General features: G+C 38.8%; 2 protein-coding genes across 2 annotated transcripts; one reads left to right on the forward strand and one right to left on the reverse strand.

The window, feature by feature from the left end:
• Window positions 1-1729: 1729 nt before the first annotated feature.
• On the reverse strand, window positions 1730-97357 carry LOC126236308 (ATP-dependent zinc metalloprotease YME1L-like). The gene is made up of 14 exons (XM_049945518.1): window positions 97221-97357; window positions 96963-97109; window positions 79517-79799; window positions 66398-66568; window positions 52021-52200; window positions 48108-48202; window positions 36271-36514; window positions 34582-34714; window positions 33353-33455; window positions 24645-24870; window positions 8210-8361; window positions 7757-7903; window positions 3668-3829; window positions 1730-2600 (listed from the first exon to the last, which is right to left on the reverse strand). The coding sequence occupies exons 1-14, from the start codon at window positions 97245-97247 to the stop codon at window positions 2445-2447; spliced, it is 2226 nt and encodes a 741-aa protein (XP_049801475.1). The 5' UTR covers window positions 97248-97357; the 3' UTR covers window positions 1730-2444.
• Window positions 97358-97726: 369 nt separating this feature from the next.
• LOC126236309 (actin-like protein 6B) lies at window positions 97727-116770 on the forward strand. The gene is made up of 4 exons (XM_049945519.1): window positions 97727-98680; window positions 108768-109019; window positions 114841-115038; window positions 115853-116770. Exons 1-4 carry the CDS (start codon window positions 98021-98023, stop codon window positions 116066-116068), a joined length of 1326 nt encoding a protein of 441 aa, XP_049801476.1. The 5' UTR covers window positions 97727-98020; the 3' UTR covers window positions 116069-116770.
• Window positions 116771-144179: the final 27409 nt, after the last annotated feature.

Here is a 144179-nt window from a genome sequence, read left to right on the forward strand (position 1 = left end):
ACAATAGTAAATACATGTAGGTCCATCATAAATGACATCTTTATCAGTGAATAAGCAGACAACGTAAATGTATATCTATGCCATGCTTTATGCAGATAGTTTCTTTAGCATCGAATAACAATGGCTTTGAAACCCGTGTAATGTTGAAAGTGTCATCCACATGGAAAATATGACATGTTGGCAACACTGTGTCCAAAATCTAATCTGCACCACCATCTAACAGCCAGCACCAGGTGGTTGTGATCTACCAGCTGCTGAATGATGTATTCTCTGCAGCACTGGGCATACAGATAATAAGAACAACAGAAGATTTAAAAAATATACTGCCTGAATATACCACTTTTTATTTTTCCTAACGTTCAGGGCTCTGGTGGTGGGCAGAGTTCTGTGTGCAAGAACATTAAGTGCCAAGAAGAGTACTGTTTCTTTTTGTTTACTTTGAAAATATATGAATATTCCAATGTGTTGACTGAGGACAACAATGAGTTTCAATGAGTTTCTTGCATGTTCTGCAAAAGAGTGAACCTATTCTTCGACTCAAATGATAACTGATGTTTTACTTTAGACAAAAATATTGTGTAGGAATTAACACTAGGAGAGAACCATGTATGAATTCCTTCTTGGTCATTTCTTTAAGGTGTCACAATAAATTTTTGAACTTCTCCAGTGACAATTAGTTTCAATTTTTCATGAATTAAGGTGTATTTACATCTCTGCTAGTCAAAAGTTTTTTTTCACTATGCCCAACAGCCAAGTTGACAGCAATAAACTCTGTGGAGAATACAGATTTACACCACCACCTGTTCAATAATAAACATCGTACATGTACAGTTAATAGCTGTGGTCAAAGTGCAACAAACGTTCAATAGCTGATTTAGTGGTGCTCTCGAGCAAGTTTCATGCTAATTTAAATCCATGCTGTAACACTTTCATTTGATTTACATTAAGTGTCACACAATAAAATGAATTTTTTACAGAATTCTTTGGGTAATATTTATCTCTTATCAGTGCAGCTCTAAGTGTGTCAGAAGCCTCATCTACTTAGAGGCATTGGCATTATGTTATCACTAGATAAAAAAGGCATTTCTAAAGCTAACAACAGTGCAGTGCAGAACATGCTGGTACGTACGAAGATTGATACACCAACTGCCCACATATGTAGCAATGGTATACAGTAATCAATGTCTGCAAGAGGCTAAACAAATTAAATACCTCTTTAGCATTATAGCTGCACAGTCAACCAAATTTTATTCAACACTCACAGCTTAAAAGCTATGGATAAATGTGACCTTTTACCCCCACCCCTTTCTTTCTTTCTTTCTTTCTTTCATTCTCTCTACTCTCTAGGTGCATGGCGGCTTACATAACGGGTTGTAATACTAATATATTAGGGGTAAAAAGTAAAAGTAAAACACACACACACACACACACACACACACACACACACACAAATTGAAAAAAAAAAAAGTAAGATTTACATAATTTTTCCCCCCAATGAGAATCATCTGTTTACTATAAACGAATACAGTTTTTTATACGATGGAAGTGTAGTTGATGTCATGCTGTGATTGGAAATGTGACAAGATATTGCACCTATTTATGTTAGTAGGCCCAATCATCTCCAAAACAAAAGATGTCGTACCATAGACGACATCGTTACAGGAGAATTTAATTACGTGAATTATAAAATCAAGTAACAATGAACCGAAAAAAATAATACAGTAACAAATTCAAATGAAATACACAATTTATTTCAGGTGTACACAACTAACAAATCACACTGAAATAAAAGTGCATATTCCTATTTTTTTATATAAAATGCAAACTGTGGCAATCACAATGAGATATTGCAAATTGATTTTGTTCAAGACGTGCATCAAAGTGTCACATATGAGATCAAACAGGATGCAGGCAAATAATGGCAGTACAAGTAACTTCCAACCCAATCAATGTGTCATCAATAAAACATGTAGGCAGGATTGAATTAAAACTACAGGTACAACACACAAATATGACAAGTGATACACAGGTTGTAAAGTGAGCATATTTCATTAAACCTCTTAGAAAAACTGCAGTTCAAAATTCAATGTGTTCCAAAAATACACCATTTCTTTCCTTAAATTATACGAAATTGTAATTCCTGACAGTTGGCTGGATTATAAGGAAAAACAAAGATGTATGTATGGAAGACTTATCTTTAACAAAGTAAATCACAACTGCAGGATTACGAACATTGGGTACAATAAATTAATGGTAGAAATTACATTAAACAAAAGTCTGTTGCTGTGGTCTGTACATGGAAAAACAAACTGCATAAAATAAGGTCCGATATCACATCCTCTTCACAGCTGAAAACTATTTATTTCAATTTACAGTGTGGTTTCTTTGTTTTATGAACGGAAATTTATTGAAAAGTTTGACACTGCCTATAAACAATTCCTCCGTCATACAGGCTGACTCCTATCTGAAGTATCTTTGCCCTTCATTATTGCTTTAATATCTTCAGCATCAAGTGTCTCATATTTTAGCAAAGCTTCAGCCAGCAATTTGTGCTCTTTGTGATGAGCTTTGAGAATGCTCTTAGCACGTTCATAAGATTCCTGTTGAAAAATACATACATATTAATAATATTGAACAATTTCTAGTAATGAAATAGACTTGTCTGTGATGAACATCAAGTACATTAAATATTACAAAAACTTGACAAATAAACCACATATGTAAGAAGGACATCATCTACAAAATCTAACACTTCGACAAAAGATGATCAGTATGTCACTCGTCCAAATGTAGAGGTTTTTTAATACTGTCACCCAGGTGGTAATCTGAGAGCATTCATCAACTGTATCCGCTGGGAAAGTCTACATTCATGTACACATTCTTGATGTTCTCTCTTTCCATCCATTTGAAGCATTTGTTCACAGCTAGCACACAGCAATAAAAACTAGTAAATTGTCTTTGAAAGCTACTTTGCTTGTTTTTACTTTAATTTAAACTGGTGTAAATGAGGCTTTACTGTTGGCAGAGCGAATCTCACCATATACAGGCTTTTTAGCAATCTGCTGAAACCAAATACAAACACACACTATATTTCACTAATTAAAATATTCTACAATTCATACTTTGCTTTAAATATTATGTAGTTTTAAATAATTTAGAAGAAACAAAAGAGTGGGGTAATGGGAGTACACTTGGTTTGAGATTGGGATTTTAAGACACATAAGAGGGAAGTTAAATGGGAAATTTGTAAGCTGCACCTGTTATCCCATGCACAAATGCATGATGGAGTCTTTAGGTGCCATGAAGAGGAATGCTGATGCTTTTCTACTTTAATGGATTTCTCAAGTAGTTTTAATGTATTTAGTAGTAAAATGAAAATCACTCAAAGGCTGACTTGCACACCTCAATTCTTAACGAAGTGCTGTATCAGCCATTATCCAGTCGGCCGCACTTTTAATACGCACCATGTTAGTTACGCTGCCACATTTCCTACAGCTCCCACTGCAGCAGAAGGGCACTGCCACAAACAATCAATGAGATCAAGAATCTCTTCTCCGGAGCTCCAGTGACAGCTATACTTAAGTTTGAACATTCAAGCCCTGTTCACGCACATTATCTCCTGTTCACATATGAAAGTGTTACACACAAAACCAAACACGATCCTTACCATCATTAGCCTTTTAATTTCACTGTCGATCAATTCTGCTGTGCCTGGGCTAAGCTCATTAACAACAACTAATGATTTGTTGCTGTTATCATATGTCCGGAGGCCAACTTTTTCAGACATTCCCCATTCTTTAACCATGTGCGTTGCAATAGAAGTTGCTTGCTGTAAACAAACAAAAGCACACAGTTTACATTGTTTAGCTGAAACCATTATCAAAAATTCAGTCATCAAATATAAACACAATGCAGAGAAAAAACAAATGAATATGTGACAATAAAACATACATAAAATATGAGTTTTCTTCTAACAGATAATTTAAGGAAAACCAGATTCAGTGTGCCAAGCACAAAACCAAGTTTGGGGCACAGAATGAGGGAAATAAAGGGATTTATTGAGAATTATTGTGTAACTGATCACATTTCAATTAATGCTGTTCTCTGGAGTTTGACAGCTAATATGAGTTATGTGGTCCCTCTCTCCTGGAAAAAAAGAGAGAGAGAAAGAGAGAGAGAGAGAGAGAGAGAGAGAGAAACTTGCGAGGATAACATCACATCCATATCCATACAAGAGTTTACAAGCAGTTTCCTCAAAAGCCAACATAAGAATAATCAAGATCTGACTATAGAATAACTAATTAGGTTGAGGAACTGACTAATTTTCAGCAGTTCATTCAAAAGGTCTTGTAATCAACATCAAAGCAATGAGTCTGCATCTTTTCAGTGCTATTATTCTGAGTATGCTCTAAACTATTTCAATGAACTTTTGGCTGTAGGGTTAGTCATGGCAGAGACCATGGCAATTTTTTAAAAAAAATTTCAAATCTCATTTTTCAAAGTAAACAAGTATTCAAATTAAGGACTGAAGTTCTTTTTGCTGATGTTCTGATAATTCTCACAGTCTTCTTACCACGCCATATTAGATTAAAAAGTGAGTTTTTGATGAAAAGCTACATCAGGTTGACCAATCACAGAGTGATTATTCACTACATTTGGCCAACACAGCAGCAGTTCAAACCATTAGTTGTTACTGATTAAAACAATGGTGACTCGTGTGATGTTCTGATTACTAGTCTTATGACAACAACACTGAGTCAGAGACCAATTAGCTCATGGAACATTTTCTGAATTAATTAAACATACTGGGAAAACTGTATAGAAAAATTCTTAAAGTGGTCACCCACATTGTCGATACAAATAACTGAAGCTTTTAAGACAAACAGAAAAAACTGAATACAAAATTCCTGTAACCAATGGGTGGTTGATTAGTAGCTGGCCTATACACAGTACATAGAGGCAAGCCCAATTGTGATTTCCATGCCTGGTATAGGAATTTTTTTCTGGCTTTAGGGCATCTTTTGTGTATTCCATAATGGATGAAAATAATGCAAAAATTATGTTATCACAAAATATTTTTTACTATTACTTCAAGGTCGACTAGAAGGTACTAACCAAAGATGAGCACTGTATCTGTATTAAGTTGAAGCAACAGGCACAATGTGTAATTCTGGTTTGTTTAGCTTGTTGAACATGACATTTATCAGTGGCCCTACAAATCCTTTATGAGATGAAAGTGGTTAAAACACAAGTATATAAAATGTAGGCATACCAAAAGCCAAGTACATAAAGTCACATTTCCTTCCTCAGATTCGCACACACAGTCCCTCTCCATGATTTAATACTTAAAACTGTTAAAATAATGTGATTGTTCAAATGTATTATTAAAATACAGGAGTAGAAAAAGCACAAAACAGTCTGGTAATTGTGGCTGATCTCTCTCTCTTTCACACACACACACACACACACACACACACACACACACACAGGTAGAATATCAGACAATGCACAAAATTTTGAAACATGTACCACATTAATATCATTCCTACTTAAAATTGTAGGCATGTCTGCTAATCAATTGGTCTCCACCTTTTTTCCATGATGTAAAATACACCCAGTTAAATTAACGACGAACTATAATCTGCACATCATAATCATCATACACTGGTAGGAGTTTATACGTGAGGATGATACTAAGCATCAGGGGACTGTGATTTATTTAAAGATACATACGTTAAGTGGACTTCACCATGCCTAACAGCCAGAAGGTAGTGTTGCATTGTCTTACAGTTACTTTTATCGATCATGTGTTGTCTATCATTCCCACTCACTCTTCCTCCCCCAAACACGTTACAGAGTTACTCAACAATGACATTATAGCATGCAGCACACTGGACCACACTCGTCATGGTACAAGCCTTCTCGGATGCAGTACTGGCTACCTCGTTCTCATGAATTCACCATGTCAAGAACATAGCAGAGAGACACCTCTATTTCCCCATCTTCAAAACTGAAGAAGGATGTTCTATATTGTTTTCTCTACTATGTACAGGTGCTGGATGTGCTGCAGATTGCTGAGGGAATCTCCGCAGATGACGGATTTTAACCTCTGCCTAAGGCTCATCTCACCCACAGCCCTCAGAATTGCACAGAATTGAAGACAAAACACATTAAATTCATTTTGACAAAATGATCAGGACTAATGAGTGAACAACCAATAGTGTCTCCCTGCCTGACCGCATTAGTATATGTTATGTTGATATCTTGAAGCTCATTTAAAAATTTCAAAAATGGATTTTAAAACCATAATTATATGTGAACAGTTTGTTGCACTCTTATCAAGTCTAAAATTGTCCTGTGCTTCATAAACAAACAGGATGTAGCTTTGCTCCAACCCTGAGTCACACTTGGTTCCAATAAATACTACTTTGGTGATGTACTAAAGATTTTGTCATGTGTGTGTGATTTACATAAAGTAGCCTCACGGTTGCATGGATGTTAATTAGAATTTCTAGGGTTTATAATTTCTAAATTGTATTCACAATTTCAGAACCTGTAAATAAACTAAATTTGTTTTTACTCTAGAGACAAATTTAATTCCTTTTTCTGTTGGTAGAAACTAAGTTTGTTGTTACATTCGAGGTACATTTCCATTCCTTTTTCTGTTAGTCAAAATCAAACAGTGGAAAACAGAGGATGGAATAATTACAGTAATACGAAAAGGATATACAGCTACTCATCATATAGAGGAGATGCAGAGTCACAGATAGGCACAACAAAAAGACTGCCAAATATGCAAGCTTTTGGCCAAAAGGCCTTCTTCTAAAGTAAACACACAAGAACAACTCATGTCTCTGGCCCCAGTGGATAGAGACAGTGGCCATAGGTGTACAAGTTGTGCTTGTGTGGATGTGCATGTCTTATGTACTTTAGAAGAAAGCATTTTGGCAAAAAGCTCATGTGTTTGGCAGTCTATTTGTAGAGCCTGTCTGCAACTCAGCATCTTCTCTATATGGTAAGTAGCAATATGTCCTCTTCATAATAATATAATTATTCCTGTTTCCATCTAATATAAGAATGGGACGTATAGGTAACTGGTAAACGTCAGATGAACTGAGGCCCGAGTTTCTCATGGCGTATACAATTTTCAATTGCCTTGAAAATGGCGGGGTGTACTCCAACCAAAATATTGGCGGTTGCTGTAAATATTACCTGGCTGAATTCCTGTTGTTTGAAAAAAAGTCAGATGATCTGCAAATGTCTTATGAATGACAATCAGAAACACAAAAAAATATGCCAAAATTAATAAACAAAAGGAAAAAATCAGTTCGAAAATATATCTGAAATGACTCGAGCATCAATATCTGAACCTATCTCATAACTGTTTAACATTAGTGAGCCATAAAATAACCTATGGTCTACATTACATCATCACAACTTCCACTCAATCAATATGTTTGCATGTCTGACACTACAACATCACAACTTCCATCCAATCAACATGTTTGTCATGTCTGTGACAGACACACACACACACACACACACACACACACACACACACACGTCTTCAAATTGCTGATATGTAATGTACCTTACTTCCCTCACAGCCACATTATTTTATAACTGTGCCGCATTTCTGCAACAATAACTAACCACAATCTTCAATAGCCAAACAGAAAAAAAAGTTTATCTAACAGTTAATGGTTTGCTGTTATTTGTTATTTTGGAGCTACATATTAAATAAAATTATCAATACCTTTAAATCACTTGAGGCTCCAGAAGTTATTTTATCAGGACCGAAGATGAGTTCTTCAGCTGCCCGACCACCCATCATTGTATCCAACATAGCCATGAGCTGCGACTTCGTAACATGGTAACGCTCTTTTTCTGGTATATATGCTGTCTAAACAAAATATTTAATACATATAAAATAGTATCTGAGTGACGCCACACACGGACGGAAATGAATGCTCGTTTACATAAATTGTCTAAGTAAAAACTTAACACGCTGATATATATTACAATGTTGTTTGTGTGTTATAACAAACAAAGGGCAAGTGGTCTTGTCCCCCTTTCTTTTTCTTTTTTTTAACTTTCTTGAACCTTTATGGAAAAATTCTTAAACAATAATAGTGTTAAAGTTGACTATCATGTTATAATAAAAGTATTAATATATTATTTCTTGAATTGTTAACTTTATTCAACTTACATGGCCAAGGGATGGACCACGAGGTATAATAGTTACTTTATGTAGTGGATGTGAATCTTTAGTGTAATAAGCCACAATTGCATGACCACCTTCATGGTAAGCTGTTATTGTATTTGCTTCCTCATCAGGTATTCTTGATTTTCTTTCAGGACCTAGTATGAAATGAAAATGACGACATGAATTCAGATGGCTTGAAAATGTCTCATCATTACACTTACACACTCTTTGTAGCAAACTGTTTATACACTTGAAGTACACAAGTTAAATATGGGAAAATTATCTTTGCACTTGAGCTCTTTGGAAAAGACACTAATTCTATCACTTTAAGTTATTAAACTTTGCTAACTGTATGCGGTGTGTGAAAAAAATTGGCAAGATGTTTAAATGGTGCACATGAAACAAAATTTTTGGTCCCTGGGAACAAGGTCTAGGTTAGTTTCAACAAACTAGAAGAAATTAAAAAAAGAACCTCAACAATGACATAACTGCTGTAATAATCCATAACTCCACTTACTCAGTAAAAAAGAAAATGAAGTCAATACATTTACAATCGGAATGTTCTTGTTGATTCCTAGATATATTCAACTGTGGAAATTCATAAAAAGTTAGCAGTCAGTAGCACAGAAAATGATACAGATCATAAGATTCCTTCTTGTCCTAATCTAATTTGTCTGTAGCATCAGAGCAATAGGCAACTTTTCATTTGATCATTTTAAAAATTCATCAGTTCTAACCCTCTCCATCCACTCTCTTCCTTTTTTTGATCAAGAAATCACAAATTTGATGAAATCATGTGGATATTTTTAATTTTTTGTGCTTTTTGTTATAAAGGAGCGTAACATGTCAGGGGCAAGCAAATTTAGAATTTCTACTATTTACTAGTGTTATGTTTACATTTAGTTACCTTCTTGTGAGCGATCTAAAACTGTTCACCTGCAGGTACTGACATGATATGAGATACACAATTAGAAAAATAATCCATTGGCTCACAAACTACAGGCAGAAGTCTTTCCAGCCAACTCTTAATATTTTGCTATTTTTTACTGAATTTTATACAGAATGTATGTCAACTCTTCTTGTAGTGTAAGTGATGACTGATCTTATTCCTCATTTGATATCCTCTTATCCTTCAGCAATACTGACCTATGTCTTCATCAAATTCGTGCAAAATTTGAGAAAAAGTTACTCCTTTACATTAGCATATGTAAAGTATTATGCTTTATCATACCGATAAGAAAACTTCTTTAATGGAGTGCTTCCAGATGTTCTGCTGGGTTGTTGTTTCCATTTCAAGCACAATATTTCTATGACTGAAACAGTGGTCTTCTTCATGTGCTGCAAGATTTGGTGGCTGGTGAGATGTTAAGCAATTGAATGCCAAACCCAAAAAGTTATTTAAATTGAAACTTCTATCTCTCTTTATTAGGTTTTCTGACATATTTATTTCGACAGACTCCTTAATTACGCTGTTCCCGAAAATGTGTGTTCACATCAAGACACCTGCGTAGTAGTGCTTTGCGACAGCTGATTCGCTTGGTTGATTTAGTTGGCTGGGTCACTGATGTTCCTTGTACCTTTGCTTAACTGTTCTAATAGTCTGCCCCATGTTAACAAATGCCACATGTGCACCATGTGCACAAAATTTGGTATACACTGGGCTTTTGGAGACCTAGTTCATTTTTAACATTACAAAGAATACTTTTGCTCTTAGCTGAAGGGAGCAAAATACACTGGATGCCATGTCTCCATAGAAGTCTACCGATCTTTCCAGATAGTGAGCCATCATAAGGCTGTTAAGCAATTATTGTAGTCCCTTTCTCAGTTTTAATCTCATAATCTCCACCTCTTTCATGGGTGTTCTTGATTTTGAATGCAATGCCTGTTCAGTTTGATGATGTGAGTACCAATTCCTACAGAACATTATTCATAGATGTTTTTTTGGTGATGCGATCCTTATCTGAAAGTGTTTGAGCTCTATGGACAAGAGTCTTTAGCACCAAATTTCTTTGTGACAGCTGATGATGATGGCTTGAGATGCAGAGATAGAGATCAGTGTGCATAGATTTTCTATATACATTGTGATCCAGGGATCCATCTGTTTTCCTTTTCTTGAAGCTTTTCTATTCCAGTAAGTCAAGCTTTTTATGAAACATCATTAAGGGCCTGAAGACAAGAGCAGCAGCGGCACCACAACTATAGGACTTCCTAAGACACACAAGGAAGGACTTCCTCTGAAACCCATGATTAGTAATACTGGCACATTGTAATAAATTAATATGTCTCACTATGCCAGAGATCAGATTGTAATATGTATTGTTAGCATCACATCAGTAATTTCATGTTTCAGATGTTTACAAACAACTTAAGGAGTGAAGTCTCATTGTTACCTTTTTGTGTTTCGTCTGTCTTCACGTAAGGAAGCCATTTTCCTTGCTCTTTGTAATTTGGTATAATATTAAGATTATTTATGTTCAAACATGTTTTTCTTTACTACTGAAGTTATTAATATCCTTTATTAATCATGGACAAGGAATTTTTTTATATTCCAGCTATTTAATTATGTTGAGAAGTGACTGGTTTGGTGATGTGTTGATTGCATGCCATCATGTGTGTTTTTGCAAGTCTAACTTTAAAGTCTAAATATCTTATTATGAAGCTGATTATTGTTTCTGTGCAATACAAATCATTTGCTGCATTGTATCTTATTATTACAGTCAGCTGTGAACAAGTTATTCCACTCCCCAATAATGAGACTGCACCCGACACTAAAAGTAATTAGAAATTACAGGTAATGGATCAGTCCTTGGCCAAGTAGGAGTTATAATACTATTTAACATAGAAATTCTAATTATTCAGTCTTCAATGAGCTCCTGCTGTGGTCACTGTGATGTACCCCACTTCCAAACAATTAGCTTTTGTAGGATTATAGTTCAGGGTGTATACATGGACAAGGAAAAAAAATTCCTGAATTTTTCCCAGATTTCCCAGTTAAAAATACATTTTCTCCCAGGTGAAAATACACTTTTTCCGTGTTAAGTGACAGTATACTCTTCCTCGGCACTGTAAGTCATCAATCCTTTGAATGTTTATGGTTTTATATACCGACGTAGAATTTCCCGGCACTTTAGAAAATGAAACTCAGTGGGGGGGGGGGGAACCTTTTGAAAGACCTTTGATATGCAGCAACATGTAAGCTGCATATTTTCGTATTACGAAGGTATAAATCTGAATCCCAGCAAACAACACATGTCACTTTCCGAAGCATTGAAATCGAGATTGCAATGCACTTTTGCAACAAGCGTCATAGCACATTCACGTGATCTCGCCGGCTGATGATAGCAATAGGACACGTGATGTAGTCAGCTAATCACTCTTAACTAGTGCGAATGCACAAATAAGAAAAGTTAATGGCTTAAATTAATATACATAGGATTCACATATAATATTGGTCTCTAAAATCAATAAGTTGGAAGAGAAGTTAAGCTTCCACATATAATGTTGATCTTTCTTGCGCGTGTTACACTTTAAGATACATCACACAAATGTGCCAGTAAAATTTTTAATAACGATGCAAATGTCTCATCTTCTGGGCTCGAAATTCTTCTAAATGGTCGTCCTCAAAGAGTTGATTTTTAAATGAGAGTCAAACGCTTTGTGATTTAAGAAATTCATTGTACATTCTCGCATATAGTTCATCTTGCGTAAAAGGAAATCTGCTTTGAATGTAACGCTTTTCAAACCACCATTCGAAATATTTTCCCGCGACCTGTTAGAAATAGGTTCGTTTCAGCAGTTGCAAGAAAGCGTCAGATAAGTGGCGTCACCGCGCTTGCGCAGCTACGATGACGCAGGAAGCCCATATGTTTGTATGTGTAAAACATTAAAAGATCTTACATTATGTCATAAAAGAAACAAGACATCAAGAGTGTAGAGATTTCGCAAAACATACTAAAATGCATAATTCGGCTTAAAATGCACATCCGTATGTAAATTTTCTTGAAGTACTAGTACTAATGTTTGGTTCTTAATTATAGCATAATGCCATACGTGCACTAAAATGCAGCAAACAGTTAAAACTAGCCAATAGTGTGAAATTAAACACTTCGTTTCAAATAAATTGACTGTCTCAGTAGAAAGGATTAATAAAAGCCAAACCTCTTTAGCAAACTGGCAAAAATAACTTCATTGTTCTTTAAGGCGATTAATGCTTGACTGTCAAAGGTGGAAATAAAATCTGAAACTATTAACATACTTTAGCCTGCTGTAATTATGCGAATGTATTTTAATTCATTTGATAGCTCCCGGCCACAAAAATCCGTTTTGTTATCATTTAACGTGATAGCAATAAACGAAGAGGAAACAACAAAATCACTGAACGTAAACACAGGTCATGTGGAGACGACCCACCTCCCCACCACAACTCGGACTGCTCTGTGCATCAGCCCAGGATCTAAGATATTTCTGAACAGGGGCAATATTAAGTAGTGGTGCCCAGCCACACATCCGTAACCAGAAGCGGGAGAGGTACTACTCACACGCGACTCAACTGCGCATGCGCGTGAGCCCGCCTGCAACTGCTCAAACGAATCTAATTTAAACAGTTGTCACGTCACGCTCATCGGAGGCAATTTGTTGTTATAAAGCATTGCATAGTGTTCCTAAAGCCTTTGACACACTTTACTGTTGGCAGACGCTTGTATGAGCACTGTTTTGTTGTTGTATATGGCACATTTCTTTTGCAACTTAATTTATTTTCGTTTTTTCCCCTCCGGTTCATGCTTTGTTGCTGCAGTATTAATCTGCAGTAGCGGGATACAATAATATCCTTTGTTAGAGTATTGGTTCTTACCAGTCAAAATCACAAAAAATTAACTGAAAACTAAAACAATGAAAAATTCTTGGAATTCTAAACAATTCCTGGGTTTTTCCCGGTTTTCTCCCGGATGAAAAAATTCCGGGGTTTTTCCTGGATCTCCCGGTTGTCCCGGGTCGTATACACCTTGTAGTTGAATCACTTTCTTACAGTGACATTCTTTTGATGGAATGCATTGCGTTAGTGACTCTGTGAGTTGACATTACATAGTTTTTATGCACATGATATGTAAACTTTATTACAATGTTATAAGTTTTTTGGCTTTTATTTCATGCTCTAAAAAAATAATCTGCTGTGCACTGAAAGCTAAAGATCAGATGTACCAAAAGAGATTCTAGAGCAAAAAGAAAATGACCTACTGTAAAAAGAAACATAAAATGTCTAACTGAAATAACCAGAAATTTTTAAAAAAAATATTGGACATCTGCTGTCTATGCTACATTACAGAAGAAAAGCTGAGAGCCACATTGGCTATTACACTGGCTTGCTTGTAGAGTGAATTTGCATTATCATATCTATTCAATCAATGTGAGATTTTGTTTAGTAAATTAAAATTTGGAATTTTAATAATTAATTTTAACAATAATGAGAATCTAAATCTTACAAGATGGTCAACTTTGTGTTGCAAGCACACACCATGGTGCGGCGATTGTTTGCAGTTTCATCTTGGTAATGTCGTGTAGTCAGAACAATCTTGCTAAATAATATTAATCATTTTTGTGCTGATATTAACTTCGATTACGTGATCTCACATGCATCATTTCCATCATCTTATCTGTAGTGGAGTAGTGATGTTAATTATGATGACAATAAAAACACACAACAAGAAAGTTAACCCAGTCACTGCCTACCTATCACCTCAAAATACTGAAAGGATGAGCATTTCAATGGTATTACGAAGGAAATGTCAACAAAATTATGATCTATAATGTCAAGTATGCATAATGAAATTTCATGTCAGATAACAAACTTAGCAACCCAAAGTAAAGAAGTGTCTCCTACGTATTGTGAAATGTCATCCGACATAAGTGCTGACTAAGCCACAGGCTACATCTTCTAAAATGGAAATGGTATCCTTTGAAATGTCATTTAACAGTGATGGAAAATTAGATTCAAAACTGACACATGTATTGTAATCTTCAGTTACTGAACTTTCATTTCAGAATGGTGCTTCAGAAAAAGTGATGGAGCCTGAAGTGAACTCATCTGAGAATACATTAGGTGAAAATTTAGCAGAATCAAAAGGACATTTATAATGTTACAATACGAACCAGTAATGTACCACAGAAGCAATACAAAATAAAACAAACAATACTAGACATGGTGCCATTTGTTGTTACCACAGGTAGAAAAAGTATTTATTCCGTACTACATAATGAGATTTTTTAGTAACAAAACAAATCAAGTAGGTTTGTCACCTAAGTACATGTCATCTGGGGTGGGGGCAGTGCCACATTTATGGTCGATTTTCTTATGTGAGTGTCTGTTGGAAGATAAACAAATTCAGGTGTTCACAAGTAATACAAAGGATATGAATAACAAGAACAACAACAATGGTAGCAGTGCAGCGCAGTTCTTTCTGCTGCACTTGAAATTTTACAGTCATGGAATGTCAAAAGACAGTAACGTCAATCCTGTGACACACCCAATGATGCCACTTCTATGCTATACTCAGCATGAGGAATGTGGTCCATAAAGTCTCTTAATTTGAGCAGAGATGGTAACAAATACCAAATCGTTTTCACCATACTGGACCAAGACAATGCTACGATTATGGCACATACATTAACAAGATAACAAACAAGACACTTTCGTAGAATTTGAGTACTAAATTGTACACTTAATATAAAATGGCAAATAAAGGAACCTGCCTTAAATATTGTTCAGGTGGTGAAAGAGCCCCAGTTCGCTATAATAAAAATAAAAAAATTAAGTATAATAGCAAGCCAAGATGGACCGGAGGCAATATAAGGAACACAGTAAACTCGTTACTTTACAACGATGACATGGGCATTAAAGAGGAACTAACTACAGACAATTTTAAACGCCATATTCAGAGTAAAGAGACTGTTCAAGTTACTGTGTTTGCAGTAGTACGAAAGATACAGACTACAACTGTAACAGACATGGATGCCATGGTGAGCACTTTGCCATCCAATTTCTTCAATACAATTTGTGAGGTCACAAAAGCACCCGTATATCCAGTAAAAACCATAGGAGTTATCTGTGTTAAATCACACAATGTCACGATGCAAACACAGGTGGAAGTTAAAATAGGAAATGAAGTGATATAACGCCCATACCTTGTTACAAGTGGACTGGTAGTAGAATGCATTTTTGGCAATGATTTCCTATGACAGGAGGCAGTAATAGACTGCTCTTCAGATAAATGGTTTTTAAATGTCGACAGACAAAGGACTGAAGCTTATCAATCAAAAACAACAACAGAGCAAGGTAATTAATGACAGAGGGTAAAGTCACTTAAGACAAAGACAACATACGTAAGTAGTACGCCATCGCACTGTCACCTGTCAGTTTGAAAATGTTGAAAATCAAGTTAGAGATAAGATCATAGAGTTTACTACTATTGATGCATTGTTATCAGAGCAATTAAAAGAACTGCTTTTAAGTACGTACATGTATGTGGAAACAAGCCTAGCATTATCAACAAATACCAGTACCACATGGAAGTTCGTCCCCACGAAATCTATTATCGTAACGTGCATTCCACCCCATGGGCTAAGAGAGCTATTGTCACTAATCAGGTAATGGAAATTGAGTACATTAATCTGTATGCTACAAAGTTTACTGCAGTAGGTATGATAATTAAGAGAGTAGTAAACAGTTACACACTATAGCTGGCAAGCCTGCTGCCCTGTTGTTAAGTAACACATCAAATTTCACATTCTACATGAATATTGCATTAAACAGATACTAATATTACACTTTCAACCCAAGGGAAATCACAGTGAATGTATCTTTCGAGAATTTAGCCATTTCATTAGAACTCATGCACACAGTAATCAAACAAAATCAATAGAATATTTATAGAGTTTCCTGAAGAGGTAATGAACAATTTGCCACTGTATAACACACAATTTACTCCAGCGGAACTCATATGTAGGACAAAAGGGAGAATGAATGGATAAATCTGCTTCTGTATCTACAAAGAGAAGAGTAGTTCTCAGAAGAAAAGGTAAGAAAAGTGTCACACACACTGACCGAACAGGCACAATTGAGGAAGAACTATTATGATAGAAGATTTTGATAAAAGCAAAAATATCAGGTAGGAGAATACATTCCATTAAAAACTTACCTGAGATCTTCACTTTTCCACACAAAAAAATCTCACCTTAGATCTTCACTTTTTTACACACACACACACACACACACACACACACACACACACACACACAAAGTAAACAGCAACTTTTGTATACTGGTCCTCATCGAATAAGTGAGGATTCCACACAAAGAAAGTTATTTCCTTACCAATCCTAAAACCAATACAATTAATGGGTTGTGTGCCAATCAGGACCTAAGTAGTACTTGTATAAATAATTGATCTTATTTATATCATACGTGATGTTTCATATTTTGGTGTGATTATTAATTATGATCCACAACTTGTGTAACCAACTCTCAGTACTTGGACATTTGTTAATAGTGGAAAGAGAGTTAAAGTCAGTAATATTCAAGTAAAGTTACTCCTTACTTACTGATTATATATGCGAATGATTTACTTGCCTGGCCTTGTACTTTCTGGGCTATTCAAATATTTATTGCTTTATACAGGTATGTTAATAGTATTTATAACATGAGTAAAAATAAAAGACACTGCAGCATTAGTTCGGATACTGCTTGGACAGTACCTGAAACACAGAACCTATGTGCTGTGGTGATCAATGAAGAAATACGCCGACTTATAAACAGAATGAGAAGATTTACTATTTCTGATTACTAGGTTCAGCCATTGCGTCAGGTCCTAACCACCATCTTCAGAAAACAAGGATGAATGCCAATGGTGCAATTGATGTGTTGCTATTTCGTAATCCACTGGTATCGTGAATACAAAGACCTTGGGAACGATGTACTGTTTTTATTCTGGTTCCTGCCTGTGTAGGTGACAGCCTTTACATTGCCTAATTGGAGCCAAGGTGATGTCGACATTTTTTAATACCTGGCATCTCCACCAAACAATGTCATGTAGTAGTGACACACAAGTCCAAATCTGAAATCATGGTCGTAAATGAAGTACAACATGTAGCCATAAAGCACACTTTAACACCACCATACAGTGTGCTGCTACTCATACAAACACTGAATAATACAGAATATGCAAACATCACAATCATAAGAAATTCCGAGAACCTTCCACAAATGATAAATATTAAATAAAAAATAACTCCTGTTAGTCATATTTGAACTGGTGACCCACAACCCATCAACCAGCGATGCTAATTGCTACACCACACTGCACAATGCCACAGCTTGTGGCCATATTAGTTTCCTTCTATAACAATGGTGTTTCAGCAGTTTCTTCCATGCACCTATTAGATTCTTCTTAAGCCAATGTAATAAATGGACACAGGTACAATGCAAAAACAAACCTGCATATTGCTGTGCTTGTTGTGAAAATAATATAAACTCTGTAGATTGAACAAGCACATGCTTATCTCATGAACAAATACATACTTTATCTCACACGAGATGTTGTAAATAATTGTCTGACTGAGCCCCAGTTCTATATTACAACAACTCTAAATAATTGAAATTCAAAGACGTGTCCTGTCCACTGACAGCCCACAGTCAATAACAATATAAAAGGCCCTCTTTATTTTCTGGTCTACAATGGTCAATGCAATTAAATCTGGGAATGAAAAGCCTATGATAAGAGAATGGACAATAAGCTATCTGGAACAAACTTGAAAATTGTAGTTTTCATGTTAGCTATCAACGTTCATCACCTCATATATTTCAGTTTGTCCTTTACGTCCTGGCACCACTTGATGAATTCACTGGTTGTTGTGACATCCTTCATTTTTGAAAATGAGTTTTATTTCTCATCCAGTGCAGTAAGTATCTTCTGACCTGGGGTTCTGGGGTGACTTTTCCGAACTCCCCCATTTTTTGCTAAACCTTTCTGTCTTTTTTTCTTCACCCCTCTTCCTTCCCTTGCAATACTTCTGCCAGAAGAAGAAACCACTGGCTCTGAAAGCTTGCACATGTTTTAACCCTTACATGTGTTTTCTACTGCCACTGCTTGGTGATTACACTTTTTTATCCCTCCAATTACACTTTGTTTATTTTATAGCAATGCAATTCCCTGCTCATCCTAGTGTATGTATTTGATAGCCATTACAAATCAGAAGTCATCCTCTAAAGGTCAGTATTTCATTAAACATACTTGGGGGGGGGGGGATAACAAATATTATTATGCAACTTTTTTTTTTAGTTCGTTCTGCAGAAATGATTAGCATTTTAGTCACCTTGGTTCAGCATGTGCCCTGTTCCTAGTAGGCGTAAGGTCCACCATGGGCTCTGATAACTTGTTCCATGCACAATGGCAATGACGCGTACCTTGCACAAATGGTGCCCTATGGATAGCCATCCATGCTGCATTCACCTGGTTCCAAAGTTGATACGTAGTAGTTGGCATTGGGTCACAGTGCTGCAACTGTCGTTTCACCATATGCCACACATTTTCAACTGGCGATACGTCTAGCGATCTGGCGAGCCAGGGCAAAAGGCCGACACCCTGTGACACAAAGAAGGCATGTGTTCATGCAGCAACATGTGGTCATGCATTGCTTCGCTGAGAAATGGCATCTGGGGTATGGCTACAGGTCGCAGGATGTTATTCACACTAGTCACAGTGCCCTGGACATGCATCAACTGTGATTTGTGGCTGTATCCAATAGCACCCCACACCATAATGCCATGAGTTGGCACTGTATGTCTTGTGTGAATGCGCACCTGTGATGCCCCTCCCCGTTTGTGGCAAACCAAAATGCGGCCATCACTTACAAACAAACAGAGCCTGAATTCATCCAAAAACATTATATGATGTCACTCCTGCTCCCAACGATGTTGTTCCACACACCACTGCCGTCTAGCATGTTTCTGCACATCTGTCAAAGGTAGGCGGAGAAGTGGGTGATGAGAGCACGTAACCCATGCCATAATAAATGGCGACCAACTGTCACTCCTGACAGTGTAAAATGTGTTACACTGTTCCACTGTAGCACCAGAGCCGAGGAGGACGTTGATCTGTCCTGCACTGACGTTTGTATGACGTGTTGATCTTCTCAGGGAATGGTCTGGGTGGTGCAACCTGACCCATCTCGTTGTGTTCTACGGCCTTCCATGAACCATTCTGCATACATTTGTTGCACTGCTGAAACACTTTGTCCCACACGAGCAGCAATTTCCTGAATGGATGCTTCACATTCTCTCATGCCAATAATGTGCCTCCTCCAGACTCACTGATTTGATGGTACAGTTTGCGAGGCATCCTACAAGTCTGCTCAAGTCACACTGATCCTTTACCTCCAATTAATTGTGACAACAAGAGCCACAGGCACATTTTACCAGTAGGTGGTGTTGCACCACAATATTGATGTTGACCTTGAAACTGCGGGGCAACGTGGTTTAAATACTAATCATTTCTTCAGAACATACTAATGTAGATGTCCCATGAATATGAAAGTCGTCTCTTTAGTCGTTCAAAGTGTTCTGCTTTTTCTGAACATGAGTGTATTTTCTTGTAACAGTAATTACAGAGTGTACTACCAGCATTCTGAAAAGACAATGAAGAGCTTCCAGATATGATTTGTATAAGAACTGAGAAATTATCAGCAACTAAGTAGCACTTGTTATTAGCTCTGTGCCAGCCGGAGTGGCCGAGCAGTTCTAGGCGCTGCAGTCTGGAACTGCGCGACTGCTACGGTCGCAGGTTCGAATCGTGCCTCGGGCATGGATGTGTGTGATGTCCTTAGGTTAGTTAGGTTTAAGTAGTTCTAAGTTCTAGGGGACTGATGACCTCAGAAGTTAAGTGCCATAGTGCTCAGAGCCATTTGAACCATTTTATTAGCTCTGTATCACTATTAGAAATGTCAATGCTTAATACTTAGCCTCATGGAAACTCTACCACTTCTAATGCAACACTGCATTTCCTCTAGTTTCTTTTTAGGTATGTTGAGAAGCATATAAACATAATTTTAGTATGTTATCAGGGAAAACAGTCAGCCTGATTAGGCAGACTAAAATTCAACTTACTCAAATTAGTACAAAGATGACTACCACATAATTCTGCATTCCTCTTTCCAAATTAGTCCTGCAATTTTTATTCATGCAATTACATCCTAGAATTTTATTATTAAGGATCATTGTCTTTGAAAGACTAATATGGATTGAAAACTTATTAAGCATCAAAAATCTAGCTGTACAAGTTACATATTTCAACTATGAGGGTGGGTTCAATAAGTCTGATAAATTTCCACAAAAGAACGGAATATCTTTGTTGTGCCTTTGTGGTTGGTACGCTTGATTATTCTGAAGACTGTATAAAGAATTTCAACAACATACAGCATACAGTTCATTGTTGACAGGTGTCTGAATTGGTTAGCATATCAACTGTGGCTGAAAATGGAGAAAACTAAGTTTACGCTGTTATTAAACATTTTCATTTGAAGGGTTGGACTGGCACACAAATAAATAAAGAATTAAGTTCATCTGGACTCTGCACCATCCTTGAGACCATTTACTTTTGGATTAATGAATTTCAATGTGGCTGAACAAGCAGCAGAAACAAAGAACACTCTGACCATCCAAATCAGATCACCAGAAAGGAAACCATTGACAAAATCCACGATATGATGATGCAAGAGCACCAAATAAAAGTTCTTGAGATTGCTGAGACTATATGCATCTCATAATATCCTGCATAGAGAATTAGCTACGAAGAAGCTGTGTGTGAGGTTGGTGCCATGATTACTCATAGTTATCCAAATGTGCATCCAGCACACCATTTCAACATAATGTCTGGTGACCTTTAATCAGTCTGAAAGATTTTTTGTGCCCATTTGTGACTGTTGACGATACTTGGCTCCAATTATTACACATCACAGTCAAAATGGCAGTCAAACCAATGAACAAAGGCTTGTGAAAGTGCACCAAAGAAAGCAAAGATCATTTTGTCAGCTTGGAAAGTGATGGCCACAGGCTTTTCGGATTCCTAAGGAATGACCCTCATTGACTGGAAAAACGCAGGACCTAATTTGACCCTATTATGCTTCATTATTGGATTGTTTGAAACTTTTGTTGGCTGAAAGATAAGATGGTTTGTGTGCAAAAAAGTGCTCTTTCACCAGGATAATGCACCATTTCTTTCATCACTCATTATGAAAGTGCATGAACTGGGCACTTAATTGGTTCTTAATCCACCCTATTCACCAGACTTAGCCCCAAGTTGACTTCTTCCTGTTCCCTAACTTGAAACTTTGACTTGCTGGGAAGACATTTTCATCAAATGAGAAAGTGATAGTTGCAGTCAAGGAGTATTTTGCAGAGTTTGACGAAACTTATTTTTCCAATGGGATGAAAAAGCTGGAGGATTGCTGGACTAAGAGTATATCCCTCAAAGGAGATGTTCAAGAAGTAAGAGGAGTTGTTTATGAAACAAACATTTTTTCCTGCTTTTTTATCAGATTTATGAAACCACTCTCACATACTTAAGAATAAAACTAAAATCAAATGCTTTTCCTGAGTCCTGTAACACAACTGATTTTTCACTAGCTATCAGCAATTCATATGAAATGTTACTGCAACATTGATACAATAATTGAGGAAAGTGCAGAAAAGAAGACAAGGAAATTATGGAAGGGCAGATAAGAATAGGCCACTATGAGAAAGGAAGGGTATGCACCATTCAAAGACACAAATAAACATATTATTTTAGTTTGGATATCGAACCTGTATTTCTGAAAACTGAGCTAGTATATTTCCTTACCCCTCCCCCTCAAAAAAAAGAAAAACCGCCACTACTTATGGTGTGTGTGTGTGCGTGTGTGGGAGAGAAAGGGGGGGAGGGGAGTTAGAGAAAGGTTGGGGGAGGGGTCAGTTAATGGTATTATTGATAAAACAACAGCAAATGTCTTACAGCAACAACTTCCCAGTACGAGTGATGAAATAATCTCCTACAAACACTAGAGTTCTGTAGGTAGCTACAAGTGACAAATGTGAGCAATCTCCGAGTAAATTCACTTCTGACAGTATTTTCAAAAGCATTTAAAAAAATATGCTAAGATTATTCATCACCACCACCAGACATAAGTAAAAAGGCATTGGACTCTGAAACAAGTATACTGGCTGAACAGAAAACCTTATCTGTGAATGTCATCTATGAGTCCTTAACCAGTACTGTTTGCCAGCGGGAACATTACATGAACTGACAAAAGGCTTGATAATGATGACAGCAAAATGTTAATGTGGAACTTCCAGCACAATGTTTTTGAGTCATCAGTCTTTAGACTGGTTTGATGCGTCATGCAACTGCTTCTGTTGTGCCAATCTATTCATTTCAGTAGCGCTTAATCCAATAATTGGAAATACAGAAGCGTCCGATCTTACCCGTCGGCTTTGACCCATGACGTCACAAATACCGCGGAAACGACCATAAACAACAATTCCAATATGGCGGATATAAAAACATCGAATACGTATTGTAAACACTGAAATACACAAGTTTCACAAAAAGCCTAATGACTGTAACGGGACAAGCATGGGAAATTGGGGGTTTTTGGGTGGGGAGAAACTAAATATGTCGTTATGCGGTGGGGGGAGTCTGCAGTGCCCCCCCCCCCCATCCCCCCACAGGCTTCATTAGTGTCAAATCAATATTTTCGAATCATAGGCGGCCGCTGCCGCGGCCGCATTCCAAAAAAAAAACTCCCAACCTAACCTCAAGTGGGCTACGCTACAGATCAATATGTTCATCAAATTGCTTCATATTACGTATACATGTTCTTTAAACAAGAGTACATCAAACCATGTATTAGGTTTTCCGCGCCGTAATGACATCACACACCACAACACGCTTACGTCACGGGTCAAAGCCGACGAGTAAGATCGGACCTTTCTGTTGACCCCAATAATTTGTAGGGTGTATTCTAATCTCTGTCTTGCACTGCACAGCACCCTCTAACAAAGTTGAAATTACTCCCTCTTTTTGACATGTCCTCTCATCCTGTACCTTCTTGTATGTATTTTCTAAATATTTCTTTCCTTAACAATTGTGTGGAGGGCAAACTCATTTTGTGAGTCTACAAATTTTAAGAATATTTTTATAGCGCCACATCTCGAATGCTCTGATTCTTTCATTTCTCAGTGTCAATGATTCCCTTTTATACATTCTTAGAAATTTCTCTGAAAGTGAGGCCTGCGTTTGTTATTAGTAGACTTCTTAGAGGGAAGAACGTCCTCTTTGCCAGTTGTAATCTGCTTCTTATACATTCTTTGCTGAACAGTAGATGAAAAAGACTTCAGCCTTGCCTTACACTATGTTTATTGAGAGCACTTCTCTCTTCGTCTTTCATTCCTATTCTTTACTATTGTACAAGTTGTAAATAACCCCTCTTTACCTGTATCTTACGACAATTTTCCTGAGTGTCTGAAGCATCTGCCTCCATTTTAGTCTCTAACATTTGCTGTGTTGACAAATCCTATGTAGGTGTGCAGATTTTTTGTAATTCTTCCCTAAATTATAAAGCACAATGTCATAACTGCATACCTTCCCTAAAGTCAAATTGATTGTCATATAACACATATCAAATTTCTTTTCCATTTTTCGGTATATTATTCTTGCAGCTAACTGTATGGCAATTATTGCATTTATCTGCATTTGTTAGCTTCAGGAGTGGTGGGTGATAAGTCTTCTGAAAGTTAAATTGTATGTCTCCAATCTCAGATTCCATATATCAATTTGAATAATTATTTGGTTGCCAATTACTCAAATTATTTAAGAAATTTCACTAGATCGTTGCAAACCTTCCAAAGCACTGAAAAAGTCACATTCAAAAATTGGATCCTGGAAGTCTTCCCAACAGACACTCATTTCTTCTTATATCATGTCAGCAGACAATTCTTTCCAATTGTAGTGGTCTCCAAAGTACTCTTTCCACCTATTCATCCTGTTCTCTGAATTTAGTAGTGAATTTCTTTTGCACTCCTAATGTTGACATCCTTGCATCTTCAGTACATCATCACTGGCTTATTAAATAATCTGCTAAAATCCTATTTCAGCAATAGGAAGCAGGAAGTAATTTTGGAAAAGTGGACTGCAAACTGGGTGCCCCAGTTGAATAAGGCTAGGAATTACTCATCCTGGGATCTGTCCAATTCCTTTTCTGTTGTATTTATTTTTTCTGATTTATGCTAACAAGCCGCCCACACCCACAAACAATTAGTATAAACTTACAAAGTTTCCATTTACTTGTGCACAAAAAAGGAGAGGGAGTGATGTGGCAGGGAGTAATTAGGGATGAAAATATTGCACTTGCTTACCCATAAGGACTTTGTCTCTTGCATTTTCAAGGTGCTTCATGGAAACAGAATCAGCACCATCAATAGCTGCTCTCAGTGCAGCTTGGTTCACCATATTTTCAAGATCTGCTCCTGTGAAACCAGTAGTACCTCGAGCTAACATTTCAACATCTACATCCTTGCTGAGTATACGGCCCAAGTATAGGTCAAGGATTTCCTTACGTCCTACATAATCTGGCACAGGCACCTGAAAACCAAAGAATGTTCCATTTCAAAACATAAGCATTGGAAAAGTCTAAGAAATCAAAACGCTAGTAAAAATATGTGTTTAATATGTTCCAATCAGCTGTTTTTATTTTTGTTGCTTGGATGCATAATATATTATAGATTTCAGAATTATATAACTCTACCTTCAGACAACCATATGACTGTCCGATCACTCAGTTACTTAATACAGTGAGCATTCAAATGGCGTACACATAAACAATGTATTTTGAAAGCCTACTTTACATGTTCATAGGTAAAAAAGACATTACCAACAGATACTGACATTCATTCATAAACCTGTCTGACAAACTAACGGTGTTATGAAACATGCAAGTCAAGCTTCTAAAAAAACTATACTAAAGTCAAGGTATGTATGTCTAGCTAATGTCTTCTTTAATGATGTTAATAAATCTTTCAAAACAGGATTCATAAATGAATTAGTACATGCCTCTAATTACAGTGGGGTCTTGCACAATATATCTTCTCTGTGAATGGTGTTCAGTTTCTTCATTGTGTTCCACAGTAGATTGTTGACAGTCCTAATGTATGTGTATTGTCTTTCTATAATTCAATCTAATTCAAATAACGATTTGAATGAGTTTTGCCTTGTGCTAGTTTGATATTACACAACAGCAAGCATATTAAGGGGCACTAACTGTTGACTAACACAAACTTTTGATATAGCTGTTCTACAGCAGCTTGCATGTTAGTGGTACGTGAACAGTCCAGAGAAGGAGGAAGGGGTGAGTTTATGCAAGATAGTTGTAAGTATCTCTATTGTAGTGAAATAACTTAACATACTTGTTAACACTATCAATTTGACACACTGATGAACCAAAACATTATGACCACCTTTTCAATGGTGAAGTTCTTCACTTTTGGAGAACAATACAGCAGTGATTCTGTGTGGCATGGATTTAACAATTTATTGATATTTTTCTGAAGATATGTGCCAACAGATGTTTATGCCAATTACAAAATTTCCACAAATTACAGGCTGGTGATTTGTGAGCACAGAGGTGGCACCTGATGGCATCCCAGACATTTGCCATTGGATTCAGATCAGGTGAATTTCATGGCCAAAACATTAATCTATGTTCACCATCAAGTTCCTCCAACCATTGTACCACAAGTTTGGTGCTGTGACACACAGTTATCCTGCTGGCAGATGCCATTACCATTGGTGAAAACTTCAAGCATGAAGAGGTGCAAGTGGTCCACAATAATGTTCAAGTAGTCCACAGGTGTCATGTTGCCTTCAATAACTACCTAACATGAGTTCATGGTGTGGTGGATATTTTGAGCAGTGGATGTTTTGAGCAGCCACTCACCTGGATGACAGTATATCTCAACGTGACAATCGAACTACTGTGATAAGAAAGGTAATGCATCCAATCAGGTGAACATGGGAACATGCAGGACTTGCCTGTTACAGAGGCCCATGTTCAACACCGTGCACTGAAAAGTGTGCTCCGAAACACTTGTGTCTGCACCATCAGACTGACTGATTGGAAAGTTGTAGGGACATCTAAAGATGAGTTATGCAACTCTGCACTCAACAACATATTATATACATAAACAACAGACAGTTGATCGAAACATTTCAAACACATATTAATAATACAAGGGTAAGTCAGTTATTATCCGCAAAGTGGTTATAAAATTTTATTGTAATCAAATAGGAAACTTACAAGAACTTTTTCGACATAGTCTTCTTGCGTTTCAATGCACTTGGTCCATAGCTGTACAAGCTTCCTGATGCCCTCATAAAAGAAGATTCTTGGTTGAGCTGCAAGCCAGGAATGCACCGCTTCTTTCACTGCATCGTCCGAGGTAAATTGATGGCCCCTCAATGCCTGTTTGAGTGGACCAAACCAGTGATAGTCAGAAGGGGCAAGATCGGGACTATATAGAGGAGGATCCAGTACTTCAAATTTGAGTTCCTGGAGCGTTTCAGCAGTGTGGGCAGCAGTATGCAGACGGACATAGTCGTGCAACAACACAACACCTTTTGACAGCAATCCTCGGTATTTGCTTCGAATTGCAGGCTTTAGCCTGGCAGTAAGCATCTCACTGTATCATACACTGTTTGTTGTTGTGCCCCTTTCCCCATAATGTTTCAGTACTGGACCTTGAGCATCCTAAAAAACTGTAAGCATCAGTTTTCCTGTAGATGGTTGGGTCTTGAAGTTTTTCTTACACGGCGAATTTGGATGTTTCCATTCCATACTCTGCCATTTACTCTCGGGCTCATAAAGATGGCTCCACATTTCGTCACCAGTAATGATCCTGTCTAAGAAGTTGTCCCCTTCATTACCTTGGCAATCCAAATGTTTTTTGCAGATGTCCAAGCGCGTTTGTTTATGCAACTGTGTGAGTTGTTTTGGGACCCATCTTACACAAACTTTACGAGACCCAAGTCTGTTGTGGATGATTTCGTAGGCAGAACCATGACTAATTTGCAGACGATGTGCCATTTTGTCAATAGTTAATCGTCTGTCTAAGAGAAACATTTCACGTGAATGCTCAATGGTTTCTTCATTTGTGGCGGTGAACGGTCGTCCGGCTCCTTCATCATGTGTAACACTTATGCAACCATTTCGGAATTTTTCAATCCATTTGTAGACACTCTGTTGTGGCAAAACACTGTTCCTGTACTGTACCGAAAGTCTTTGATGTATTTTGGCCCCTGATAAGCCTTCCGACCGGAAAAAAATGGATCACTGAACGTTGCTCTTCTTTGGCGCAAATAGACAGTGGGGCATCCATGATTAACGCCACAGCACCGATAATGAAACTAACCTAACAGCTTGAAAATTGCAAAGATATATCAACAAATAAACAAAGCATGTGTCATCAACGTACAACGACAATACTACCAAAATAAACAAAAATTGAAAGCCCATGCATGCCATTTAGCAAAAAGGATAAAAAATTATCAGTAATTTAAACCGCTCGTTTCCACAAAGATTTGCTGTCTTATGAACTCCTACATGCACGCATGAATGTAGAGATTTCAAGAATAAGCCAGTGAGGTGTGACAAATATTCAGTTTATAAGCAATAGTATTCACCCACTTTAACCTTACTTCACATAATTAAACGATATTCAGATCACATGGACAAAACACTAAAAACAACAACACATCTGCATCACTCATAAAATAAAAAATACATTGGACTATGGGTCCTTGTCTTACTTTAAAATCATCCATTTAGATCCAGCAATTCTGATGATGAGAGGTCTGTCTTTTGAAACACATAACTGAATTATGTAACATTCCATTAAACAATGGTTGAATTCTACCAATTATTTACACTACAGGTTATTACTGTAAAGCATATTAACATCAAATCACAACTAATTCTTATCTACCCACAGTGATTTTTTGATCCCACTGCTCTTTTACTCAAGGCCATTTAGGTGGGTCATGTGTTACAGCAATATTTGGCAGCATTAGTGTTGCTGTTGACGTTGCAATGTGGCTGCAGTAGATGGCAATACAGCTAGGCAGTATTGTTGATGTTGCAAGTTGTTGCAGATAGCTGCCAAAGTACTGCCAAAGGGTTGCCAGTGTAGCCCACCAAGGATGGAGAATATTTTGTACTGCAGGCCAATAACTATCTCTGTCCTTTGTAAATGCTTCCCTTTCACTCACACCTTCATTTCTACTTCTCTTACCAACAGTGACGCATTCATGTGTCTGAAAGAAAACAATATCGTTTTGCTTTTGTCTGAAAGTTTGCGTGCATACATATAGCCATATCTGTTGCAGTTGTTTGTTGTGTACAACAATGGAGAATTGTGATTCATCTACAATGAGAACTATTGGATGTCAAAATTAATGTATAAAATCTGGGGGAGGGGGGTTAACAGTTGGAAATCAGTTGTTGATGAGCTCTTAATCACACTTGCTGAATCATGCAAATTCCAAAGTCTTAAAACCTATGCCAAATGCAAGACAAAAAAGTTGCACAGGAAGAATGGAAGTGTATGTGACTCTTCATTTGTATAGTTTGCATTTGATGTCCTGAGTTTCACAATACCTCAAAATGTACCTGAAGCAGGGGTTGATAGATTAAGCAGTGGTGTGTACTGGTGAACAAAAATAAAATATAAATAAAAATTGCTTTTCCATTTCAAACTTAATGAAAACCTTCAGTCCTTCTACCAAAGCATTGCATACTTTGGCACAAAGAGAATTTTTTATGAATAATGCACTTCAAAGAGATACAATACACTTCTGTAGGGATAATCAGTAGCTAAAACCAGAAGGGGACTGTTACGGACTGGCAAAATTCGTGTTTTGTGATAATGCGAAATAGATGCGAATTCTGCTTCAAAATGCCAAACTAACAAAGAGTCACTATTTCATAGCGCACTGCGTCCAGATGAAATATTTTTTCATGGATAGTTTGAAATAGCTTACTTTCTGCAAATAAATATAAAAAATACAAACAATTTTCAGTTAATGGTATCGTACATCATTTGGCAAAGCCCAATTTGGAAAGATAATGTGCATAACAACTCAGTTGCAAAATAAAAAGTGCACAAACACAACTTATTAATGTGTTTATGCTTTGTTACCGAACAATTGTGGGCGGTTGAGTGATTTATTTAAAATACACGCTGCAACATGCAACATAGTAATCAGCCGTGGAACCTTGCATTTTATAACAAGGAAACGCATACGTTTTGTCTGTTAGCTTAAGTTCAATTGTTGGTATAATGTGGACATTCTATCATGTCAAGTCAGGTGGCACATGTTTTGAACTGTGATTGCTTCAAACACCACTATTGGTCAGGCTTGAACTATGCCATTAACAATGCTCTGCCAACCTCAACATGCAAATCTGAGTGCAAGGCCATTAACTAGTTAAACATTAGTTAACAAAGTTAATTTTTCAAGTAACGGATCAACTTTTAAGTTAGTTTTAGAAAACGTCAGTGGACTCTTTAAATTCTGTGGACTTTTTTCCAATCTGTTAGTCGTTAATTAGGTTCCTACTATTCTTGACAAATATGATGCCGAGCCATATGTGGGTATTATGTTCTGACAAGTTTGGCTCATGCAGGTGTGTTGTTATGTCAGTGTGCACGCAACTGATGTAAACAATCAAGTGTGAGTGTGAAGAACTCGGTGCCGGCTGTTTATTGCCGTCTGGTTGCCGAGTTCGCATTAAGCACTACTTTTCGATACCGGAATGACTGACAAAATTAAATCATGGAATCGGATTCTAGGTCTACAACTCACGAAAATCTGATGCTCCATTTAAATGATTACTTCAATTTTATATCCAGATCAGGAGAATGAATACTTTTTGATTGTAAAATGTGCTTGCCTAAAAAGTCAACAATTAGGTTTCTCACTTCAAGCCTAACAATTTGAAACAACACATAACTACAGAACATATAAATCACACTAAACACAGTTTGAAGAAACAGTGACAGCAGGTGTTGGTCGGGGGGGGGGGGGGGGGGGATCAATCTTGGGCACTCTGATATTGACAGCAGAGCCAATAGCAGTAATCTGGCTAAAAAAATATGACACAAAAGCATTTGAGAATCTTTTGGAATTGCAGCAATTGGGAAGAGAGTGTCTCACGCTATGGTGTGGACCAAAGCACAGTAAACTTTTTGTTATAAACATGATTCCTTTACATTGGGCAGATGCACCGCTGATGTGCATATTTGGCTTGGCTCTGAGCACTATGGGACTTAACATCTGTGGTCATCAGTCTCCTAGAACTTAGAACTACTTAAACCTAACTAACCTAAGGACAGCACACACATCCATGCCCGAGGCAGGATTTGAACCTGCGACCGTAGCGGTCACGCGGTTCCAGACTGAAGCACCTAGAACCGCACAGCCACACCGGCTGGCTGCTGTGCATATTTGATTAAAGCAACATCTTATTACAGGAAACATGCAACGAGAATCAGACACTACCCAATTCTCTGTATTTTGACTCTCCCATGGTTTAACACTGATAAATAAATAATTATAAAATTAAATGACTAAACTGTTTTTTAATCTTTCATACCAAACCTATACTTCCCCAACCAAAAAAAATTTATTTAAACAATGGTAACATGTTTAATTCACTTGCTCGTTTGACTACACCCACAATATAAAGTTCAATATTACGAGTTAATGATTAACTTTAACTTCTGATAAATTTCCTGTAAACTAATGCTTTAACATTTAAGTGAAGTTAACTTTCTGATTCATGTTGGCAGCTATATTAACAAGGAATTGCGCAATAGTTGTTCCCACATGCTGTTTGTTGTGCATTGCTCACTGTTTTCTTATCTTGGAGTGAGTGAAGTGACTAAGACTGGACCACCATCAAGAATTTCAAGTGTGATCCTTACAATACCAGAAGAAATTGGTGAGCCCTGCGTCACTTCAGCTTTCACGGAACACGGATGGGCACTGCTGCCCTGCAAGCACCGCTGTTCTTCTATCCCCTCTGGCAGTCAAAATTAAAAATTCTATTTTGTTTACTCTTGTGGTTGTCTACCACTATATAACGTGTTCACTCTGCACAGTAGCAACTGGAAAACAAAATGTCACGTTTTTCCAAGTGCACCGAAATTATTTCCCTAATAGAAAATAGCGCTAATGTCTGTAGGATTGTCAAGCATGGATTGCACAGCCATAAATATCGTGAAAGGTTGAACTTAAATTTTCTGCAGATTTTACAATCGTCAAATTGGGAGGGGGGGGGGGGGGAGGGAAATAATGTCCAGAAACATCTTAAATCACAGACACATTGAGTACACTGGCGGCGAAAATGCTACTCTTTTCAATTGAACAATCAATTGTGGAAAGCTTAAATACAGCCAAACTAAAAAAAAACTAAAGCCATAATGGGAAGAAAGCTGTTGACGTTCTTGTAAAACCAAGCATTCCAATCAAAATGTTCCCAATCAGTACTTTTTTTTCCAAACGGTCAGTTTCAAAGAATGAAGGCTTTGTTTGTCTTCACTCAAAACCACCAGATGGAGATGCCAATTTTGCCAAAAAACTAATGCAAATTTTCCAGTCTCTAGTGATCATCACCTGACATGTAACTCGTTTACACTCCACTGCGTTTGTTTCAACTTCAGCAATTTATGGACCAATTGCTTGTGTAAGATATTTGCAATTGTGTTTCGACATTCTGGTAAAATTCTGGGCAAAGTATGTTTCCAGCTTCAGTTCAGGAGTTAAATTTTCTGAAGCATTCCACTTACTTGAAAAAGCATGCATCCACAAAGCCCAGTTTCTCTTCTTTCTAATTTTATTCCTTGTGTAATGTGAAAGCAGTAGAATTGCACTCAGTTCCACTAGTTTGGGTTCGTCTATTTTGTGGCCACAGTGTGGCCCCATGTAAAAACTTCTTGACTAGGAATGTATTGCTGAAAATACTGCTGGACAATAGAGGCCAGTAATGCTGTATTAGATGTGGCTCCAATTTGTGGCCACAATCTTGTCGGATAACACTGTTAGTATATTATATCAGTAATATGCAATTTTTATGGGCAATTTAAATACAACTTTATGCTACTCAGCCATTGTCAGTATACTTGCATCATTAGCATATATTAAAGTACCTGAAGATTCCTCAAATATCTTTAGGGAACTTGTTTATGAAGGCCAAGAACAGTTCAGAACCTGGAACTGAATCTTGCTGGGTATCATATTTAATGCTTCGTCACTGCAAATTTACTTTTATTCCTGTAGCATCATTTATTAATGTGATCCATTTTTGGTTATTCATGGTCATACATGTGTGGGGAATGGTTTTACAACCATAAAATAATGTGGCAGTTTCCCTAATATTTTATTATTATGCAATCTAATGCTTTGCCAACATCATAGAAAAGGCCAAAATTTCTTCCAGAACTTAGTTTATTCAGTAAAGAAATCTTTGGGAGGGTGGGGGGAGGGGGATGAAAGAACAAATGGGGGAGATTGGTCTAATTATGGGTTATTTGCCTATAAACAGGTATTACTACTGCATATTTTAGGAAATGTTCCTTGACCCATTGACTAGTTATGAAGTTTTCAGTGACCTAATATTTTTGTTGCCCCTTGAACAACTAAGTTCACAAAACTACAAATGTCTGTATAATTAAGTATAATGGAAATGTCCCCTCTTTGTTCTTGTGTTTTCAGATACTGTTAGGAAGAATTCACTGAATCTAATGACCACTGATTTGAATCTAATGTCATGTGTCTCGTAGCTAATCAACAGGGAGTTTTATCATTTATCTTCTCAAGTTTAGTTTCATAACATTGTCTTTGCTGCTGTTAAAATGACATCTAGGCAATCAGCTACAAGAAATTTAAGTAATTTTTTTGGAGCGACTGACTATCAGGCACTTACTCCTGACACTAATAATGAAACAAAGAACTATTTTCTACACATTAACATGACCAGAACACAAAATGTAAATTTCTGGAGTATCCTTACAGTTACTTCAACATCAAATCTTCCTGGACGGAGAAGAGCTTTATCTAAATCATCCCTCCTGTTTGTAGCTCCAAGGACTATCACTCCTTCATTCTGATGAAAACTGCAACAGAGAAAATATGTAGATGTGACAAATTCAAATGTAAAACAAGTAAGGGGGAAACAATAAATCACCCCAAACAGGATAAATTGAGATTATAGCAGAAACTGTCTACTTATTTTGCCCTCTTTCATCCTGTAATTACATATATGGATTGTAAACTGCTTTTTTATCTCCATTTGTATGAATTTTCTAATACTATCACTGAAGTAAAATATAGATCTATAACTTTGGAATGATCTATTTCTGATGATTTCCAATATTCTACCTTAGATGCACGGGAAATAGTATCAACTGAGAATGGTGACACCATTCTTACATGCTATCGTAAACCTATGACGTATTCCATTGTTTTGGACAGCACAGTTTGCAGTTGCCAAAATAATGCTGACAGTGCTTGTCGTCTCTACGACCACAAAAATCAGCAAACTGATCTAACCATCAATACAATATCTGTCACAACAAAATGAAGCAACCAGCGATTGTACATTATTGAAATTATTTTAGATAAATATTACTGATTAATAGACATTACGTTGATAACCAAAATGACAATGTTGGTGCTCATATGCGTGAGAGGTGTAAAATAGTCTTATCATGGGAAGTTGACACAACTGAGTTCCATGCAATTTTCTGTACTCAATTGAGCTTCACACAATTTTCTATACACACAAAGTGAAACTATGTCGCAATTCTTACTGCAGCTTGTTGCTAAAGCCCTTGGATACCAATACGTGAGAAATGCTTTTGTACATATATATACTCAAATAGACAGGTCAGAATGTTTTCAGTTGAAAGAAGCTGTATTTTCGACCTACGCTAACACACAGGTACGTAAGTTTAACAGCTAGCTAGATATATCTAATTTAAGTGCTTTTATGTATCATTCAGCATACCTTTGAGCTATGTAGCTATCTCTCCTCATGCACTACATATAATCAGCTGATACTATTTAGCTGCACTTCAACTCACTTAACGTTTCAATACTTAGCAGATGTTACAAGTGAGCATTTCACATATTTGACTTACTGATACCAAAGCATTTAGCTTCAATATGGCACAACCAGCATAAAGAAAGACATAGATACATACATACAAACAGACAGATAACAGATGACATATAACTTACCCATCCATTTCCGATAACAGCTGGTTGATTGTTTGATTCGCATATGGATGAAGAACAGAGTTTGTACGTTTTGCTCCAACAGAGTCTATTTCATCAATAAATATAACACATGGGGCACGATCTTTTGCTGCCTCTGTGAAAGGTAGATTAAGTATAAGACTTTTGTGTAAATTCTTATCATAGAGAAAGAGCAGGCATACTATCTTGAGCTGACATGTCCAACTTGTAAAAAAAACAATTTCTATTCTCCCTTGACTGAAGGTTATAATTTGTAAGATCATACCGATTATCTGGGAATGCTGAACAAATACAATATACCTAGGTTACCAAATGAAATATTTTGTCCAATTGAAACAGTTTCCCCTCATTGTCTTTCTTCTATCACACTACAGTTTGCACACTATTTGCAGGTACCAGTGGATAGCCTACCATTCCCTGCATAACACTATTCCATATTAGTCACAAAATGCTGCAAATCTGACCATCTTGCAAACTCACAAAGGGTAAAGGTCATCTTGACTGAGCATGCAGGGATTTAAAAGTGTCATTTCAATACCCCCTACTTGGGTTGAGAAAAACTCATAGTTTCATATTAGATGAAAAACACACACTCTTTTCACTTGTGACTATTTAACGAGAAGCACATTCTTTAATGCTGCAAAATAACTAAAGAGCCCTTCTAGATGAACAAAATCTATAAAATACTGCAATAATGTTTAAAGACCATTACAAGAGGCTAAGCAATCACCAGCTGCTCTATAACTGTTGTGCATAAAGGAGAGAGAAATAATTCTTTGTACAATTTTTATCCAGCCAGCCTCTTTCCGCCTTTTTCAATGTCACATCACCTAAAATACCTGCAGACATGCAGAATCCTAGGCATAATTTATTCCATGCATTCCTTACAGTGAAGACTACACGATAGTGTACAAAATCATGTCTATCTTGTATTATGACATGCATGGTTGAAAACTATGTTCAGTTTCTCAATGACCTCTTTGACAGCAGGCAAATACATCTTCACAATTGAGATAAATACATATATTTCTGGATTTTGATTAATAACAATTTATTGATTTGATTAATAAAAATTTATGAAGGCAATGAATGCATCTCATTTTTTATTCGTAATGTTACTGCAAGACCTACAATGAAAATGAATGCATAATGGTCCTCACAATAAAACAGCATCAGCAGCATCTAAATGTATTCTATGTAATAGAATGAAATGCCTTGAGGATTTTGGCCATGTTTAATTTACATCATATGCATGCAAATACTACTATCAGTCTTTTTGTGTCAAGTTAAAATCTTAACTACAATAAACACAGAACACAACTGCTATTTACAACTGAACAGTACAATACAGTGAGAGAACACAAGGGACATCATAACAGGAGTTAAAACTTGCTTGTGAAGCAGACACAGCATAACTTAATTTCTTATGTATAGACTGTGATGTTTCACTTTTCAAGTTGTGAATGGAGGTGAACGATTCTGATACACTGTCATTTATTACCTGTCTCTTTCTAACTGTGGAGTGCAGAACACAAGAGTAAATTTTGCTGAGTTAATAATTATTGATTTGATGCTTGGCTGGATCAATTCTACATATGCAGATACATCTAATTACTTGGTTAAGATAGCCACAAATTAACAATAATTAATAAAATTCTACTTGGAACTCACTGAAGAGATCACGAACTCTCCTAGCTCCTTGACCGACAAGAATCTCATCAAATTCTGGACCAGCTGCATGAAAGAATGGGACTCCAGCTTCACCCGCTACAGCACGGGCTAGAAGTGTTTTTCCAGTGCCTGGGGGTCCAACAAGCAGAACTCCTTTAGGGAGTTTCCCACCCAAAGCTGAAAATTTTTCTGGATTCTTCAAAAATTCAACAACATCCTTAAGTTCTTGTTTTGCTTCATCAACCTGAAACACAGAACATATACTGCATCAACAAAACAAAGATTTTTCTTCTATCAATATCACAAAGCAATTTACATGTCTAAAAGTTTTTGCTATTTAAACTTTGGGAACTATGATCAACAATATGTCATATTTAAACTTCTCACTAACTTTATCACCTTGTATTTTGTCAAAACATATATTTTAATAAAGTGATGTGTACAAAGCATTATTACCACAGAGGTACAGAGGGAGAGGGGGGGGGGGAGGCGAGAGAGAGAGAGAGAGAGAGAGAGAGAGAGAGAGAGAGGTAGCCACACTGTATAAAAATGTCCCTGTGGACAACATAGAAAACATCACTTCTGGAGAACGGTCACGGTACAGCCTCAAGGAGAGTAGTTATTGACATGCAGCATTACTTATGTCAAGACACCTAGAACGAGATGATTCCATTAGCTAGGGGTGGTGACAGTAGCTACACAGAACAGTTCAAAAATAGGCTGCCTTTTGCAAGACTCACAGTACGAGGTGCATTCAAGTTCTAAGGCCTCCGATTTTTTTTCTAATTAACTACTCAACCAAAATCGATGAAACTGGCGTTACTTCTCGACGTAATCGCCCTGCAGACGTACACATTTGTCACAACGCTGACGCCATGCTTCCATGGCAGCAGCGAAGGCTTTAGGAGCCTGTTTTGACCACTGGAAAATCGCTGAGGCAATAGCAGCACGGCTGGTGAATGTGCGGCCACAGAGAGTGTCTTTCATTGTTGGAAAAAGCCAAATGTCACTAGGAGCCAGGTCAGGTGAGTAGGGATCATGAGGAATCACTTCAAAGTTGTTATCACGAAGAAACTGTTGCGTAACGTTAGCACGATGTGCGTGTGCGTTGTCTTGGTGAAACAGCACACGCGCAGCCCTTCCCGGATGTTTTTGTTGCAGTGCAGGAAGGAATTTGTTCTTCAAAACATTTTCGTAGGATGCACCTGTTACCGTAGTGCCCTTTGGAACGCAATGGGTAAGGATTACGCTCTCGCTGTCCCAGAACATGGTGGCGGTGAATCTGTGCTTCCATTGAGCTGACTGGCACTTTGTTTCTGGATTGAAAAATGGCATCCACGTCTCATCCATTGTCACAACCGACAAAAAGAAAGTCCCATTCATGCTGTCGTTGCGCGTCAACATTGCTTGGCAACATGCAACATGCCACACGGGCAGCCATGTGGTCGTCCATCAGCACTCGTGGCACCCACTTGGATGACACTTTTCGCATTTTCAGGTCGTCATGCAGGATTGTGTGCACAGAACCCACAGAAATGCCAACTCTGGAGACGATCTGTTCAACAGTCATTCGGTGATCCCCCAAAACAATTCTCTCCACTTTCTCGATCATGTCGTCAGATCGGCTTGTGCGAGCCCAAGGTTGTTTCTGTTTGTTGTCACACAATGTTCTGCCTTCATTAAACTGTCGCACCCACGAACGCACTTTCGACACATACATAACTCCATCACCACATGTCTCCTTCAACTGTCAATGAATTTCAATTGGTTTCACACCACGCAAATTCAGAAAACGAATGATTGCACACTGTTCAAGTATGGAAAACATCATCATTTTAAGTATTTAAAACAGTTATCATTCTCGCCGCTGGCGGTAAAATTCCATCTGCCGTACGATGCTGCCATCTCTGGGACGTATTGACAATGAACGCGGCCTCATTTTAAAACAATGCACATGTTTCTAACTCTTTCCAGTCTGGAGAAAAAAAATCGGAGGCCTTAGAACTTGAATGCACCTCGTAAAACTGTTAAGATACAGTGTAACCCCAGTTTTACATTCCCTTCAAATTTTCTACATTCACATTTTAATTTCACATCCACTGCTTTTTTTCATAATTATAAATATATTGTGACCTACAGAAGTATATTTCATTCTGCCACTGCACATTTACGTATAGGTAAAGTCCTGACATCATTTATGGAATGCAATTCTCTAATTGATTATTTTCATTGTTATAATTCTCTAATTAGGTCTGATATCTTATCAAAGCAGTCAACATCACACATTGCCAACTGCTATTCTGTATTTCACATATTTTTCTTAAAATTTTTTTTTTTTTTTTTTTTTTTTTTTTTTTTTTTTTTGTATGATGTAGCACATTAATGTCCAACTGGTCCACCAGCCGAGCTATCCAAGCACAACTCACAACCTGTCCTCACAGACTTAACTTCTGCCAGTATCTCTTCTTCTAGCTTTCATACTACACAGAAGTTACCTTCACACACTGCAGGGCTACCACTCCTGGAAGAAACGATACTGCAGAGAAAATAGCTTAGCCACAGCCTTGAGGATTGTTTTCAGAATGATTTCTCACTCTGTTGGGGAGTGTGTACTGATTTGAAACTTCCAACCAGATTAAAACGTATGTAACCCATGTCCAGGTCTTGTAATATTTTGCAGTCACTTTTGGACTTCTGCTAGAATATTAATGTAGACATCAAGACTTTTGAATGTATTTCTGAACTAAAAAACAAGATGGAAGGAATTCACAAAAATAAACTGAATCAAATTATGCATTAACTACCAAAAGGCTAATGGAAATAAAACTTGTGCAAAACCAACATTTTCAAACTGAAGGCCAGTACAATTAATAAAATCCATTATTAATGTTTTATAAAGTATGAGCTTGAAAAGTAATTTCCCACAATTCCCACCTTTTTTTAAAAGTCCCTTGATAAGTGTGAAAGTAGGGTTTTACTGTATGTAAATTTCCAGCCTGAAGATAATGCATATTTTCTGCTATCCATAATAGTTTCAGGTAGGATCCCAAATTTACTGACATGTTATATAGCGACACGCCTTATCTCATTTTTTTTCTTTTCTTTTTTACAGCTATTGTTATGACATCCCTGTCGATTTGCTGTTCTCATAGTTTTGTCATCTCAGTTATTGGAATAAAAAGGAGACAAGAAGGCAAAAATCCAAACACATAGATTTACATCAGACACTGAAATATCATGAAGGTCTACAATGTTAGCAGAGTTCAAGGTAATGAGTCATGAAACTCTCACAAAATGTTGCCAAGCAGCTGGCATGTACGTACACACACACACACACACACACACACACACACACACACACACACACACACACACACAACCACAGAGAGAGTGAGTGAGTGAGTGAGTGAGAGAGAGAGAGAGAGAGAGAGAGAGAGAGAAATGACTATTGTGTGTAAGGGGTGGAGAAGAGCATTCAAAATGCAAATTAAGTTGCATTTTTCAGTCTACTGTAGCACTATAGATTGTAGCAGCAATCAAAAATATGCTGGAGGACTAAATGTCACAACCAGGGATAAGGATCGATTTTGATATCTGGGACGCAGCATAGATCAACACGATGGATACACATAAGGCATAAACACAATGATAAGGGCAAAGGGATAGTCGTAAGAAGAAGCAGCAACTAATCTCCAAGAATGTAAAAATTGTGCCTAGTTTTCCATGTACTAAAAGCCAAAAAGAAACTTGTAAAATGGTATGTGCCAAGCATGTGGTTATACTCTTAAACAGTTCCTTTTCAACTGAAACACATCTTGAAGGGTTCTCAATGATTCAGTTATGGCTCTGATGCTGTGACCCGTATGTTGACATTAACTGGAGATGCGGTATTATTTTAGTTACATTTTCAAACATAAGTTTTCCCCATCAAGACATTTGTCGAAAATAGATGACAGGCGCGACCCCCCCCCCCCCCCCCCCCACCAAACACACACGACTGCAGCCTCTGGCAGCTGAACCACACTGTGTGTGTGTGTGAGAGAGAGAGAGAGAGAGAGAGAGAGAGAGAGTTGCGTTTGTGTGTGTGTGTGTGTGTGTGTGTGTGTGTGTGTGTGCGCGCGTGCGCGTGCGTGTGTGTGTGTGTCTGTCATCTAGTTTTGACACAAGGGCCTTGATGGCAGAAAGCTTATTTTGTGACAGTCTTTTGCTGGCCTATCTACAACTCAGCTTCTCCACTATTTGGTAAGTAGAACTATCCTTTTCATAATACTGTTTAATTAGGTTTTTCTATTCACATTGAAAACTTTCACTGTGACATTTAATGACTAGGGAATATGGAAGTAACAGCATTAAAAATAGCATGTTCTCAGTTTATATCACACCAGTTATATGCTGGCCACTTTGAGCACTAGCATCACATCAGCTGTCAAACAGTTGCATCTCAACCTCTCCTCCTCTTCAAAAAAAAAAAAAAAAAAAAAAAAAAAAAAAAAAAAAAAAAAAAAAGTTTTGATACTGTCTGTCATACACTGTGGTGTTACTGTGGCAGTTCATATCCACCTTCAATAGAGAGGTTGCTTCCCTCAACCCTAAGTATGAATGTTGAAACGTCTACTTCCTACAGCATGTGGTGTTCAATTCAATCTTGTTTATTGGCATTCTTGTATATTATGAAATTACATAAGATTTGTAATAGACAATGGTATACGAAACAATTTACAATTATATTGCAGTTAATAAAATATTTCTACATACAACATAAAGCATAGTAAAATAAGTTTTATCATATCTGTGTAAATACAAGTATGGGCACACGGATTTAAAACTGTTGGGTGCTGAACAGTGTGGTCATCAGCGTCCTTTCTCAGGACCATGGAACTTGTGTACAAGAAATTACTCCTGTTAAAATGAAAAGCAAATGCAATACAACTACAGCCAGTCCTAAAAAAATTTCAATCATCATCACAGTATATAACAAAGATGATGTGACTTACCAAATGAAAGTGCTGGGAGGTCGACAGACACACAAACAAACACAAACATACACACAAAATTCAAGCTTTCGCAACAAACTGTTGCCTCATCAGGAAAGAGGGAAGGAGAGGGGAAAGACGAAAGGATGTGGGTTTTAAGGGAGAGGGTAAGGAGTCATTCCAATCCCGGGAGCGGAAAGACTTACCTTAGGGGGAAAAAAGGACGGGTATACACTCGCACACACACACATATCCATCCACACATATACAGACACAAGCCTAAATGAAAATGAAAGATAAAAATATATGCAGAGAGATAAAGGTGAACTAGAAAGCAACTGGAGATCTGGTATGGAAAAAGGCGAAAAAGTGTTGGTTAAGTTGATCCTGTGGTGAACTTGGGTTGGTAGACAGTGATGAGCATAAAGGTTAGGTGGTTGTGTTGCCGCTAAAACACGTTAAAGGACGGAGAAATTCGGGAAAATTTCGAAAAAACGTGTAAATGTATTAAAAGGAGTGGTGTTGTGGTGAAAGATTACGAAAATGGGGCTAACAATTGTCCGACGAAGAAATAATGACGTTAAAACCTGTGGGGAGCGGCTAAAAATGATCAATGATGTGCGAAAAAACGGAAGTGGAAATATAGTGAAAGTTATTAGAACTAGCCGAAATGGTTGTTTAATACGTGAAAGAAGCTGTTATTGAACTAGAAACGGTGGATTTTATAGCAGCGGTAGTGTTGAAAGCGGAAAATAAAATTTTTTTGGTTATGGTTTGGAAGTGGGTTTCGTATTATTGAGTATATATAGGCGGGATAAAATTGCATAGTAGAATACGGTAAAAAGGGGAAGGTTAATACAAAGTGAGACTACTGTTAAAAACAGAAAGAGAAAACCCACATCCTTTCGTCTTTCCCTCTTTCCTGATGAGGCAACAGTTTGTTGCGAAAGCTTGAATTTTGTGTGTATGTTTGTGTGTCGACCTGCCAGCACTTTCATTTGGTAAGTCACATCATCTTTGTTTTTAGATATATTTTTCGTACGTGGAATGTTTCCCTCTATTATATATATATATATATGAGGGAAACATTCCACATGGGAAAAATCTAAAAACAAAGATGATGTGACTTACCGAACGAAAGTGCTGGCAGGTCGATACACACACAAACAAACACACACACAAAATTCAAGCTTTCGCAACAAACTGTTGCCTCATCAGGAAAGAGGGGAAGGGAAAGACGAAAGGATGTGGGTTTTAAGGGAGAGGGTAAGGAGTCATTCCAATCCCGGGAGCGGAAAGACTTACCTTAGGGGGAAAAAAGGGGATATACACTCGCACACACACACACATATCCATCCACACATATACAGACACAAGCAGACATATTTAAAGACAAAGAGTTTGGGCAGAGATGTCAGTCGAGGCGGAAGTGCAGAGGCAAAGATGTTGTTGAATGACAGGTGAGGTATGAGTGGCAGCAACTTGAAATTAGCGGAGATTGAGGCCTGGTGGGTAACGCTAAGAGAGGATATATTGAAGAGCAAGTTCCCATCTCCGGAGTTCGGATAGGTTGGTGTTAGTGGGAAGTATCCAGATAACCCGGACGGTGTAACACTGTGCCAAGATGTGCTGGCCATGCACCAAGGCATGTTTAGCCACAGGGTGATCCTCATTACCAACAAACACTGTCTGCCTGTGTCCATTCATGCGAATGGACAGTTTGTTGCTGGTCATTCCCACATAGAATGCGTCACAGTGTAGGCAGGTCAGTTGGTAAATCACGTGGGTGCTTTCACACGTGGCTCTGCCTTTGATTGTGTACACCTTCCGGGTTACAGGACTGGAGTAGGTGGTGGTGGGAGGGTGCATGGGACAAGTTTTACACCGGGGGCGGTTACAAGGGTAGGAGCCAGAGGGTAGGGAAGGTGGTTTGGGGATTTCATAGGGATGAACTAACAGGTTACGAAGGTTAGGTGGACGGCGGAAAGACACTCTTGGTGGAGTGGGGAGGATTTCATGAAGGATGGATCTCATTTCAGGGCAGGATTTGAGGAAGTCGTATCCCTGCTGGAGAGCCACATTCAGAGTCTGGTCCAGTCCCAGAAAGTATCCTGTCACAAGTGGGGCACTTTTGTGGTTCTTCTGTGGGAAGTTCTGAGTTTGAGGGGATGAGGAAGTGGCTCTGGTTATTTGCATCTGTACCAGGTCGGGAGGGTAGTTGCGCGATGCGAAAGCTGTTGTCAGGTTGTTGGTGTAATGGTTCAGGGATTCCAGACTGGAGCAGATTCGTTTGCCACGAAGACCTAGGCTGTAGGGAAGGGACTGTTTGATGTGGAATGGGTGGCAGCTGTCATAATGGAGGTACTGTTGCTTGTTGGTGGGTTTGATGTGGACGGACATGTGAAGCTGGCCATTGGACAGATGGAGGTCAACGTCAAGGAAAGTGGCGTGGGATTTGGAGTAGAACCACGTGAATCTGATGGAACCAAAGGAGTTGAGGTTGGAGAGGAAATTCTGGAGTTCTTCTTCACTGTGAGTCCAGATCATGAAGATGTCATCAATAAATCTGTACCAAACTTTGGGTTGGCGGACCTGGGTAACCAAGAAGGCTTCCTCTAAGCGATATATATATGGAAACATTCCACGTGGGAAAAAAGGGTAGGAGTCATTCCAATCCCGGGAGCGGAAAGACTTACCTTAGGGGGAAAAAAAGGACGGGTATACACTCGCACACACACACACACACACATATCCATCCACACATATACAGACACAAGCAGACATATTTGTTTTTTGTCTTTAAATATGTCTGCTTGTGTCTGTATATGTGTGGATGGATATGTGTGTGTGTGTGTGTGTGTGTGTGTGTGTGTGTGTGTGTGTGTGTGTGTGTGCGCGCGCGAGTGTATACCTGTCCTTTTTTCCCCCTAAGGTAAGTCTTTCCGCTCCCGGGATTGGAATGACTCCTTACCCTCTCCCTTAAAACCCACATCCTTTCGTCTTTCCCTCTCCTTCCCTCTTTCCTGATGAGGCAACAGTTTGTTGCGAAAGCTTGAATTTTGTGTGTATGTTTGTGTGTCTGTCGACCTGCCAGCACTTTCATTTGGTAAGTCACATCATCTTTGTTTTTAGATATATTTTTCCTACGTGGAATGTTAAGAAAACAGTGGATGGCTTTAAGATGGCTGAATAATAGTATGAAACAGCCACAGAAAAATACATTAAAAGTATCGTCCAATGAAAACGGATACAATTATTTTTTTAAATGTGTTCTTCGTATCATAATGAAGGAAAAAAGTCACCCTACTTTGAAAACAGACGATTCATGTATTCATCAATCATCATCATCATCATCATTTAAAGCTGATTATGCCTTTCAGCGTTCAGTCTGGAGCATAGTCCCCCTTATAAAATTCCTCCATGATCCCCTATTTAGTGCTAACATTGGTGCCTCTTCTGATGTTAAGCCTATTACTTCAAAATCATTCTTAACCGAATCCAGGTTGGTCTACACCGACTCCTCCTACCCTCTACTGCTGAACCCATGAGTCTCTTGGGCAACCTTGCTTCTCCCATGCGTGTAACATGACCCCACCATATAAGTCTGTTCGCCCTGACTGCTACATCTATAGAGTTCAATCCCATTGATTTCCTCATTGTGGACACCCTCCTGCCATTGTTCCCATCTACTAGTACCTGCAATCATCCTATAGCCACTTTCATATCCGTAACCTCAACCTTACTGATAAGGTAAGCTGAATCCACCCAGCTTTCACTCCCATACAACAAAGTTGGTCGAAAGATTGAACGGTGCACAGATAACTTAGTCCTGGTACTGACTTCCTTCCTGCAGAAGAGAGTATACCGTAGCTGAGCGCTCACTGCATTAGCTTTGCTACACCTCGCTTTCAGTTCTTTCACTATGTTGCCAGCCTGTGAGAATATGAATCCTAAGTACTTGAAACCGTCCACCTGTCCTAACTTTGTTCCTCCTATTTGGCACTCAATCCGTTTATATCTCTTTCCCACTGACATTACTTTCATTTTGGAGATGCTAATCTGCATACCATAGTCCTTACATTTCTGATCTAGCTCTGAAATAATACTTTGCAAAGTTTCAATCAAATCTGCCATCACAACTAAGTCATCCACATATGTGAGACTGCTTATTTTGTGTTCACATATCTTAATCTCACCCAGTCAGTCTATTGTTTTCAACATATGATCCATAAATAATATGAACAACAGTGGAGACAGGTTGCCGCCTTGTCTTACCCCTGAAACTACTCTGAAGCATGAACTCAATTTACCGTCAACTCTAACTGCTGCCTGACTATCTATGTAAAGACCTTTAACTGCTTGCAAAATTTTGCCTCCTATTCCATAATCTCTTAAAACAGACAATAACTTCCTCCTAGGCACCCGGTCATATGCCTTTTCTAGATCTATAAAGCATAGATACAATTCCCTGTTCCACTCTTTAACACTTCTCCATTATTTGCTGTAAGCTAAAGATCTGGTCCTGACAACCTCTAAGAGGCCTAAACCCACACTGATTTTCATACAATTTGTCCTCAACTAATACTCACACTTTCCTTTCAACAATACCTGAGAAGATTTTACCCACAATGCTGATTAAAGAGATACCTCTGCAGTTTTTACAATCTTTTCTGTTTCCATGTTTAAAGATTGGTGTGATTACTGCTTTCGTCCAGTCTGATGGAACCTGTCCCGACTCCCACGCCATTTCAATTATCCTGTGTAGCCATTTAAGACCCGACATTCCACTGTATTTGATGAGTTCCGACTTAATTTCATCCACCCCAGCTGCTTTCTTGCACTGCAATCTATTGACCATTTTCTCCACTTCCTCAAATGTGATCCATTTGCATCATCATTCCTATCCCATTGTACATCGAAATCTGAAACATTACTGATCGTATTTTCACCTACATTGAGCAACTCTTCAAAATATTCCCTCCATCTGCCCAAGGCATCAACAGGATTCACCAGTAGTTTTCCTGACCTGTCCAAAGTACTTGTCATTTCCTTCTTACCTCCACTTCGAAGACTGCTAATTACACTTCAGAATGGTTTTCCAGCAGCTTGACCAAGTGTCTCCAACCTGTTTCCAAAGGCTTCCCAAGATTTCTTCTTGGATGCTGCAATTATCTGCTTGGCTTGGTTTCTTTCTTCAACATAACTTTCTCTGTCTACCTGAGTTCTAGTATGTAGCCATTTTTGATACGCCTTCTTTTTCCTTTTACAGGCTGTCTTGACTGTGTCATTCCACCAAGCTGTTTGCTTCATCCTACCTTTACACACTACTGCTCCAAGACATTCTTTAGCCACTTCTAGTACTGTGTCCCTGTACCTTGTCCATTCCTTTTCCAATGACTGTAATTGACTACATTCAACTAACTGGTACCTTTCTGAGATCACTGTTATGTACTTGTGCCTGATTTCCTTATCCTGAAGTTTCTCCACTCTTATCCTCCTACATATGGACCTGACCTCCTGCACTTTCGGCCTCACAATACCAATTCCACTGCAGATTAAATAGTGATCAGTGTCATCAAAGAATCCCCTGAATACACGTGTGTCCCTCACAGCCTTCCTGAATTCCTGATCTGTTATTATATAGTCAATGACAGACCTGGTTCCCCTGCCTTCCCAAGTATACCAGTGAATGTTCTTATGTTTAAAAAAGGAGTTTGTGATTACTAAGCCCATACTGGCACAGAAATCCAAGAGTTGTTTCCCACTCCTGTTGGCCTCCATATGCTCTCCAAATTTACCCATAACCTTTTCATACCCTTCTGTTAGATTTCCAATCCTGGCATTAAAATCACCCATGAGCAGAACACTGTCCTTGTCCTTTACTCTAACAACTACATCACTGAGTGTGTCATAAAAACTATCCATCTTATCTTGATCTGTGGTTCATGGTGTGGGTTCCTGTTGTCATGTCCTAGTTCATGACCCACGGGCAACGTATGAGTGGCCAAGTAAGTGGTCCTGACAGTCGGGATACAAGTTACTTTGGAATAAGGGACCCGGGGCAAGCAAGGCTAGCAACCTGCTTCCCTGGTACTTTAAATATGATGCTGTATTCCTCAATTTAAAATAAATAAATAAACTGATGTTAGTTAATATTTTTAAACTGTTAAAAAATTAGAATCCTTATATTCTTTTCATTTCCTCTGTGAAAAATCATTTACTTCTTTTACCATAGCTATGGAATTGACTATTCAACACTTAGAATTATTGGTGTGCCTTCCACAGAACAGACTTACATAAATACAGATACGTGCCAGGGTCTTTATTTTATGTTCTCTGGGGGAAAAAAAAAAAAAAATTTACACGATTTTTCTATGACCCCTTTGATTATTCTTGTTGTTCTTGTCCAAAGTACAAATGAGTGTCATGCTGGTGCTCCCCCAAAACATTATGCCATTTCTTAATATGCAAAGTAAGTATGTGTAACAGTGTTCCAATACTACAGAAATGTTTACATGTTCTTAAAAGAAAACAATCCATGAAGTAGGTTTTTTTTCTTTCTGTTTCTATTGTGATTCTCTCTTGTAGGTCAGCTTCAGTTCCAGAGAGAGAGAGAGAGAGAGAGAGAGAGAGAGAGAGAGAGAGAGGGATGCTAGACATTTATGAAAATTTTTCCAGCCTTATTTATTCGAAGTATCTTTCTTTCTTCACATTTACTCTGAATGAATTCAGCTTGGGTACTAACAGTACAAATTTCACTTTGTACAGATAGTGTGGCAGGTGGAATTACATGAATTAAATTACTATTAATCATTAATTATATAAAACAAATTAACACTAATACATGGTTCATAGTTAACATACCCCCTTTACATCAGCGAATGTGATGTGTATCTCTTCAGGATCCACTTCTATTTGGCTGCCTAGCTGCACACGGAAAACAGAGCCACTTGTGCTTGCTGTAAAACCAGACTCACATTGCAATGACAAAATAATAAGCAAAATGAAATTTACATTTGCAAAAGTTTTTACAATATGGAGCTTAAAGAACAAATAATCATTACCATAACTGTAAAACTGAAGAACAAGGAAAAGGAAAGAATATTGTAAACTAGAATATAGAACTGAAATGACACATCATTTAACTTTTGGTTTGCAAATTTCTTCAGTTATAATTAGAGCTGAGAAATTCGATTTCCATGTCTTTTATAGAAAAAAGAAAAATAAATCTCAGTGCTTTTTCTGCTGCATGCCATTTCCAGTTAGTTTGCCACCACTAAACAATTGATCAAAAGAAAGACCTTTTTACTGTAAGTATTAACGTACAACTAAAAGTGTTTATCTTGGTGTGATTTCCTCTCTGCAGGAAATCAAGTAGGTCTATGAGACGCATTCAAAAATTAGCCCGATTCGCAAGATTTTCTCATTGTTGAGTTGGTAAACATGTTGTTGTGCTGTGTTGTGTTGGTAAACATGTCTGAAAAGTATCTGCACACTGTTAACCATACTGTATATTATTCTGCTATCAGCTGTCAGAAAGGTTGGATATTTCTGACTTTGGAGCCATTAGATTCTTTCCCAAGATTGACTTCACAGTTTGTGTAAGATTACAATAGACAAGGCAAGACAGTAAAGGTGGAGTGACAGGAAGACAGACACTACAGTGAGTACCAATTCCATGAAAAGTTGCGACAGTTTTGTAAAGGATAATCTGATTGGTGGTCAAAACAGGAGGCAGTGTACCATATTTGTTAGATTCATATATTAACATTTGATAAGTATAATTAAGATTTTTTTGTGTATCCAGCTCAGTACATTCTCAGGAGGAAGCTTTAATCTGCTTATTTCAAGTCTCATTTTTATAACAATTTTATTAACATCGGAATTATGACACGCAGATTAAGCACTTCGTGCACCTTCAGTGCCCGCGAAAAGAATGCTACAGAGTGGAGTGATTCGGGCTGTCCGGTCAATCTGGAGTAAGGGGTTGAAAGGCATGGTTCATGTTACTAGCCACACAAAAAAGACAGAATATTGAAACTTCCTGGCAGATTAAAACTGTGTGCTGGACCGAGACTCGAACTCAGGACCTTTGCCTTTCGCGGGCAAGTGCTCTACCAACTGAGCTACCAAAGCACGACTCTCGCCCCATCCTCACAGCTTTACTTCTACCAGTACCTCATCTCTTACCTTCCAAACTTCACAGAAGCTCTCCTGCAATCCTTGCAGAATTAGCACTTCTGGAAGAAAGGATATTGCGGAGACATAGCTTAGCCACAGCCTGGGGGATGTTTCCAGAATGAGATTTTCACTCTGCAGCTGAGAGTGTGCTGATATGAAACTTCACAGGAGAGGTTCTGTGAAGTTTGGAAGGCAGGAGACGAGGCACTGGCAGAAGTAAAGTTGTGAGGACAGGGCGTGAGTCATGTTTGGGTGGCTCAGTTGGTCAAAGACAAAGATCCTGAGTTAGAGTCTCGGTCCGGCACACAGTTTTAATCTGCCAGGAAGTTTCATATCAGCGCACACTCCACTGCAGAGTGAGTCTCATTCTGGAAGACATAATATTGTACACAAATAATGTGACTCTGCATGCAAAGCACAGAAGAACAGTGTATATAATTTTTGTGACTATGTTTTCTACAAGACTTAATGCAATAGGATTTTGATCAATTCTAATATAAACCGTGAAATTTTTTGACTTTGTAGCAGTTTATAACTTTACCTGCTTTGTGAGCTTTCAATAAAAAAAGGTACTGGAAATCCATAACTTGGGACAAATATCATTTTGTAGAATCGAAAGCGTTAGCCATCTCACCAGTTACTTTACAGCCCCACTATAAGAACAACAAACTCGCAACCTGAACACTACAACAGCACTGGGACAATGACATCAATACAAGATCTCAGACTAGTGAAGTGTAACAGAATCTATGTGTTCTAGCTTAATGCACCAGAGCACGACGAGGCCCCTGCATTTCCAGTACAAATCGAGACATTTATATGTTACTTGAGGTATGTGAAAGGAAAGTTGATTTGGAAACAGACTACAATTGTTATACTCAAAATTTAGTTCAGTTAACATTTTGCTTGATGGGAACTCCATAAAACATCTGATCTATTCATTTCGCACACTGTTGCCTACCTTTCCCTTCTGTTTCACCATAAAGGTTACAAATCTTTTGGTAGTTTCAGTAGGTATTTATTTCATACCAAAAAATGGATCGGAGAATGTGTGTGAAATTTTACTATTAGAAAAGGATTAAGTCTAGTTTCAGTAACATTAAGTATTCATTTTGATGAAGGCCGTGATGATGATGATAAGTGCCAGGGCCTCCCCAGCATATCATCAACTGATGAAATATGGAGAAAGTGAATGATCACTGATTCACAAGAAGTTGCTGATTATGATGCCATATCAAATGGCTTGTACCATGACGTGATGTTTTGGGTATGAAACAATATGTTTTCCAAAATTGTTGAATTTCAAACAAAAATAGTGGTGAAAGCAAGTAGTTCCAGAATCACTAGATGAAGTCAACAATTATTGAATTATTGAAACATGTCTCAACAGGAGGTGAAACAAACGTGGGTTTACAGCAGTGTGCGATTTTCAGGGGGAGATGGGGGGGATTCCCCCCCCCCCCTCTGCATCAGACCATCCCCTCCTCTGGTTTTAGTTTATGCGTCCCAACCTGGGATGTTTATTTCCCACGCACTGGAGTAAAACTTTACATATAATTTAAATTTGTGGAGCCGAACACTGAAAGTTTTTAATAAGTCTTACTATTAATATGTTTCAGTTTTCTATCATCAGAGTAAGTACAGCTCTTCACAAATGTGCCTCTACTTTTTGAATTCCCCACGTATACCTGTATGTAGATGATTTTGTACATAAGCTTTACCTATAAAGCACTTTTAAAGATATAACAAGGGATGGCTTTTCTGATAGTGCATACGCGTGAATAGTGAGTTTCGGCATTAACATCTATTTATAAATAGCTGTTTAACCATGTGTAATGCCACGGTCCAAGCTAGTAACATACATAATTCTAATAACCCCCGAAGACATCCCCCCACCCCCCCACTGGTAAAAGCACAAATAGCACCCTGGTTTACAGACATGATGTTGGAAATAAAACTCTCATCTTAGTGGATATGTTCCGAACTGCCAAAAAAAAAAAAAAAAAAAAAAAAAAAAAAAAAAGGGCTTGGCAAGTGTGGTCAAAAGGGGTTGAGGAGCCAAGGGAGGATGGGGGGGGGGGGGGGGGAGCACACCTGGATTTGTAGCAAAATTACTGCACCATGATTCACTAAAGTTCCAGTCTCTACACTAATCTGACATGACCACATACGACTTTTTTGTGTTAGCAAAAGTAAACAAAAGCTTACAGAGTTGTCATTTTAGAAGCAGAGATGATACTAAAAAACATTGCTTACAGACCTTACAGTTATTCCAGAGATCCGAGTATCAGAAATGTTTCGAGGACTGGAGAAAACACTGGTATAGGGTTCATAATATCAAAGGGGGGGGGGGGGACTATTTTGAACAGGATAACATTTATGTAGACAAATAAAATTCTTTCCAAAAATCAAAAATTTCTCTTTTTTTCTGAACATCTCATATACCCACATCTACAATCTGCAAACTACTACCAACTGCATAGCAGAGAGCACTTCTCATTATTACCACATGTCAGAATTAATTCTTGGCTGTTGAAAAAGTCAGAATTGATTAAAATTAAGTAAAAAATGAACATATTACTTCAATACAACTTACCCATCAAAGAAATAAATATTGCAAGAAAAATGGTGATCATTAGCAGCTGCTGAATCACCTTCAGCCATTTCATAGTTCGGCCTGGGGAACGCACTCCATTTCCAGCAAGGTAACCCTCTGCAAATGCCACTTTCATTCTTTGTTGTTCTTCTGGTGATAATGAGTCAGATGATATCAGACCTACACAAACACAGGACATTCAGTGAAAACGCTGAGTTCATTTATGTTAGAAAATGGCAGACAAATTATATATAAAGCAAATTTGTTTTACACATGTAAAGGACAAATACTTGTAATATGTTACCAAACTGCAGCAGAATCACATGTAGGTAGCACATCACATTCTTATTTACATCAGATCAATGGTCATTAACACATTTTATATGCTAGAGAAATATACACACAACAAGAAAGTAATCTATTGATTTTTTTCCTCCTGATTTACGTAAGTTTTAACATTCTACACTACAGAGCAGCAAAACAGGTGGCTGGAGGGACAAAAGTATCGTATGTACCCCTCCACCTACTCTGCAAGCTTCCCCCGCCACATTTTTGCTGTGGATTTCAGTTGTCATAAATCTGCAGCCATCAGGCCTGTGACCACACATGGCTAGCAGATCCCAGCAAACTTTGCCATCAAGCAAAACCATCAACAAAGCTGTCCAATGCATGTACGAGGTGGCCAGATACAAGGCGTAACAAGGCGTAACAAGGCACCTGGATACAATTGAGACGTTTACTGAAATCAGTAGACACCAGTTGGCAATAAAAGTTTTAAAGACAATAGAGGACAATGCCTTCTTTCGAACAATTTATTCTGGTTGTGCAACCAAATGTTAAAAAAATGTCTGAAAATCATGCTGAAACAGCATTCATAGCTCCACTCATGAATCTTTTCATATTTAATTTATTTTCATGAGAACTGTAAAGCATATGTTGCAAATCACACTACTGTTGGCCACCTTTTAAATTATAAACCTGTTTCAATTTTGATTACATGAACATTTAACTGCTCATTAGTTTTAACCTGATCCCCACAGTTAAAACTGGGAAGTATGGCAGCATAGGCAGTGTACACCTGGATGCTGTACTGTCACATATTGATAAATTGTACAGTGGGGAGAGGGCAGGAAAAGAAAAAAGGAAATAAGAGTGTAAAGAGTGTGCAGAATCAACAAGCATGGGGAAGAGAGAGAATAAGACACACAATCGTTCACATGATTTATTGTTTCATTTTCCTATTTTGAAGAATTAAATGCGTCTGAAAATGCAGTATCCAAGGAGACACTGGAAGCAATGAAGATGAGTTACACAAAATTTTCTTCGCTACATTTCTTCAAATTGTCACTTTCTTGTTAATTTTCAGGGTAGGATACACACTTAAGTGATTTACTATAACATAATCAAAGGCTTCCTCAGGTAAACCTGTACAACTTTAATTCTGAACATCAAATTTATGGACATGATTTTTTTTTTCATTTGTGCCCATAATACTCTCAAATGGATTTGTTCTGACAGTGGTAAGGAAGAAACCTCACATTTTCAAGGTCAATTTTTGTCACTAAGCGCAGACAAGTTCAAACTAGTTTTAATCCTTCCCGAGCCAATTTTTTTCTGGAGTAATTAAAATCTTTCTGTATGTGCAAACACGAATTATTCTCTATTTTAATAAATAGTAAAATGATCATTCAATAATTACCATGGAAAAAACAAAAACAATATTCAATTATAAAGTGGAATATAGTGTATTCTATTGGTCACAAGCTGCTGCACACTGCTTCATTGACATGCTGATATTTCCACAGTGATGTCCACTTCATTGACATGCTGATATTTTCACAGTGATGCTCAACAGTTGGCAGCATTTGTGCATGATGAAAAGATTGAATATTCCTCAAATGTGTACCTCAAATCAGTCACAAGCAGTAAGCCATTTTTGTTAAGTGTTCCATACAATGTACAAGAAACATTGCTGGAACACAGGCAACTGCAATGCAAAGGCAGGAATGTTACACGGTTCAGTTTTCTTCAACTTCTCTTTCCTGTTGTTCATCAAATTCGGGCACCCACATCAGCTGTCATCTCCTGGTATTTTAGTATTCAGAGATCAAATCATTCCTGTTAGATTCTGCCTCAGTGAACTCCATTCCATCCATGCCCTCACCAGTGTACCAGTGGAGGAAAGCCTTTCGGCGGAACATGGCAGTGAACTGCTCCGATATACGCTTGAAAAGTTCCTGAATTGCTGTAGAATTATCAACAAATGCAGCAGCCATTTTGGGTCCTCTAGGTGGAATGTCACAGACTGCTGTCTTCACATTGTTGGGGATCCATTCTACAAAGTAACTGCTATTCTTGTTCTGAAAGTTCAGTATCTGCTCATCTACTTCTTTCATGGACATGTGGTCACGGAACACGGCAGCCACAGTGAGGTAATGACTGTGACCGAGGATCACACATGGCCATAATGTTTTTGGGAGAGAACATTTGCTGCATTAAGTTCAGGTACAGTAAGGAAACGGTATTGTTGAGATCCTCGTGAAGTGAGAGGAGCAAAAACTGGCATAAAGAAGTGGAGGCGAGGGAAATGTACCAAGTTAACAGCTAGTTTATGAAGGTCATAATTCAGCTGACCGTGGGACCTCAGGCAAGTTGTTACACCAAACACTGTGAGAAATACAAGGTGGTTCAAGCCGCTATATGTTGGCATTGCAAGTTTCAGGGTGTGGAAGCAGATGTCGTACAGTGCCTCATTGTCTATGACATAGGTTTCATCTGCGTTTTCTACAAGCTAGTGAACTGACAGTGTTGCATTATATGGTTCAACAACTGTGTCTGAAACCTTAAGTGAAGAGATGACTGAGTGTGTGTTCATTATCCTGTCAGGTTATTCTCCACAGATTTTTGAAATAAGCAGAGTTCCCATTCCAGATCCTGTGCCACCACCTAATGAATGGGTCAGCTGGAAGCCCTGTAGGCAATCACACCTCTCTGCTCCCGTTCACCAGCCAAACGAAGACTGTTTGTAATTTGTGTAAGAAACATTGTGAGAGATACCATGCTCAAAACTGCAAACTGAGGAAAACCTTGAATATAAAACTGACTCTGGAATAACTATTCATTTGTAATTTCTCTTTGCACATTGTGTGCTTTTCAGTAACTAAATAAAATGTGTACTTCAGGTTTCCATTGTGGAAAATTACTTCTGTCACAGCTAAGGTACAGTAAAAGTTAATGTACACAATTATTACCAGAGGATCTAAAAGGGTTAAAGATGCTTTATGCTCACTCCATATCTTTCAAACTCCTGGCACTTCCTTTCCATGTCAAAGTCATTCAATCCATCATGTCTTTTTCGCCTCTTGATTCATTCTACGATACGCTTCCCTATCCTTAGCATCTTTTCCCAACGTCACATACATGACACAATCTCTTCTTTACTTTCACCATGCATTACATTCTATAACTTCTTCTTCTTCTTCTTCTTTTTCTGAGATGTCTGGAAGCAACAGCAGAAGTTCTAGGCAAAACCACATTTCTTGTCATCTTTGTACAGTTTGTGGAGCTACATTTGTTGTTATTTCTATTTAATTTAAAGTTTAACACCAAAGGACAAAGGAATTTTGTAGAGACATTTTTCATCATGTTAACATTAATTCTCTTTGTGGGAGAATCACCATTATGTTTTTGAAAAGTTTGTGTGTCAATATTCTGCTGTCTTCTTTGAAGTAGTAGAGATATTTCCATCAGGTAGCCTCACTTCTAATTGCATTGAAAATAATGAAAGAGCTTTTTATCACAGTACAGACAAATTTCCATCAGCAAGCCAGATTATAAGACAAAGGAGGGTCTAGAAGACAAGTGCAAGATACCCCAAATATATAAAATCACATATAACTGTGCAGTTATTTACGAGGGTATTTCGAAAAGTAAAGGTACAATGGCTCACAGTCCTTAAATAGAACATTTATTTAGAAAACGTCAGTTACATCTTATCAACTGGATTATTTGTTATTTTTCAACATAATCACCCCCATTATCCAAACAATTGTTAAGACAGTGCACAAGCTTTTGTATCCCACAATCATAGAAGGTTGCCGCCTGTTATCCGAACCACATTTCAACTTCATCTTTGATCTCTTCATCGTCGTGGAATGATTTTCCACCAAGACGTAACTTCAGGTAACGGAAGACATGGAAGTCGGTGGGCGAAAGGTCCAGGCTGTATGGCGGATGGCCCAACACGTCCCATTTGAATTGTTTGAGTAGTGCTTTGGTTACGAGCGCTGTGTGAGGCCGAGCGTTGTCATGAAGCAAGCGGACTCAACTTGTCACATTCCCCTGCATTTGTTTTGAATTGCCCTTCGAAGACATTTCAAAGTCTGGCAATATGCAGCAGCATTAATTGCAGTTCCAGGAGGCATAAATTCCAACACAAGAATGCCTTGTCTGTCCCAAAAAACAGAAGCCATGATTTTCTTCGCTGAAATTTTGCATTTTTTGGCTTTTGGTGAATTCGAATAGCGCCATTGCATTGACTGTTGCTTGGATTCAGGTGTATGGTGATAAACCCACGTCTCGTCACCTGTCACAATGTGATCAAGGAACTCATCACCTGCTTCAGCATAGCGTGTGAGGAAGTCGACTGCAAAGCCCATCCTTTTCATTTTGTGTTCTTCTGTTAACGGTTTTGGAACCCAGCGCGCCCACAATTTCCTGTACCCTAACTTGACAGTTTCAACGTCATAAAGAGTTGTCATTGACACGTCCGGTATGATCTGATGCAATTCTTCCAATGTGAGATGTCTATTCGCACGAATTGCTACCTCCATTCTCTGAAGAAGGGCATCAGAGATCACAGATGGCCGACCTGTTCTTTTTCGTCATGAACATCGGTCCTACCTTCAGAGAAATGACGACACCATTTCGTTACATTTTGTCGATTCATAATGTTCCCATAAACAGAAACAATTTCTATGTGAATATCCGCTGGTCGCTGACCTTTTGCATGAAGAAAACATATGACGGAGTGCACTTCACATTTGGCGGGATTCTGAATCGGCTCAGCCATTTTAAACACGACCTACTCCAACCAGAAGCAATGTTCAACTGCCAAACGACCGCGAGGAGAAAGCTAACGGTTCAAGGTTAACACCAGTGTTGCCAACTTGCTCGCCAAAACTCTTCTGTTCCTCTGGCGTACGGTGTATCTTTACTTTCCGAAATACCCTCGTACAATAACACAAATAATAGTATGACTATGGGCGATGACTGTGCTTGTTGCCTTATGCGTTGCTCCAAGCTAGAAGATTGTGGTTTTAACGAGACAGAGGAAGGAATTCAATATGATCATCATTAATATGTAAGATACATGTATGCAAGGGAAGGATGGAGAACAAGAGGTAAACATTTATGCCCTTAAGGTGGAAATGAGGTCATGAAAAGAGATACAGTAGTTGAGGAACAGGAAAAAGGAAGGATGTGGTGAAAGGTTATCGAAGAAAGTCAAAACTGAAAGATATAGCCTGTTGCCTGCAGAAGAGGAGCAGTCTCATTCAACTGTAGAAAAAAGTAGGGCTTAGTAAAATGTCAATAATAACTGAACACATACAAGACTGACCTCAAACACCCGGCAAGAGGAGGCTGGACCGGGACTGGGGATATAAAAGACAGGGCCTGTACCTTTACAGAAAAGGAAAGATTACTTCAACTGAAAGCTGAAAATATGACGGGAAAGGAGAAAGAAAGGTTAGGCATTGTCACCATGGTAAATTATTCGTTTTTTTTTTTTTTTTTTTTTTTTTTTGGCTAAATATCTCATTTAGACGTATATTTTAAAGAGAAATCACTTTTAAAAAGGTAAATGAATTATCACACAAAATAATAAGCTTTGTACATTGTCTAAGCATCATGCTTGCTAGCAGGGAACTAATTCAGAATTCCCAGTGGGAAACTTTCAGATAGTCATGGAATCTATGTGTCGTCATTATGCCACCAACTGACAAAAGCAAATGACTATTTGTGAATATTTTAGCATCAATTTTAGGAAAGATTCACGAAAAGAAACAATCTTGAAACATCACTTAATATTTATGGCCCGAGTTTTGATGCCGAATTTCTCACTAGAACTGCACTAAACAGCTGAACACCAGTATGCATTATATTTGGACATGAACACTTGCATCATGAATGGTCTCTCTGACTATGAGGTAAACTAGCCATTCAATGAAATGGTATCAGGGAAAACACAGAGTAATGAAAAGGCAACAAAGTTTAATATTAGCCTTATGAGAAGTTGACTGGAGCAATGCGTGTAGTATGGCATGTTACATCTAAATTATACAGACACACACTTGTTTGATTGTAGGTCGTTTTAAAGCTGCCTTTGGTGTCAATTCATATTCGGTTTCATCCAGAATACATTTGTTCCATCCCTCTCTCATATGCACTTTAAATGGTTTATTTATTGAGACAGCAAGAGGCTGCAATTGTGAACAAGTTCTCCAGAAACTACACCAATTTCTGTATTTCCCTGTCTCAATTTCACTTTCACAGAATTTTTCAACTGACTGCTACACTGATCTAGCACAAGAAGAGAATTCTTCTTCAATAAAGCACCTTTCCTTCTCTCGCACACTCTGTTAATCCATAATTTCATACCAGCAACATCCATCCAGCCCTTGTCATTTTACGTGAACAACACTTGGCAGTACTACAGAAGATTTTGGCATTGTTTTGTGCTTGAAAATGATCACTGGATTATAATTAGTACCATCAGCCCACTTGTTTTTATAGTTACAGTTTTAGCGTCTATCGTGGCAACAGTTCTGTTAACCGGAACATCAAATGTCTGAGGAGTTTCATTCATATTCCCTATTTGGATTAGTTCCACACTGGTATTCTTTCAAAGTTGAATAATAAAGTGATGGAAAAATAATATTTTCTCTTGTGGCATTTTCTGAGATATTTTGGTTTTGGTTTGCATGCTAAGACCATGATGCTTCATAAACTTGTAGCACTAACCAACTGCACCCTTAAAGTCTGTCAAGTTCCACTGCAGCACTAGCTTATGAGCATGTAATTGAATTGTTTTTGTTAATTCCAGTGGAATTTTGAGCGTGTTCTTGAATCAATTTCAATATGTTATCAATATAACAGAGGGAAACATTCCACGTGGGAAAAATATATCTAAAAACAAAGATGATGTGACTTACCGAATGAAAGCGCTGGCAGGTCGATAGACACACAAACAAACACAAACATACACACAAAATTCAAGCTTTTGCAACAAACAGTTGCCTCATCAGGAAAGAGAGAAGGAGAGGGAAAGACGAAAGGATGTGGGTTTTAAGGGAGAGGGTAAGGAGTCATTCCAATCCCGGGAGCGGAAAGACTTACCTTAGGGGGAAAAAAGGATGGGTATACACTCACACACACACACATATCCATCCACACGTATACAGACACAAGCAGACATATTTAAAGACAAAGAGTTTGGGCAGAGATGTCAGTCGAGGCGGAAGTGCAGAGGCAAAGATGTTGTTGAATGACTGGTGAGGTATGAGTGGCGGCAATTTGAAATTAGCGGAGATTGAGGCCTGGTGGGTAACGGGAAGAGAGGATATATTTAAGAGCAATTTCCCATCTCCGGAGTTCGGATAGGTTGGTGTTGGTGGGAAGTATCCAGATAACCTGGACGGTGTAACACTGTGCCAAGATGTGCTGCTGAAATGAGATCCATCCTTCATAAAATCCTCCCCACTCCACCAAGAGTGTCTTTCCGCTGTCCACCTAACCTTCGTAACCTGTTAGTTCATCCCTATGAAATCCCCAAACCACCTTCCCTTCCCTCTGGCTCCTATCCTTGTAACCACCCCCAGTGTAAAACCTGTCCCATGCACCCTCCCACCACCACCTACTCCAGTCCTGTAACCCGGAAGGTGTACACGATCAAAGGGAGAGTCACGTGTGAAAGCACCCACGTGATTTACCAACTGACCTGCCTACACTGTGATGCATTCTATGTGGGAATGACCAGCAACAAACTGTCCATTCGCATGAATGGACACAGGCAGACAGTGTTTGTTGGTAATGAGGATCACCCTGTGGCTAAACATGTTGTTTCCAATTTCATGCATCTGGCCTTATGTTGGAGGCCTCTCACGGAACATCCTCTTTGGAAAACTGGGTTCTTGTTTAGGTTATCGGTCCCCAGATGAGCTGTCTTCATCCACCCCGCCCTGCTGTGGGCACTTTCTGGCTTCATCTATATACACGATCCAGTCACATTAATACGACCACTGTCTACATTCGAACTGAATGCGCAATAACCACTCTCAAACAGCAAGTCGCAGCACTAGCAGTGGCGGATATGTGTAGTGATGTAGTGTGACAGACACATGCAGGATGTAGTGCAGTCAACAAAATGCAGAAATGGAGCAGTTTCTCTGATATGCAACAGGACGTGATTGCTGGCTTTTGGGCCAGCAGTGGAGCATTTCCAAAACAGCTAAGTTTGTAAAACTTTTCGCATAGTGCCATCTTTAGAGAATACCATGCATGGCAAAATGGCATATCCAAAATCAGTGCCAAGATAACTGTGGTGCACCACGAGCCACAAATGACAGGGCTGAATGACAACTGTGGAGATACGTGTGGGTGAATAGATGTGCAACTGACAGCCCAGATGAACCAAGGTGCTACCAACAGAGTCCCCATGACTTTTCAGTGAATGTTGCTGCATATGGGCATCAGCAAAAGGCATCTGGTTCTTGCACCCATGCTTACCACTGTTCACTGGTAACAAAAGGTGCAATTAGCGTGCTGGTGATGAAGGGTGCAATATGCATGCCAATACCGCAACTGCATGTGCACTGAGTGGCGACAGGTGGGCTTTTCAGATGAATCATGTTCAGTGCTTGATTGGGCAGCTGGCTGTTGGTGTGTACAGCATGAAACGCCTGAACGCAAACACCCTGCAAACAATCATCATAAAGGGGCGAAGTTAGAGGAGGGACCATTATGGTCGGGGGAATGTTTTTGTGGCATTCACTGGGTGGATCTCATCTTTCTGAAAGGCACAATGGATTGGCCCAAGTACGCATCTATCCTTGGGGACCAGTCCACCCCTACAACAAGCTCGTTTTACCTCGGCATGATGACATCTACCTATAGGACAATGCAAGGCGCCCAACAGCTTGCAACGTGGGTGGTTCGAAGAGCACCATGATGACTATACTATACTTCCCTGGACATCAAACTATCCAGATTTAAACCCAATCGACAATCTCTGGGACCACCTCAATCGGGCTGTTAGCAACTTGGATCCGTTAACTGAGAAATCTAGGTACCTTCCACCCACTGACTATCTTCCTGCATGTCTCTCAGCCATCTGCATTGCAAAGGGTTGTTCTTTGTGACTGGACAGTGCAAATAAAAATGTAAGTATTCATTTGTACAAAATCATAAATTCTTCGGAAGTTCTTCATCAATTCGTTTGAAATTTTGACACAATGGTGCATTCGAATACATGTGTTTTATGTATCTTTTTTCAGTGCACCCTACAGCAAAAAGAATGACACACCATGAAGCGATCATCAGAAATCAAAAATCAGTAGATGTGACATATATTTACACATGAAAAATGACTACCACTTCAAAAAAAATTAGATGATTAATTCAAGAGAAAGAGCTTCACAAATTCAGCAAGTCAATAACGCGTTGGTCCACCTCTGATGCTTAAGCAAGCAAGTTATTCAGCTTGGCATTGATTGACAGAGTTGTAGGATGTCCTGTGGGATATCGAGCCAAATTCTATCCAATTGGCTTGTTACATCATATAAATCCTGGGCTGGTTGGAGAGCTCTGCCCATAATGCTACAAATTTACTCAAAAGGAGAGAGATTGGGTGACACTGCTGGCAAAGGTAGTGTCTGGCAAGCACAAAGACTATCAGTAAAACGTCTTGCTGTGTGAAGAAGGGCTTTAGTTTGCTGAAATGTAAGCCCAGGATGGATTGCCATGAAAGGCAACAAAATGTGGCATAGAATATAGTCAATGTACTGCTGTGCTGTAAGGGGGCTGCGGATGACAACCAAGGAGGTCCTTCTGTGAAATGAAATGGCACCCCAGAGAATCACACCTGGTTGTGGGGCCACATGGCAGGTGACAGTCAGGTTAATATCTGAATGTTGTCCAGAGTGTCTCCAGACACATTTTCGCTGGTTGTTGGGGCTCAGCTCGAAGTGGAAATCATCTCTGAAGACAATTCTATTACAATCAATGAGATTCCAGTCCTCTGATTACCAGTGAAGACATGTCTGGAAATGTCCTGCACAGCAGTGGGATACCAACCTGACTGCCATCCGTCACATCGCCCGACAACTAGGAGTGAGGGTCTGGGGTGCCATTTCATTTCGTAGCAGTACCCCTTTGGTTGTCATCCGCGGCACCCTTACAGCACAATGATGTGTTGATGATATTCTACAGGCAGTTTTGTTGCCCTGCATGGCAAGCCATCATGGGCTTACATTTCAGCAAGATAATACCCACCTGCATGTGGCAAGAGTTTCTATTGCTTGTCTTCATTCTAGCGAAACCCTACTTTGGCCAACAAGATCATCGGATCTCTCCCCAATTATGAACATTTGCAGCATTATGGGACCAGCTTGGGATTTTGATGATCTAATATGTCAACTGGACAGAATTTGGCATGATATCCCTCAGGAGGACATCCGACAACTCTATCTACAGCTACATCTGTATAGATACTCTGCAAGCCACCATACAGTGCATGGTGGAGGGTACCCTGTGACTACTACTTGTCATTTTCTTTCCTGTTCCACTCGAAAATAGAGCAAGGGGGAAAAAACTGTCTGTATGACTCCGTGCGAATCCCAGTTTCTCATATCTTAGCTTTGTGGTCCTTAACACGCAAGTTATGTTGGTGGCAGTAGAATCATTTGGCAGTCAGGTTCAAATGCCAGCTCTCTAAATTTTGCCAAACCGAATAACTGCTTGTATAAGGGCCTGAGGAGGAACAATGCATTACTGACTTGCTCAATTTCTGAAGCTTTTCCCCTTGAATAAATCACCCATTTTTTTGTCATTGCAATCATTAAAAGGAAGCATTATTACAAAAAAAAAAAAAAAACATAGAAAAGTTCTTGATCAAATTACTTAAATTCAAATGAACATTCAAATAAACATAGACTACTTTTTTAATATAAGTAATACATAAAATATATAATAGAAGAATGTTGTTAGCAAACAGGAAAGTTGTATTTGTGGCTTATTGGCTTATGATTTGAATACCACTACAGAATATGAATGTGCAACAACAATAAACAAGGCGCAAGATCAGTGGGCGAGGAGGGGGGGGGGGGGGGGTGATAGACTATAGACAGGGGAGAGAAGCACATATATATAATGCTCGTACACATTAGAAACATGGTTTCTCTGAACTTTCTTTTCTATTTAACCAGAGAAAACCACAGTAGCACATGGCCATGAACAGCTAGTTTCAAATGAATTTTCTTTGCACAGTCAATATCTTGCCTGTTGTTCTCATTGGAGAAGTTTCGTTAAATTTCAAGAACAAATCAGATAAGACATGACAACAAAATCATTCTAATGTAGGTCCTGGAAGGAGCCTCATACACACAAGTAAATGATGAATAAGATAGAATACCTGAAAGAGAGTTGTCTATATGATTTTTTTTCTGTTTCTATCAGTGATTGCTATTGAAAATGTTTATTGCATGTGTGGACATATATTTTTAAAATAAGTTTAAATTGTCATTTGCAAAATTACTGATGACAAAAGAATAAAATTTACACTAGTATATATGATTCACTTACAACAATCTAAATAATACGATAATCACCATTAGAGATGGGCAAAACTGTTCTTTTCAGAGATTGGATCAGAACTGTTCACTCCCTGAAATGAATTAGCTGTTTTTCATGACTCACCACTCATTTACAAAAGAAAATAAATGAAAGGCACATTGCCCTTTAAACTTGGTTTATTCCAGTACTATACCTGTATTTTGATCTTATTTGATCCTATTTTGAAGTAACATAGATAATGAGTAAGAATTTTGTATTGTTTATTGAAATTTCCACGATATGACGAAGTTTTTGATTATTGATTTATTTTGCACTAGCGTGGTTTTTTGGGTGATCGGAAAATGTTGTAACTTGAGATTTACATTAACAATATATTTGGCTATAATGTATTAAAATTTCATTAACCTCATACAAATACATCGCAAGCCATATATTTTTCCTTTCGAAGACGCCTAAAATCGCAAAATCCGTACCAGAATAAGAAAAAAAAATATAAATTTGACTGTAAAACGAAAGTGCTGCATATAGCCTTACGCAGAATAAAACAAGGAAAATATTGGTGTATCACATTTTGCGATACGTTTATCGGTTCGCTCGTAATTAAAGCGTAAATTCGAGTGTCCATAATAAAAATCCTATAGTAAGAGTAGTCATCAGGAACCTAATCTAATCAGTTTAAACAAATAAAAATAAAATAAAAACAATTGATGTATACATAACATAATAATGTAATATACATAGCGGTATTACTATGAAGAACAATATCCAGTGGGGGCAAACTCCGATGCAGAGGCGCTGAGTCGAGCAGGTCGAGCCGCGAGCTGTATTACTGCGTGAGCTGAGACCGCAGAGACCAGAGTGACACCAGAGTCGCTTTGCTCGACGCTCTGGCTAGAGTCGAGACGGTGGGGTGAGCGTTGAGCGGGCGAGTTCCGAGGGTGGGGGGAGCTCACCCGCTCCGAGACAAAAATTAATCGTCCGCTCCCTTGCGAGCAGGTTTTTGCAAGTAGTTCCTATGTTATCCGCTAGGTGGCTCTCTGTCCTGTTGCTGGCATCAACTGCCCAGAGGGCAGGACGTGCGACTGAAACGATCGCCGACAGAGTGCGATGCGAAGTTAAGCTGCGCCAGACACTGCACAGTGCACACGGCAGACGACGCACAGAGACGGCCCGGCATATGTGAAACACAAAATCCAATGGGGCACTGCACAATGCAGGCAGCCAAGGTAGAAGCAGGGCAGAGGCCGGCGCTGGCTGTGTTGTGTGGCGTGCACTGTGCTCTGACCAGCAGAGGCGCTGCTGATATGCTCCGTCTCTCTCTCTCTCTCTCTCTCTCTCTCTCTCTCTCTCTGCCTGGGAAACGTTTGGAGCTACCGTTCTTTTTTTCTGAATCACTGATTGTTCACTCCTTTGAAAGATTGAACTCTATGAATTAGTTCAAGAGCGGATCCCCCATCTCTAATCACCATCATGGACAACAAAATCAATCTACCCTTGATCAGAGATTGTTATATAAATTCACAAAGAATAAGCATTGTAATGGAACAGGACAATCACTCATCTTTAGCTAGCTATAGTACTTTTTGATACATTAAAAGAAATGGATTATTTGACACACTCCACATATTTACTATACAATACAGACAAGTACAAAACTGTAACTTTGCATTCCATATAGTTTTAATGACATCATTAAAATAGTTTTGTACCCTTGTATACAAAATGTGTGTATTCAAAAATGGCTCTAACATAAATTACTTTTCAAAAAACTTAATTACTTTTCATATATAGGATTTGTTTCAAAATGTGTTTATTGAATTTTATTTCCATTTGAAGCTGCTGGCATTACAATTTTTAATTGTAAACTTTTAAAATAACTTCAAAAGACAAGATTACGGGTAGGTAATTCACTTTTTACATAAAATAATTTCTTTCATACATGCTTAACTTTGCCCTTGTTGGCAAGTACTTAATTGGAATATAAGTCATATGAAATTGGTGGGAAATAACTGGACTTCGTGCATCACGTTGTACTCTGAGTTTCAGACTCTTTTGAATGTTGAAATTGTGATGTCTTATAATGAAGAGAATTAAATGCTCTTGTCATGGGTGGCCAGCAGTTTTAGCTTGGAGGACACTTTGTGGAAGCAGAGGTTAGTGAAGAGCATACTTTTTAAAATTATAGTGTGCATTAGTGAACTTTGCAGTTCAGAAAAGGTATAAGTTGTTACAGCAACCCACGGGCCACTCTTTGCCCAGATCTGCTCTATGTGAATGATAAAGTGCCAACAAAAAGCTATTCACCATACATATTTTGATCCAAAAAATCTGAATACCCTCCTGCAATCAGAAATATACCTCTAGTTGTTAAGATAACAAAGATGTTGAAATAAAGCAAATGATGACAACAACTAATGAAAATCATTAATTTAATTTTTATCACAATCTTTATTTTATTGAACGTATTAGTGATCACTGGCAGAGGAAAGAGGCTTGAACATGCAAAATATTCAATTTAAAATCTGACCTTTCAGTCTTTCTGTTTCAGAATCAACTAGTCTATCAATATGGCCATCATGGGTAGTGCTGCCGGGTAAATTTGGCTTTAGTGATTCACGTAACCTTAAAATCAGGCTAGGATTTCTTGCTTTTTCGGACTGTATACTACGTTCTGTCTTGAAACCCCTTGCTGAAACACCTGTAAAAATTGCAAGAGGCAATCAGCTATTGCAACACATACGAAGAAAGACAAATATACAATGTTTTCAATGACTCAACTGTGCAAAATATAATTTAAAAGGCAGTCTATAAAGCTTTTTAAGTGGGCGACACACCATCTACCTGTATGGTGTCCATCAATCTTTCACAACTTCAGTAGTATGCCACATTTTGATATAACATACATTACAATAATGCTTAACATCTATATAAATTCAGACCCTGTTTGCGGATGTACAAAATTATTCGAAGGGAGAATAATAAGATAGCTAAACACTGTCTCTTTTAAACTGTTTGTTGACCACAATTCTACCTGAATATCACATAGCAGAAAGCTATAAAAGATTGTGTAACACAGGTTTTGAATACGTCATACCTACAATGTGTAGATACATGTTATCTCTGTGAGGACACTATTCCAGATTTATTTTTCCACCCTTCCAACACTATGTTTTAACTTAGAACTATTATTCAATTTTCTTTATCTTTTTACAATAATAAACACCTTCCTTATGTGTACCTACTGGTCAGTCCCTCTAGAAACGGCTGATGCTGTTTGAGTTAGACTGCATGACGGTATAGTTGATAGCACCAGTATTTTTATTCATGGCATGTCTTCATTTGCTCTACATATTATTATGACCAATCTAAGAGCTATTAGGTGTTACTGTGATGACGAAATATTTATTGAAATTGTCTGCAGTTAGACTGAACAGATTCTAGTACCTCAAACCGCCACTGTACCAACTCTGAAAAACTCTCAACACCTGCTACATTGGCCCAGTTAATCTCCCTGTAGGCAAAAACAATTCCTCTTGAAGTATTTTTTTCTTTATTAAATTTGTTTTTCACTCACAAAAATAAGCTTTGATTTCTGAGTGATGTATACCCAGTTTTCATACACATCATGATGTGCTTTTGCATTTGCTGTGTAAAACTTATGTCGCCTATTGACACTGTAACATCTGCAATATTTATCTACTTCAGGTTGAGATGCATGTGATTACTTTTCTCTTCTGTCAATATATGCAATCTTGAAATAGTCTGTAAATGTGTGTTTTAAAGTTATTAATATAACAGAGGGAAACATTCCACGTGGGAAAAATATATCTAAAAACAAAGATTATGTGACTTCCCGAACGAAAGCACTGGCAGGTCGATAGACACACAAACTAACACAAACATACACACTTTGTGTTTGTTTGTGTGTCTATCGACCTGCCAGTGTTTTAAAGTTATGTCATATATGTACTAAATAGTAATGTATGTCTCTGATTTGAACTTAAGAAATGTAGTACTGTATTGAATAGAAAAGCTGAAAGGAAGCACTCCAAAACGAAATGATTTAGGCAAGAATGAAAAAGGTAGAGGAGCACAAATAAAAAATTATAAAATGTGCTGAACTTACTGTTTATATGACTGACATTGTACATATAGGACACATAATAATTAGTTTTTAAGGATGAAACTGCTTATGTCAGCTTATAAGAAGCCTATGTAACACATTTCTGTAAGAAATACACAACACTGTACAAAAAATAGTTCAGTCTCTTCTGGGTTAACTGAAATTATTATACAAAGTGGTAACTTCCAAGAACTATTAAAATCATTTCTCAGGATATGAAATTTCCTAGAAAAACAGTGATTACAAACTAGATACTAGGCCATAATGGATTAATGGCTTACAGCATTTATATTTGTATAACAGGATGTAATAATGCACTGTGCCAGTGAGACTCACTCAACCCATTTTGGGCAAACCTGTTTTGTCTGGCATCAGGAGAAGGCAAACGCAAAAGTGGCTTCTGTCATTTTAATGGAGGTACCCAAGCTCTTTGGGTACTTAAAGGAGAAACAGAATCAGGATCTGTTAATTCAGGGGGTCAAGCAAACGCTTCTTGCTGGGGAACAGGTGTCACGCTAGGAACTAAGAAAAGGCATTGTGCGTTTAAAGACCAAAAGTGATAAGTGCTTTAAGATCTGTTTACCTGAGGAATTAGTTCCGGTTACCTTTTAATAGTTCTCCGATTGGTAGGCATTGGGCACGAATAAAATCCTGATGAAAATTAAACAGCACCACATGTGGTCCACTTTGTGTAAAGACATGCGGCAATTAGTGGGGGAGTGTGAAGATTGTAAGGCCGCCAAGCCCAACTCCAATTCTAGGCAAGGATTGCTTTAGGCCATGCGAGAAGGTAATCCTATGGACGAATTTTCATTAATTATGTCAGGCCACTTGCATATACAAAAGATGGGAGTTGTCATGTTTTTGTGGTAGTGGATACCTATAAGCACATTTTTGTGGTTGATCCCAAGCAGTGGAGTGGCTACAGGTTTAATTATTCGGCATCTATTTACATTTTTTTCCATCTTCAGCACTCCAAGGTCGATAGTTAGCAACAATGCTGTGGAATTTTTGTCAAGGCAATTTAAGTGCTTCTGTTTTAATTAAAAATGCCATTGCCCATCTCATCGCCATGCCGTACTACCCTCAGCCATCATTTGCCAAAAGGGTGAACTGTAACTTGAAATCGGCGTTGATAATTTTCCATGCTGAGTCGCAGCGCAAGTGGGATGCCTCCATTCTGTGACTGAGTTTAACCTTTAATTTGGCCCATCACGAAGTTTTGAAAGCAGTACCTGCATCATTGCTGTTGAACTACCCTCTCAATCTACACTCGCTAATTTGTGGTCCATGAATGATCTTTTGCCAGACAAAGTCACCTCCTGAGGTAATTTAGTTAAAATGGATGAGAGCCAGGAAGGACACCGAGCTCGCACACAGGAGGTAGGCACAGTGATATTAATAAGGGCCACCAAGCATGCCATGTGAAGGTTGGTGACCGAGTCTTCATCTCTAACTTTCGTGGCCAGAGATGGGCTGACGCAACCATATCTGGTAGGTTGGTTCCTCACTTCATGGGACCCTGTGAGGTCATCCAAGTATTAGTGCGCAACCTTGCATTGGGCAAGGTTTCCAGGGTCCACCCCTCCCAGATTAAAATAACAAGTTAGGGAGTTTTAGTAAACTTAAGCTTCTCTCCCCTCCTTGGGGTGTAGAGTTCTAAGTTAAAGTGGGGGAGACTGAGCCGTGTCAGCTGGCATCTATCAATCGATTGCTCGATCGTCGTTGCGGGGCACGCAATGAGCTTTTACCAACACGAATGTGGATTGTTAGAATTGGAAGGAGCAATTCCAGGGCACGAGGACGGTTTACCTCTGCTGTCAGGCAACAATAGTAAAGGGCTTTTGCAGAGCACAAACTTCATCCTGCGAAGAAAGTGTTTTTTGTTGGCTGTGATCATGATGGGGCTCTGGAAATTTACGTGTGCCGAGTGTGTGGAGAGAGTGAGTGCCAATTCGCCACTGATTCATCAAATATTTGGGTTAGAGTCCTGTGGCTTCTGAACCTTGATTGTTAAAGTCATAGTGCTATGACTAGTTCATCCTTCCCAGAAGATCTGCTGTGTTTGCTGTTTATGGGGGTTCAATCCGATAGGATTGAAGCAACTCCGTTTCATTATAGATGTTAGTTGCACATGTTTGTGAAATGTGTAGAAGCTGCATGGTCTGTGTTACAAGGCTACTGGAGGTACATTAATCAGAACTGCCTGTTTAAATTGGTTACATTTCGAGTGGGTCCCCATGGACCACATTAAGGACTGAACTGTGTTTTGTTCTTCCTTTTAAATTTAATCAGTTCCTTTTCACTGTACTCATTTTTGTTAAGTATTTGTAAAACATTTTGGTGGGGTTGTTAGTTGACTCAGCCTGAGATTTTCTATAGTAAAGTCTGCTGACATAAGAATTTACTTTTCCACATTATTTATGGCTAGTGACTTACTGCAAAACATGTTAGAAGTCGGCGAGTTTGAATTTTCTTCCATTTCAAAACAGTGCACAATGACTATTCCTGTTGCATAATTAGTACAAGTAACTGATTGCCAATTAAGCCTTATTGGTTTTTTCCATTTCTGTAAGCAGAGTGCTACCTAGCTGTCAAGTGCTTTGTTGCTTATCGCCATATTCAATGATTGGGTAGATGGTTGTTCTTTACTTATGTATGGCTCTTAAATGGTAACATAATGAAATATGTGCCGCCCTTTGCAAAGCTGTACACTGTTACTAGTTTTCAAAGGTTAGTTCTTAGTCTGTTGTAGTTCACATTGTACTGGACCTGCCTCATCCACCAATACATCCATGGAGACGAGTTCATACCACCCACTCTGTCCATCAGGTTATCCCACTTGTCATGGGACTGAATTGTATCTCTTGATGCAATAATTTACCAACAACCATATGTATTGCATAAATTTATTTTATGAACTTCTTATGTGCTACCAGTTTCGGCATTACATTGATGCCATCTTCAGGCCCCTGTACAATAAGTAGAACAAATGTACTATTATAAAAAATATAGAATATACCTTAACAATTGACAGGTATCATGATAACTATGTAAGTGGCCCAAAAAGACATATTGTATATCATTAAAACTATACGCAACATTAGGTCAAATATGCTTCTGCCTATGTCATGCTGTTGTTAATATTTTTCACCGTTTTACCCGAATATAGCATGGTAGATGAACACAAGTATACGCTATTATTCATAAATCCGTACCACACAGTTGCAATAGGTCATGCAACACAACAATCAATGTACTGCATACAATTATATGTCCAGTGTGTGTGTGTGTGTGTGTGTGTGTGTGTGTGTGTGTGTGTGTGTAAATAATAAAAAACAAAAAATTAAAATACAAGAAAATGTGACATAGCCATGTCAAAATATATAAGTTACATGTGCGTAGCCTAGGTCGTAGGTCGTATTATGTGTGGTACGACAAATAGCTGCCACTATATTAACGATAAAAAGCATAAAAGAGTTTGTCTTAATAAACCCAATTGCATACACGAACTAAACCAATGCAATTGTACTATAAAAAACCATCAAACACCTGGTCACCGTAGGTACATCGTTAGAACCCCTATGTTAGACCACCCCGCGCTGTGCTGAGTGGATTAATGCAACAACAGTATCTGCCTCGTATAGTCATAGTTACAAAGAATATTCTCTATCTCTGTATATCAAAAATGTCTATCTCCCTACATATTAGTCCTATACAATTATGTAGGATTATACCAAGCGGAATCAAACAAATAAAAAGGAAAGGAAGAAAAAGAAAAATATAGGAGGCGGCCTATAAGTCCGAACATAAACCTCAAAATGAAATGTATACCACCCCTAAGGCTAAGGGTTCCACCTGTAACCATGTCAAATCATTCTCCAGGTTGCATTAAGGCCGGGTGTAGTAACATATGACTATCAGGTTCTTAAGTACATCATCCTATGTCATCATATTCTGTCTAATGACCTTAATGAGTTGGAAACTGTCTGCATGGGTCAAAATGTCATGGCACCTAAAATCTGGTAAAAATATTTGACTAGCTAAAATAAAACAATACCGAATTTATACCCATCAACTAAGTGTCAAGAAAATGCAATGTTACATCAAGTATAAAACTGGTTAGGTGGCAACTCAAGAGTGCAAAGACAGGTGAACAGTACAGTAATCAAAAGGGGTTGGAAAATGATGTTGGACACATTTGCAAGTTATGGCAGTGGACAACTTCCACAGGAGGGGAAAAAATGTAGTATTGACCCACCCGTGCCTTCTATTGGCAAATATCGAAATAGCATCTAAGTATGGTACGTAAAATTCCAAAGTATAATACTGAAGTCCCCATGATCATCAGTATTCAAGTATTATAAGTATCTCATTTGGAGATGTATGGCAACACTGACCTAACAATATCTATGAGAGTATAAGTAATTTTGCTGGTACATCACTGATGACCTGGACCAACAAGTTAAAATATAAGTCACTGCCTATTTATGCATACTTTATCATTAAATCTTGACAGGGTACCGCCTATAACGTTGTGTCTGTTAACTGTTCATCCATCCTAGATACCAGCTAACCACATATTCACTGTGGTAAACGCCCCCTTATAACTAAATTGTAGTAAGGTTATAGGAACAACTAACAAGAAAATTTTATCAGAAGTAAGTCTAAAACATCATCTCTAACGTTACCATATAGCTGTAAAGACTCACTGGCCTCAAATGTATCAGAGGCCAAGTAATTCAATGGGGACGCAGTGGTTCAATTAAGTTCAAATAATACAGATTTGATGCAAACTAAGCACAAACACTCAACATCTACGAGTCAAAACTAAAAATATAAAAAATATGTGAACTTCAGATAACAACTCCCTAACTTTGGTGCTGATGGCTACCTACACCTTATATCTACATCAGGTGTTGCCGTGATATTAAAAGTTAATACTTGCATTTACTAAGATTCATATGGGAAAAGGTTGACAGAAGAAATGCAAATATTGCGTAACCCTACTGCCCAACTTGCCAGAGAGGTGTTGGAAACACAGTAAACATTATGAAAAAGCTGTATGAAGAACCACCACCTAAAATTTTTTTTGTATAGAGTGAGATATTTATACACCAGAATCTACCTCTCACGCTACTTATAACCTTTCAAGCACCTTCTCTAATACATTACCACAATATTATGATGCATATTCAAAGAAGATCATAATTAGCGTGTTACAGAGTAAAATATATCACTCACCACACGTCAGTCTTAAAATTGCTGTACATGGAAGGAGCAATATAACTGGATCCGTGAATCAAATCTAAAATGCAAAACAGTGGGGTAAATGATAGAGTTTCAAGAAGACATCAGCACACTACATTTTATGGTCGACATACCGTTATGCAACAGCTCTTGGTGGCCAGGCGACACAGACTGAGGCGGTTTGCAAACATCGATGTGTTTTGACATGGTTATGTCACATTTTCTTGTATTTTAATTTTTTTTAATTTTTTTTTATTAGTTAATTATATATATGGACATATGATTGTATGCAGTACATTGATTGTTGTGTTGCATGGCCTATGAAAGCTGTGTGGTATGGATTTATGAATAATAGCGTATACGTGTGTTCATCTACCATGCTATATTCGAGTAAAACAGTGAAAACTATTAACAGCAGCATGTCATAGGCAGAAGCATATTTGCCCTAATGTTGCATATAGTTTAAATGATATACTATACGTCTTTTTGAGCCACTTACATAGTTAACATGGTACCTGTCAACTGTTAACATATGTTCTATATTTTTTATAATAGTACATTTGTTCTACTCATTGTACAGGGGCCTGAAGATGGCATCAATGTAATGCTGAAACTGGTAGCACATAAGAAGTTCATAAAATATATTTATGCAATACATACGGCTGTTGGTAAATCATTGCATCAAGAAATACATGCCAGCCGTTGTTCTACAGTCCATAACGTATCAACGAAGATTGAATTGTATCTGTACTACTTCTCCAGGTTCTGAACTTACATCACCAATGGATGTGACACACTGCTTGTATTACTGTTACCAAATTGACTGCAACCATTTAAGATGTATTTAAAACCCAACTGAAAAATTTTGTAAATATTAAGGTTTTGGCTACTAATATGCTGACTTCAGATACCTGTCAATGTTATATGTTCATAATTGTTTAAAAGATCTTTTGATGATGTCAATTGCTAATCTCATTTCATCAGTAATATTTGACAAGTTGCTTAATTTCTTACTTATTTTTAAAAGCTATTTTACTGACTCATAAGGTTGCTGACTTTTATTTAAATAAAACATTATGCCTGATTCAACTATGAATGCTGCTTTATTTTATGGCCCAGCCCTACCGCTCAACAGCCTATTAAGCTGCTTTAGGGTACCTACATCCAGTTAATACTGCTACTCAGGTTGCTGACTCTGTGTGGGGTGCACCCCCCCCCCCCCCTTTTTTTGACAGACATCTCTCCATCCAATCCAGATAACGATAGCTGTAGAAAAACGAGAAGCATCATTGTAGAATCAGAAAAAAAACAACCCACAGGTGATAGTATTAAAATCTTAATGGAGCACTGCAACAAAGTGCTAGAGTTTGGAGTGCTAAGTGTACATTGAAAGGATATGCAAATCGGAAATGGAGGTGGTGTATTTGTCGCAGTAGACAAGAAACTCAAACCCATTGAAATATAAATTAAAGCACATGTGAGAATGTTTGGGCAAGATTCAGTATCAGGTGCGGGCAAAAACTAAATGCCTTCTCTGAAAACTATCTAGAACAGGTAGTTAGGAAGCCCACTCATGATGGAAATATATTGAATCTAATGGCTGCAAATCGACCTGACCTCTTTGGGAATGTCCATATAGAAAGTGGCATCAGTGGCCACAATGCAGTTGGGGCAACAATAATTGTAGAAATACAACGAACAATTAAAACAAGCATGAACAATTAAAGCAAGCAGAAAGACTTATATGTTCAGTAAACTGAATAAAAAATCTGTAGTGTCACACTGTGATGAGAAAGTTGATACTTTCAGCACAGGGCAGGAGCATGTAGAGGAACTCTGAGTCAAGTTTAAATTAGTAGTTGATCATGAACTGGATAGTTATGTATCCACTAGAACAGTTCATAATGGGAGGGAACTTCCACATAGAGAAACTTCTAAATAAACAGAGATTACTGTGTAATAGGTGTAAAATGAAGCTTAGGGCTATAGATCGAGAGATGCCGAATGGAACACATTTGGCCGTCAAGAGAGCAATGCCTGATGCCTTCAATAACTACCATAGCAGAATACTTTCAAGTGATCTTTCACAGAACCCAAAGAAATACTGGCCATATGTAACGGTAACGGCTGTTAGTGGCGCCAAAGTTAGTAAAATCCAGATGAATTGCCCCAATTTAATCCTTGTACCACTGAAACAATGAATGAAATAAGTATTAGTGTCGGTGGTGTTGACAAACGGCTGAAATCATTAAAACTGAACAAAGCTCCAGGGTCCTACTGAATCCCTGTCATATTCTGTACTGAATTTGTGGCTGAGTTAGCCCCCTCTTCTGATTATATTCTATCATAGATCCCTTGAACAAAAAACCATGCCCCGTTCTTGGAAAAAGGCACAGGTCACACCCATCTACAAGAAAGGTAGTAGAAGGATCTGCAAAACTACTGTCAAATTTCCTAGACATAAATTTCTTGTAGAATCTTAGAACATATTCTGAGCTCTAATATGATAAGGTACCTTGAATAGAATGACCTACTCAATGCCAACCAACAAGGATTCCGAAAACACAGAAAATGTGAAACCGAACTCACTTTTCTCGGATGACATAGTGAAAGCTTTGAATCAAGCCAATTAGATAGATGCTGTAAATCTTGATTTCCGAAAACCATTTGACTCAGTACCACACCTACACTTATTATCAAAAGTATGATCATACGGGGGTATCAAGTGAAATTTGTGACTGGACTGAGGATGTTTTGGAGGGAGAATACAACATGTTATCTTGGATGGAGAATCATCGTCAGATGTAGAAAGAACTTCAGGTGTGCCCCAGAGAAGTAGGCAGGGACCCTTGCCATTCATGTCTTTCATTAATGACCTTGCAGACAATATTAATAGTGAAATAAGACCTTTTGTGGATGATGCAGTTATCTACAATGAAGCACTATCTGAAAGAAGCTACATACACATTCAGTCAGATCTTAATAAGATTTCAAAGTGGTGCAGAGTTTGGCAACCTGCTCTATATGTTCAGAAATGTAAAGTTTTGCACTTCATAAATCGAAAAAATGTATCCTACGACTATGTCAATGAGTCACTCCTGGAATCTGCCAACTCATACGTATATCTGGATGTAACACTTTGTAGGGATATAAAATGGAATGATCACATGGGTTTAGTTGTGGTTAAAGCAGGTGGAATACTGCAGTTTACTGATAGAACACTGGGTAAGTGCAACCAGTCTACAAATGAGATTGCTTACAAATCACTTGTGCGACAAGTTCTAGAATACTGCTCAAGTATGTGGGACCCCTACTGGATAGGACTAACACAGGGATACTGAATGTATACAGAGAAGGGCAGTACGAATGGTCACAGGGTTGCTTAATCCGTGGAAGAATGTCACAGATACTGAAGGAACTGAACTGTAAGACTCTAAGATAGATGTAAACTATTCTGAGAAAGACTTACTGAGGTTTCAAGGACCAACTTTAAATTATTGCTCTAGGAATATGCTACAACCCCCTACGTATCGCTCTAATGGGGATCAATAGGGTAAGATTAGAATAATCACTGCACACAGAGAGGCATTCAAACAATCATTCTTCCCGCATTCCATATGTGAATGAAACAAGAAGAAACTTTAATAACTGGTACAATGGGACGTACCCTCTGCCATACACCTCACAGTGGTTTGCCGGATATAGATGTAGATGTAAATGTGTATTTATACTTAACTGTTTTTGTTGCTATTATTTAATGTTGATAGTGTTAGTCAGGCTGTCCATACATAATTCAACAGTGAAAGTTCGAGTAAGGTTCAGTTACCTGTTCTAGAAATATTTGTGCTCCTAAAATAAGTTGTAGTACTTGAGTTAAACTATAACATATTCAGGGCTCCTACATACATTTCATGATCTGTGCAATGCAAACACGCTCTGACAGTCAATGAAAACAACTAATGTTCATGTTTGTTAATGAGATGTAGTTTGCTACTATAATTACTTAATATGAAGGCTGTTATTTTAACTTATGTTAAACATTTGGTTGAAACTAATTTTGCCTAATTTAGGCTGGTTCAAATCCCACAACAACTCCCCCCCCCCTTTCCTTTAAATACTTGGCTGACATAGAAAATGTTATAAAGTTCAATTTCCCTTTACATTAGCACACAATAACAGTCATTCAGGGTGGTATCTTTAATATCAGTATCCCCCTTGGAGTGTTACACATGCTTCTATCCACAAACTCTAGCATTTCTCCAGTTACCAATCCATTAAATAATACTTTAACTTTATTAAACTGTCTATAATTTCTTTGCACCACCACACATTCTTCTTCTACTAAACTACACTCCATACTATGGTTTAACACTTGGCCACTTCTCCTGCACTTAATGTCTTAATCTATAATACTGCATTTCTTTTTCTTCATTCTTCTGTTTTCCGATTTGTATTTCATAACCACCAATCTCAATTCAAAACTGCCAATTGGTATGACTTGCAGTTCACTATGGGGTTCCTAAATCATTACTGAACCAAGATATAATCAAACTTATTTTTTTCCTTCTTTTTTTTTGTAATGGAAAGAGGTTTTATCATTCACTGTGTAACAACCGGATCACATTTCAAAGCTATATAAACAGTTCCATGCTGAAATGTGGCAATTTATTAAGGGGCTCCGGAACGCCCTATACTTGCAATGTTAAAATAACGCATAGAAATTACATCTTTCCTCACAAAGTATTTGAGGTAGGAAGTTGAACGTTTTACAGATTATTTATTGGAATATGGACTACAACTTAACACAGGGATTTTACAAAATTTTAGTTCAGTTATTAAAGATGATTTTTTTTCAATTGTAATGAAAATTCACAACTTTTTTTGCAATTTTTTATTTATATATTCAAAAATATACAGTTTTTTGGAAAAAGGCTGTGTTAAATTATGCAGAAGGTACTGTGTAATATTTACTGAAAGTTTGAAACAAATATGTTTGGAAGATCCTTAGAAAACATGTAATTAGTATGAGAAAATAAAAGTTTTGGGAATCGAGCGACAAAGATTGGATTAACTTTTTAGTGCATTCCAGGTCCATAGGATGGATTATCTTCATCCTCTGCAAACTCCTCCTCCAGCTTCCTCTTGTTCCTCCTCCTGTTTACTCTTGCTTGTATTTCTAGACTCTTTACAGCCCTGTCTGCAGCCTGAAGGCGTTCCTTGTCTAAAGCAAGCATCGCTCGTACCATGTTAGAACCTATCTTCATTCCCATATTTCTAAATACCTTGCACCTTACAATGTTGCCGTCATTGAAAGTCGCAACAGCATCATACACACCAAAGTGAAGTGTATCTATTCCAACAAATACAGTCTTGGGGATTCTCGACCATATAACACTATTTACACTTACATTGGGGTTTTGAGTTTTTCCGTGAATACACTTTTTCAACAGTTCAGGTGCTGCTAAGTCTCTGAAAATAGGTTTTATCACCTCATTGAACCAAGCTTCTTCTGTGAAGTATTTTCTTTCCCACTTTGACTGCTATGGGCAGGTGTACTTGAGAGGTTAGGTTCCACTTGGTTATCGTCTTTATTGTTTTCAGTAATAACACATACCTTTGGCTTTCCAACATTTCTCCTTTTCTTAAAAGCCTTCAGAGGATTTCTAATAACTTTACTTTTACTCATTATTATACTTCAACAAAACAGAGACTCAAGAAACAGAATTAATTACGAATATTTTCGAGATAACGACAGAGTAAATAAACATGAAACAATCGACAATCACACCAGCGATATATATTGAACCATCACAGGTTAGCCACAACACATACTTTATCTCACATCACTAAAGTGTACCTGATGAACACGGACGTTAATAATAACACCATTTGACAGCAGTTTAACAGCGCCACAGTGGGTCACGCCCATGTAGAACACATTTAAAAAAAAATTTAAAAATAGTTGTAGTCTTCGGAATTGAATAAATTATATATCTATTAAAAGGTAATAGTCTGCAGATTCAGAAAACGCAAAAAGTAAAAATTGAACTTTTCATGATTTTTGAGCCTTTCCGGAGGCCCTTAAGATAAAATTTTAGAAGAGGCTGTTGCAAATATATTTTTGGCAATGATCACATGAAATGAGTGGCTATACTCCAATAAAATAGTACTTAACATGTAATTTAACTGTCTGGTTATTTTTCACAATGTGAGTTTTTTTTATACAATACAAAGTAAATGAAATCTCAGACAAGCTTTCGGTTTTCTACTTACCAAGAACAAGTGGATTACGACAGTAATGGCTCTGTAGTATACTTCTGTGGAATTTAGTTGAGACGGCAATGTTTGGAAAAACTGGAAAACTGTTAACAAGTGATCCATGTTTATTCTCATAAAATGAGTCTGCTGATTTATATGATACCAGCCAAGGCAATGATTTTGTTCTGGAAGGTCTCCAGGATAAATTTCTGCTATTAATTTTGGCACTTCCATCGGTCACAGATATTTTTAAAGATGAAAAGTTTTCCAATATTGATTTAGAACAGTTTTTGAGCACCTATAGAAAAAGAAAAGATAGGTGATTATTATTAGGTGATTATTTTAAAATATTTTTGTCCAGAGCCAAACTGAATTACATTACTGATTTAATTGTTATTAAATAGGCTATGTAATTACACATATGTTGGACTTGTTATTCTTACTTTTGGCAGCATATTATCATTATTTTTATCGAATAATCGGAACTACAAGTTGAAGCAAAAATCAGAAATGGCAATAAAATAAAAAGGAAAAGCACAGGAAAACTAAATCAAATCATTACATCACTTGACAAGAAAAACTGGACTGACAGAAATAAAAACTATGACAGCATGACTAAACAAGACGAATTTAAAATAAAAATACACTATGAACATCTACAGTAATAAGACACCTTATATCAACACAGATTAAGACATTACCAGACTAATCCACCTTGAAGCCTTATACGCAGCCTAAAGTCTAAAACCCTGTATGAACAGGATTACTTAGGAGTCTAGAACTTTTGGAATGAAGGATATTCTGGAGGATATTGGAACCTCAAAGAAGAACAGATAGTCAACATAGAAGAAGAGTGAACCAAGAACTGTACCCAAATAGAGAAGTCTCAGATATCATCAGGAAAAGAATTATGTTCATTAAGACAACTTCTTAGAATGGACCACAGGAAGAGCACACATCAGGTGTTGAAGTTAGTTGTGAATAAGAGGCCCACAGAACCCTGAATAAAAAAAGTACAAAGTGATCTGGAAGAAATAGGAATAAAACTGGGTAACTTGAAAATCTAAATTTGCAGCTGTGATACGTTTCCATGACAGAGCTACATCCAGGACAAAAACATCATAAACAGGAGAATGAAGAAGCAAAGTACGAAAAGGAAAGAATATTAGATGAAGATGAAGACTATAAACTCATTCAAATTAACATGATCCTCAGACGGCCAAAACAAGATGACCTGATTCCGGTTTCAATACCATTTACGATACAAAAACATTCACTTACTCCAGAAACAAAGAGGGCATTCATAATACTGACTGAACATCTTTTAATCTTATGTGGCTCAGTATTATTCCTAGTGATGTGAAGTTCATTTTAGACTGCAAGAAAGATGAAGAGGTGACATCTGTATTTACTATCCTGCATCAAAATGCAACGTTCTTTTGTGTGGCTGTCCTGATGAGAGTTCTACGTGTTGGTGGCTACCCATTGGGGGCAATCAGGGAAGTTTATTAAAAAATTTTTTGACATGATTTCTTTGGTTAAGAGTGTTGCTTGCTGGTGGAATGTTCACACAGCTCGCTCGCATTACCAGTCAGTGTTGCTGGGCTAGCATCATTCTAACAGATAAAGACTGGCAAAGAACAGGCGCTTCATGAATGTCACCTGCAGCCATTGACCAATGAGAGCATAGCAAACTGCTCAGAGTTCTGGGCACAGATGACCTAAGCCACTCTCCCAACCTGACATGAAGTCTTTCCCTCCTGTCCTGCATTCCACTCGACACTTAGGTCATAATGGTCAATCATCCCTGGGTGCTGAGATGGTTCATCCAGGAAATGGCTTCAAAAAACTGTAAAAACACATGCAGCTGTGTGCGTGCATCCTGACTTAACACTAGCAGCTCTATTAGCAAATGACAGCTTTGGAGGGATGTATTATGATGGACAAGCTTGGTGGCACCCTTGACATGTGAAGCCCGATTGAACTCAAAGCATGAGAAATCCTGAGTGCAAGTCAGCCAGCCTGAGGCTCTGACCATGTGCTGCAAAAAACCCAACCAGCTGAGTGGACTTGGGAGATAGCCCGAAGGCCAAATTGATAGAAAATATGAAATATGGGAAATTATAAATAAAAACCAAATCGGTGACAGAGAAGCCAGTTATATGGTTCTGAAGATGAAAATCAGACAAGGGTATGAGTAAAGATGTATCCTCACTACAAGATTTAGCTTACAAGTTAATAAATGTTAAATGTTGTAGATATAAAATAACCTTCAAAAGTTAGTAACTTATTAACACTTTAAGTGATTCACACAAAAGCAGTGTCAGTGGGTAGGTCCAAGTGACTAATACCTAACAGTTTTACTTGATTCTCAGTGAATATTAGATATTTCAAATTACAGGGTAGACTGTATATTCCATGCATGAAAAAGTGAATTCTCTAACAAATAAGACACGAAATAGTGAAAGTACAGAAAAAAAAGCATTAGTAAATACATGCAAGTAAAGATGTATGACAGTAATTAGTTTGTCAGATGTTTATTAATGATGTAACAACAAAAAATAGCATCCATATGGACAAAAACACCACCATTAAAGCTATATAAAAACAAGTAGAAGTGAAAAGCTGAAGAAATTCACATCCATATTCATGTGTGACATTTATAACATAAATTTATAGTTTAGGCATGCTTTTGGAAGTCTGAAGGGTGTTGCTTGACACATCAGTGCAAGTCTGTAAGTAACATTTAGGATTAGTGCAATGGATGTGTTAGTTGGCTCTGGACAGTGACATAGCCAACAATTTGGAATACAACCACACATTAAGAGGCCCTAAGAACAGTGCATTGCCTTACTTTTATTCAATTTTTTTATTTGTGCAGATGCATGTGGAGGTTCACATGTCAATCTTTAGTGAAAGCAACAGTCATAAACATTTGACAATTATTTATCTTACAGAGATCAGAAACAAGAACAGTGCTACGATTCATTACCATTTTACATTCCCTAAATTACCCCATTAGGTTACAGCCTAATTATGCAATAAACCTGAAATCTTTAACACATTTTCTGTTGATTACTAAAAAACTGCCCATACACGTCCACTTTCTGATTTTTAATATGCTGGAAATGAATGGCAACTTGTAGGCAGCCATAAAAAAGTTCCAGTTCTGACCCTGTCAAAAACCTGCGTAATATTGAATTTTATATTATTTTCTTGAACGAAAAACACCTGAGTACACAATTTTTTCCTGTACCTGAGAGCAGGGAGGAAGGGAGGTACACATTCTGATAATAAGTGTTTACGACCTGTTGCCGCTCGTGGCATGGCTTGCTTTTGTGTGCTGCCACGGCTTCAATTAAAAAAAAGAAGAGAGAGAGAGAGAGAGAGAGAGAGAGAGAGAGAGAGAGAAAGGAATTGTCTCATAAGTGAAACAATGGCAAGAGACTGCTATTTGTTGTTACTTACACTGCTGCTTTCACTGATAATGATCAACAAGAACCAAATAATTGACGGCGTAAGATAGAAGATGTTCTGAACGAGAGTTTAGCGAAAATTTTTCTCCGTTTGAAAATATTTGTTGCAGCTGCCTATTTAGTACATTACATTCTGCCCAGAAATTAGAGTCATATTGGATTTAAAAATCTAGTCAGCTGCCGTGCTTCATTTCTGACTGTATCACTATTCAGCATAAGAATAATACGAATATAAACATGATATGATACGTATATTCTTCCACATTTGCTGTTGTCTCACTCTAGTTTTATAGTTTATTAGGTAGACAGGATTTAAATGAGATAGCAGCAAACACTAAAGAATACATGGCATGATGTTTACATTCTTCTTTTCTTTTAATTTATTTACTGACGCAGAGGTTTTGTCGCCAATATTTATCTTTGTGCTTGCAAAGCATGCCTTTGTAGCGCTACATATATTTGACGGCAGAAGTTAGTTGTGGCGGCACCTACTAACATTTTTCAGAACTTCCGCTTACTTTGCACTCGATTCTAGGGCGCAGGCAGTTTTTTGGATTACAAAAACCAGAAAAAAAGTATGACTTAGATTCAAGTAAATACGGTAGATAAGTTGCATTACAATTTTTTACTCTTACTGCTGTTCGTCTGTGAGCCTTCTGGTCATTAATAATACACTACTGGCCATTAAAATTGCTACACCATGAAGATGACGTGCAACAGACACGAAATTTAACCGACAGGAAGAAGATGCTGTGATATGCAAATGATTAGCTTTTCAGAGCATTCACAAGTATGGCGCCGGTGGCGACACCTACAACGTGCTGACATGAGGGAAGTTTACAACCGATTTCCCATACACAAACAGCAGTTGACTGGCATTGCCTGGCGAAACATTGTTGTGATGCCTCGTGTAAGGAGGAGAAATGCGTACCATCACATTTCCGACTTTGATAAAGGTCGGATTGTGGCCTATTGCCATTGCGGTTTATCGTATCGCGACATTGCTGCTCGCGTTGGTCGAGATCCAATGACTGTTAGCAGAATATGGGATCGATGGGTTCAGGAGGGTAATATGGAATGCCGTGCTGGATCCCAACAGCCTCATATCACTAGCAGTCGAGATGACAGGCATCTTATCCACATGGCTGTAACGGATCGTGCAGCCACGTCTCGATCCCCGAGTCAACAGATAGGGACGTTTGAAAGACAACAACCATCTGCACGAACAGTTCGACATCGTTTGCAGCAGCATGGAGTATCAGCTTGGAGACCATGGCTGCGGTTACCCTTGACGCTGCATCACAGACAGGAGCGCCTGCGATGGTGTACTCAACGACGAACCTGGATGCACAAATGGCAAAACGTCATTTGTTCGTATGAATCCAGGTTCTGTTTGCAGCATCATGATGGTCGCATCCGTGTTTGGTGACATCGCGGTGAATGCACATTGGAAGAGTGTATTTGTCATCGCCATACTGGCGTATCACCTGGCATGATGGTATGGGGTGCCATTTGTTACACGTCTCTTGTCACCTCTTGTTCGCATTGACGGCACTTTGAACAGTGGACGTTACATTTCAGATGTGTTACGACCCGTGGCTCTATCCTTCATTTGATCCCTGCGAAACCCTACATTTCAGCAGGATAATGCATGACCGCATGTTGCAGGTCCTGTACGGGCCTTTGTGGATACAGAAAATGTTTGACTGCTGCCCTGGCCAGCACATTCTCCAGATCTCTTACCAATTGATTACGTCTGGTCAATGGTGGCCAAGCAACTGGCTCGTCACAATACGCCAGTCGCTACACTTGATGAACTGTGGTATCGTGTTGAAGCTGCATGGGCAGCTGTACCTGTACACGCCATCCAAGCTCTGTTTGACTCAATGCCCAGGCATATCAAGGCTGTTATTACAGCCAGAGGTGGTTGTTCCGGGTACTGATTTCTTAGGATCTATGCACCCACATTGCGTGAAAATGTTATCACATGTCAGTTCTAGTATAATATATTTGTCCAATGAATACCCGTTTATCATCTGCATTTCTTCTTGGTGTAGCAATTTTAATGGCCAGTAGTGTAATAAATAATTAAAATAATTTATTATTTCTCACAAAATAATTTATGTAATCATGACATAGAAAAACGTGTTTCAATTTTTATGTGATAAAGCTTTAGTTTCCATGGATGACTATAAAAGACAAAGCTGTCATAATAGATTTCTCACGTATTTTGCATCTTGGTTAGTTTCTACTTGATGGCAGCTTTGCCAGATGTTAATGTATTATATGCTGCATCATAGCTTGCTGTAAATTCTTGTAAGTTCATTTGGTTAAAAAATAATTATTGTTGATCTTAAAAATCGTTCCTATACTTAGATGAAAACCTTTCCCTCTCCTTAAGTGCGTCCACAATGACTGTAAGGGCGGAAACTCATGTGGTTTTCCAGACTAATTTCTAAATCATTTCAAAACTAGATTTCTTAAGTTTCCATTGAGTACTGCATGGTCATCTTTGATTGTTAGAAAAATATTATATGTAAACCACATAAGTCAAAGCCTTGAGTTAAATTTGGCTTGGGCCTTGAAAATGGTATTTCATAATTTAAAAAATCATAAGTGAATCTGAAATTAAGAAAGGAAAAAGTAACCACATCTTACAACTAATATCTGATAATACAGTCGGAGATAATGTTTAGGTAGTAAACTTTCTCTCAGACTTAAGATAAAGAGAATCATAAAAGTTGAACTGTTATTGTGGAGTATAAATAATAATGAGAAGTAATAGCCTTTGAACGAATCTCTCTGAAGTAACTGTGAAATGATCAAAACATGAAATTTAAAAGTAATTTAACTTCAAACGAAATGATCTCAAACTATCTGCCCCAGCAGTAGAGAAAAAAAGATTTTAGTATATGTTGTTGCTGTAACTGTTGTTTTCTTGAAACTTAATTATAAGTTGTATTTTTTTTAAAATAAAACTGTTATCTTATTAATTATTTGATTTCAAATTAATGATATGAATATAACAGAGGGAAACATTCCACGTGGAAAAAATATATCTAAAAAGAAAGATGATGAGACTTACCAAACAAAAGCGCTGGCAGGTCGATAGACACACAAACAAACACAAATATACACACAAAATTCAAGCTTTCGCAACAAACTGTTGCCTCATCAGGAAAGAGGGAAGGAGAGGGAAAGACGAAAGGATGTGGGTTTTAAGGGAGAGGGTAAGGAGTCATTCCTATCCCGGGAGCGGAAAGACTTACCTTAGGGGGAAAAAAGGACAGGTATACAATCGCGCACACACACACATATCCATCCACACATACAGACACAAGCAGACAATATGTCTGGGAGAGGGTAAGGAGTCATTCCAATCCCGGGAGCGGAAAGACTTACCTTAGGGGGAAAAAAGGACAGGTATACAATCGCGCACACACACACATATCCATCCACACATACAGACACAAGCAGACAATATGTCTGCTTGTGTCTGTATGTGTGGATGGATATGTGTGTGTGTGCGCGCGATTGTATACCTGTCCTTTTTTCCCCCTAAGGTAAGTCTTTCCGCTCCCGGGATTGGAATGACTCCTTACCCTCTCCCTTAAAACCCACATCCTTTCGTCTTTCCCTCTCCTTCCCTCTTTCCTGATGAGGCAACAGTTTGTTGCGAAAGCTTGAATTTTGTGTGTATATTTGTGTTTGTTTGTGTGTCTATCGACCTGCCAGCGCTTTTGTTTGGTAAGTCTCATCATCTTTCTTTTTAGATATAATTATTTGATTTAAATGATTAATAAAAAATCTCATATAAAGATGTGAAACAAATAAATATCAATTACACCAATAACCTGACCAGTGCTTTCCTCTCCCGCAACTATCCTGCAGACCTTGTCCACAAACAGATCTCCCCAAGCAATACGTTCCTCCCCGTCCAACAATAATGTTGCTACCCCCAGACCACACAGAAGCATCCCCCGTGTCACCCAATATTATCCTGGCCTCAAATACATCAACAAATTACTCCACCAGGTATACGACTTTCTCAAGTCAAGCCCTGAAATGAGATCATCCCTTGACAATATTCTCCCCACAACATCCAGAGTTGCCTTTCGTCACCCCCTAACCACCGTGACATCCTTGTCAAACCTTACAATATTCCCAGACCATCTTCTCTACCCAGCGGTTCCTACCCCTGTAACCGACCCCGCTGCAAAACCTGCCTCGTGTATCCCCACAACCACCTACTCCAGCCCCGCTACTGGTAAAACATACACAACTCAAGGCAGGGCCACATGTGAAACAACATGGCATTTATCAGCTGACATGCCTGCACTGCACAACCTTTTACATCGGTATGACGACAACTAAGCTGGCTGAGCGCATGAATGGGCACACACAAACTGTCCGCCTAGGAGATGTCCAATACCCAGTAGCAGAGCATGCCCTCCAGCGTAATTCTAGGGACCTAGGAACCTACTACAATGTATGTGCCATTTGGCTTCTCCCACCCAACACCAGTCCCTCGGAACTGCGGAGATGGGAACCTGCACTCCAACACATCCTTTCACCCCGCCATCCCCCTGGACTGAACCTACGTTAACCAACCTCACTCCCATTTACTCTTCAGTCTTCTCCTTTTTCCCCTCTCCTCTTTAGCCATTCATGCATCTTTTCATCCTACATAGTTGTGTTTATCTTTATACTATATACCTCTTTACTTCTGTATGCATCCTCTTTGGTTTGAAGCTGGCACAGTATTTACAGTAGAATATCTTTGGCTTCCCTCTGACAACCATGCCTCCATCCTTGCTACCCTCCCAGTTTACCTTTCCCTGTTGCTTTATAACCTGGGTTGTGAGTAACTGAATCCACTTCCCCTTTTTTCCCCTCTCTGTAAGCACATTACTGGTTACAGTACTGAGCAAGACTTCATACATCGGCACAGTGATCTAACTGTTGATGATGACTTGCAGATCTGTTTGCACCATGAAGCTACAATTTTAAGATAATACGGACTTTTGCTGAAGATCTGTTGCAATCATTTCCAGAAGAAGGATCTAACTGCATGGAGAGGTTTGTAAGTTATTACTGTAGCAGCAGCAGATAAGCTAAATGAAATAACAAAAATGAATATTAAGCAAGGACAAATGTTGTGCTTATGCTGCCAAAAAGAATTAGCAACAAAACCAACATTATCACCCTCAGCTTTCGACAATGATGAAGATACACATTATAGTGATGACTGTAGTGCACTAAAAAAGTTAGATTCAGGTGTAATGTCTCTTGGTCTCTCCCCTTTGAAGTTCTCTTGCATAAGCTCAAGAGGAAAGCAAAGCAACACAAAGCGAAAAATTAACTAAGTTCAGGGAACAATTGTAGATAAAACTGAGGCTGCTGGAAGGCTCAATTAGAATTCAAAGTCGAAAGTGTAAGCAGGCAATGCACAAACTGCAGTAACTGAAGCAAAAAACTGTCTTCCCTGCAACTCGTAAACCGACCAAGCTTCAGATTTTAATACCTGCTCCCAATAGCTGGTCCATAAAACAACATCAAGAGAGTTCCAAGTTTCTAAATGAATGGTTAGGAATGCAAGGCAACTAAAAGTTGAAAATGACATACTATCAACACCAGTAACAAAGTGTGGAAGATGGACTTCAGACGCCATGAAAGAAAAGATTACAATTTTTTACGAAAATGATGAATATGGCCTACTTTGTCTAGAAAAGAAGGATTTTGTCTCAATTAGAAGTCCTAATGGAGTAGAGCAAAAACAGAAACTCTTATTGCTTGTAAATTTGAAAGAGTTGCTTACTCAATATCGAAAAGAAAAAATGGAGCAATAAATTGGGTTTTCTAAACTTTGCGAGTTGCGGCCAAATTGTTGCATTACCACTAGATCAGCTGAAACACATTCAGTATGCATTTGCACTGTCCATCAAAATGTGAAGCTAATGCTTAATGCAAGCCCTGGTGAAACTGACTACAAGGCCATTCTTGCCAAGATTCTGCAGTTTAGATTCGAAGGGTTGCATGCTTCAACAGTTTGAAAACTGCCCAGGAAGAGTAGATTTGGAAAAATATTTAATGGAGGCTTTTAAAAACTGTGATTTTGACAATGTGACTGAATTCAAACTGCGGAACCACACTGATCATGATACACTGGAGAGAAAGAAACTGCCTACTGGAGAATTTAGTGACAATTTGATTGCCTAAATTTTGAAGCTTTCTAGTCACCACTAGATTGCGAAACATCAGACTTTTTACTTGAAGGAAATAAAAGAAAATTTGAAACAAGGTGATCTAGTTATTGTAATGGATTTTGTGGAAAATTATTCTCTCATCATCCAAGATACTGTTCATGGGTATCACTGGGACAACAGTCAAGCAACACTGCACCCGTTTGTAGTATACTAAATAGCTGAAGAAGTACAGTGTATTAGCTTATGGATTAGCAGTAATGATCTCAGGCATGACACCACTGTTGTCCACACATTTCTCCCCAAATTGATAGACATCCATATATTTCTGGCCAAATTGATCAATGCTTCAGCAAGGGCAAGCCTGCAACGAACGACAGATGGTCAAATTTTAACCCCAGAGGATTTATTCAAATATTGTGACGAAAAAGTACAAGGAATCAAGTTCATCTTTGTTACAAGCAAAGAAATATAAAACAGAAAAAACTACAAGAAGAATGATTTGCAATTATGGCATACCTTAGCTGCAACTTGCGGAAATTGCAATTTTTTGCCAATGGATTTTTTGAACCACATTCAAGTTAGCTGGATTTCAAGTGATAAAACTTCTTTTATGGTCTCAGTTTATCAATCAGTTGACACCAATGTGACTTTTATGTCAGTTTTAAGTCTTATTCCCGACCAATACATTGCCTGCATCTTTGACAACTGCTGGTGGATTGGTAACGTGTGAAGCTGATATTGAAGAACACAATGCCCTGGTCAAATTCATGCACCCTTTTGGTCAAGCTCGTTCATTCTATTGGCCTGAAATAACGATAAATGTTGGACTCCTGGACAGCACATCTTCATGAATACTGCAGCACCTTCAGCAACTAGAACAGGATGTCAGTATAATTTTCCAGAAGCCATATTGAGCAGAATTGAAGAAAAATTTAACTGCATGAAGAAATAATTTTAAATAGCACCGGCTTGGGAATCAACATGTTGTTGTTGTGGTCTTCAGTCCTGAGACTGGTTTGATGCAGCTCTCCATGCTACTCTATCCTGTGCAAGGTTCTTCATCTCCCAGTACCTACTGCAACCTACATCCTTCTGAATCTGCTTAGTGTATTGATCTCTTGGTCTCCCTCTACGATTTTTACCCTCCACGCTGCCCTCCAATACTAAATTGGTGATCCCTTGATGCCTCAGAACATGTCCTACCAACCGATCCCTTCTTCTGGTCAAGTTGTGCCACAAACTCCTCTTCTCCCCAATCCTATTCAGTACCTCCTCATTAGTTATGTGATCTACCCATCTAATCTTCAGCATTCTTCTGTAGCACCACATTTCGAAAGCTTCTATTCTCTTCTTGTCCAAACTGGTTATCGTCCATGTTTCACTTCCATACATGGCTACACTCCATACAAATACTTTCAGAAATGTCTTCCTGACACTTAAATCTATATTCGATGTTAACAAATTTCTCTTCTTCAGAAACGCTTTCCTTGCCATTGCCAGTTTACATTTTATATCCTCTCTACTTCTACCATCATCAGTTATTTTGCTCCCCAAATAGCAAAACTCCTTTACTACTTTAAGTGTCTCATTTCCTAATCTAATACCCTCAACATCACCTGACTTAATTCGACTACATTCCATTATCCTCATTTTGCTTTTGTTGATGTTCATCTTATATCCTCCCTTCAAGACACCATCAATTCCGTTCAACTGCTCTTCCAAGTCCTTTGCTGTCTCTGACAGAATTACAGTGTCATCGGCGAACCTCAAGGTTTTTATTTCTTCTCCCTGGATTTTAATACCTATTCCGAATTTTTCTTTTGTTTCCTTTACTGCTTGCTCAATATACAGATTGAATAACATCGGGGAGAGGCTACAACCCTGTCTTACTCCCTTCCCAACCACTGCTTCCCTTTCATGTCCCTCGACTCTTATAACTGCCATCTGGTTTCTGTACAAATTGTAAATAGCCTTTCGCTCCCTGTATTTTACCCCTGCCACCTTTAGAATTTGAAAGAGAGTATTCCAGTCAACATTGTCAAAAGCTTTCTCTAAATCTACAAATGCTAGAAACACAGGTTTGCCTTTCCTTAATCTTTCTTCTAAGATAAGTCGTAAGGTCAGTATTGCCTCACGTGTTCCAGTATTTCTACGGAATCCAAACTGATCTTCCCCGAGGTCGGCTTCTACTAGTTTTTCCATTCGTCTGTAAAGAATTCGTGTTAGTATTTTGCAGCTGTGGCTTATTAAACTGATTGTTCGGTAATTCTCACATCTGTCAACACCTGCTTTCTTTGGGATTGGAATTATTATATTTTTTTTGAAGTCTGAGGGTATTTCGCCTGTTTCATACATCTTGCTCACCAGATGGGAGAGTTTTGTCAGGACTGGCTCTCCCAAGGCCGTCAGTAGTTCCAATGGAATGTTGTCTACTCCGGGGGCCTTGTTTCGACTCAGGTCTTTCAGTGCTCTGTCAAACTCTTCACGCAGTATTGTATCTCCCATTTCATCTTCATCTACATCCTCATCCATTTCCATAATATTGTCCTCAAGTGCATCGCCCTTGTATAGACCCTCTGTATACTCCTTCCACCTTTCTGCTTTCCCTTCTTTGCTTAGAACTAGGTTTCCATCTGTGCTCTTGATATTCATACAAGTCGTTCTCTTTTCTCCAAAGGTCTCTTTAATTTTCCTGTAGGCAGTATCTATCTTACCCCTAGTGAGATAAGCCTCTAAATCCTTACATTTGTCCTCTAGCCATCCCTGCTTAGCCATTTTGCACTTCCTGTCGATCTCATTTTTGAGACGTTTGTATTCCTTTTTGCCTGCTTCATTTACTGCATTTTTATATTTTCTCCTTTCATCAATTAAATTCAATATTTCTTCTGTTACCCAAGGATTTCTACTAGCCCTCGTCTTCTTACCTACTTGATCCTCTGCTGCCTTCACTACTTCATCCCTCAAAGCTACCCATTCTTCTTCTACTGTATTTCTTTCCCCCATTCCTGTCAATTGTTCCCTTACGCTCTCCCTGAAACTCTGTACAACCGCTGGTTCTTTCAGTTTATCCAGGTCCCATCTCCTTAAATTAGCACCTTTTTGCAGTTTCTTCAGTTTTAATCTACAGGTCATAACCAATAGATTGTGGTCAGAGTTCACATCTGCCCCTGGAAATGTCTTACAATTTAAAACCTGGTTCCTAAATCTCTGTCTTACCATTATATAATCTATCTGATACCTTTTAGTATCTCCAGGGTTCTTCCATGTATACAACCTTCTATCATGATTCTTAAACCAAGTGTTAGCTATTATTAAGTTGTGCTCTGTGCAAAATTCTACCAGGCGGCTTCCTCTTTCATTTCTTAGCCCCAATCCATATTCACCTACTACGTTTCCTTCTCTCCCTTTTCCTAACTCGAATTCCAGTCACCCATGACTATTAAATTTTCGTCTCCCTTCACTATCTGAATAATTTCTTTTATTTCATCATACATTTCTTCAATTTCTTCGTCATCTGCAGAGCTAGTTGGCATATAAACTTGTACTACTGTAGTAGGTGTGGGCTTCGTATCTATCTTGGCCACAATAATGCGTTCACTAAGCTGTTTGTAGTAGCTTACCCGCGTTCCTATTTTCCTATTCATTATTAAACCTACTCCTGCATTACCCCTATTTGACTTTGTGCTTATAACCCTGTAGTCACCTGACCAGAAGTCTTGTTCCTCCTGCCACCGAACTTCACTAATTCCCACTATATCTAACTTTAACCTATCCATTTCCCTTTTCAAATTTTCTAATCTACCTGCCCGATTAAGGGACCTGACATTCCACACTCCAATCCGTAGAACGCCAGTTTTCTTTCTCCTGATAACGACATCCTCTTGAGTAGTTCCCGTCCGGAGATCCGAATGGGGGACTATTTTACCTCCGGAATATTTTACCCAAGAGGACGCCATCATCATTTACTCATACAGTAACGCTGCATGCCCTCGGGAAAAATTACGGCTGTAGTTTCCCCTTGCTTTCAGCCGTTCGCAGTACCAGCACAGCAAGGCCGTTTTGGTTATTGTTACAAGGCCAGATCAGTCAATCATCCAGACTGTTGCCCTTGCAACTACTGAAAAGGCTGCTGCCCCTCTTCAGGAACCACACGTTTGTCTGGCCTCTCAACAGATACCCCTCCGTTGTGGTTGTACCTACGGTACGGCTATCTGTATCGCTGAGGCACGCAAGCCACCCCACCAACGGCAAGGTCCATGGTTCATTGGGGGAATCAACATGAGAAGACATATATATCAACTTGGGAAACACGACAAGAAACCCAACTGAGCCTTTGGAGCCTCGATGAAGAAACCAGCAAACACGGCTTGGAAAACACAGCAAGAAACTCAACAGCAAACACGGCAGTCCATATGTAACAAAATAAGCAATGTGTGATAACGACATCATGTCCATCTTGTCTTTGCAACCATTCATGGTCACTATCAGGATAAGTACAGAAACTGACACAACTAATGGCTTTGAACTGGATGAATCATCAGATTTCCATGGATTACATGGAACACCAGCATTAACCTACCAGCTGTCATTGCTCTTGTCTAGAAGTTACAAATTTGCAACCCTCACCGTGCTGCAATTGTTGAAGTTCGGACTCATATTTGGTTCCTTTGCTGAAATGAATAATATCCAATAAGATGTTTCTAAAGTAGAAAATTGTGCTTTTTCCAACAGTGCTGGAAAGGAGAATTTCTGAAATGATCCTTTTGCAATATCTGCATCTGAACTTGGCTCATTTATTGTAATTTTAAATTTGACGCCATGTATGTTTTCAGACTTCGGTATGTTGTAGTTATTTGTCAGAGAATAAAATTCACTAGAACTCAGGCACAATAAACTCACAAATATAAACTTGCTAATACTCCATGCAATATGGGCTTCAAGGTAATGGGACTAGTGGTTTTTTAGTATTTCCTCTGTCCTTTTGTTAAGCTTTGCTAGGTGGCAGCTCTTGTGTGGCCATAGCCTAGTGCATTCTAGTCAGATATTTACGAACTTATTCCTATAGCAAATAGGTTTGCCAATGTCAGAAACAAATAGTTATCTAAAATGCTATCAAAAGATTAATACTAAATATCAATTACTGACACGTAATAGAGAGACAGACAGACACAGGGAGTAAATAGCAAAGTCTCAGCCACTCTGTTCAGTCCCTCTCGATTCTGTGGAAGTTGGTACGGCATCATTAGGCTGAATGGATGAAGCATTGGGGCCCCGCCTGAGCAAAACTCATCCAACTAGTTTTAGTGTCTCACTTCAGCAATGGCTGCTTTAATTCAACTATATCCCATTATCCTTGTCTTCCTTTTGTTGGTGTTTATCTTATACCCTCCTTTCAAGATACAGTTCAAGTCCTTTGCTTTCTCTGACACTATTACCATGTCACTGGAAAATCTCAAGGCTGTTATTTCTTCTACCAGGACTTTACTTCCCTTCCCTTTACTTTTCCTTCACTGCTTGTTCACTGTACAGTTTGAATAATATAGGAAATAGGCTACAACCCTATGAAACTACCTTACAGCTACAGCTTCCCTTTCATATCCTTCAATTCTTATTAACTGCAATCTTGTTTCTGTACAATTTGTAAATAACTTGTACTCCTTGTATTTTATCCTTGCTACTTTCAGTTTCAATGAGTGTATTCTAGTCAACAATGTGTAAAGGTCTCTCTAAACCTACAAATGTTATGACATAGGTTTTTCTTTCCTTAACAAATCTTCTATGACAAGTCACACTGTGAGCATTGCTTCCTGTGTTCCTACATTTCTCTGGAACCCAAACTGATTTTTCCTAAGGTCAGCTTCTATCAGTTTTCCCGTTCTTCTGTAAATAACTCATGTCAGTATTTTGCAACCATGACTTATTAAATTGATAGTTACATAATATTTAAGCCTATCATCACCTACTTTCTTTGGAACTCAGGCACAATAAATGGAATGAGTACAGTCTTGTTAAGTGCCTGACAAGGAGACCAGACAGGAATAAGATTTTTGTAACTTTTATATTTATGATATGTTACGTCCAGAACTCAAATATCAATTAGTCAAAGAAGTTCACTGAAACTCCCAAAAATTCAAGAAAATTGACATTGAAGTTTTCTGGGAATGTTTAATTCACTAAATGAAAAGCAATTTATGAGTAGGCAACATGACTGTGTTACAATGATTGTCTGCAGTGCGGGCTGTCTAGGTTCAATACTATACTCTTAATATCAATTTCATCACTTTTTTTAATCTGTAAAAGAAAGCAGGTTAATAAGTCTATGTAGATCTGGAGCAGTTCAAACAGACACGCCACCTTTCACTGGTTTTATGGCTTCTGGAAATACTTTCTCACTCACTTCTAATCTAGCCAAGTTCTTTTTTGTCAGTTCATGACACGGCACCAAACTTCACAAGAAAATTAACCTTATCTGCATTTGCTATTCTGTGTAGCAATATATTATTGCTGGTAAAGTATTTACTTGTACATGGATTGAGGGTAGGCTACATTTCAACATTGTTGAAATCTACTACTGTGGGCTCACTGAGCCATGCCTCATCTGTTTCAAGTGTTTTATGGTAAATTGACAAAGATAATATGTAAATTAATTGGGTGAATAAATCTCATTTGTCTCAAGCAGGATTAAGTAACAAAAATGCAGTAGTCAAACAGAACTCTGCTTGCACAAACTGAAACAGTGTTCACTGACTGACTGACTGACTAGTAATCCTTAGACAATAATGGACGAAAACTCAGTGCCAGCCACTGCTCCATTAATGAACTTGTTTGTCTGTTGGTCAGTCAAACAAAAGGTTCCAGTGGCGGGAAATTCTAACTGTTGATATCTACAGATCAGTGTCACCACAACCAAGATTTGAGTTGGGGTCAAGGGTCCAGAACTCCTGCAAGGAGCCTATAATTGTTTCATAATTCATTTCAAACAAACAAGCATAACTATCTACTGTACTGTCTTCAAAAATGTTAGAAGACACTCGACAGGATGTTGTTATATATAACATTAGTGATGGTGCAACACAAATGGTATTGCTCCAGAAACTATTCTGCATATAATGCTAAAAATTGACCAATTTCCACACCAACTATTACGGAATATCACTGAAGAGTTTTTCACTAATATTTAGAACCCAATGCTTCATTACATTTTTTTTTGTGTTCATGGCCACTCTTTCTTTCCTTCTATCAGTTGCACGATACCACTTTGATTTTCGTAACTGTGATTTCTTTACATTCATGCCTTGTGACCGCAGCAACCGTATCATCGCTCTTTACTTTCAAAAGAGAGGAATGTCATTTGCAGACATTACTTCTGGTACCTGTCTCCTTTGCGCTCATTTCTGTTCTTAAGTCATTAAAGCCACTCATTATTTAGCATACAACACCAGGGGTTATCGAGTACAACGATTACAAAATTACTATTCACATATCCATTTTTGGTTATAGTAGATTTGACGTCTCAGTGAAAAAAAAAAAAAAGACACACAGAACGAACAACAGCAAATCACCATGTCATACAATCAAAACTTTTGCATTAAGATCAACCTATGGAGATGGCGAAATTTAATCCTCCTTCCCCCACTGATGGTTTATATGCGTGTACTACCATATGAAACAATGACAAGTTTGAGTGACGGTTATGAGTCAAAGAATGAGACAGCAAATGAACTTCAAACGAGATAACAAATGCATTAAATGGCAGGGAACTAATACTTAGCAGCTTACCTCGTTGAAACTTTCACAACATATTGGTGTATCAATATCATTGTGTTGCTGTATTCCCTTTTGGGCACTTTTCGTTTCGGAGTTCAACGGTCTAATAGTTCTTCTTGGACTAAATGCTGCAGCCACTTGTGATAGATTGCACAAGACCTATCAACATTTGATGCAAGTTGCAAACAATTGTAATAACATAAATATGAAGACACTGAAATCGTCAGCTCCTTATTTTACGTACAAAGCACTATCGAATGGTTGCATTACCTGATTCTGTGACTGAAAACTAAACATGAGGCTGCTTTAGAAACTTAATATCAACACTAAAACAATAACTGAGAGAACTAAATATTTATATGACATACAGACATGAATGCGATTGCCGTCTCACACTTTGTTTTAGATTACTAGCAGGCAACCAACATCGCAGCACTACGTTATTTCTATTTCACGAAAACATTTTTCTAAGAAATAAATGTGAAAATTTATTCCATTTTATTTATTTGCGGATATTACTAAGAAATTAAATAAAGAGCATTTTCATTTTTAATTTTAAAATTATTATAAAATGAAATCAATAAAACTGCTTGTTTCCATTTACGTGCGCATATAATTGTAATTGGTTTCCTATCGATACTAACAATCATATTTTCGATTAAAGAGGTATTTTTTTTTGGAAATAATTGTTAGAATGATCCATCCATGTGCTGATCACGAAACAACATCTCTTCATCGGGAAAGAGAATGTGGTATTAGAGGCGGGCGTGTGTAGACTGAAGTGTCTGTGTAACGGCTTTGATTTGTGTATTGAGATGGACGATGTTTGTGTTACTGTTAACCTATGTATTAGTAAACTGAACGTGTGAAGTGTAGTGCGTTATTGGACGTGAGTTCTTGAAATGTGGAGAAGTGTTGTCAATATGATGTTGCATTGTGTACTACACAACTAATTTCTAAGACGGGAAATAGAATCTTACGGAGGGTTATTCACAGATCTACGATAGTCATTCTGCAAAGCGCGCCAAGAGAAACTTCTCCGATTCCCAGTTTTTATTCCAACTGTCGCCATGAGTTCAGGAATGTTATATGGGGGCGATGAAATAGGAGCATTGGTCTTTGATATTGGTCATTATTCTCTCCGTGTTGGGTACGCACAAGAAGATACACCGAAAGCAGAGATTCCAGCCGCTGTCGGTATAGTGAAAGATGGGAATCAAACAGCATCAGTTAATACAGAACCGATGGAAACAGAAGACAAGAAAGTCGATCCCCAAAACATAACTTCAACAAACAAATATTACATCGATACGAACTACTTACATGTTGTTCGGCCCGGAATGGAAGTTGCTACTTACATGAAAGATTGTATGATCGATGACTGGGATTTATTCGAGCAAGTTCTGGATTATACGTACGCAAAATGCATACAGTCAGAGTCTGAATATCATCCAGTATTAATGTCAGAGGCACCGTGGAACGTGCGAGCAAAACGTGAAAGACTGACGGAATTAATGTTTGAGAAGTATAACGTGCCTGCATTTTTTCTGGTGAAAAATGCAGTGCTAGCTGCATTTGCCAATGGGAGAGCGACGGGCATTGTCATAGACAGTGGAGCAACGCACACCTCTGCTGTTCCAGTGCAAGATGGTTTTGTCTTGACTCAAGCTATTGTAAAATCCCCTCTGGGTGGAGATTATATTAGTATGCAGTGTAAAAATTTTTTGCAGGTATAATGTTTCATATTTTGGGTTTCATTGCTAACTGTAAGACAATGTTGCTAGGCAGAAGTGTAACGCTAGTGGTACTTTCTGTGTTGTGTTTATATACTTGTTTATACCACATTTTTACATGTGTTGTTGTCTTCAGTCCAGAGACTGGTTTGATGCAGCTCTCCTTATGTTGAGAAATTTCCACTTTTAAACACTGTGGCTAGTAATAAGAGGCAGTAAAAACATAGAGGGTTTGTATTAATGAGTAAACTAAAAAGGTCAATAATTTGTACCCTCAGTTGTGTCAAATTCACGTGCCACTTTCATCCTTCTCTTTATTGAGTATACACCATGTTGATCTGGCTAGAGTGTAATGCTGGACCATGCCCCCCCCCCCCCCACCCTCCAATAATCTTGGTTGTTATATTAAGTATGAACTGTAACTTGAGGCTTCGTACCATAGTGCTTTGCAGATGTTTGTTGCCACTTTGCAGTACATTATTAGGTGGTATTGATGGCGCTGCCTGCTTTGTTGGAGAATTGTGCTGTTGTTGTTTTTATCTTTTTGCACTGTTTTAACTGATAGTTACCTTCACAACTGCCCACATTTCCCATTTTCATGGATGCTCAAAACCCAGTTTGTGTTGCCTACACTGTATTTACAGTACATGGAGGCAGAGATCCCCCCCCCCTCCCCGCCCCTCCTCCAGGTCCCTTCAGCAAACACTGTGCGCTCCCTGCACACCACACTGGGCCAGTTGCCAATTTATAGCTTCTGAGTAGTACACAGTGTTGCTATGGTTTATTACGATTATTTATCAACTTATGTATTCTAAGCTGGAGCCATTTTACTTTGTATGTATCATTGTTTCCAGCAAATTCCTCTGAGATTGTTTTTTTTATTTTATTTTATTTATTTTTTTTTTTAAATTAATAGGGCTAAGACTAGGAATTTTTTGGGCAAGGCATTGCACCCTTAAAAGTACATTGTTAGAGCCATATATCTCGTATTGTTCAGGATGTATAATAAGATGGATATTACTGTTTAATTAGGTATCTTGTAGCAGTGTCTCCAATTTTGGTCAACATTATAATCAGGCATACTAACACTGAAGCAATCAGTGTCTTAATTTATGGACTGTAGTATGTAAATGTTTCCACTTTCTTGACTATTTGCTGAAATTAAGATCTTCAGAAGTGTCGTTTGTAAAAGAATTTTTTTGTTCAGATAACATTTCATGTAGGCCTAACTGCTTTGTGTTACACTTAATATTTGATACTGATATTTTTTTCAGTCATTACGTTTGCTTCATAAAGTGTGTGGGTTGTGTTAACAATTTTCTTGTTTAATTATGGCGACTTTTGACACTGTGTAACATTTTAATTCTATGTTAATGTCATTGCAAGAGAGAAGAGATTGCTCCTTTCAGATAGCAGCAACAGTGTTGCCTATCTTCATATCCCCATCTTACGTACAAACATGAACCAACAACATTGACCCCTCTCGTGTGTATCCATCTATCACTGTTATTTTGACCCAAGTATAACGGTACGTTGAACGTATACTGTACTGGGAAACGTGAACTCCACCAACGGAATTTTAGAGATTGCTTGGCATATTTTTCCAGGTTTTGATACATGGGACATCTATGGTGACACATTACAGAGTAATAATGTAATTATGATTTATTAGGTTAGTCACCAAAAGTACCTTTTGTAACTTAATGTGAAAACTCCTTCATAACAGAGAAGCAATCTTTACTGTAACAATGTCACAAAATTGTGTAACATATGACAAAGAGTAATGTAACAACCGTCAGGTGCAAACATACTTTAGAGTGGTTGCCATTGCCTCAAAGACAGCTCAGCATTCAGTGAACCTGCATGCAAGTTGTGTATGGCGAACTGTTCATCATTAACTCTACCACTGTTAATGTACAACTACCACTGCTGCAGAGAGTAACCAGAGACAGAACCGAGCAATACTGAAAGCAAACTTGAAGGCGAAGAGTAAAGCCTCACAGTTGTCAACAGCAAGTACTGTGGGTGAAGGGAACAATTTTGTTTCCAAACAAGATACCAACACATTCTATTGACATTTTCACTGGTGTGCAGTATTTTCAGCGCATAAAGATAAAAAGCAAAATGGAGGTAATAAATCAAGCTAAATTCAATTACTCCACTGTGAGCCACTAAAGATCATGGGTTCCTCATAAGAAAACATTCCATGAACAAGTTCTGAAATTTTGTTGGTGGAGTTCTGGTTCACATTGTGCAAAGAAGGGCAGCATGAATGGTCACAAGTTTGCTTGACTCACACAAGAGCATAATGAACATGCTGCAAATTCTGACTTGGTAGATACTTAATACAGACATCAATTAGCCACAAAAGCCTACACAGGGCCTACACTTCAACACCAATAGTAGGTGGTTAATCTAGGAAGGTACTACATTCCTTTAGGTTTCACTCACATATGGACTGCAAAGACAAGATCAGACTAATTACAACATGCACAGAGGCATTAATGGAGCTTCTTCATATGCAAATGGAATGGTTAGAAACCATAATGGTTGTTACAATTGAAAGTACACTCTTGACGTGTACGTCACAGTGGTTTGGAGAATTGATGTAGATGTAGAAAGCATTCACTGCACATAGGTACTTACCAGCAAGACCTGTGGATATGAACCCTATAAATAGGAGTAGTTTCATCAGTGTGATTTGGATTTGGCATTGTGTACTCTCCTGGGCCAATTCTTCATCTCAGAATAGCACTCCGCATTCAGCATCCTGAATTTTTTGTTGTGTATGTACCAATCTCAGTTCTCCTCTATAATGGCTGCCCTCTATAGCTCCCTCTGGTGCCACGGTAATTTCCTGTCATCCCATTATGTATTCTAGTTAGTATTTTCCACATATTCTTGTTTACACCCATTCTGCAGAGAATCTCTTTACTTCTTAGCCTCTCAATCCACTTACATCTCGGCATCGTTCTGTAGAAGCACATCTTGATTCCCTTCTTTTTTTATTTTCCCATAGTCCATGACTCACTTCCGTAAAATGCTGTGCTCCAAATGTGTACTCTCTGAAATTTATTCCCCAAATTGAGGCTTATGTTTGATACAGATTTCTTTGACAAGATGTGCTCTCTTTGCTTGTCGTAGTATATGTATTGTGACCTGTTTGCTTCATCCATCGTGCCTTATTTTGCATGCATTGTTGCAGAATTACTTTACTTTGTCTTTTAAGTGGTCCTCATACTGATGCTATGCTTGTAGCTATCTCATTTCTGCAACTCTCCATTAATTTTGTCATTCTTTGGTTTACTCACAATCTACATTTTGTGTCCAATGGACTGTTAATCCCATTCAACAAATATTCTCCTTTACTTTTGTCATTCTTCGGTTTACTCATAATCCAAACTCTGTGCTCAGTGGACTGATAATCCCATTCAACAAGTCCAGTAATTTTACCTTCATAGAGAATACATTTGCAATCAGTAAATTGTGTAGTTGATATCCTTTTGCCTTTAATTTTAATTCCACTCCTGCACCTTTTTATTTCCTTCATTGCTTCTAGAATATACGGGTTTAAAAGCAAAGGAGAAAGGCTGTATCCATGTGTTACACCCTCTTTAATTTGAGCACTGTATATTATCAAACACCTTTTGTAGGACAACAAATCCTCTCAATTTGTTGTTGTATATATTCAATATTACATGTCTTTCTCTATAGTTTATCTCTTTTTTGTCATATTATCAAATCTTGTGCACTAATTTAAATTGTTGACATGTTTTCCATGTCGACAAAGCTTATTAAGGTGTGTTGATTTTTCTGGCCCCTGTTATCAAGTGCAAAGTCAGAAATCCTTCTCTGGTTCTTTTGTCTTTAATAAAACTAAACTGGTTATTAGCTAACATATCCACATGTTTCTTTTCCATTTTCTGTATATAATTCTGGTTAGCAGCTTGGATGGTAGAATTTTCACGATGACTGGGCAGTCATTCTTCCATTTATTTATCATGGCTATATTCAGATTTATATGGATGATATTCTTCTAAAGGTCCAAAATCATATCTCCAGTCTCATAGTTTCCACACAGTAATTTCAGTAACCATTTGGTTGCCACTATCCCAATTAAACCGTTTGGTGACATTGATGTCACTCGTTACACACACAAACAGACAAAAATAACAAGAAAAATATTTTCTCACCAGTGTAGGTAGAACAAACTCCATGCTACTTAACAATCATGACAGAGCATAATTACTAACAACATAACCCAAAAATTCATTTAAAAGATGCAATGCTAATTTTTATGTACAAGAAACATTCAATTATGCATATAAAAACACATGCCATACATACTTCTGTAGGAAAGGCCTGGTGAAATGTAAATACTTCAGGAGTAAAGCAGACTACACGCAAAAAGCAGAAGCATTGAGTCATTGACAGGCACACACAAAAAAGAAAGAAAACTTTATAGCTTTCAGAGTAATACTGTCACAATTTAGACTACAAATACACACTGAAAATGCAGGCTGGCTGTTTTGCTATCACTGAAAGAATTTCTGGTCTTACTGACCAACATTTCTCGCCAACTGCTTGAAACCTAATCTCCCAACATCATGCACAGACTCTCCATCCTTTACTTTCTGGGTGCCTACGTGTGTCTGTTGATGCCATCTCCATGTACACCAGCATCTTCATGCACACGGCCTTGCTACTATCGAAAACTATTACTCCCAATGTTCTTTAGCCTCTAAACACACTATCTCATTACTTATACGCATTATCAGCTACATCCTGACACACATTTACTTTTCCTTGAAGGGTTGTATACAAACAAATCCATGGCCCACCCATGGGCACCCACATGGCACCCTCCTATGCCAACCTGTTAATGGACTATCTTCACAACCTCAACTCCTTCTCTCCCATCTGCTTCACCTGGTCATCTCAACCCAAAGTTCCACATTCCTGGATACTGACTTCCACTTCTCTGACTGCTCCATCCACACCTCTGTCTACATTAAACCCAATAACCACCAACAGCACGCCTTTTGACAGCTGCTCTCCCTTCAACATAAAAGAAATCCCTCCCATACAGCATGGCTGCCTGTAGATGACATATCTGCAGTGACAAGAACTCCCTTTCCCAGTATGCTGAAGCTCTCGTGAAGGCCTTCACAGATGGGCACTACCCCAGATGCGTAGTCTGCAGTCAGATTTCCCCTGCCATATCCTCATACACTTCCAATCCTCCCACCATCCACTAGAGTCAGCTACAAATAATCTCCCTCCTCGTCGCAGAATATCACCTTGGACTGGAACGATTGAACCATTTCCTTCAACAGGGCTTTGATTATCTGTTATCATACCCTGAAATGAGGGACATCGTACCAAAGATCCGTCCTACCCTTCCTAAAGTAGTGTTACATTGCCCACCCAATCTACACCTTATCCAAGTCCAACCACATGTGACTCCCAATGCACTGCCGTAAGGTCATATCCCTGTGGAAGACCCGGGTGCAAGATCTGCCCAATCCATCCACCCAGCAATTCATACTCAAGTCCAGTCACAGGCTTTTCTCCTATTGCATCAGATGCTGGGCCACCTCTGCAATCAGCTCTGTCATATACCAGCTCAGCTGCAAACACAGCACAGCTTTTTATGCCAGTTTGAATACCAATCAGCTGTCCACCATGATGAATGGCCAACCCCAAACTGTTTCCAAGAACAAAGTTGACCACCTGGTGGCACATCATGCAGCTGAGCATAACATACTCAGTTTCAGTGGCCACTTCACAGCCCAGGCCATCTGTATCCATCCCTCCACCACCAGCTTCTCTGAACTGTAATCGGATTCCAGATTCTATATTTTTTTTTCTTTTTCAAGAATACCTTGGTTTCTTATGATTATTGAAAAGTATATTTGGTATTACTAGGCGAAAGTTGTTGCAGAACTCCACTACTACCAAGTTCATTTTCTCCCTTCACTCTTATCTTATGTTTCTATCTCTACTTACCTTTTCAGTCACTGTGATTTTTAGATTTTCATTTCCAGTTTGACACACTGAGCTCCCCACACGCTGTCCCATATACAAGGTTAATAGAAACGATTGAAGCTATTTCACAGAATTACTGTAGCCACATTGGTTGACGTATTGTCATAGGGCTTTTGCACACACCATATGTGCCCTTGCCCCCGGCCCTCTCCTGATTCTGCAGATATCATGCCAGTAATCAAGTTCTGCCCAGGTTCAGTGCAGCCTGTCCCTATCGGCCAGCTCAGAAGCACTATTGATCCAAGCTTGCATTTCCTGCAGGTTTATTAGTGGGGGAATAAACACCAAATCTTGCACTTATCCCCACACACTGTTACAGCTTTTTTGGTGCCTGTTACCATTTTGGCTACTTGCTCACTGCAGCAATCTCACGGCAGAAATATGAAATGTGGCTGCAGCAACACGTAACTTTTTGAGTTTTTCGAAATGAGTTCTGAGTTTTGTGACAGTATGTCAGCCAGTGTAGCGGCAGTGAATTTACGAAATCGCTTCAGTCTCTTATAATAACCCTGTACTTTCTGTCTCTTCATCTTGTATTTGTGACATCAGCGCCTATATATCTGAACTTATCTGTTGACTTAGGTTTTATGTTGATTCTGATGAGAATAATCCTTTCACTGAACTGTTCACAATGACTCATTCCTTACCCTACTTCCCCATTCATCTATGTGTATATCTGTACTCCTCAGGCCACCTGGCAGTGTGCTTCCCACCGCCTCCCCCTTTCTTGTTCCATTCACAAATGGTATGTAGGATTATGATTGTCAGTAAACCTCTGTATAAGCTCTAATTTCTCAAATTTTCTTGTTGTGGTCATTTCATCAGACATATTTGTCTGACTATTCCCAGAACATATTGTCACTAAATTTCAGTAGTAAACCTTTCTTTGATGCACAATACCTACCTTGTAGTTTGTCACTGGAGTTTGGACATCTCCATAATGCTCTTACACCTACTAAATGATCCCATGACAAAATTCACCTCTCTTCATTAGATTTTGTTTAACTTTCTTCTATTAACCCAACCTGGTAAAGGTCCCAGACTGATGTGCAATACTCAAGAATTTGTCTAACTTCTTTCATTGAATTATATTTCCATAAGATTCTTCCTAAGATTCTCAGCCAGGCATTTGCTATTCCTATTGCCTGTATATGGTCCTTCCATTCAAGGTCACAAAGGGATGGTTACTAATAGATACTTTATGGTGGTTACTATTTCGAGCAATGTGTCATCAATAGTATAATTATACAATAGTGGAGTTCTCCTGTGTATTTGAAATATTTTAGATTTATTTATTTAGGGCAAACTGCCAGTCCTTGCACTATTCATTGATCCTCATAATACAAGAGTATAAAACATGCTGTATATTTCTACAACAGATCGATATCAGTGATTAAGACTTATAATTATTTGCATCTTTCCTAAGACCCTTCTTGAAAACAGGAATGACAGCACCTTACTTCCAGTTGCTGGGTACCTTTCTACATCTACATCCATACTCTGCGAGCCACCTGACAGTGTGTGGCAGAGGGTACTTTGAGTACCTCTATCGGTTCTCCCTTCTATTCCAGTCTCATATTGTTCATGGAAAGAAAGAGTGTCGCTATGCCTCTGTGTGGGCTCTAATCTCTCTGATTTTATCCTTATGTACTCTTTGTGAGATAGACATAGGAGGGAGCAATATACTGCTTGACTCCTTGGCAAAGGTATGTTTTCGAAACTTCAACAAAAGCCCGTACCGAGCTACTGAGCGTCTCTCTTGCATAGTCTTCCACTGGAGTTTATCTGTCATCTCTGTAACACTTTCGCAATTACTAAATGATTCTGTATCTTCTATCAACTATCAGGTACGGATCCAACACCAGTGAGCAGTATTCAGTGAGCAAACAAGTGTACTGTAACCTACTTCCTTTGTTTTCGGACTGCATTTCCTTAGGATTCTTCCAATGAACCTCAGTCTGGCATCTGCTTTACTGACAATTTTATATGGTCATTCCATTTTAAATAAATCCAAATTTCTACTCCCAGATAATTTATTGAATTAAGTGCTTCCAGTTGCTGACCTGCTATATTGTAGCTAAATGATAAAGGAGCTTTCTTTCTATGTATTCACAGCACATTACACTTGTCTACATTGAGATTCAATTGCCATTCCCTGCACCTTGCGTCAATTCGTTGCAGAGGCTCCTGCATTTCAGTACAATTTTCCATTGTTACAACCGCTCGATATACTACAGCATCATTCTCAAAAAGCCTCAGTGAACTCCCGATGTTATACACAAGGTCATTTATATATATTGTGAATAGCAACGGTCCTATGACACTCCACTGCTGCACACCTGAAATCACTCTTACTTCAGAAGACTTCTCTCCATTGAGAATGACATGGTGCGTTTTGTTATCTAGGAACTCTTCAATCCAATCACAATTTGGTGTGATATTCCACATGCTCTTACTTTGTTCATTAAACAACTGTGGGGAACTGTATCAAACGCCTTGCAGAAGTCAAGAAACACAGCATCTACCTGGGAACCTGTGTCTATGGCCCTCTGAGTCTCGTGGACGAATAGCACGAGATGGGTTTCACACGATCATCTTCTTCTAAATCCATGCTGATTCCTACAGAGTAGATTTCTAGTCGCCAGAAAAGTCATTATACTCAAACATAGTACGTGTTCCAAAATTCTACAAGTGATTGACATTACAGATATAGGTCTATAGTTCTGCACATCTGTTCGATGTCCCTTCTTGAAAACTGGGATTACCTGTGCCCTTTTCCAATTTTTTTGGAATGCTACACTCTTCTAGAGACCTACGATACCCCGCTGCAAGAAGGGGGGGGGGGGGGGAGTCCCTTCGCGTACTCTGTGTAAAATCGAACTGGTATCCCATCAGGTCCAGCGACCTTTTCTCTTTTGCTACAGTGCCCTATAATAAACTAGGAGGAGCAAGTTCTTTCACATATTTTCTGTAGAATCTTACAGATACCGGTATCTCATCTGGCTCAGAATATTCCACTGCTAAGCAACTGTAGCTGCTTTTGCATTCCGTGGTCATATATTTCACCATATGCCATTTCAGCATTCTTGTGATGATTGAAAGGAGGGACTGCATTACGATCCCTTTTTTTTTTTACACCACCTCTGTCTTGGCAATCTCTCCTTTAGATCATAACAGGAAACTAATCTGGACTCTTTTTCTATGTGAGGCCAACATTAGATCACTATTTTTCTATTACTGACCACATTTTCTCTTCAAAACATATTAGATTCTAGTGCACCAGTTTCCATTGCCTTCTGCATGATTATGCCGTTAATCGTTGCTGATTATTCCACCTTTTGTTTCCTGCCTGAAGGCAAGCAGCTTCCTTGAACCTCTCACTCCTCCACCTTTTGACAAGGCCTTTACCATAATGTGGATGACTCCTTGTACCAGAAGTCTTCACCTGCTACAGATATTCTTTTCTGTTTGAAATTGTATCAGTGGTTGGGATTAGTGAACCCAGAATACAAGAACTTTTTATTAGTGGCCAAAGACACTGCCATTAAACCACAGTAAACATTTATTTTTTTGTCGGTGTTGTTATGTCACACCAGCTTGTGCCAAACCCTCATCCAAGAGCTCTGTACAGCTCTTTTGCTGGAATGGGATTGGCAGATAATAGAGCTATTGTTCCACTTTATGGATTGTATAGCATGTTGCTGCAGAGTATGTATGGAAGCTAGTGGTAACCATCTTCTCATTCACAAAAGTTATCTTATGAAGACATTCCAGTTTTGTTACTTTTTCAAATAGCCTATGTGTGTCTTTCACTTCAAAGCATTCATGATTACATATTTTGGACAATGTTTTAATGTAACTCTCTTATAATCTGACTTGCAGTCATAGATGTATAGCGACATATTGTCTGCGATTATTGCAACATTATTTCAACTTTTATAACTATAAAAAAGTCTGTAAATTTTAATTGATATGTGTATTCCTAAGGTTCTAAACTGAGCTATTTCCCATATTATATTTATCAATTTTCTTACAGGAAAGTGGCATAGAAATTGTCCCTCCATATATGATTGGCTCCAAAGAGGTTGTCAAAGAAAGGGAGAAGGCACGCTGGGTAAAAAAACGAAGCCTACCAGAAGTAACGCCTTCATGGCATAATTACATGACAAAAAAAGTTGTCCAGGATTTTCAAGCTAGTGTATTGCAAGTGTCGGAATCTCCATATGATGAGAAAACTGTATCTTCTATACCAGCTGTTCACTATGAGTTCCCAGATGGGTACCATCAGGTAAGAAAAAATATTTATAATATTTGAAAGTTGTTAGTAGTGTTGCCAATTCTCTGGAGGTAGTACATTAAATTTATTTTAAATTAATACTTTAGTTTTGATATATCATTCTTATAATCTTCAAATGCTGCTGTGCTCACTGGTGCTTATTAATTAGTACACAAACTTTGTACCATTGCTCTCATCATGATGGATAGTTCAACTTTCTGGCAAATCAAAACTATGTTCCTAACCAGGACTTGAAACTGAGATCTTAATCTTTCAGAGGCTATTGTTCTACTGACAGCTATCCAATCATAATTTGTAACTCACCCTCACGGCTTTACTTATGCCAGTAACTCTTCTCCTACCATCCAAAAGTCAATCTCATGCTTACTTCTCAGAGCTAACAATACTGGAAGAAAGGAAGTTCGGAACATAGGAGAAGAGGTACCGGCAGAAGTAAAGCTGTATGAGCAAGCTGTGAGCCGTGCTTGCATAGCTTACAGAGTAGAGCATTTGCCCTTGAGCGGTAAAAGTCCCAGGTTCGAGTCCCAGTTTGGCACACAGTACTGATCTACTAGAAAGTTTCAAATCAGTGCACACACCACTGTGGGGTGAAAATTCGTATTAAATTATAAAGCATTATCTGTGGCTGTGGAATGTGTCAAAAAATATCAAATGTGTGCTGTAGCAATGATGGAGCACTTCTATAGATTATGTTGTCAAGTCACCAAAATTAATAAGTGGCATATATAATTTGTTAAGGGCATGTACTATGCTTACACCAAGTAAGATAAACTGTGTTACTTTATTCATCATCCTGTTAACCACTAAATATGAAACACTATCTTAAACTGATTTACTACACACATTCCCATTGGAAAGCTGTTAACACCCCACACCAGCTTGGAGCAAATGCAGAACAGGAGATTTCTGTGAACTGTAAGCAGCTTAACTGTACTGGCAAATATTGTCACACCAGTTACCTTAGGGAAATGCTGTCCGGGCATGGGTATTAGAATTATGTTCAGTCAGTTTGTATGTCTTAGGGGTCATCCAATAGTTTGACAATAATAAACTTGCCCTGAAGTTTCGTCGTTTGCGAGACAGGTAGGCTAGTCAGACCGTGTGGCAGATTAACAACCATGGGCTAGTACACAACCCAGTCAGAGTATGGTTTTTAGGCAGTTTCCCACATTCATTTAGGCAAATGCTGAGCTGATTCCCAGATTTATTGTCTGAGAATACAATAGACAAACAATTAAAATACAGTAACACACAGAACATAGTTTAGATAATGACAAAGGAATGGTACTCACAACTTACCTCCCTATGGTTACATTGACAAAAATAAATAACAAGACAAAATTTGCCGAAACCTGCAAAAGCGGACCCCATAATAGATGGGACAGATGCTAGGGAAAAGAGAGAACACTTGATCTACATCTACACTCCGCAAACTACTGTGAGGTACATGGCAGAGGGTACATCCCATTGGTCCATTAACTTAAGGAGTGCTGGAAAAATGATTGAATGCCTCTGTGCATCCAGTAGTTATTCTAATCTTATCTTCACAATCCCTATGTGAGAGATATGTAGGGAGTTGTAGTATATTCCTAGAGTAATCATTTAAAGCCGGTTCTTGATACTTTGTTAACAGACTTTTTCAGGATAGTTTACGTCTCGTCTACAAGTGTCTTCCAGTTCTGTGACACTTCCATGGATTGTGACCGTTCGTGCTGCCCTTCTGTGTATATATTGAATATCCCCTGTTAGGTATTGGCTCCACACACTTGAGCAATATTCTAGGATGGGGAGCAATATTCTAGGAAGGGTTGTGTGGATTTGTAAGCAATATCCTTTGTAGATTGAATGCACATACCCAGTATTCTTCCAAGAGACCGGGTCTACCGCCTGCTTTACCCACAACTAAACCTATGTGATCATTCCATTTCATATCCCTGCAAAGTGCTACATCCAGGTATTTGTATGAGTTGGCCAATTCCAAATGTAACTCAACTACATTACAGTCATATGACCATTTTTTAAATTTTTTTCATTTTCTGAGGTGCAAATTTTACATTTCTGAACATTTAAAGCAAGTTGCCAATCTCTGCACCTCTTTGAAATCTTGTCAAGATCTGACTGAATATTTGTGCAGCTTCTTCCCAAATGTATTTGATTATAGGTAACTGCATCCTCTGCAAAAAGCCTGAATTTACTATTAATATTGTCTGGAACTCATTAATAAACAACATGAATAGTAAGGATCCCAACACACACCTGAAGTTACTCCTACAGCTGGCGATGAGTCTCCAGCCAAGATAACATGCTGGATCCTCTCTACCAGAAAGTCCTCAATCCAGTCAGAAATTTCACTTGATATCCTGTATGATCATACTTTTGACAATAAGCATAGGTGTGGTACTGCGTCAAATGTTTTTTTAGAAATCAAGAAATATAGCACGTTCCTGATTGCCGTGATCCAAAGCTTTCACTATGTCATGAGAAAAGTGCGAGTTGGGTATCACATGATTGATGTTTTTGAAATCCATGCTTGTTGGCATTGAGGCCATTCTGTTCGAGATATCTGTTATGTTTGAGCCCAAAACATGTTCTAAGATTCTACAACAAATCAATGTCAAAGATATGAACGGTAGTTTTGTGTATCACTTCTATTACCCTTCATGTAGATGGATGTGACCTGTGGCTTTTTCTAAGAACTGGGCATAGATTTTTGTTTGAGAATCTATGATAGATTATAGTTAGAATAGGGCCTAACTAAGCCACAAATTCAGTTTAAAATCTAACAGGGATTCCGTAGGACTCTGGAGATTTGTTCAATTTTAATGATTTCAGCTGTTTCTCAACGCCACTGACACTGATACTTACGACATTCATCTTTTCAGTGGTACGAGGATTTAATTGGGCCAATTCTTCTGGCTTTTGCTTTGTAAAGGAACATTTGAAAACAAAATTAAACATTTCAGGTTTTGCTTTGCTGTTCTCAATTTCAGTTCCTGTCTCATTCACTAGGATCTGGACACTAACTTTGGTGAACTAACAGCCGATACAGATGACCAGAATTTCCTTCGGTTCTGTGAAAGATCACTTGACAGTATTCTGCTATGATGTCATTGAAGTCATCGTGCATTGCTCTCTTGACAGCGAAATGCATTTCATTCAGCATATCTTTATCTACAGCCCTTTACACTTTATTTTACATTTATTATGCTGTAATCTCGGTTTCTTTACAAGTTTCTTTACCAAGACTGTATACCATGGAGGTTCCCTCCCATTGTGAAGTGTCCTATTGGGTACATCTCTAGCCAGTGCATGATCAACTATTCTTTTAAACATAAGCCAGAGTTCCTCCACATGCTCCTTTCCTGTGCTAAAAGTTTCAAGTTCCTCATTGAAATATTACACTACTGATTTTTTTATCTAATTTGCAGAAAAAATATATCTTTCTGCTTGTTTTAGTTGTCCTTCATACTTTGATAATCATTGGTGCCACAACAGTGTCATGATCACTGATACCAGTTTAGATATGAAAATTCTCAGAGAGGTCAGGTCGATTTGTTGCACTTAGGTCCAATATACTTACATGATGAGTGAGGTTCCTAACCATCTGTTCTAGGTAGCTTTCAGAGAATGTATTTAGTCAAGTTTCGCAGCATGTCTCTGCCTACCACTAACAAAACTGTAATTTTGCCAATTCATCATTGGATGATTAAAGTCTCCACCAATGATTACAGTACGGGAAATTATGTGTAAGTGAACTGAAGTTTTCAATTACATCAGCGGATGAGTCGGGTGGGTGGTAGAAGGATCCAATTATCATTTTGTGCCCATCCCTGATACTGAGTCGTGCCCAAACAATCTCACATGCAGCATCAATTTCTACCTCTGTGGATTTAATGGCCATATAACTGTGTTTCTAAAGACTGTGAAGGGGCCATACAATTTTATTTATTATTCTTAGCAGCAACATGTTGTAATTATTGACAATATGGAACATGGTTGCTCTCATCTCCCTCCATATGTAACTAGACCTCAGACCCTGCAGGCTTCCGTATTGCTGTGTTCCTCTCTCTCTCTCTCTCTCTCTCTCTCTCTCTCTCTCTCTCTCTCTCTCTCTCTCTCTCTCTAACTAACTCCCCCTCTCCCTTTCCCCCTTCCTCCCCCCCCTCGCTGTCTGCCTCCCTCCCTCCCTCCCTTCCTCCTTGCATTGGATGAATTTTGACATATCCATAGCAGTGGGCATGAAACTTAAGTCAACCGAGGCATAACTTGAACAGTGATTACCTCGTAAAAACGGCTACAAAAACAAATCAAAAAGTGTACATGTTCTGTATATCAGATAGAGAGGAAATGATATCTCTCAAACAGGAGCTAAAAGTACTTTAAAAAGTACTTTATTCAGATGGTGAACATATAGAAGAGATATGCAAAAGTTCTGTATCTTCATCTGCATTTATATTCTGTGAGCTACTGTAAAATGCATTTACATATTAGCGATTGTCTTTCCTTTTCAATGTGTATATTGGGCAAGGGAAAAATTACTGTCGGTGCACATAACAGTGCCTCTTATCTTATTGTCATAGTCCCTACATGAGAGCTACATTGGAGGCAGCATAATGATTCTCCAGTTTTTCTTTCCCCCCCCCCCCCCCCCCCAAAATACAGCCTGTCTAAATTTACCCAGCAGCATTTTGTGACAATTATGTCATCTTTTTTTCAAGGATTACCATTTAAGTTCGCCAAGCATTTCTGTATACTTTCATGTAGGCTGACCAATCTGTTACAATCCTAGCATGTGTTTCTGAATTTGTTCAATATCTGTTGTTTTGTCTATGCTACAAGCACTGGAACAATACTGTACTATTGGTCACAGTCGTGTCTTGTGCGCAATTCTCATATCTGAGTCTTCGATTTGCTGTCACTAATACTGATTTTACATGATGGTGACATTTAATATTATTTCTTGCCATTTAATATTGCTTCTTAGTATTGCTACCAAATACGTATATAAAATGATACACTCAAAATTGTTCACCATGAATCTGTTAATTGGACACTATCAGGTTCTTTCTCTCTGTAACAAACATTGTCTTCCATTTATCTGTGTTTAAAGAGAGCTTCCATTCATTACACCAAGTGGAAATTTTGGCCAAGGTTTTCTGTAATTTCTTATGATCATCCAGCAGTTACACATTTCTGTACACAACAGCATCATTGCTTTTAAATGTTTATGTATCAACAATATTAGGAAAAGGTCAGATTGCTATTCACCATAAAAATGACCCGTTGAGTTGCAGACAGGCACAACCAAAAGGCTTGTTACACATTATAGCTTTCAGCCAATCTTCTTCCGCAAAGAAAATACACATACATTCTCACAAGCAAGCACACCTCATGCACATGTGATCGCTACCAGCGGTAATTCCAATTGAGAGTGTAATCTGTATTTCCAATACAAATGCGTATGTTGTCAAAAATTTTCATGTTCTCTCCAAGTAAATAGACAATCAAGCTCTAGAAAAATATGTGTCCTGTAGAAGACTTAAGGGTGGTAGAGAACCCCTTAGTATACAAACAGCATCCAGAAGCTGCTTGAATCCTGTTGTCAAGTAAGTACAAAGAAAAGTATAAAACAACTGACAGGGAGATGTTAATTGACCATGTTTCACTGCCAGAAGAGCAGTTTGTGAAGCCTTCAATAACTACCACAGTAAAATATTATTTTAAAAAAAACTTCCAGCCCATAGTAGGAAAAAAGTTGATAGGTACATACCGTATGATTATAATGTGCTGTGCTTTCATTTATCGTTTTCAGGATTTTGGTGGAGAAAGATTTCGCATCCCAGAAGCATTGTTTGATCCAAGTGTCGTACAAACTAGGGGTGGCTTGGTTGGCCACACCATGTTAGGAGTTGCCCACATTGTTACAACAAGCATGGGAATGTGTGATGTCGATGTAAGGCCTGCATTATATGGAAGTGTGGTTGTAACTGGTGGAAATTCGCTTCTGCAGGTAGAGTATTCTATGTGTAAAGATCATGTTGTTCCTTTATTACATATTTATGCGCTATATAGAGTTGGATATGGTGAAGTGACAATAGTATCATTAAAGACAAAACACACACACAGTATTTAATGTAAAAAATGTTTCGTTAATCTTTCTTTTGGTTCACTCTTTTTGTCTTCAGCTAAGGTTACAGGCAATGTTAGTGAACATGCAGTGGTTTCATAAAAAGAATGCTGTTGAATGGAGGGAGCCAGTCATGTTGCAACTTTGTTATTGAAACATGGAGCTATGAATTGATTGTTAGTAAAGTTCAGTACAAGTAGTATTGTCAGACTGCAAATGATGTAACTATTTGAGGAAATAATGACCCAACATTGAACAGCTATCATCTACGTTTCATTACTTTAATAAGAAAATCGTGCCTTATTTATTGATAAGTTATATTAATTTTGAGTACACCATGTAATGTAATTTTTGCTGCTTGTTCCTAGATTTCAAATTCGTAGATTCTGTTGCCCTCTTATGTTTTATATGTAAAACAGAGAGTGGTTAGTTTATTTCCCACTGTCTTGTGTCACATAAATCTTAAAATAACGAGTGAGTAATTCATCAGAATGCTGAAATCATTCCACGTCAAATGTGCATCAAAGCTTTCTCGAGATCGCTGGGTGGGGATGTGCATTCGCAAGCATGTGTGAGCACACCTGTGGACCTTGTGTGTGAATTATATTTGTGAAAGTATGATAATTTTCTAGTCTTAGAAATGAAATAGTGTGATAAAAGTTCTTCGTGTATTCTGACATTGAAATTATTCCTACAGGGTTTCTCAGAAAGACTGAACCGTGATCTTTCACTTCGCATTCCTTCTAGCATGCGCCTAAAAATGATTACAGCAAGTGGTACTGCTGAACGGCGTTTTGGAGCTTGGATTGGAGGCTCAATTCTTGCTTCTATTGGTACATTCCAGCAGATGTGGATGTCAGCACAGGAATATGAAGAAGGTGGCAAAGGGCAGGTGGAACGGAAATGCCCGTAGACTTTTTCGCTGTAGCTTATATTGTGTAACGTGAGGAGTACAAATAATGTACAAGTGTGCCTGCATTCTTGTATGTGAAAACATTTCATTTCATATATGCTTGTCTTTGTACTTGCTTAAACCTTTATGTTACTCACTGAACGAGATTTGATAATTTCCAAGTATTAAAGTCTTAAATCAGTTAAACTGTGCAGCATTGGAAGCCAACTGGATATACTATATAACAACTTTTACATATTATCTCTCAAATGATGTAGTGGGATAATTTTATGATGCAATGGAATCACTTTCTGTTAAATACAGTGATAGTATGTTGAACAGAAAATGGGCAGCCACCTAATCCATGAAATGCAGACGAAACAGAATATTTTGAGTTTGTTTACGTGTGATACTTTATCATTGCAGTGAGATCTAAAATGGTTTTTTACGATGAAATAATTTAATATCTGGCTCCTTATTAGATGTGCGAATGTACTTTGTGAAGTTTTCCATCAGACATGTAGGTTCACTCAAATGTTGCCAGTTTTGGTATCATTGTTCTTAAGTGTATTACTAAAGTGTCCCAAAGTGGTTTTCTGAGATGTTTCCTATATTGCATAACACAATTTTCAAAGTTAGCAGTAATTTTTAAGCATATTTATTCCAGTTTTCTGGCTAGCAATTGGATCCATTGTGGTTGAGCTAATAAATTTGTTACTACCACCCCTTTTAATGACACTGCTCATATTTCTTGTTCCTTATGGTGGTCATTTATTCAACATTGTACTTATTTTTTGTAACCTCATTTGTTATTCCTTGTTTACTTCAGCACACATCCTCCACCTGATACAAAAATTACACAAGATCACTTGTTACTTTTATGACAAGGATTGTTACCCTGCTAGCATTCTTGCCCCAGTAACATTTTAGTTACTACCACCACTGTTTTTCTGTGTGTTCATAACATTCTAGTACTATAATTATCTTAGGAAACACATATAGATATGTATTGAAGATTTACACCATATTCCCATTGTAAATACAAACACACGTATAACTCACCTTATTATTGACTTCCTACCTGACCTTGTTTTTTCTTTGTTTACTTCATGTTATCATCAGCTGTTAGATTTATACCTGGTTTTCATTGAAATCTAACAAAATTAAACCCCTAAAAATATTTTTGCAACACTGTTGGCAAGCTGTGAGTTAATCACCTTATAAACCATGGACAAAAAGAAACATTTGCTGGGAAATAGAGAAGAAGATTAAATTCTGAGTTGTTAAACATTCCATTTTATACCAGTAGCATTTCTATATCTCTGCCCCTCTCTGTATGTTTGTCTCCGCTCTGTTAGTTTTAGGTAACTTTAATAGTGAGTGCCTTTATTAGTTTTGCATATTATTTTCTCATGAGTATAAGAATGACATTGTTACAATGTTATCATGATGATTGGGAGATTTGAAGCCTTTTTACATGGTTGATGCAATACACAGCCATGTAATAGAATTTCTTTTATGTGAACCAGACCAAACAAAGTAGTCACAAGTCCAGTTATTGGAATCAGTTGTTTGACCAAGTGCTACATCATTTCCATCCCATCCACCTGTAACTCTCTTGTTGTAAATGTCGTGATACAAAAACATTTGTAATAACAAAAAGAACTTTGCATTAATCATTACAGTGTTTAGCAAAAATCAAACTGTGGTAACCCCAGGTTGGAATATCAACAGTATTAGGAAAAGGATAGATTGCTACTCACTATAAAAATGACCCGTTGAGTTGCAGACAGGCACAATGAAAAGACTTCTACACATCATAGCTTTCAGCCAAAGCTTCTTCAACAAAGAACACACAATCTCTCTCTCTCTCTCTCTCTCTCTCTCTCTCTCTCACACACACACACACACACACATACACACACAAGCAAGCACACTTTGTGCACACATGACCCCTACCACCGCCAGCTCCGACCAGCTTAGGCCAAAAGCTGTGATATGTAATAGTCTTTTTGTTGTGCCTGTCTCCAACTCAACAGGTTGTCTCTTTGGGGAGTAGCAATATATGCTTTTCCTGATATTGTTCATTACACCGTCTTGGTTTTTCAGGGCCACTTAAAGATCAGGAAGGCATAAATTTGCAAATATTTTTGCTCATTACAATAGAAATATCTTTCTATCAGTACTACTACCTACAATCATGTAAGAGCTTTATTGTTATTATTAGTGTGTGTTATGTATTTTTACATATGTGAAATGAAGACCCATCATAAATATTAAAGAATTAGATTGATAAAGAGTTCCATAACATTTATGCTGGCATCACCTCCTGATTGCAAATAAAAATTAAATTTATTAGATTTATGTGTGAGAGTGAATTTTTTTATCTATTCTTCATCAGTAAAACCAAGAAATATTTCATTTTTTGTTCTCGAAATAACACTATAATCTAACAGTTCTATTCATTTTTTCTAGTTTACATAACTACAACATTGATGACCTCCTTACTTCATTAAGTACAGCTTGACAATCATATGTTCTTTAGTTACACATGCACACTCCGATGACATTCTGTGCAAACATGAGAGAGAGGGGGGGGGGGGTATAATAAAGAGAGAAGAGCTGCTTGCAGAAGAATATTTGTCTAGAAACCAAAATGTGAACAGGTCACTGTAAAGAAATAAGAAGTAGAATTTAGAGAACTGAACAAATGAAGATAAAAAGAACTGTAATGATAAGCAAAATGCCCAAGGCTTGTCACTAGAGGACAAGAAGAAAGAAAAAACATATACAAAGAAAAGATAATGACAAGAAAAAAGAAAATGACAGCAACAGACTGGTTAACTAATAACATGAAAAGAAAAGATAGGTGAATGGCATCAAGGTTTTGGTGAAGAGGTAGGGTAAAAGTGATACTACCTCAATTGCAATTAACATGAGCAATGCACATTTGCTCACTTTGTTTATTAACTGCGTATGTCACTTATATGCAATACATTGTTGTGCCAATAACGCTTGTGGACTTTTTGAATATTTGTTTTGATGTTTATAATCCCATTGTGAGTGAAGGATTTTTAAATGAAAAATTGTTGTGGTAGTTATTATCTCAGTCTGTGTAACTACATAATTATTTTAAAGCTGGCTCCTCTGAGCAATTCTCTTTGAATAAGGGAATTACTGGGGTAGATGGAGGGGTCCAGTGAGAACACGAATTTTGTTCAAGTGTTTGAAAAGTTAACACTTCATTTCTAGTCTTCATAGTGACTTCTGTTGACAGATAACATTGTCTTGGTATGGGAAGACTTTCCTGTGTAACCTTTTTCCTTGATATTGAACTCTGCTTTTGTTTAATACTATCCAGTTAATGTTTTTTGTAATGTTGGAGAACTTCCCTAGTACCTCAAAACATAACACCAATAAGTAAGCCATTAGATTCCAGAATGAATTTTGGTTCTACAGGGTAGTGTGCACAGATTTGAAACTTTTCTGCGTGATTAAAAGTGTATGCCAGATCAAGATGGACATACCTGGGACTCGGGCCACAGATCTCAGTGTAAGACACACAATTTTAATCTGCCACGAACATTTCATGATGTTAGATGCTGTATGGAGATATCATTGTTTACTTGAGTACAAACATTAGTACAAACAAACGACCAAAATTTGACCCCCCTGCTGGTCGAGAGGTTAGAATAGGCCAGATGTATCCCTACCTGTCGTAAGAGGCGACTAAAAGGAGTCTCTCACTTTTCGGCCCTATAAGTTCAGGTCCCATTTTACGGTTTGATCTGCCACTTTCCAAATCCTACACAAGTGCGGGTCATATGGGGAAGGACGCCTTACGTGGTGCATGAGTTATCCATAGTGCCCTTAGATTCGATCTCCTGAACCTCTTGTCATGGCTTCGCATCTCCTCCTGGAATTCAACTATTTGGCTGAGGACACTTTCCAGGGTATGTCATCTTCTTTTGTTGTCTGCTGTCGTCTTTCACCCGCAGGACAACATTAGATTTCTCTGTGTCCAATATCCAGCATGGTAGCTAGACCGTTGTGGTGGGGCTGTCATGACAACACAGGGATCGCACTGCTGATGCCTGAGCTGTAAACTCCCCACGTATGTCAAGGAGGGGCATCAGGACTCCGGGCAACGGCCATCATGCCAGCTGGCCTTTGCTGTGGCTGTGTGGCGCACATGGGGAGAGCCCCTGATCGGAGTGGGTGGCATCAGGCCGGATGACCCACAATGAAGCGGACTAAGTCATCTCTTGCTGGTGACCATACAGCACCAGCAGTATCTAAGAAGGGCAAGATCAAGTACAATGCTAACAGATATGACCCTAAATCGTTTCCCTCCCTTGCTACACCATGGGAGGAACATAGGATTACAGAAAGAAGAGAGCCATATTTGTCTTGGTATTTAGTCTGTAGCAGAATGGACAGGGACTCCTTTCTACCTACAAAGCCTCAATTTTTTGTTGAACATCTTGAGGATAAGTTTGCAGAAATGACAGTGCTGTCCAAGATGATAAGCAGTGCAGTTTTGATTCAGACAGCATCCCCAGCCCAATCCCGGGTGTTACTTCCTTGTGTCCGTCCAGGTAATATTTCTGTTTCTGTCGCTCCCCATAAAAGCCCCAACATGGTTCAAGGGGTTATTTTCCATCGTGATCTCCTTTTGCAGTCTACCGAACGAGGTGGCGCAGTGGTTAGCACACTGGACTCGCATTCGGGAGGACGACGGTTCAGTCCCATCTCCAGCCATCCTGATTTAGGTTTTCCGTGATTTCCCTAAATCGTTTCAGGCAAATGCCGGGATGGTTCCTTTGAAAGGACACGGCCGATTTCCTTCCCAATCCTTCCCTAACCCGAGCTTGTGCTCCGTCTCTAATGACCTCGTTGTCGACGGGACGTTAAACACTAACCACCACCACCTTTTGCAGTCTGACGAGCTCCGCGCCAATCTAGAATGGCAGAGTGTTTGTTTCATCCGGCACGTTTGCAGGGGACCCAAAGACAACAAGATTGCTACCCAAAGAGAAACGAGAGGGCAAGCAAACAAAGAAGTCTGCTAAGAAAAAGGACCCTCGGGTGGCCCCAGCACCACCACTCCCTACCAATTCTGCACCTGAGGATGAGGTGAAGATCTTACCATCCCCTGAGGACCTGGATCTCACTGATGCCTCATCCACAATAGGAATGGATACAAATACTCAATCGGTGGCAGCAGGTGACCCTGAGACGTAACCTGCCTCCATGTGTGCTTCATGTCTTCCCAGCCTTGCGATGACATCATCCTCCAGTGGAATTGCTGCGGTTTTTTCCACCACCTGGCTGAGCTGCGGCAGCTGTTAAGCTTTACAACTTCTTTCTGCATTGCCATCCGGGAAGCATGGTTCCCGGGAATGCGGACGCCTGCCCTCTGTGGCTATAGGGGACATTACAAGAACCGTAGTGACTGTAATAGATTGTCAGGTGGAGTTTGTGTCTATGTCCTGAACTCAGTGTGCAGTGAACCTGTGTCCCTTCAAACCCCTCTTGAAGCCGTGGCTGTCGGGATAAGGACAATGCAGGAAATAACTGTCTGCAATGTAAATCTTCCTCCAGATGGTGCAGTATCCCTGAATGCATTGGCTACACTGATTCATCAACACCCTAAACCTTCCCTACTTTTGGGAGATTTTAACACCGATAACCCCTTTGGCGTGGCACCGTGCTTGCTGACTGAGGTAAAGATGTTGAAACTTTCCTGTCTCAACTCGACCTCTGCCTCTTAAATACTTGGGCCCCCACACATTTCACTGTGGCTCATGGCACTTACTTGGCCATTTATTTATCCCTCTGCAGCCCAGGACTTCTCTCATCTTTGCACTGGAGAGCCCACAATGGCTTGTGTGGTAGTGACCACTTTCCCATCTACCTGTCACTCCCCCAGTGTCATTCCCCCTGACATCTTTCAAGGTGGGCTTTAAAGGCAGACTGGGAAGCTTTCAGCTCTGCTGTCACCATTGAATCTCCCCCACATGGTACCATTGGTGTGGTAGTTGAGCAGGTCACTAGAACGATTCTTTCTGTGGCAGAAAACATGATCCCTTATGTTCTTTAGGGTGCCCCCAGTGAAAGTCAGTACCTTGGTGATTGCCGGAAATCGCTGAGGCCATTAAAGAGCATCTGCAAGCTGTACAGTGACATAAGCGGCACCCTTTCCTAGAGCACGTAATAGCTTTTAAATGGCACCATGCCCATGTTTGTCAGCTTATAAAAAGGCGGAATCAGGAATTTTGGGAGAGGTACATCTCAACCATTGGGTGCCATACATAACCTTCCCAAGTCTGGGCGAAAATCAGACATGTTTGTGGGTACCAGACCCCGACAGGTGTCAATGGCATTAACATCAATGGCATGTTATCTACCGACGCAAACACAATTGCCGAGCACTTTGTTGAGCACTATGCTTGAACCTCCACATCAGAGAATTATCCCCCACCATTTCACACCCTCAAACGGCGGATGGATAAGAAAGCCCTCTCGTTCACTGAACGTCACAGTGAACCCTATAATGCTCCGGCACAGCTCCTGGGCCAGATCGGATCCACAGTCAGATGATCAAACATCTCTCATCCGACTACAAGCAACATCTCCTTGTCATCTTCAACCACATCTGATGCGATGGCGTCTTTCCATTCCAATGGCGAGAGAGCACCATCATTCCAGTGCTCAAACCCGGCACATACCTTCTCGATGTGGATAGCTATTGGCCCATCAACCTCACCAACCTTCTTTGTAAGCTGTTAGAACGTATGGTAAGTCGGTGGTTGTGTTGGTTCCTGGAGTCATGTGGCCTACTGGCACCATGCCAGGGCAGTTTCCGCCATGGTTACTCTACCACTGATGATCTAGTTTCCCTCGAGTCTGCTATCCAAACAGCCTTTCCCAGATGCTAATACTTGGTTGCCATCTTTTGTGATTTACGAAAAGCTTACAACACAATCTGGGGACCGAGCGAGGTGGCGCAGTGGTTAGACACTGGACTCGCATTTGGGAGGACGACGGTTCAGTCCCGCGTCCGGCCATCCTGATTTAGGTTTTCCATGATTTCCCTAAATCGCTCCAGGCAAATGCCGGGATGGTTCCTTTCAAAGGGCACGGCTGACTTCCTTCCCCGTCCTTCCCTAATCCGATGAGACCGATGACCTCGCTGTCTGGTCTCCTTCCCCAAACCAACCAACCAACCAACAACCTGGCGAAATCATATCCTTGCCACATTATGTGAGTGGGATCTCCGGGGCCTGCTCCCAATTTTTATCCAAAATTTTTTATCGCTCCATACTTTCCATGTCCAAGTTGGTGCCTCCCATAGTTCCCCCCATATCAAGGAGAATGAAGTCCTGCAGGGCTCTGTATTGAGTGTATCTCTATTTTTAGTGGCCATTAACGGTCTAGCAGCAGATGTCGGGCCATCCATCGCAGCTTCTCTGTATGCAGATGACTTCTGCAGTTCATACTGCTCTTACAGTACTGGTGTTGCTAAGCGGCACCTACAGGGAGCCATTCACAAGGTACAGTAATGGGCTCTAGCCCACAGCTTCCAGCTTTCAGCCGCAAAGTCGTGTGTCATACATTTCTGTCGGTGTCGTACCTTTCATCCAAAACCAGAACTTTACCTTAATGAAGATACGCTCACTGTAGTGGAGACATATCGATTCTTAGGACTGGTGTTGAATGCCCAATTAACGTGGCTTCGTTATTTTCATCAGATGAAGTGGAAGTGCTGGCACCACCTAAATGCCCTTCCCTGTGTGAACAACACCAACTGGGGTGTAAATCCCTCTACACTGCTGCAGCTCTTACAGAGCCCATGTTCAATCCCACCTTGACTATGGGAGTCTGGTTTATGGTTCGGCGGTGCCCTCAGTATTGCGTTTACTCGACCCAGTGCACCACTGTAGCATTAGACTGGCAACGGGAGCTTTTAGAATGAGTCCGGTGACCAGCGTCCTGGTTTAGGCCAGAGTCCCTCCATTGAAGGTTAGGTGTTCACAACTGCTCGTCATTTATGTTGCATACATTCATAGTTCTCCTGAGCATCCGAATTACTGTTTCCTTTTCCCACCCATGGCAGTTCATCTCCCGCATTGGAGGCCCAGGTCAGGGCTTATGATTGCGGTTCACGTCCAATCTCTTCTGTCTGAAGTGGAGTCCTTGCCTTTACCACCTATACTTGAGGTCCATTCACGTACACCTCCATGGTGTACGCCTAGGTCGAAGCTTCACGTGGACCATGAAGTGGTTTACACCGACGGCTCAATGGCTGATGGTCACGTTGGCTTTGCGTATGTTCATGGAGGAGATATTGAACAGCACTCCTTGGCAGATGGCTGTAGTGTTTTCATTGCAGAGCTGGCAGCCATTTCTCGTGCTCTTGAGCGCATCCGCTCATGCCCTGGTGAGTCGTTTCTTCTCTGTACTGACTCCCTGAGCAGCCTACAATCTATCGACCAGTGCTACAACCACCATCCTTTGGTAGCGACCATCCAGGAGTCCATCTGTGCCCTGGGATGGTCCAGTCATTCCGTGGTGTTTGTGTGGATGCCAGGCCACGTCGGAGTCCCAGGAAATGAACTTGCCGACAGGCTGGCCAAACAGGCTACACGTAACCCCTTCTGGAGATCAGCATCCCTGTAACTGAGCTGCGACCATTATTACGCCACAAGGTTTTTCATCTTAGGGAGATGGAATGGCATAATCTCAGTACCCACAACAAACTGCGTGCCATTAAGGAGACTACGAGTATGTGGAAGGCCTCCATGTGGGACTCCCGCAGGGACTGTGTGGTTCTCTGCCAGCTCCACACTGGCCACAAGTGGCTAACAAATGACTACCCCCTCTGTTGCGGGGTCCCACCCTGGTTTCACTTTGACACTCATATGACTGTCGTCCCCATCTTGCTGGACTGCCCACTTTTAGCCCCCCTCTACAGCAGACTTTTAACCTTCCCAGCACCCTACCTTCAGTGTTGGGCGACAATGCCTCAACAGCAGATTTAGTTTTATTCGTAAAGGGGGTTTTTATCCTACCATCTAAGGGTGGGCACATAGCCTTCTCTGCGAGGCCTCCACCCTCCCTCCATTTTAACTCTGTTGCACTTTCTTTGAATTTGTTTATCTTGGTGGTCATCTGTTCCCTACATGTCTTCATCCCACTTTGTCTTTTTGGGATGGACATTTTGATGTGTTGCAGAGTGGATGGCTCATCCTCATTTATTATTGTGATCAGCCAGCCTGGACCATCTGCTACTTTTCCTTGCGGTGTATATTTTCCCCGTTTTTTGTTTGTTCCATTCGTTTTCTTTTTAGGTGTTCCCCGCTCCTTCCCCCCTTTTTACTTTCTCAAACGTACTTTGGGTGTTTTGTATCTTGAGCCTTACTTGCTTCTGGAAAAAGGGACTGATGACTCTGTAGTTTGCTCTCTTTATACCCCAAACCAACCAACCAACCACCCAAAATTTTTTTTTTTTCCTTTTCTTTTCTTCTGCTACCTTGAGGCCAGAATTCCTTCATATGCAGTGGGTCTTGGTGGCCCCACTGACATTTCATTATCTGAGTGAAGACTGTTGATATCAGCCTTGTATGGCGCTACTGGAAACTAGCTGCTCTTTACTGGATTGTACTACAGATTGCTGTGCTGACGATGACTTGGCATGGACTTCCCATCCCAAGATTCTGAAAATGTGCTCAGAATTTACCCATTTTTGTTTGGGCACTTTTGTGTCATCTTCACTTTGTTTTGATTTAATTTTGAAACTGCATTTATTTTAAAGATTGGATTTACAGGCTGACCTGCTTTTCTGGGTCCATTATATTGTGCATCCTTGTTGTGTTTTGCAGTTTGTAATTGTGCACACTGTTTTTAGCATCTTTTTCCACTTCACTCTCTCATAATTTTGTAAGTTTCCATACACAAAACAAAATTAAGAAAAACGTATATCTATACACTTTTGATGAGCTTTTAACAAGTCCAATTTGCAGTTAAACCCAAAATTCAGCACTGTGATACATGAATTCAAATTGGCATATACAATTGTTAACACAAAATTCTATGTGTCACACAATCTGTATCTCTTGTTAGCAGCAGACACAGTGGCTGCACCAAAGACTGAGACGGCGTGGAGTTTTACAATTATTTATTGAACTTTCTTTACAAATTCTCCCTCGTCGTCTCTGCCCAGCCCTGCGGATCCCTCCACCTGGCTGCTGCGGTGTGGATTCTCCGACAATGCGCGCAACACGCTCCACTGACCGCACTCGGGAGCCTCAGGCCACCAGTGCTCCGCTGAAGCCAGGATGCCCTGTGGTTGAGATGAACTCGTCTCCGCTCAGCACCCCCAGTACAGGCACGCCCACGAAGCTGCGTCACCGTGAGGTCAGCTGCTGATGCCTGCTGCACCGGTGGCTAGGAAGCTGTCAGTCGCGAGGTCCCGTCATGGGCGGACCACGTGCCGTGGGGACAGGTTGCCGTGAAGTCTGGGCGTCAGTTCCCGGTGGCGCCTGTGACCAAGACCACACTGCGGCCGATCCTGCTGGAAGTTCTTGCTGTAGTTAGCCATGGTGCCGACTGGACTCGGGTCAACCTCCAGAGCTGAAGTTGACATCTGGCAGCGAACGGATGACTCCTGCGAGCTGGAACAGACATCCGGAATCGTCACCGATGAAGATTGAACATTCAGACATGGACCACGTCTGTCTTCAGATCCGAACTGCTTCCTAATGGCTTCTGTCTGTTGCTGCCTGCGCTCCACTATTTATATCCGGTAGGAGGATGTTTTTTACCCTGGGTGGTAACTGTTTGTTATTACTCCCGCAGTATATTGCAGCGTAACTTAGCGGGCTGGCCTCACTCTCCCTTATCCAGCACTCTCCAGACTTCACTCGGTCTGTGTGCGTCCTTGCGTCAGTGTGTTGGTAGACTGCTGCTGTCAGCAAGGCTATCTGTGCGTGCTTATTTCGCAACGCCTTGGTCGCTGGCGTGCCTCTGTTTTGGCATTCTCCACTGTGTGAAGCAACGCTTACTACATGTGGCCGCAACATATGTGACAAACAAATTCTTTTGTATTCTTGTCCTACCAAAAAGACTCTTTTCCAAATCAAATTTAACATAGGTCATTTTCTGCTGTCAGGATTTCTTCAGACTCTCTGGCATTATAAATTATAAATAGTGTAAATATTTACTGACTGTTCTCATAACAGGAAATAATTTCTTAGGAGATCTATTTAGAAAATTTGGAGTCCATCTTATCTCCATGTTGCCCTTGCCTAGGTGTGGTTCTCACTAGAGCTCAGTTGTATAGATTCACCCTATTGCTTTGCAGGTTCTGATTCTCAGAGCAATTAAGTATCTACCTGTGCGTAAAATTACTCAACAGTGTCCCACTTCTGTTTGCACAATAGGAGCCTTACAATATTCACGTACATAAATGAGAGTAATGGTTCATATATGTAGAAAGTAATTGGAAAATGGGTGTGGATCATCACAGCACAAAGGATAATGTATTGTGTAAGTCAGAAATGACTCATTTTTGTTTACTATTGAAAGAAAATTGTGTTATACAGATTACGATTTCATTCGTTCTGTTAAATTGTCCCAAGCATTAGACAAAACTTGTAGTTTATGCCAGATGTGATTTCAGCACATATTTGTCACTTTGTTTGAGCTGCAGTGTGTCAGAGTGCTATCAATATGGAAGAACCATATGTTTTTCTGGCCTCAAAACTTTGAAATTTTATCTGCTGGTGCGTCTAAAAGAGACAGTTCATGCAACTGACATTCCATATACAGACACATTTTATCCAAGTGTCAAGGAAGCTTTCGACACAGTTCACAGGCCGTATTGGAAAGACATATGTTAGCATGCTGCAGAATGTAGGCAATGCTGGAGGGAATAGTGAGAAATTCAGAACTGAAATACGAACCAGGTATGCAGATTTTGTATCACAAAAAGTATTTGCTGTATATGGAGAGGAAATCTTCAGAGTGTCATAAATTTAGAAAACAAAGAAGGAATATGTGTTACTGGATCATATATCACCACCATCATTTTTTGGATGATGTACCTGTTGCATCTAATGCAGATAAATTTAATTCAGAATGGAAGAATGTACAGAGTAAGTTTGAAATAGGCATGAAAAACAATTATAATAATAGAGAAATACTGTTTAGCAAAAAATATATAAATTAACAAAGAAACCATAAAACCAGTTGATCCAAGGCTATATACATACTCTGCAAATCATCGTAACGTGTGGCAGAGGTTATCTTGTGCCACTACTACTAGTCATTGCCCTTCTTGTTCCACTCACAGTTGGAGTAAGGCGAAAAGAACTGTGTGTGTGAGCCCTATTTTCTCTTATCTTGTCTTTGTGATCCTTACACAAAATGTATGTGGGCATGGTCCTTATGTGAAATGTATGTGGGAGGAGGTAGAATTGTTCTGCAATCAGCCGCAGGTGCAAGTTCTCTAAATTTTATCAGTAGTGTTTCGCAAAAAAGAGAATCTTATTCCTTCCAGGGATTACCATTTTAACCCTTAACCGGAATCGATATTTTGACAAACATAACTGGAATCGCGGCTCCAAATGGACCCTTGAATAAAAATTCAACATAATCCCCATAAAAGATATAATTCATATGTAAATATGTAATGATTGTATTAAAATAAGTTTTGTTTCAAACATAAATCAACTTTTATTGATCAAAACTTTTTCATAGTATTATTTTTTAATATTTAAGTCCTACGTCTCATATTTTAAAAGAATTTTTATTACCTTACTTTGGAATGCTACATGATTACAAAAAAGGCTTAGATTAAAAAACCTAGATATAGCATGGGGTTTCTCATAACTTCCCCTTAACATAAATAGGGATTCTTTATGCAATCACTCAGAAACAAAAATAATGACAATGTAACATGGAAATGTCCAAATGTTATCTATATCAGTACCTGAACTAAGAATGGCACTTGGTACACAACACTTTTTTTCTGCATGTTGTTTACAGATGAATTTAAGACATCTGTCACATTTTTGTGATTGTTTGCTATCAGTTTTAGGACCACATAAATAACATCTTCTTCGTTTTCGTGAGCCAATTTGATTGCAAGGTGAATTTTCTAGTCATAGGTCATTTTGTGGTTCATCAGCTGCCCCTAGAAAATTATCAATTCTACTCTTCAAATCTACTGAAAATGAAGAATACTCCATCTTCCTTTTGGTAATAAATGGCCTTATCAAATTCAGTCCAGTTTCTTTTATGTAATTATTACATTTCGTATGTTTTCCACTATTTGATGCCTTGCATAATACGAATCCATTTGCACTCGCAATATTCAATATTGCTGAAAAAATGACACATGGCTGTCTTTGAGTTCTTCTAGAGACTGAATAATTGGCGCATTTCTGATCTAATGTATCACACCACCTTTTGTTCTGTTGTAAAATTCAATTATCTCAGGTTTTCCACTGTTTTCAGTGGCTGAATTGTCATGGTGCATTGATGAGATTACCACTACACTTCGATTCTTTTTTGGGACATAAGATGCCAATGTTTTATCCTTCACAAAACCAAATAACGTAGATCCTACTACCCGTCGTTTATTGGCTAAAAATTCTGGTGGTATTTCCCTTTTATTTTTGTGCATCGTTCCAACATAGGTCAACCCATTTTCAATCAGTTTGTCAACCAACTCCACAGAAGAGAACCAGTTATCAGCAGTTATATTTCTCTTTGTTCCAAATAAAGGTTCTGCAAGCTGCAGTACATTCTGTGTTGGAACTGAGAGTTGGCTTGTTTTATTAGTGATTGATTTGCCCGTATAGATAAAAGCATTGTATAAATAGTGTGTTTTAGCGTCACAAAGGCACATAATCTTGATGCCATATTTAGCAGGCTTCGATTTCATATAAACCCTGAAAAAAACATTTCCCTCTAAAAGGGCAAAGCATTTCATCAACTGTCAAATATTCTGAGCAGCTATAGTTTTTCTGACAGTTCTGAATTAAATTTCCAAGTATTTCTGAGATGAGACCAGTGCGATCATTAGTTCTTCTTTCTTCCCTAGAATTCACATCATCAAATGTCAAAGCAGATAACAGGAACATAAATTGCTTTACCGACATCGTTATTCTGAATATATCTCAGCCAGTTCTATCAGTTGCCCATAAACTTTCTATATCTTCATGGCCAGATTTGAATACACCTGATAATAGCAACAACCCAAAAAATGCTTTCGTTTCCATAATAAGTAGTATTAGTTTTATACTTTTCTGAATATTCTGTTATTTTCTGATTAGTGTGAGTGCAAATAATTGTGATCATTTCATCTGATATCAGCAACTGCCATGATTCAATTGGTGACATGTTCCATTTTTCACGAGCTGTACCGCTGAGACCAGGCAGGTGAGTGGTGATGTGGCTTGTGACTCGGGACCTAGCTGGTGGATGAGTAGACCACTTGAATCGTTTTTTGCCACGAAAATATGCACTACTTGACAGCCAGCTATCTCTCTCTACTGAATCATCAGATGATGAATTACTTGAATCAGAAGAAATTTCTTGTTGTGTATTTTCATCGTCACTTATGTTCTCTTCATCACAAGGTTGAAAATCACTTAAAGATTCTGTGTCTGAATAATTTTCGTCTAATAATAGTTCACAGATTTCTTTTTCAGTGAGGCCCCACTGCATTGTGGCAATAAAGTGCCTGAAACACCACAAAATAAATCGATATACACTGACTTCAAAAATCCCGTATCTGGAATCGTGGGTCAAATTGGACCCAGCGATGGCACTTACCTCCACTTCTAGTAAATTTCAAGCAGCGAGTCCCGGCCCCTGGTGTACCTCACAATGTACTGAGATTACACTGGCACGTGAAACAGAAACTCCGCGCATTTCCATTGTTAGACGGTTTTATTGTTATCGGTGGGTCCAAAATGACCCACGATTCCGGTTAAGGGTTAAGTCTTGGAGTGTTTCTGTAATACTTACGTCTTGAATGAACCTACCAGTAATAAATCTAACAACATGCTTGTGAACTGCTTTTTTTTGTATTTCTCTAACACGGACTTATTGTTAGTTCAGTCACATTCACACTTCGAATTGTTGCAGTTCTTGGGGAGAGACAAATCAGCAAGTTGATGTGCCTTGCATATTTTCATTCAGTGATGTCATATGGAATAATGTGCTGGGTAACTCATATATAAGAAACTAAGTCTTCATTGCTCAAGAACATGCTGTGAGAATAATAGGTGGTGCTCACCCACAATTATCTGGCAGACATCTGTGTAAGGGTTTGGACATTCTGACTACTGCTTCACAGTATACATATTCCCTCATGAAGTGTGTTGTAAATAATCCACTATGGTTCAAGAGGAACATTGATGTCATAATTACAATTTCAGAAGGAAAAATGGCATTCGTTACTCCACATTAAGGTTGTGTTTAACCCAAAAAGAGGTACACAATGCTGCAAACAAAATTTTTGGTCATGTCTTGACAGACAGCAAAGTAAAATTTGAAAACAAAGGGGAGAAAGTTTCTCTTGGACAACTCTTTTTATTCCATAGAAGAATTTCTATTATTGTAATATGTATAAGGTGGCAGGTAGGAATTGCTAACACAAATGTATATATTAAATAGAAATAAATAAATAAAAAACCCATATAAATGTTCAGCATGTACCCTTACTTACAGACTAATTTTCGATGCAAATGTAAAAGACTCATTCCATATCATTATGACTTATCATGCAGAATGATCTGTGAAACGTGAAACTGACTGACTAGTCCGACCTGGTGGAGATGCCAAACACCTGAGTGATACTCGAAAATGGATTGCAGTAATGTTCTAATAGGTCTCCTTTGTCGTTGAGCAACACTTTTGTTGACTACTCCCAATAAATCTAAGTCAACCAATTGTCTTCCCTACTGCCAACATTACATGCTCATATCATTTTGTGTTGCTTTCCAACTAGATGTGGAGGGTGTTCAGTAAGTAAAGCAACATTATTTTTCTCGGCCAATTTTGGTTGAAAAATGCTGAATTTGCTGTGGGACTTAATAGAATATTCCCACCTCTGCCCCTATATTTTCACAGAGATCTTATAGTGAGTTGCTGGGCAAGGCATGTCATCATCAATAGGTCATGCAAACCTGTCCTGCCACCCATGTGCCAACTGGGCGCACACAGCTATGACTCCTGCAATGTTAGAACATGCAGACATTCATTCGAGGTGACTGACAGATCACAATGAAACACCTTGCTGCACAACTGGACGTCTCTGTGGGTAATGCTGTCACATTCATCCACCAGTTGAGATACTCAAACATGTATGCCTGCTGGGTTCCCCATCACCTAAGAGAAGACAATAAAAATCAAAGAAGGACCATCTGTGTGTAATTGCTTGAGCATTATAAGGGTGATTGTGACCTTTTTTTATTTTTACATTGCATTGCCACAGGTTATGAAACATGGGTTCATCCCGTCGAACCATAAACAAAAAAGTAATTCGTGGAGTGGTGCCACATAACCTCTCCTCCAAAGTAAAAGTTCAAAGCTGCATGCTTAACCAGTAAATTCTTGGCAATGCTCTTCTGGGACAAGGGGTTATTCTGTTTGATATCCTCCCCCATGGTGCAATAACCAACTCTGAAATGTATTGTGCTGCCCTAAGAAAATTGAAGAAACAACATCAGTGTTTTCATTGTCACAAAATGCAAATGAACTTCTCCTTCCCCATGACAGTGCAAGGCCTCACCCAAGTCTGCACACCCAAGAAGAGCTCATACCTCATTAGACTGTTCTGCCTCATCCACCCTCAACCCAAATTTCACACCTGCCGACTTCCATCTGTTTGGCCCAATGAACGATGCACTCTGCAGGAAGCAGTATGTGGGTGATGGGAGATTATCGATGGAGCAAGATGTTGGCTCTGACATTGACCACTAGAGTGGTACCATGCGAGCATACAGGCTCTCTATGTGAGGTGGCGCAAGGCTATCACACTGAACGGAGATTGTGTTGGAAAATAGGGTTATATAGCCAAAAGAATGGGGAATAATGTGATGTGCTGGAATCCTGAAAAATCCAACCAGCTTTCAGAAGAAAAACATGTTGCATTACTTATTGAACACCTGTCACATTTAACTGACGTAACATTGTCAAGCAGCCTACCAATGTATTGTTTTTGAACATTACAGGATTGTTTATCCTGTTCATTTGCGGTAATGTACATTTTCCAACATTTAGAGACAGCTGTCATTCGTAACACCAAATAGAAATTCTAAATCATCCTGTGTCTTCCTACAGTCCTCTTACAGTCTTTCAATGATGACACTTTCATGTACAGTACAGTGTCATCAGCAGAAGGTTAGCTGTTGCTATTCACTCTATCCATCCGATAATTCCTGTATGAAGAGAGTAAGAACATTTCTGATGATACCGCTGTCTTCAGTGCAAACTCGCTGTCCTGAACATCTTACACGCTTCTACTAGTTAAGTCTTTGAGCTAGTCACATATTTGAGAACTTATTTCATGTTTTTTGATCTCCATTAACACAAAGCTGAGGGGCACTGTATCAGATGCTTTCCAGAAACACAGGAATATGGAATCAACCTGTTGCCCCTCAGCAGTGGTTCATAGGATACTATGCGAGAAGCTGTCTTTCACATGAACGATTTGTGAATAGAAGCTTTTCTGACTCAAGATGATTTATTATATTCATACTTAGAAGTTGCTCTATAATTCTACAGCAAATTCATATTAAGGATACTGGTCTGTAATTTTGTGGGCCCTTTCTTTTGACCTTGTTATATACAAGAGTGACCTGCATGTTGGGTACTCTCTGTAAAACTGGACTGGGATTTCATCTGAACTTGATGACTTAATTGTTTTCAACTCTTTCAATTGCATCTTTATTCCTATCTCTATGTCTTCCATATGGGAATGATCCTTTTGCGTGAATGATTTTTTAAACACAAAATTTAAAATTTCATCTTTCCTGTAGCTGTCTTCTATTGCCTCACCAGACTGGTCTGTGAGTGATTGAATAGAAGCCTGCCAGGGTTCTTGGTAAGATTTCTTGTTAACATATGAGAGTGAAAGTTGTATACTTCAAGCACAAATCTTTGTATAGATGCTCAAATTTCTGCTAACTTCCCCTTATCATCATTTCCGTTTTCTTTGTGGAACCAAGAATGCATCAATCTCTGTTTCCTCAGCATTTTCCGAATATTGTGATTGAAATCACTGTAAGTCTTTTCCATCTTGAATCCACCTACTTAGAACATACATCTCCCTATCACAAATTGCACTCTGTTTGAACTTTGTCCGTAATTCCTGTAAGTCCATAGTGGAACTAAATGGTGTCCATTCATAGTCCAAGTAGGATGCTAACAGCTGTTTATCTGCTGTTACCTGCATAAAAACTCTCCGAGCCATCCTGTTTGATTTATTAACTTCGATAATTATCATGGCTATAATGACATCATGATCACTAATCTCTGTGGCTATACTGACACTGCTGAAGAGGTTAAGCCTGTTTGTAGCTACAATGTCTAAAATATTTCTATGGCATGTGGGTTGTTAACTAACTGCTCAATATATTTTTTGGAAGATGTGTTGGAACTACTTCACTGTCCATACCACCTCCAGTGAATCCATACATGTCCCAGTCTACACTCTGTAAGTTAAAGTCATATCCAACTAATATTGCATGATTTGGATACTTCTGCACTACTGAGAGAGGACTTTCTTTGAACAATTCTACATCTGGTATAGCAGAATTGGCTGCCCAGTAAAAACTTGCAATGATTAATATGAACTCAGCTAGACCAGTTACTCGTCCAAATAACTTTGCAGACTAAATTTGAGCCTCTATAAACACATTATTTTTGTTGATTGCAATAAACACTCCCCATCCTATACCTCATTTAAAATTTTGTAGCTTTCTAACTCAGATTTCACTCATCTCTTAGTTCCAAGTGTAATTTGAGCATTACAGCTTTCCTGGAGGGTGGTAAATTCAAAGACTTTGTTAAGAATGCTTCAGCAATTTACAATTGTAATTATGACACTTAAAGTGTCTTTGTATGCAATCTGATTCTCCTCTGTGCATATCGACTGGCAAGTGTTCATCAAAGGACCTCAGACTACTGCCTAGCCTAAAAAAATTATGAGTTTCAGTATTTTGGGCAATTGAAGACAATCACAGGATTAATAACAAATGAAACAAACAGAATAGGATACTTGCTCCGGAGAACTTTTAGTGAAGTAATTAGGGTTTTCAAAATGAAGCTTCTGATGTGTCTGAAAATAAATGAAAGTTTACAGTTTGTGTGTATTCTAATTTTCACTTATGGGAGCAAGATACAGATTCTTAATGCAAGAACCATTCAGAAACCAAGCAGTGATCAATGGAGAGACGCATGTTGGAAAGTACTATGAGACTCAGTAAAACAAACAAAAGGATCAGGGAACTTGGCTGAAGGATGTAATTACAAATGTAATGAAAATGAAATGAGTGTGAGCAAGACAGTGAAGTGAATGAATGGTAAATAAACCAAGTTGCAGCAGACCAGAAATTATCAAGAGGATGGCGTTAGGAACATAGATGCATATAACTGAAGACTGTATGGTATGGAAAACTCTAGAGATTTATTCAGCTGTGAGAATGATGATGTCGAACTGAACTTTCTTTGAATGATTGTCCACCATACTAAAGAAAGAGCTCATCCTCATTGAATGGCGTAAGATAGACTTATACTTTGGCCCACTTTCATCGGGGAATTTTCCACACAGAGTATAGTCTACCACACTTTTTCCATCTGCTTTTCAATTTTTCTCCAAACAAATGAATGCAACCTCAACACAAGAAACTCTTAGCATCTGCAAAACAGTGGTTTACAAGTTTTTGAACACAAAAGTAATTAAGTTACAGAATAATAACAAGAAGAAATTTGCTGTCAGTAAGCTACAAATCCTTGAACACATTGTGTCAGATCATTCAGTCTCTCATTCTTCTTCTTCCATAGCTCTCAAAAACAAGGAAAACCTGAGATGTGTCCGCAAGGGAACAACACACTTTAATTGACATTCCACTGGTGGCAATGAACAATGCGTATATTATGTCACTGAACACAAAACATGAACAACAGGTGAAAGTGGAAACCTGTCAACACAAGAAATAAGAATCCAGGCTTGAAAACAACAAAATAAGAGTCACTGCTTGACAGTTCCAACTGTAAAGTCAACACTGCATCTCAACAATTGGAAGTTCTCACAGAGTCTACATTCAGTCACAGAAATTGGAAGTTTCTCCCAGTGTTTATAAGTGCAGAGTCCTGACAAGGCGGTGGTCAGTGATGAGCCATGGCTGCATACTGGTTGGTGATGGCGTGGTGGCTTGAAGAACGTACAGCAGGTAGCATCCGGCAATGCTGTGGTTGACAGCAAGTGACAGCTGCACACAGCAATGGTGTAGCAGCTTGTGGAGCATACAGAGAAGCCATATTCAATGAGGCAATGGTGGGTGGCAGAGATGAGGTGGCTCAGGAACTGTGCTGTAGGTAGAGTGCTACGAGGCTGTTGTATGAAGTGCTGTGGCTGCATCCAGTGATGGTGTGATTGCTCTCAGAGGTGGATGATGTCCAGGACTGGAGCTGGGCAGGAACAGGTTGGCTTTAGGCTAAGCAGCTTTTTTTATATGCAGGACCGCTGGAAGCTTAAAGAGTCAGTTTCCAGGTGGCATAAGTCCAGTATAAGGAAATTGTTCTCTGTTAGTGGCGCTGTCTGGGCAACATAGGAATATAGATGGATGCGAAGACACCTGTCGACCCAGTTTTTATCATCAGCAATTGAGTTTTGGCATGACGTTAGATGGCAACGTGATTGTATTGTAGTACAGCTGAGTTTTCATAGGGTACCACGTACTTACACAGTACCCCTCTCCCTAAGGGGTACCGGAGATGGGAATTGCACCCTGAAGATGAGACATGCGACATGGCTCTGTAAGGAGGCACTGAAAAGCCAATGGAACCAGCCAATGGGAGGCACTCCTTAACTATTGACGGCCATCCAGTACATGCCAGGCAACAAAAGGACAGCCCCGGATGTGGTGTTAGAACAACCATGTAGGAGCCCTGCTGGGGGAAGGCCATCTATGTCGCTTGAAAACATTTCAAGAACATGAGACATAAGCGCTTGGGTGAATGTGTGCCCTTTAGGGGCAAGACCGAGAGCACAAGGAAAGCGAGACAGGGCTGTTGGAAGTGACCCTGTGAGGACTTCATGTGAGTGTGAGGTCACATTCTCAAATGCCTGCCTCACTGAATCGCCTAGCATTGTCCCAGCAGCAGCTGTCATCCTTGCCCTCCCACCAGTAAATTAGTTCTCACAGAGTCTGAGTTTGATTGCAGGAATAGGGAGTTTCTCACAGTGTCTGTAAGTGCCAAGTCCCAATGAGGCAGTGGTCAGCTATGAGCCATGGCTGCACCTGGTGACAGTTGGATGACTTAAAGAATGTATGACAGACAGTGACGAGCAAGACCATGAGTGTCAGCTGCACATGGTGGTGGTATAGTGGCTTGTGGAACATGTGCAGAAGCTGAAACCAATGAGGCTGTTGTTGATGGCAAGTGGATCTGTGCTGCAGGCAGAGTTCTACAAAGCTCTGGTCGGTGGTGCTGTGGGTGCATCCAGTGACGGTGTGCCTGCTTGTATAAATGGGTGATTTCAAGGACTGGAGCTCGGCAGGAACAGGCCAGCTATAAGGCGGGTGACTGGTTATACACACACCTGCTAGAAGCATATCCGATCAATGTCCAGGCAGTTCGTGATCAGTATAGGAAAATAGTTCTCCGTAGGTGGCACTGCCTGGGGTAACATTGGCACATTGGTGTTGTGCAGAGCTTCCTGTAAGCCTACCGGTAAATAACATTTAGCTTATTGACATTGGATGCAGGATTGTCCTTTGACCCATTGTTTATCACTAGCAGACTAGTTGTGGCAAGACCACCACTGCCAGTGTCATTGTACTGTGGTACAGCCTAGTTTCCAGGGCTACCACATACAGACTTAATAACTTATGTTAGCAAAAGACAAGTAACTGATTGGAACTTGGACTGAGACTGTGATCGATGCCAAGTGGTGATGCCAAGGCACTTTAGGAACCATGCTGCAGGCATTAAATCAACAACTATCTTTCTTATATGTAGGTCTACAGGCACTACAAGGTTTTTAAAAGAAATTTTTAGAAAATAAACTGTCAATATACTGCTCAATATTATTTGGATTTCTCTGGTTAAAGGTAAATAGTAAACCAGAAGGCAAGTCGTGCCTTTTAAACATGCTACTGCTTCCTCAGTTATAATAAATATCTGCAGTGTGTCTTTTGCTGATAACTTTGTTATTTACTTGCTTACATTTTTGTTTATGAATATAAATAGTTCCTTCATTTATAACAACTTACACTTGTTCATTGTGCCCTTTAACATGGTTCCATGAGTAAGGGTATGTCCATAGTGAACCACTTCCCATTACCTGCTTCACCATGGCAGGTGAGCAGGGGGGATATATAAATCCACAACAAATGTCAACATTCATTTTTGTTACAGAAATAACTAGACCTCAGTTTTTAGGTAAAACCTATTGTGTTCCTCATTAAATAAAGGCAATAAAAGTTGTACTTACACGAATGACGCCAGTTTATGATTGAAAATGCTAGTTTTGCAGCACCTAAAAATACCTAATTTCAGTTTACTACCTGACTGTACCTAAATTTTAAAAATCCAATCAAATAAATTTTTTATGACCAAAATTCTCTTGTGCTCTTCCCAGCTAAGAACTATGCAAATATTTTATCAAAAATTGTAATTTTATACTACCTAAAATACCTAATTTCATGTTAGAACATGACTGTACCTCATATTTAAAAATCCTAAAAATACCTAATTTCATGTTAGAACCTGACTGCATCTAATTTTTAAAAATTCAGTCAAATAAAATTTGTATGACTAAAACTACTCTTCTGGTCTTCCTGGCTACTTAGAAGACAGTAATTGAATGATAACTGGTTTGTCTGCATGCATGAACACCAGTTGTGAGTCAGACGACGACAGCATACACCAGGCTCTTCCAGCCCGCCCTGCTATGCAGAGTGTTGTCGATCGCTGTGAACCATCAAATGGGCTGGCAGGGTGCAGAGGAGCCTTGTGATCTGCCTCTGGCACCTTCCTGCCCTGTCAGAGCACACTGTTTAAAACACCTGCCCTGTCTTCAATCAGCAGGTCAGCGTGCTGCTTGGATGTGGTGAAATATTTCACAGCTACAGTGTATTTGTGGACAGTCAAGCATGCCAAAAGTAGCCAGCTCCAAATCATCTCTGATTCGTCAGTGGTTACAAGAATTTCCTGATTTATCTACAAATGGAAGAGTTATTCACTGCAATATGTGCAACAAAGACGTAAGTAAAATGGTAATCTTTTATCTGCTAAGTCCACTCAGAGAACAGTGATGCCACTGTCTTTCCTGAGTTACCTTGGACCAGACACATGTGAATGCAAAAATATTGTTTCTAAACCCTTAATTTAGGTTAATTTTGCTAAGTAGATCTTGTACATAAATTCTTCCACAAAGTATTTCCCATTTCCTTTTGTTTTTAGGTATGTTTTTGAACAGAGGTCACATGTAAGTCAGCATGTTGCAGGGATTAAATACCAGGCAAATTTAAAAAAATAAATCATACTTGAAACAAATGTTTGCAACTAAATCAAATGCAACAAACAAAAACGAATTTCATGTTGACCCATGTCAAGCCATTGGTGCAGCAAACATACCATTCAATGCAGTTGAAAATAGCAATTTCAAAAGTTTTCAAGAGAAATACTGCCACCGCAGCATTCCATCAGAATTCACACTGAGATAGAACTATTTAGATACTTTATATGAAAATACATTGAGCAGGATAAGGCAAGATACAGGCAATTCATACAGGTGGATCTCTGTCAATGAGACAACTGACAGACAAGGTTAATATGTGACTAATTTGATTGTTGGAAAGTTATATCCTGACACTCGCTTTGTACCTCATCTGATCACCTGCAAGAAGCTAAAAATGACTAACCAGGAAACAATTGCTCTTTTTGTTAATAACGCTATCAAATTACTTTTCCCCAACAGTCTAGATGAAAATAAAGTACTTGTAATCTACACTGATGCAGCCACATACATGATTGCTGCTGTTAAATTGTTAAAAGTATTTTACCCAGCCTTGCTCCGTATCATACGTCTTGCCCATGCTTTGAATTGTGTAGCTGAGACGATATCGTCTCGTATTTCCACATGTAAATAAGCTAGCTTCAGCCATCAAAAGGGTTTTTATTAAAGCACCTACAAGAATCCAGTTATTTTGAGAGGAGCTTCCCAACATACCACTTCCACCAGAACCCATACTTACAAGCTGGGGAACATAGATAGAGGCTGTGGAATATAACAGCGAGCATTTGGAAGACATTAAGAACATCATTCTTAAATTGCACGAAGATGCAGTGAGCATTACTTCTGCTGTGGCCGCACACTTTGGGCATTGTAGCACCTACTGTATCGGCATCGCACTTTACATCCAACCATCATGGAATGCCTGCGTCAAAGGGTTTATATTCACCAGGAAAACCTATGTTGTCTGTTTTCTGAAAACAAAAACTTATCGGCAGCCACAACACAACACACCACCAGGTCTCCACCAACGGCCGCCAAGGATTTCTACCCATTTGCAGAGCCGGCAGAACAGCTTCACCAGAGTTCGCAGCTAGCCTAGGAACTACTTTGCCACGCCAGGCTTTATAAGGTGGCGCACTGCCGACAAAAGGCAGTTCGACTCACAGCTCAGAAGGATACAGAGCTGCAACCACACCCAGGTGCCTCTTCTAGCTGGCCGATCTCTTGGTATAGTCGACAAATCTCTTGACTTTGTAGAACTGTTTGTGTTCGCTCCCTATGACGAGTTGGGTCTTTATTATTATTATTATTATTATTATTATTTGTTAATTTGTATGGATCCACAGTTGGGATCAAGTCAGTTGTTCTTATGGATATTGTATTATTGTTTCGTTTTGGTGAGTCCAATAAATTGTTTTCAGATTTGTGTTTTACGCATTTCTGTTCTGCTAGCACAGATACTTCAACTTCAGTGAAAGATCTTCTAAAGAACACAACAATTTCCAATGACACTGCATACATAAAATCTCATTATGCATTTTTTGGTTGCTATTATTAAAGCTCTAGAGTGTTCAGGGAAAACACACTATACGCAACTCCGATTGATAGAAAAGGTGACAGAAAAAATTAACTTGGTCCCAGGTTCCATTGTTATGAAAGTTAGTGAGGAACTAAAGACAGTGATACGGGGAGGGGGGGGGGGGGGGACCAACCAGGACTGACCACCCTCTGCACAGTGGCTGACATCGTACCAGATAAATCAATAGAACATGAGGTGTGGTCCCATTGCTTGTAATACCATCATTTAAATATGCTCTAGTGACATATTTTGATGTGCAATGCTCATTCTTGGCATATAAGATGCTATTAACAGAAGGGAGAAGCAGTTTCTCAACGGAAAATGTGGAGAAAGTGTTAGATATATACTGTGACTGTAATTATGGACATGGACAACAATATAATGAGGATTTTTGTCAATCTATTTTTCTTTCTAGACAATAAAATGTCAGATTTTGGTCATCTGTTTTCTGATTTTTGTAACCTATTTTTGTTATTGATAGAACCTATTTTAGGTAAGTAATTTAGGTTTTTAGAACCTAAAAGTCCAAGGTCTAAAACTAACAGCAGTCGTACATTGTTCTCTCACTCCTTCCTGACATCTCTCTAAAATGGTTAGCATTTTCAAAGGTCTGTGTTTGTCTCATTTTGTGAAACTTGATTTACATTGTGTATGATGACCTGAAACATTGCTGACAACTGCTAATAGCTGGCTGTCATATTTATGTTTTGCCATAGTATTATTTGTCAGCAGGGTAAGCCAAAAATTATTTAAATGAGGAACATCCTCTTTTATATTGAGCTAATCACTGTGAGTAATGTGTTACATAAAATAGTTTCTTTTTAAAAAATTAAATTAGTACATATTGTTTCGTAACTTCTTTATTATTTCGATGTATTTGTTTGTGTATTTATTTCCCATTGTACCTGCATATAACTGATAATTTTCAAAATAGTTTGTAAATATAGCTATTACACAGTGATGTGACAAAAGTCATGGGATAGAGATATGCACATGTACAGATGCTGGTATTATAGCACACACAAAGATTGAAAGAGCAGCACATTGGTGATGCTGCCATTTCTGCTCAGAAGATTCGTGTGGAAATGTTTCCAATATGATTATGGCCACACAACAGGAATTAACAGACTCTGAATGTGGAATGTTAGTTGGAGCTAGACGCATGGGATGTTCTGTTTTTAAAATCGTTAAGGAATTCAATATTCTGAGATCCACAGTGTCAAGAGTGTGCTAAGAATACGAAATTTCAGGCATTACACCCCACAACAGACAACACAGTGGCCAACTGTCGTAACTTTACTGAGAGCAGCAGCATCTGTGTAGAGTTGTCAGTGCTAACAGACATGCAACACTGCCTGAATCAATGTGGAACATACGATGAACGTATCTGTTAGGACAGTGCAGTGAAATTTGGTGTTACTGGGCAACAGCAGCAGACGATCAATGCAAGTGCTTCTGCTAATAGTATGACGTCGCTTGCAGCGCATCTTTTGGGCTTGTAACCATATTGGTTGGACTGTAAGATGTCTGAAAAGCCATGGCACGGTCAGGTGTGTCCCGATTTAAGTTGGTATGAGATGATGGTAGGATTCAAGTATGACACAGACCCCACAAAGCCATGGACCCAAGTTGTCATCAAGGCACTGTGCAAGCTGGTGGTGGCTCCATAATGGTGTGGGCTGTGTTTACACTGAATGGGCTGGGTCCTCTGGGCAAACTCAATTGATCATTGGCTGAAAATGGTTATTTTCGGCTACATTTTTGTTCCCAAACAGTGATGGAACTTTACAGATGACAATGCACTATATCACCAGGCCATGATTCTTTGCGATTGGTTTAAAGAACATTCTGTACATCTCAAGGGAATTACTTGGCCTCTAATCACTCCTCATGAATTCCATCTAACATTTTTGGAACATAGCTGAGAGGTCAGTTCATGCACAAAATTGTGGACTGGCAACACTTTCCCAATTATGGATGGTTATAGAGGCAGCATGGTTCAATATATCTGCAAGGGACTTCCAGTAACTTGTCGAGTCCATGCCATATTGAGTTGTGCCATACCAGCCAAAAGGAGGCCCGACAAGATATTAGGAGATTTCCATGACTTTTGTCATCACAGTGTATTTTCAGCGTGAGTAGCAGGTCTCCCTCACCTCTCCCAACTGACTTCATGTCCTGCAATCAGAACCTCTCAGAGATTTCTTTGCATTGCTTCTTTGTCAATCACAATCTTGTGCAAAACACAAATGCATTTCACAGTTTTGTCAACTAGATCCACTGATGTCTATTGATTCTGAGAGTATGTTCCATGTGAAGTATGTAATCCCAAATGAACATTCTACAGTCTTTCTAGCTGGTGATAAACGGTTGTTAACTCGTATGCACACACATGGGGTAAAATATACCCCACTGTGCTTTTGATATGTTGGTAGCATTGTTAGATAAATTGCTCAACAATGGCCTTTGACATACCTTTCAATCAATTGTCCTCCTTGTTATAATGTGTAAGTTCTGCAGTTTCACACATTGTCTTGTTGACTGGGATGAAGTGTATAAGGAACCCGATGCAAACTTGAAATATAACTTATTTCACGATACATTTTTAAGGCTATTTGAAAATTGTTTTCCCAAGAAAATAGTTAAACATAATTCCAAGAAAACATATAAAAAACCTTGGCTAACTAAAGGAATAAGAATATCGTGCAACCGTAAAAGAGAACTGTATCTAACAGCAAGAGGGAGTACTTACCCCGAAATTTTTCAGTATTATAAAAACTATTGTGTGG

The sequence above is a fragment of the Schistocerca nitens genome, chromosome 2, assembly GCF_023898315.1.
Source record: "Schistocerca nitens isolate TAMUIC-IGC-003100 chromosome 2, iqSchNite1.1, whole genome shotgun sequence".
NCBI lineage: Eukaryota > Metazoa > Arthropoda > Insecta > Orthoptera > Acrididae > Schistocerca > Schistocerca nitens.

Bases quoted from the DNA above. Each gene is read 5' to 3' on its own strand.
- LOC126236308 (XM_049945518.1), bottom strand. From the start codon at position 97,247: ATGTTTAGTTTTCAGTCACAGAATCAG. The intron at 52,201-66,397 runs GTCAGATTTTAA...GTGTTTGTGTAG, and splicing joins TGAAACAGAAAGACTGAAAG to GTCTGATATCATCTGACTCA. The intron at 33,456-34,581 runs GTAAGTTATATG...TCTCTGTTGCAG, and splicing joins CTGTTATCGGAAATGGATGG to TTTTCATCAGAATGAAGGAG.
- LOC126236309 (XM_049945519.1), top strand. From the start codon at position 98,021: ATGAGTTCAGGAATGTTATATGGGGGCGATGAAATAGGAGCATTGGTC. The intron at 109,020-114,840 runs GTAAGAAAAAAT...TATCGTTTTCAG, and splicing joins TCCCAGATGGGTACCATCAG to GATTTTGGTGGAGAAAGATT. The intron at 115,039-115,852 runs GTAGAGTATTCT...TTATTCCTACAG, and splicing joins GTGGAAATTCGCTTCTGCAG to GGTTTCTCAGAAAGACTGAA.